At 38.9% G+C, this 108,725-nt stretch overlaps 2 protein-coding genes across 3 annotated transcripts; both read right to left on the minus strand.

Moving 5' to 3' along the window:
* Positions 1 to 540: 540 nt before the first annotated feature.
* Positions 541 to 83,477, minus strand: ITSN2 (intersectin 2). Of its 2 annotated transcripts, XM_081313186.1 has the most exons (40): positions 83,411 to 83,477; positions 66,747 to 66,815; positions 64,467 to 64,559; positions 63,121 to 63,184; positions 61,096 to 61,259; positions 60,351 to 60,533; positions 58,909 to 59,005; positions 58,542 to 58,684; positions 54,551 to 54,614; positions 53,080 to 53,217; positions 52,904 to 52,983; positions 52,178 to 52,440; positions 51,381 to 51,530; positions 50,013 to 50,153; positions 40,922 to 41,009; positions 40,474 to 40,613; positions 37,493 to 37,573; positions 32,042 to 32,178; positions 31,223 to 31,671; positions 30,554 to 30,675; positions 30,210 to 30,388; positions 29,531 to 29,672; positions 28,796 to 29,001; positions 28,011 to 28,069; positions 26,949 to 27,115; positions 26,754 to 26,799; positions 26,557 to 26,678; positions 25,725 to 25,821; positions 24,254 to 24,445; positions 14,240 to 14,361; positions 12,240 to 12,346; positions 11,125 to 11,308; positions 7,759 to 7,857; positions 7,443 to 7,610; positions 6,530 to 6,742; positions 5,081 to 5,202; positions 4,150 to 4,232; positions 3,627 to 3,710; positions 2,537 to 2,710; positions 541 to 2,301 (listed from the first exon to the last, which is right to left on the minus strand). In XM_081313186.1, exons 2-40 carry the CDS (start codon positions 66,787 to 66,789, stop codon positions 2,144 to 2,146), a joined length of 5,364 nt encoding a protein of 1,787 aa, XP_081169312.1. In that variant the 5' UTR covers positions 66,790 to 66,815; positions 83,411 to 83,477; the 3' UTR covers positions 541 to 2,143. The 2 variants fall into 2 exon arrangements, with proteins under 2 accessions (XP_081169312.1, XP_081169313.1); XM_081313187.1 differs by lacking the exon at positions 37,493 to 37,573 and having other exon boundaries at positions 83,411 to 83,476.
* A 2,920-nt stretch (positions 83,478 to 86,397) lies between these two features.
* MRPL19 (mitochondrial ribosomal protein L19) lies at positions 86,398 to 91,464 on the minus strand. The gene is made up of 6 exons (XM_081314766.1): positions 91,395 to 91,464; positions 90,569 to 90,686; positions 90,357 to 90,475; positions 89,000 to 89,134; positions 88,597 to 88,778; positions 86,398 to 87,629 (listed from the first exon to the last, which is right to left on the minus strand). The coding sequence occupies exons 1-6, from the start codon at positions 91,441 to 91,443 to the stop codon at positions 87,405 to 87,407; spliced, it is 828 nt and encodes a 275-aa protein (XP_081170892.1). The 5' UTR covers positions 91,444 to 91,464; the 3' UTR covers positions 86,398 to 87,404.
* Between the last annotated feature and the right edge of the window lie 17,261 nt (positions 91,465 to 108,725).

Below are 108,725 nucleotides of genomic sequence, written 5' to 3' on the forward strand. Positions count from 1 at the left end.
ATGCACCATGCACATGTGAGCAAGTAGAAAAGAACCAGAAATCCATTGATGAATAAAGGTGGTTGTGTATTGTTAGCAGGCAGATTACTTTTCCTGATATGTTCTGGGAAGGAATGGACGTTATGAACAATTGAATGAGAACTTCTGCTTGGAAGAATTTTTTTAACATTGACATTTCCTCTTTTTCTGTTGGCCTGAAGCATATCAGTTGCAAATAAAAAAGAAACAAACCAAAAATTTAAATGCTCTAAAATTGTGATAAAATTGTCTTTGTAGCACTCTTTAGAGCTATGTTTACTTTCTCTATACCCAAGAAATATACTTGTGTGTATGAATACATGAATTTCAAGATAAATTGTATATCCTCACAGTACCATCAGAATTATTTCTTTTAAAATGTTTTAACTGTTTTAAATGTAATTGTTTTCTTATGGTATAAACCTGGACTTTTCCCCCCTCTTTATTGTATTGGAGTTTTTAAACTGCAATTTGGCTTATGTAAACTTGGAATAGTGCGTGTTTCTTTTCCACATGCCCAGAAATGACTGTCATACAGAAGTTTATACAATGTGTTTAATTTCAATTAATTGAATATATACTTTGGGAACAAACGTTTTTTATTTCATATTAATAAAAATGCATTTCAGAAAACTGTTTCTCGGGTTTGCAGTTCACTTAGCTATATGGAAAGGCAGCACTTAAGGCATACATCTTCATTCATTGTTTTAAATTAAAAGTAATACATATATCTGAGATGCATATTCAAAATATACAGCTCTTACTCAACCCTTACATTCTATAAAGAGGAACGCTCCACAATAAAGAGCATGGCTCAATAGCAGCACATTTTAAAAAAAACTGCAAATAAATAAACACTAGCTAGGCTCTATTAGTAAAGCCATACCAGAGGAATTTGGATGGATACTCTTGACCTGAACATTAAATTCCATAAAATCCTATATAGCAATCCCGACAGTAAATTTAAATGGTTTTAAAGCATTGATAATTTTGCATGGTTTCATTCCTAGATTCTTTCTTACTCATTTACATTCCAGAATACAATAAAATTGGCTTAAGAAAAGCAATATGCCACGTATTAATATGTAGAGAAATGAACAGTACATTCACCAACTTATTTTATTTCTTATAAAGCCCAAGGTAACATTAACTTCCTTCTCCTTGGAATCTTTGTCTTGGACATGTTTTAGCTGCATGTTTTATTGAGATCTGCAAGAAACTCCACTTTTCAAAACATGATTAGGCCAATCATTTGGAGGCATGGTTCTCTGAAGCCATGGCTTGAGCATTAGGGTGGCTTGGCATGGCTGCTTCAAAAGCCGCTCCCTTACTGTATGGACATGCACACACTTTCCTGGGATGGCTACCGATGGGCCACCTTGAAGAGGATGTGTCTCCTGATGCCTTAAGCAGTGGCTTTAGAGAGTGCTTTGGTTGTTTGTTTCTGCAGATGAGTCACATAGCCCATGTCATGATGTCCCATATTAGACAAAATAATTTCTCTTTATTTACCACCAAAAAAACCTTGGTAAATTTGCAAAATTATTAAAAGAACTGGAGAGAGAGAGAGATTTTATTTCCTTTTTTTAAAAACAGAAGCAAGTTTTTAAAAGGCTGCACTTTTTGTCAGTATAGAATCTTGAAAGGATCCTGAAGTGCTGAAACTTCTTTCACAATTATATCCTGAGATACCTGAGATAAGGGTCAATCAGACTCCAGTTTTTGAACCTGAGGAATGATTTTAGCCCAGAACTAAAATATCCTATGGTTCATTGAAATCTAAGCGGAGCTATTTCAAACATTTTAAATTGCCAGATTCCTTGGTAATGCTTAAAAGGAATCTGAAATAAACACTGGCATTTACTTTAAAAATATTTACTTTCAATAAAGAAAGGCACTGTCTTATATTATCTCATATACAGTATATTGCATAGATTGCCACCAACACAGGAGTGCAAAGCACAGAGCTAAATAATATATACTTGGAGAAACAAAGTCCGTGTGACTAGGCAAAATGAACTTGCAGCAGTATATATTAAAATACCACTTGTAAAACATGCCAGCAAAATCAGTTCAATGATCTATGCTGGTCCTGACTGTTATAAATAAAACACATTTTCTTTCTTTAAACAAGTGTTTTCTGGTCAAATAACTGTAAATCAAAGCGTACCCGAACTTCCCCTGTTTGTACTTCATGCAATAGTAAATGTTTAGTTGTAGGTCCCTTGTTTTCTTGCTCTGTCCTGATTTTGGCTACAGGAACTTCAGTGCGACCCAAAAACTCTGCGTAACAACAACAAAATTCCTAAGTCAGATCACCAAATGTGAAACACATTCATGAATAGACAATGAAGAGAGATCTTAAAGAAATAAATAAAATTAAGCATTATCACAGCATATTCTGGACAATCAAAATCAGTAGAAGTCTGGCTACTTTTTGAGCCTATGCTTCTATTTTCTATTCACTAAAATTGGAAGGAAATTTTAAATATGGTCAAATACAGAATTGCACACATACCATCAGGTGAAAACTGATCCCTGTCAAACATGGTGATGCACAATACATCTTGATAAAGGTCTTTGATGAAGAATTGACAGTTAAAGTTCCATTTGGGGTTCAAGGTATCTGGCAGTGTTCTGGTAGTGTAGCTTTGAGATCCCATGCTAACTTCGCAATATGGATTGCTTTTTCCTTAATTCAAAACAGAAGTGCATCTATTTATTTATATATTAAATTTATATGCCACCCATCTCATCTGCAAAGCAACTCTGGTGCATTACAATTAAAATAATATAAAAATATTGAGAACCTTAAATATGGAAATAAAAACCAAAGGCAAGATTGGTACAGCATTGGCACCATACAGGTAGTCCTCGACTTATAACAGTTCATTTAATGACTGTTCAAAGTTACAAGAGCACTGAAAAAAGTGACATGACCATTTTTCATACTTATGACCCTTGTAGCATCCCCATGGTCATGTAATCAAAATTCAGACTTGGCGACTGACTCATGATGGTTGCAGTGTCCCGGGGTCATGTGATCCCCTTTTGCAACCTTCTGACAAGCAAAGTCAATGGGGAAGCCAGATTCACTTTGCAACCATGGTACTAACTTAACAACTACAGTGATTCACTTAACAATTGTGGCAAGAAAGGTCATAAAATGGGAGAAAACTTATTTAACAACTGTCTCACTTAGCAACATAAATTTTGGGCTCAATTATGGTTGTAGGTCAAGGACTACCTGTACTTATTAGTCCACTAGCCACTCCAACACAAAGCACCAAGCCAACTGGCACAGCCAGGTTTTAACACCTTCCAGAAGGTTGAAAGGGTGCATTCACAACAGCTTCTCCAAAGAATAACTTTATGGTTTTAATATCTGGTTATAAATGTCTTTGATTATTTTCAACATGTTTGTTTATAATGTCCCACCTTTTTTATTTATATATTCATACTATGCAGGGAAAAAATCTTCCCTGCAAGGCTACATATTATATTTTGGAAATACGTGCTTGGCAACCTCTACTTCTAACAGCAAATCTCCCCTCAATTAGTTTAAACTATTTGGCCAGATAGTTGACAACTCATCCCTAAATTGTTACCATTAGGTTTACAGGCTTTTAATTCAGTTGCTTCAATCACATTCACCATCAAGCGTCCTATTCCTGAGCTTTTTTGTGATCGAGCTGAAAAAAAAATAAAAATGAGATGTGAAAAAAGAATTTCAGAACATGCTATCTATTGGCAGATTTACACAAAAGTTATTTCTGTAGTTTGCAAGTTGATCAATTTGTTCTGGATCGTTTCATGAATACTAGGTACTACTCCACAGCAACCAGGTTGTCAATTGGTATTTATGCAGATCTATGAAATTTCTGGAGCTGATACACAATCAGTGTTTTTCTGTTAACACATCTACACCTAAATAAAAAGGAATCTAGCACATCTTTAGAGATGGTACTACTCAACTTATTTAAAACCCAAAGTATCTTTGATGAATACTGCTGTCTTAGAATGTTTGAAAATGTCACCTGGCTAGCAAAAGATATCACTTGACATAAATGCCAAGTCCTTCCAATCTCACAAAAACAGCTGCTACTAAAAGTTACAATCGCAGATCAGCACCTTGGTAAGCCTTTTCATGTTTCTTTTTTTCAGTTTCAATATATTGTTCTGAAGCTCCTTTAATTTTCTGGACCCAGGCAGTTCTACAAGAATGAATAATTTTGTTAAAGGACAATAATATAGACAAATTCCTTGTGAGTCTAATCACATTTGCCCAATAAAATTCTATTCTATTCTATTCTATTCTATTCTATTCTATTCTATTCTATTCTATTCTATTCTATTCTATTCTATTCTATTCTATTCTATTCTATTCTATTCTATTCTATTCTATTCTATTCTATTCTATTCTATTCTATTCAAAAACAATTTATTAAGAGATTTGGTTTTATCTGAACACAAATCTGTGAATGTCACATTCTAATGTATTGGCTCCTGAAAACATACGAAATATCCTTGATAACCAAGAAATCTTTAAATATGGGATATACAGTACATATATAGACGTACTGATCACTATGTTTGTACCCATATAATAAAACAGCAAATTTCTCTATTCTCACTACCATTTATTATAGAATGTTAAAGTTGCAAGAGACTAATTAAGGGATTTTGTATGCCAATCTCCCTTAGGACAATTAGTATTCTCTTTACTTTCATTATATCTGGTTTTTGGGTTCCTACTCCTTAGAAAGATGATGAATCCTACAATTTCTGCAGTTCGTGAAATTACCAATCTATTTTTTATGGATTAAGATACAAAGTAGAGGTATGCAGCCAAATTGTGATACACCTTTGCTTTTGAACACTTTTTTCAATGATTTTCTCCAGAAGTAGCTTTTTGGATATGAATAAAAGATTTACTACAGTCAAAGAATCCAAGAACAAACATAATAACAAAAAAGAAAACAGCATATGTTTTGACATTTCATGGGGAAAAAATTCAGAAAATGTTTTATTTCTTTTTTTACCCAAGAATTTAGAAGCTCACCTCTCATTAATATTGTCTGTTTTCAGGGTGTAGACTCGGTCAATATGGGAGATGTGGAAAATTGGTTCATCGCTAGAAGGGTCAGTTGGCAATTTCACTAGGACTTCATTAAGAAAAATAGGCTGGAAGAAACAGATTTTGATTCAATTAAGTTGAAACGTTTCAACAAAAAGTGACAGACTGATTAGCAAAGAAGGACTGAGAAATTTGCTAATCTGAAGAGGCTTGTTTTGAATAAAATTTTGCATTGAAATTAGAAATGATTTTGAAAGAAGAATCAACTATTCATGCAAGTAACATTTAATTCAGTGCATTAATCTTTAAAAAAGCAAGTTGAAGGAATTTGATAACCACTATCACTGCACCTATTAATTTTCTCTATAAATCTGGCAGACATTCTTTTTGAAAAACCTATTGTCCCCATTAATTATAAGAGCCTTGGTGGAGCAGTGGGCTAATGCCTCCTTAAGTAACACCAGCTGCCTACAATTAGTGCAGGTTCACATCCCACCAGGCTTAAGGTTGACTCAGCCTTCCATCCTTCCCAGGTAGGTAAAATGAGGACCCAGATTGTTGGGGGCAATAAGCTGACTTTGTAATAATGCCGCTTGGGGTGTGTGTGTGAAAGCCCTAACAAGCAGGCATATACATAGAATGAAGGCTACTGCTAAGCTTGTAAGCCGCCCTGAGTCTTCAGAGAAGGGCGGGATATAAATGGAATTAAAATTTAAAAAAAATTACATTTTTTTGTTAAAAAAGAAAAGTGTTAAATATATCTCTATACATCTTAAGCAAGGGTAATAAGTTTAATTTTCATATCAAAGATTCTCTTGGAACTCCTTCCCAAGATGTATATTTGTTGTTTCATATTTTGCAAGGAATGATGACTTTCTTAGATGAGCCAAAGGAATAGATAGGCTTCTCCAGAGAGCTCAACACAGTTGAATAGCCACAGTAAAGATAATCAATGTGTGCATAGCCAAGAAAAAACACGCCTCCAGAAACTCACACAAATTTGAATGCACAAAATTTAACAGCATAAAGATAAAACTCAGCATGACTTCCATAAGTAGTATGGCCATTTAGCTTATCTTAAAAAGGAAAGACAAGTGTTTATCTAACCGTATGCTACTGAAATTAGGCTAAATAATGGATCTGAATGGAGCAACCTTGTTAAAAAAAATGCCCACAATTAAGGTGCGCTGAAGCTCTAACCAATGCTTTGGCAGTTTAGAAAAATCAATCCCATTGGTACAGATAATGACTTTATCTACAATCTGAGTTTTGATCAGTAAATTCAAAATTATTATTGCTAATTAGGTGACATAATACAATTAACCCCAACTGCTGGAAGAAGAAAGTTACAGGTTAAAGAACAATGTATTTCTATTCCTAGAAATCCCATTTCCTCCCAGTTTGAAAGTATCTAAGATTCTTGAATTCACTCACCACTTTGTACATTTTAAACTGAGAATTTGATTTGGGGCTGAACAGTTTATCTGACCCTGTAGAGACGAACTGCTTCACCATGTAGGTGAGAAGCAGGAAGTCACTGAAGAGAAAACCATAGAGTTCTTTGTTGCTTTTCGTCTTATAAAGCTTGCCGCTGTGCAGAAGTTTCCGTGGTCCCAAACAGTTGGTTAGCGAGTTGAAAATCAGTTGCTAGAAGAAAAAGAAAAATGATGCAAAGCACACATATAAATTATTCCACTTAAAAGCCATGTTGCTGATAGCGTGTCTTACTATAATTAGTCCCAGCAAATGATTCAGTTTTCTCAATTTGGAATTTGACATTTTTACATATTTAGTGTCTATGAAATGCTTTTATAATAGGCTTTGAATTTTGCTTTTGTGTTCTGACTGGCTTATAAAGGTAGAGTGATAACAACATTCCTGTGAGCATTTCTGAAACTTGAATTAATTTTAGAAGATGTAAAACATCTTTTTTGTAGCCTTGTGGTTTTGTAGTAAGAGATTTCATTTCTTTTAACATCTTTCCTTTTCTTAAAAGGCATGCTTCTGATTCATCTAGAAACAAATCAATGTCTCAGAATGTATAACTATTTGCAGAAAGCATTATTATGGAGCTGGCCCCAGTATCTCTTGCCATTGTTATGCAGTTGTTCCAAGGGTTCATTAAATTAGTATCTTTTCCCTTTTTTAAAAAATTTTCTCGTACATCTGGTAAACTCTCTCTACATGCATTGCCTATATAAAGCATGTATGAATGTATCGGGTATGTAATTCAGATATTATCTAAGAATTTACGAGGTATTATCTAACATTTCTTCCTTGCCATAAGAACTGTGCAATAGCAAATTTTAGTTGCATTTTTTGACCGCTGAGCCCAAGTCCCAGTTACCTCAACAAGTCCTTCGCACTGGACGTGGGACTGTATCCATTCAAGCCTGTCTGAATTCTCCTTCTCACGCACCCCCTCATTCACCTGGGAACACAATTCTTCAGCACGCTCGAGAGCCTGCTTCAGATTATTGTGATCGGGGTGAGTTTCAAGGGTATTCTCCAGAATCTGGTTGCAGAAAAAGAAAAATTAGCTCACAGCAATATTGAGGAAAAACCCGTTCTTATATTTTCATAAATGTATTTGCAATGATGTACTCGCCCTTCCACCTGAGGCAGCTTATTCAGATTCAGAAAAAAAGAAACCGGGTACTCACACTCTTGATGAGCAGAGGGTAGCGAGTAATTCTCTGCATCGGTTTCAAGAGGAAGCTGGACAGGGGCATGCCTTTACAGCGGGAATCTGAGGCCAATTTCTACATGTTTAAACAAATTTGAAACAGAAACATACATTACAGAAATAAAGAACACCTCTAGCTTCTGAAAAGTTTATAACAGTTGATTTTCTATGTTTCATAACCAATCACTTGTGCCTCTAACTTACAGAAGAGGATATCTTAACTTCTGAAAACTACAATAAAGCTACATTTCAGGAAATCTGAGAGTTGGGCAAAATACCAGTCTTATATTTAATATTGAGATTTTTCATTTTAAATGTAACAAAGGGCACATTGGATAGGTTTTCATAATTCAGAAGCTACATGATTCCCCAGTAGACATATGCACACAAAGAGATAAATAGTAGGATAAAAGTGGGAGTCATGTCAACTGGTTACTAGATTGACAAAAGCTGCAAAAATGAGATCTGTAACCTAACTCAAGGAGTCTCAGTTAATTTAACATTTCCTTCAATGTGCTAAGTATTTTTATAAAGGAAATCTAGAAAGAAGGAAGGCAGAGAACTGTTAATTGATCTAAATCTTGGCCCCATCCCAGCACCATCCGCAGGTTATGTATATATGTCAAACCTGTTACATGGCAGATGCAGCATTGCAATCAATGCCCTGCCACTTTTGTACACGCATCAATATGTAATTACAAATTTTGTCCTTCCCCTAATCACTATTGCACTATCCTTGTTAAACTGCTAACAGTTCTACATTTTTACAGTGAAAAAGAAAAATGGCTTGATGTCCAACAGACATCATATTAATTTAAAATGTAATGCTATTGCAAGTTGTACATGCTGTTGTGACCTTCAGCAGGGGCATTTTTGCTTTTTAATTCCATTTTTTTATTTTGATTCCATTTATATCCCACCCTTCTCCGAAGACTCAGGGCGGCTTACAAGCTTAGCAGTAGCCTTCATTCTATGTATATGCCTGCTTATTAGGGCTTTCACCCCCCCCCCCAAGCGGCATTATTACAAAGTCAGCTTATTGCCCCCAACAATCTGGGTCCTCATTTTACCTACCTCGGAAGGATGGAAGGCTGAGTCAACCTTGAGCCTGGTGGGATGCAAACCTGCACTAATTGCAGGCAGCTGGTGTTACTTAAGGAGGCATTAGCCCACTGCTCCACCAAGGCTCTATATGGAGAGGGAGTCAAGGCTTCCTTCTATTCAAGACATTACTAGTAGAAAAAGTTATTGTCACACTTGCACATGCCTAGAAAAGATGCCTAGAGAGCTGTTGGAGGTCCAGCGGATCCGAATCTGATCGAACACAGCTAAGAACTTATCTCAAGTCTTACCTAGTGGCGATGGAAGCGGCAAATCATGTCTACTTTTCCGCTCTCATTGCGTCCGCAGATAACTGCCCTGCCGCCCTGTTTAGAGTGACCAGCTCACTGTTTAACCAGGGACCGAGGGATGACCCCTTGCAGGGTAGGGCTGAGGAATTTGTACAGTATCTGCAGGACAAAATCGCTCAGATCCGGACTGGCTTGGACTCCGACTGGGCGGAATCTGGTGGAGTGGAGAGGGCAGGTCTTGATCATACCATTTGGGGTGAGTTTGACCCTGTGACTCTGGATGATGTGGACAGGATCATACGTAAACTGAGCACTACAACTTGTTTACTGGACCCATGTTCCTCCTGGTTGGTTTTGGCCACCTGGGAGGTGACAGGGGGCTGGCTCCAGGCAGTTGTCAACGCTTCTTTCATGGAGGGTGTCTTCCCCTCCGCCTTAAAAGAGGCAGTGGTGAGGCCCTCCTGTCTCCAACCTTTGCTTTGTAGCGAAGGTTGTTGAGAGTGTGGTGGTGCGTCAACTCCCACAATTCCTGGATGAAGCGGACTATCTGGACCCGTACCAGTCCGGTTTCAGACCTGGCTACAGCACGGAAACGGCATTGGTCACACTGGTGGATGATCTCTGGCGGGCCCAAAACAGGGGTTGTTCCTCTGTCCTGGTCCTACTTGACCTCTCAGCGGCTTTTGATACCATCGACCATGGTATCCTGCTGCGACGGCTCGAGGGGTTGGGAGTGGGAGGCACTGTTTTACGGTGGTTCTCCTCCTACCTCTCGGGCCGCTTGCAGTTTGTATTTGCAGGGGGACAGAGATCTACCCTGAGGCCCCTCACGTGGGGTGCCTCAGGGGTCGGTTCTCTCCCCCCTCCTGTTTAACATCTATATGAAGCTGCTGGGTGAGATCATCCATGGCTTTGGGGTGAGGTATCACCAATATGCGGATGATACCCAGTTGTTTATCTCCACCCCGAGCCAGCCCAGTGATGCCCTTCACATGATGTCCCGGTGCCTGGAGGTGGTGCGGGTCTGGATGGGAAGGAACAGGCTCAGGCTTAACCCCTCCAAGACCGAGTGGCTATGGATACCGGCATCTCGTATTGTCCAACAAGTTCCATCTCTTTTGATGGGGGGGTATTGCCCCCCCTCAGAAAGGGCTCGCAACTTGGGTGTCCTCTTGGATTCACAGCTTAATTTGGAAGATCATCTAATGGCTGTGACCAGAGGGGCCTTTGCACAGGTTCGCCTAGTGCGCCAGTTGTGCCCCTTTTTGGAACGAGATGCCCTATGCACTCACGCTCTCGTCACTTCTCGCCTGGATTACTGCAGTGCTCTTTACATGGGGCTGCCCTTGAAGAGCACCCGGAGGCTTCAACTGGTGCAAAATGCGGCTTCGCGGGTGCTTACGGGAGTATCTCGGTACTCCCATGTTACACCACTCCTGCGTGAGCTGCATTGGCTTCCGGTTACCCTCCGAGTGTGATTCAAGGTGCTGGTAATAACTTTTAAAGCCCTACAAGGCTTGCGAGACCACCTGCTGCCATTGTCAACCTCCCATCGCCTGGTTCACTCCCACAGAGTCGGCCTCCTCAGGGTGCCGTCGGCCAGGCAATGCTGGCTGGTGACCCCCAGGGGGAGAGCCTTCTCTGTGGGCGTGCCGACCCTCTGGAATGAACTACCCCCAGAGCTGCGGATGGCCCCTGACCTTCAGTCCTTCCGCCGTGACCTGAAGACCTGGTAGTTCCAACAAGCGGGCCTGGACTGACTATGGTTTTTAATTAGGCTTTTTACTGGGTTAAATTGTCTTGTATTTGTTGCATCTATTGTTTACTTCTTTTTTAAATTTTTACTTTATGTTTTTAAATTTTTATGGTTGTGAGCTGCCCTGAGTCCTCAGGGAGAAGGGCGGCATATAAATTTAATCAAATCAAATCAAATCAAATCCAAAGTGAAAGAGGAAAGATAGTGAAGAGAGAGTTACTGAATAATAGCCTACTTTCAAATAATCTTTGAACTCTGGCTCTTCATCTGTTTTTTGCTGTAACAAGGCAGCTCCATTAAGCTGGCAGCTACAGAATCGAATATAAGCTTGCATATGAGATAACTGAGCAGCCAAGATGTCACCAATCATCTGTACTGGCATCTTTTCCCCTCCAGTCTTCTTACGCACCCGAAGGGCTCTGGAAAAAAAACACCACAAATATCCACGGGAAAACAGACTGACTCCAGAAATTCAAGAAAGATGAAGCTATAGAAGGCCTTGCAAACAAGTCTTTCTGTTTTATGGGACACTGTGGGAAATAGAAGAGCTGTCGATCTGGCAGGCACATGAAATATGTAAAATTCAGTCTCTCATTACTTGACAACTTGGAATTTGAAAACTTTGCAAACTGGCTGTCTTGGTGGGCTTGACAGTACACAAAGTTTTCACTTAGAACACTGACAAGGTTGCTTTCCAGCACCTCCTAAAGCCTTCTAGGCCTAGGGCATTACTAATCAATGAATCAATTCCATCACTCACTCAATCTTATTTACAACCAAAAGGCCCAAAAGTAAGTTACAAATATAATCTAAACTTAGCATTAGATGTCAATTATCTCAGCTTATCTCAATGTCCAAACAAAACACTGGATTACCATTTTTATATTGTAATAATGCTTCTGGAATCTTTGAGCCCCAGAAAAATTCTGAGAAACTTATGCTTAAGGCTCACACTGCTTCAGTATTTATTTAATTCAAAAAAATCTAAGATAAAATCAGGGAATGAAGCCTGAAATGTGCCAAAGGAGGTATCTATGAGCACCCTGGAATTCCCAGTGCCTCAACTAGGTACACAGGCTGTAGCTTACCCTACATATGATAAGCATCTCTTCCTAGTTTAGGACCTCTCAAATAATGGAAAGGAGTGAAGGAGGCAATCAAAAGGAGGGTCCAATAAGTGGAGCCCTGGAACTGCAATCAAATGAGACTGTTAATACTAGCCATCTTCTCTCTTCAAACTCATGTCAAATCAGGCAATAGATGGCAGACAAAACAACGAAATAACCTTAAGAAAGAAAGCAAGGAGGCATTTAACAGCACTAAAATTAACAAAACAGTAACAGCACTTACTTCAATAACTTTGTATTACACAATATGAGCTCTTTCCAGTTGACAAAGATTAATCCCATTTCAGCTTCTGAGAGACAGCCTGCTTCAGTCATTTGTTTCTGGAAAACCTACAGGAAGCAGGAAGAACAATATTAGTGACAGTCGTGACTTAAATCACAATTGACTCAATAAGTAATAATTTATGAAATATTTTATTCTTTCTATTGCACATAAAGCTGTTTGATGATGAATTTTCCCCCCCAAAATATTGTTGAATTACAGTGTAAAGAGGACTATCGTCTTGCTCTTCAGTTTATCAATTTTGAGAAAGAACACAACTACAGAGTCTTTCTCTGCAACACTGTGGTAGTAGATACTAAACTCCTTTCTGGAAATTCTGAACTCCGTTTTCTATTTCACCTGATGAAAAAAATGGGTTCTTTCAAATTTGTCTATTTTTTCTGTGGGAGATGAACTGATTTTAGCCATTCTTCCACCAAGGGGATCTAACATTCTTCCTTGATCTGACTGAATCATATTTCCAACAAAATTCAGAAAATGAACTATATATTTTAGCAAATGTATATGCCAGCAAATAAAAAACATTAATTTTCTCCAAGTATGATATGTAAATTTGATCCTCCTTCCATTAAAATTCCCATTCTTGCATATTTATCATTATATCTAATTTTGCGTTCATATACAGTCTTTTAACTTGTCATATTTCTGAGTCATATTTCAGCAACCATAGATAAAACCCAGCATTGCTCCCAATTTAATACTGTAAGGCCTTCAAATTCAGTCAAATCTCTAAGTATTTCTTTTGTTTCTGCAGTTCTTTTAATACAATACTATGATTTGCAATATTAAAACCAATGTGGCAGATGAGGCTATTACAAGAGTAAAAGTCTTAAGAGATTGTCCTATCAATAATATCTTTAGTTATATAAATAATTTCTCTCCTCTGTGCTTTCTGCTTTCCTTTTCATAAAAATAAACATTTAAGACAAAGCAAGAGATAACAAATCTGGACCAAGTCTTTTAGTATTTATCCAAAAACTCAGTATGTTGCTCTTTATTACTTCTTGTAAGCTGCTTGCTTCTATTTCAATCAATTCAGAGATATTTATGCATACCATCTAGAAGTGCAGCTTCCTCCATAGAGGTCCAGTCCATAACAAAGTACAATTCAGTCTGTAATCTTCCTTAGAAAACTACCTTGATAATAAAATTAAAGTTTGGAGTTGCCAGTTGTCCTTTCATTTCCTATATAATCTTGAATTTAATCCTTGGCTTGTTTTTAAAACCCATATATCATTTGACAGTTGTTTATACCAGTCATTGGATGTCTTGTTTTCAATAGTTATTTAAATATTGATTTAAATAATGATTTTAAGGGATCATAACTAAGATAATCACATTTTGAACTAGAGATAATTCTCTCTGGAGTCCTTGGTGCTCTCTGACTTGATATTTGCTTGCAGATGTTTCATTACCAAACTAAGTAACATCATCAAGGCTATTTATTGAGTGTGGGTTTGTTCTCTGTTTATATATAGTAGTTTGTCCTGCCAGTGATAGTGGGGATATGGCTTTCTTCTTGGTAGTTCCTTGTTTAGACTATTTTTTTCTGCTAGATTGTTTATCTGGTATTAATCCCTGATTATCAGGGTGTTGCCTTGATGGAAGGATGCATTTTTGGTCTTTTTTTCCTTTTTTATTATATTTTTTTGAATGGTGTATAAATGTGGTTTGTATTTATGTATTTATTGATGGTGATTTGTCTGAATGCCAAACAAAGGGTTACATTGCATATGCAAAAGATTAATGTGTGTTTTTTACTGTATAAAGTATGGAAATCCTCATAGCTGATGATCCTTACAATACTGTACTAAATGATGAGGTATGCATGCTATTTTATTTATACTATGTGGTCAGTTTTCACCAGACTTTCCAATTTAATTAAAAGCAATGAAAACATTTTTATACAGTAACAACTTTTCTTTCCAAACAGATCTTACCTCTAAGACAAGTTGAAGGTCATCCATGTATTTTTCTTCTGTCTGGATCAACTCATGTATATAACCCTGCTTCTTCCTTTCCATGGGTTGCATTGTGTCAAGGCTCTGAAGATCAGCACACCCTGTAAAATTAAGCGGTCTTAATCATTTTGAGCTTATTTGTTCAATACCAAATAGGCAATGAAAATTCTCACAATGACTTTTTAAGGAATAAAAAAACCAAAACTGACTCTGAAATAGGTGTATAGAACACACACACACACACACACACACACACACACACACACACACACACACACAGAGAGAGAGAGAGAGAGAGAGAGAGAGAGAGAGAGAGAGAGAGAGAGATCACAAAAATTACAATTACAAATTCTTAGAAGTGATAAATGGCAGTTTTATGCCAATATGGAGGGTTATCAAAAACAAAAATATATCAGAAAAATAAGTCAGAAAAAACAATGATGGTCTGTACTGGATAAAGGATATATATCTATATATATAGCTATATAAAGGATATCCCTCCCTCTCTTTCTCCCTCCCTCCCCCTCTCTTTTTATATATATAAAATCATTGATGAAAAACACCAGCTTACATGGTTCTCCCCCACTTTTATATTCACAACAAAGCTATGAGAAATTTCGGTGAGTTAGAGTCACAATGAGCTTCACTGTAAAGCGTAAATTCAAATCCAACCTACCCATTCTAAATCCAGGACAAAATGTAATGCTAATTTCTCTGAGCAATATAAGGCTGAGATGATTTCCTAAGCATAAGGACCTTTAAAATTGACATCTCTTTAACCACGGAATTCCACAACATTCAGCTTTATTGGCCACATTAGACTCTGATTGAGAATTATGGAATATCACCATCAATCCAAGTGACTAAAGAAATCTCTTTGTGAATTAGCAAATGGACAAAAGGATGTAGGCAGGTCCATTCAACCTATGCTACTGGCCTCCCTAATAACATGATTAGTTGAGAAAGTAGCCCTTAGAAGTGAGAAATGGAACAATTTAAGAAGGAAACTGGGAATCTATAAGCACCAGCTAAGAAAGCAAAAATCAGCAATGCATACCATGTTAAAAGACTTGGCTTTGCAGAGATATATGTTTATATTATAAATTTAAAACCAGCCTTGATCTTGTTTAGAGTTCAACTTTTACAAGTTTGATCCCAGTTTAATAGTAATAACTTCGTTCTTACATTCTGGGGGTTCCCTTTTGATGAAGAATTTGAAACGTGCTGAATGAACAGGTTTAACCTGATGTTAGAAATAACAATTTCTCCTCTGTCACATACCAACAATTGATTAAAATATACTCTACCTATGTGATCATTTTCCAGAAGATTTTAGTGATTGGTTGGTTACATAATGAAGGAACAAAATAAATGAATAACGTATGAAAACCTGAGAATGGTTAACTGTGCTAAAAAAAATCACACACCAATAAGTATGTTCTCTGTGTGTCTCTTTAATAAAATATTTTGCATAGTTATTTCCAGTGTTCAAAAAACAATGCTCATGCACAGCATAGGCTGTGTTTGTATAGCAAAACACTGATCATTATTCCATTGCTTTAATACTAGAAAGCCTCAAAATACAAATTTCAAAACAGCACACAGCATAGTGATATTTAAGAAATAAACATAATTAATGACAAGAAAGCAGCATTTTGCGGTAGCAGCCCAAAACACCACTACAGCTAGAAGTCTGTCAGCACTGATTGACTTTAATAGAAAAATAATACAAGTCATAGGACATATTTTAGCAAATACTGGTTTGTGCGTTTCTGGCAAATCACACTGGGTAGTACAATTCATTTGTAAAAATAAAAATCAAGAAATCCAGAACTTTTACATTCTTTTTGCAAACAAAAAAAAATAGTATTGTCACAGCTATTTTATACCCCATTCAAAATGTCAAGAAATCACAAGCTTTTCTCTAAAACTTTTAAGAAAGCTGAATATTAATTTCTAAGTCAGGAAATCCCTCATTCCTATTTGGAGAACTGCCTATTTCCATTTCTGGAATGGGGACAAATAACATGTTGAAGCAAGTTGCTTCATATACTATAATACTGTTATCTATTTTTGATCATATTAAAAAACCTTAGCCGTCCAAATGAAAAAAAAAATAAAGCTATTCAACTGTAAAGCTAAAGAACATAACTTATACAGCCATCTCTGAATGCTTAAAAACTTGTACTCAACTATCATAAGAGTCTCCTTTTTATTTTGAAAATCCATGTGATAAAACTTTTGCAGCTTTTGTAAATTGGGACGTTGAAATTAGGAGAAGAAAATTGTCCCTATTTTATGTGAATTTTGTTTTGATTAAGTTTCTCAGAATCCTAATTTGGAACCCTACTCAATTTGTTGCATAATACATTTTTTAAATTACTCCTTTCTGAAACTCACTATAATGATGCACACATTTTATATATGTTTCTGAATTATTGTTTAGTTATGCTATGATCTGCTTGGGCCTAGCTTTCTTAACCTATTAATATACTAGAAATAAATTTATAAAAAAATGAATTATCAGCAAAACAGAATACTAATAATAAATAATAGCAAAATATTTAGTAACAAAATCCTAAACATATCATTCTTATTAATGCCAATTAATAGTTTGTACCTCTTTTGACCTATATTGTACCACTTACATTAAAATATGTTTTATCTCTGAAAATTCTTAATTACAGACTGTCATAAACATATTTTTTTACTCACCCTACTGGTACAGTAAACATTTGTAACAGTTGTGCTAAATTAAGTCCAACAAACAAAAGCCAGCACTCTTTACTCTTTTACTAGGAAATCAATCAGACATTATTTGAACTCTCAAATATGGTCAAATTCATTTCTGCAACCAATAAGCAGGGATGAACAACCTGCAGTCCCCAGTACCCTGAGATTATAGGTAGTCCTCAACTTACAACAGTTCATTTAATGACCATTTGAAGTTACAACAGCAGTGAAAAAGTGAGTTATGAGCATTTTCACACTTATGACCTTTGCAGCATCTCCATGGTCCTGTGATCAGAATTCAGCCGTTTGGCAACTGACTCATATTTATCTTGGTTACAGTGATCTGAGGTCATTTGATCCCCTTTTGTGACTTTCTGACAAGCCAAGTCAATGGGGAAGACAGATTCACTTAACCACCATGTTATTAACTTAACTGCAGTTATTCACTTAACAACTGTGGCAAAAAAGGTTGTAAAATGGGGCAAAATTCACTCAGCAACAGTCTCACTTAGGAACAGAAATTTTGGGCTCAATTGTGGTCGTAAGTTGAGGACTACCTGTATCCAACTGAAATTTAATGGCAAAATAGTTGAGGTTCAGCAGCACAATTTCTACTCCCACTCCCATTAGCACAGAAAGCACATTTTTTCCATTTCTGCCATTAAAACTCCTCAGGCCTCAGAAACGGCCTGAAATTGTACCAAGTTTAGCTTTAGGTTGAAGACTTTTTAAAACGAGCAATAAGCCTCTCAAAGGCTTTCTGCTCACATTCTCATCTTTAAAAAGCCACATAACCAACCACCAAAACTACAAAAATTCTCAGTTCCTGTATTTATTAGCACAGAGGTCCTGCCCAGAAGCAAGGATAAATTTTCTGACAGTGAGAACAATAAACAATGGAATAACTTGGCTTTTGGGGCTGTGGATCATTGGAGGTTTTCAAAAATAGACTGGACAGCAATTTGATCAGGATGGTATAATCATTTGAGCAGGGAATTGGATGGGAAGACCCCTGAGGTCTCTTCCAGGCATATGATTCCATATTCTACAATCTTGGGAGTTCTTACATGGCATAAACCTGATATTTACCAGGAGAATGTTATACTTCTTTTTGTTGCTGTTTTGGTAAACCCAAAGAGGTGGATAAGCAATCATCTTGCCACGATAAATGGTTGGTGAACTATAACTTTGGCAAGAATTAATTGACAGAATCTAATATTTGGTTTTAATTTGGGATTGAATCGCTACATCTCCTGTATGAGATCTTCTAGTTGGCAGCTGTTAAACCACAACTGTGCTTTGCAAGAAAGGACCATCATGTACCATGATTACCATATTAAATCATACGATAAATATTAGAAAAAGAGAATCATCAACTTAATATTGAGCTATTTGCAGATCTGCTATTGGTAATAATAATATAGAGCTAAGAGAAATATTTATTTATGACTTGATGTAAGTACCCAACTGTTTTATTTGGCATGAAAGACCCTACTACAATCCACTACTTTGTATTAGTAATAAAGGCATCAGTGATTTGATAAGCCTGTTATATTCATTTAAATAGCAATTTTCAACACATTTATCTGAGAGTAAGCACCATTGAAGACAATAGCTTATTTCATACCAAATAGGCATAGACTATACTGTGAGGCAATGATGCTAAAGATACTTTGTAGAAAATAAATCACACTGAATGGGATTTAATTAAAGGATTTTAGATTACAACCTTAGAATATTGAAAATAAATGGATATGCACTCCAAATTAAATATCTAATCTTGTACAGAAGAAATGGGGAATTTCTTTCAGTCTAAGGATTGAACTAATTTTCATACTGGGGTCTGTAAACCAACAGGGTGAGGTTTGGGTCGCTCCACACAGGCAAAAATCCCACCTAACATATGCTCACATGGAAATACACTTCCTGAAAACAAGGCAACTAACTCTCACTGCAACACAGCACAACTATCCAAGATGTCTAGAACAATTTAGCAGGCAGAATGAGACTACATTTACAAATAGATATGGACTACATCTGGGTCCCCAATCCCCGGTCCCTGGACTAGCACCGGGCCGTGGCATGCCAGCAGTCAGGCCACACAAGCAAGCAAAGCCCATCCACGGGATGCAGGGCAGTTGCTGAAACCACGCCCCCTCAGGTCTGTGGGAAAACCTCTCTCCACAGAACCAGTCCCTGTTGCCCAAAGGTTGGGGGCCACTGGACTACATGGGGGGGGAGGAGGAAAGCTTGATTGTGTGGCCAAAAAGGCACCATGAAGTGAGGTGATAATGGTGAACGTTAGCAAATGTTAAATTGCTACAGAATGAGAAAAAAAATTAACCAAAAGATTTGGTTAAATGTAAAAAATGGTTTGTTAACTAAGAAATTCCCAGAAAGCCATGCAGCAGTAAAAAACATTTAATAAAGTTGTTGGGAATTAAAAAAATGCTTTATTTTTTTTTAAAATGTGTCTGTAAAAATGGGGCAGGGGAGGGGAACTGTAGAGTCTATTTAGCTTCTTGGTTTCCTCAATATCATGTTGGTAGCAAATATCTAATTTTCAATGGTGTGTTTTCTTATTTTTTCTTGAAAACAAACCTAAAATATTATCTAATATATCCAAATAATAAGGGGAGAAAGCCAAAAATGTCAGCCTTGCCCACTACATTATGACCGGTATCCAGGGCTTTTTTCCTCATAGAACGCTCAAGAACGGAGTTCCGGCACCTTTTTTGGATGGAACCTTGTAGGATAGGCAAGGTGGTTTGTATGACATGTGTGAGTTCCGGCACCTTTTTCTTTTACAAAAAAAAAGCACTGCCGGTATCATCCTGTCATAATATAGTGTTTGTTTGAAGATTTTTTTAAAGTTCAGCCCTAGGCACAAACCACTCGAAACGTATCTGGCCTCCAAAAGGTTTGTTTTAATTTTGAAAGACCCACAATACCATGTCCTGCTCCTCTCTTGCAACCAGCTCCTTTCCCTCACAATCAGGATCTGAAATGCTCTGGGAAGGTGATAATGCCAGGAGCACTGAGATACTTCCCTTAAGTCTCCCAGAGTTAAAAAGGCTCTCTTTGATGCTCCACCAATCCCACAACAACCTGAAGTATCAGAACCAATGGGAGGGAAGGGACGGGCGGGCGGAAGAGAGAAGCACGTCAAGATTGTTACAGTATTGGGAATTCAAGAAACAGGCTTCTCAGACTTTCAGCAAGGCTCCAAAAGAAGTTTCTCTCAAAAACCAACTTTGTCCAGCTTTCTCAAAAATTGTTACTCTTTCCTTTAACATATTAAGAAGTGTGTATTATTTAGGGCAGAATCTTTCCAATTTCTGTAGCAAAAGCCACCTTATACACTTTTGTTTTAGGTGAAACTAAAGAGCTCTAGTATATAACATATATAGACACAGCAGTGGTATAAAGTACCTTTAAAAACAACACAACAGATTTCATTCTATCTCTGCTCTGTTTTCCCACAATAGCATTGCCACTATTTACAGGATCATACATGAAGTGCATAGTGAGAGATCAACATAGGAAATATATGATGCTAATCATGAGAACACCATTTCCCACGTGACAGTATAAATAGTAGGTCTTTGTGTGCCTAAAGTTGCATTGTGCCAAGAGATATAGCTTGGACTAGCAATCTAATAATTCATTATTGTTCCTAAATAAAGAGAGTAGAGAAAACCAGATTGGAGAGTGCAGAAAGCCACACAAAGACCCACTAATCAGTTTGCATAAATGATTTGTAATTGTACAGCATAGAACAAAACGTGAAGTCTTGGATTTAATACTGAAGCGAAGCAAAGAAATCGTTTCAGAGATCTGAGCAGGCTGTCCACCCTGCCGCCATGCTATAGTCAAACTTGTATAGTGGGTCTCTGAGGTGCTTTCATACTGGAAGACAACAGTAGGTCCTTGAAAAAGAAAAGAAAACAAAATTAGGGATAAATGACTATAGTAGAACTTAGTGAAATGTATAAGAAGCAGTACTGGCTTAATAACCAATATTCTAAAGACAGAATTAATATGTTTTAAAACATTTCTGATAATTTAAAACTACTTGGAAACAGGATACTCTGTATTTAAAACGGTCAGATCGTTTTAAAAATTAAATTAACATAAGGGAAAATAAAATCAAAAAGCAAAGTAATTTCTTAGAATATTCACTGAACTTGTGATAGGTAAATTTTAAAGTTTCAATATTTACACCTGATCTTAAATCAAAAAGTTCAGAAGCAATGCTTATTTGTCAATCCTTCTTTCCCACCAGGATTGACGTATCTTCCCAACTGCCTGATTTTGTGCCTCTATCTGTTTTATTCGTCCTATTAGTGTTAATTTTGATTATCCTCATTATTACCTGCATTATATTAATATTATTGTCATGTTATCATTGTATTTTATGCTTTTTACTGATACGTTCAATTTTAGATTATGTGTTTCTATGTAGCGATTTCTGGCCTAAAGGCATAATAAAAGATTTGTTTTTGTGGATTTAAATGCTATTTAAATTCAATATCTGGGTTATATATGTTCAGATTACATAGTACCACTTATGAAGAGTATGAAACCAAATTAAACAATTATCAACAGACATTGCCATATTGATCTACTTCTGTGGGCCAATGAGTTCAACACTTATTTCAAGAGATAAAAAGGACATCAAAATGGCTTAATGAACATTGGTAAAGGTAACATGGAGTTTAACCCTTCATGACTACATGTCCATGTAATTTCCAGAGTTAACAGAATGAAAGTGGTGGGCCATACTGCCATTTCTTTAAGAATGTTTCTTCAGTTTCTCCATCAGCTTGCAAGTACTAATCATGTCTGATTAGATGGTACCATTTGTTATTGAGAAACACATAATTAAGGTATATGCTAATATCATATTAGGACATCCATCAAATTTGGAAGAAAAGCCAGATTCCAGGAAGCTATCTTGGCACCTCATTTTGAATTATGGCTTTTTTACTAACATAACCTTTTATAAGTAGAATGAGCAGACCTAAAAATAGTAGCATATTGTTTCCATATGGTGCTATGTTCAGATTTTATTTAATGAGCTATAGTAGATAAAATGAGTTGTAATACTCATATTACCATACAGGATGGAAGAAAAACTACACTTACTAAACATGCATATGCATACGTATATTTATGCGTATGTGTGTGTGTTTATAGGCATCCAATTCATGTCAGCACTCAGGCCTTTGCTGCATTAAATATGCTACCATCTCTTTCCATGTTCATATCAGAATATGTAGAAAGAGGAAAAATACAAGCAGTCTAAAGAACTGCAGTGTATCTGGAGTGTATGTGTGTGGGGGAGGTACTGAAATCTTTACTAGAGTAATTACATATATCTAAGAAACAGGTTTTCATTTTGAAGTAACTGTGATACCAACACTGAAGTTCATACAAGCCAACTCTTATTAGGTTAGAATATAAGTAATTATTAACTTTGCATAATATATACAAACCAGAGGCATTTTGTTTACAGCAGCTTCTTTCTTGGTATATGCATAAAAACAAACCAAAAACCCAATATTATGATATGGGGATGACTTTTCTTATCAAAAAACTGTCCCTATGTAGACAAATGACATGTTTGCAATTGCTCTAAAGGATAACAATCTGGTCCACCCACAAATATGAGATTGGTCTTCTAGAGTAAGATAAAAATGCCAGAAAATTCTATCTTGTTAATATCCCAACGTACAAACATTGGCTTATTCAATTACTATGGTGCAGCCCAATTTGTTACATATGTTAAATCTAAAAGTATGAACTACATTGTTAACTGTGTAAAAGCCAGAAAAATCATTCTAATTATATAGGAAATAATTCAAATTTCATAAATAGTTCAATTAGGCCAAATCACAATCACAAAAGAGAAAATGAGCATTCATGTTTTATTGATCAAATGGTAAACAAAGCAAAAGTTAGAGGAAACATACAAAACAGTGAATGCTGAAGCCAACACTATTCCAGTTATTCACAAACTGAGACATAAGACTATATGTATAAAAATTAGATTCTACCAGGCACTTTAATTATATTAGGCTACATATGGAATTATACCTTATTCTTGCTCTCCCTTTTTTTAAAAAAATAAAAATAAAATTCTGCTTCAAAACTATCTCCATCCTTTGACAAAACACAGATTTCTTAACAATTGGAAACCAGAGTAGTGAAAAGTTGGTAATCTCTGTAGTAATAAGAATGATGTCAAGAAATATTATGTAATTGAAGGAGCTGTACACTCTGAAAAATGTCAGAGCTTTAGCTTCAGTACAGAGATAACTCAAAATAACCTCACTTTGATTCTGTTTGGTACTAGGTGGGCAGAGAGAAACTTTGACAAGTTTTCAGGATTGTAATTTTGTTGTTCAGTCTGGTATAGTGGTTAAGGCACCAGGCTAGAAACCTGGAGACTGGATTTTATTTCTATCTTAGGCATGACGTCAGTCAGGTGACCTTAGGCCAGACAAACTCTCTTAGTCCTAGGAAGTAGGTAAGTGCAAACATTGCCAAAAACATTGTTCAAGAAAACTAACTTGATGGCACAAAAGATCAACCCTACAACAATAAGGTAGCATGCTTGTAATCCTTGTAGGGTCTGTTTCCTGACTTGGTCTACCTCAAAGATCTGACGGATCAGATTTGTGAGGTTGGAAGCCTATGTTATAAAACTTCTTTGATGCTTTCTTTTTAAAAAATGAAAGAAGGCAATAATCCATATTTAACTCTATTGAGGAAAGTTGGACTATTATTTTATATGTGCAATTTGCCTGTTTTATTATGCTACTTACGTTGTTGTTTTGATTTTATTATATTATTTGTATATTGTTTCTCAATGGTATGAACCACTGAGAATCTTTTTGACTGCACCAGACATAAATTAAATCAGCCTATCACTCTCTTACTCAAATAGCTCACTACCCATAGGAAGAGTTCAGCATAACATAATTTGATGGATACTTAATTGAGCTTTCAAAACAATTTCCTTAAAAACTACTGCCATGTTCAAAATGCACGTCCACAGCAATCTATCTGCGTGACTAAATTATTTTAGTCATTATTTTTAGCCCTACAGTTTTAAATAACTCAGCATTTTTCTGTTGCAGAGATGGATGTGACCATACAAATGCACACCTATATTGAATGAAGTATTTGAATTTATTCCATATCAAAGCATGAATACAGAGAAATTCAATCATTACTTAAGCATGTTTTACTTACACTGTTGACTTGGATCAGAGTCTACAGTCATCTTCACATAGTTTGAAGGAAAGAGGCCATAAATGCCATTGATTTCTCCTTGCCACCAATCCATATCATCTTTGTTCAGTACATTTATAAGCTGCCCCTTAGAAAAATTGAGCTCATCTTCATTGTTTGCTGAGTAGTCATACATTGCTATCACTTGACACACTAATAGAAACAAAAAATATGACAAAGGACATGTTCTTCAGGAGCACCAACAATAACTATTTCACTACTTGTAAAAATCCCCATCCTTGCCTAGAAATTTACAAAACTAATTATTTCAGTTTGTGCATGTTACATATTTACATTTAACATCATAGGTAGTTCTAATTCAGAAATAGCAACCATAGTCTCAATGGCCCAGTTCTGCTTCTGAGTTGAAAAGTTTTGACTTCTGGATTGATTATCTCAGCAAATGTGGATCTGACCATTCTGCACTCAATTCTTAAAAGAAGCTATCATAAAAGTATAGGGCTGCAAAAAACTGAACTGCAATAAGGTAAGGGTGTCTTTTTTAAAAAAGTAGAGTGTTGGCAAAAAACATTTACTAATATACTTTCAATCTTTAAACATTTGTGAAGGTAAGCTTTGTCAATTATAAATTGTTAAAATTTATATACATAGTTGTCTCTTGCCCACTTATTTATTACTATTAATAAATAGTACAAATTCTTTAGGACATTTAATGGGGAAAAATAATGCCCGATTTTTCCCCCGTTAATAAATTCTTTTAGTTAAATGAAATTTGATTAAATTCAGAAACTTAATTTATTTTCCTAAATTTACTTATAGACTGTCTCTCCCAAAGATTCTATTATATTATTTATAATAAATTCAATAAATATATGCCCCCCATTCTGATGCAACTAAATTCAAACATGTATAAATAGAACACACATTTTGCTTTACTTTCTCTTGTGCTAATTTTCTACACTGCCTCTCAGAATAAAGACTTGTTTTTTTTCTTCTTCATAAAGTACAAAGCCCCAAACTTTATAAAATTCAAATAGTTTGGCTATAATTCATAATAAAGTATTTTATATGATTTTATCAGAACTCTAGATATCAATGATTTTATACAAAATCTGAAGAAAAGCCAGAATATATATATTCAATATATTTACATATTGAGAAGTCAAAGAAATCAAAGAAAAGAAATTAAAGAAATTAACACAATAAATAACTACATTGAAATGATTATCAAGAACAAGCTATAACTACAAACAAAAGAATAAAACCAAAAATAAAACACAAGTTATATGACTTGCACCTAAAACAAGGAGGATCTGTTTTTTGTTAATATATCACAATTCCCATGTGAATCTAAGTCATAAACCATAGGTTACAAATTATAATGGATGAAATCACACAGTATGCTAAGCTCTAAAAGTAACCCTTTGCTATGAACTCAGGCACCAATCAGAAACAAGCTTTAATTGCTCACCTGGATGAACAGTTGGCATAGCCTTTTCATGGCTGGGACCTAACAGTTTCACATGAGTAGCAGGAAACCATCCTTTTTGTCTTTTTTTCCCTCTCGCCTGAAAAACACAATTGGTGATCCAAAATCTAATATCTGTTTACACCTGCACTTTTACCTCTGCTCAGATTGGCAGTGAGAGCCTCTTATCTTGTGCTTTCTTGCCCTGTCCTATGAACAAACCATGGTCTCAGAATTAATGCCTTTATTACATTTTGGGACAGCTGGATTAAAAAAAATGTGTTCTTTCCTACTATTGGATTCATATGTGCCAATAAGGAGGAAGAGTGCTAAATTCCTCTCAAGAGCAGATGATGCAAGAGGGATACCAGATCTAGTTTTTGGTAGATAAGTGTTTGATATGTCTATCTGCTTATTCCTTCCTGTTTTAATTTATATTTAACTTCTGAATATTGCTTTTGATTTCAATTGATCAATCAATCAACCAACGGGATCTCCTTTTTTAATAATTTTTTTCTTCTTGAAAAAATGCATTTTTAGCAGCAAGTATTTCTACAAACATAATTTGCTCATCTAGATAAGAAACCTGATACCCAGTCAGAAAAACCTCTTGAATGCTCCAACACTGGAGGTTTTTAAGAAGAGACTGGACAGCCATTTGCCTGAAATGGTATAAGGTTTCCTGCCTGAGCAGGGGATTGGACTAGATGACCTCCAAGGTCCCTTCCAACTATTATTATTATTATTATTATTATTATTATTATTATTATTATTATTATTATTATTATTATTATTATTATTATTATTATTAATATTATTATTATTATCTATTTACCTGTAGTTCTCCCTGCCACCATCCACTAGAATTTTTCTTCAAAATTACAATCAGCTGTCCAGGAGCAAGACTCAGCTGTTCCGTTCCTGATGCAGTGTAGGATGTTGTAACTTGAGCAATTTCTAATGAGAAATATGTATCAGTGTAAAATGAATGGTTATAATATATAAGAACACGAAAAAACCAGTAATACTTACCAGGTTTTTTATTTAATGTTCCTGTTTTGCTAGCTGGAGGAGAAGTCTACGAGAAAGAAGAAACAATTGGGAGCCCAAGTTTAATTTTAGTTCTCCCCCTTTTTTTATTGCAAGCACCCATTTTTGAAGTATAGCACAACCTTAGAAAATCTTAAAGCAGAACACTTGGGAAGCAGAACACCTGGGAAGTCTTACCTCATGATCCTTTGGTTTGACATAGTTTGAAGGAAAGATTCCACTTCTATCACCAATTCTTCCAGTCCACCATTCCCCATCTTTCTGACTCACTACTATTTCTTCACCTTCAGTGAAAGTTAAATCACCAGGCTCAGAACTTGAATAAGAATATAGTGCTATATATTCTGAAAAGGCAGAGAAAAATTCAGTCATGTAATAAAGCTGTATATGACTAAAGATTGTAAAACACTGGTTCATGTAATCCCTTCTACTTCAAAATCTTTCACTAATGCTCATGTAACATCAGGCAACAAAGGGAATTATAGATAACCTTTTTTTAATGACAGAAAAATTCAAAGTCAAAATGTAATACTTCAATAGCTTAATCACACATGAACATGTTCCTCTCACATTTAGAACATCTTACACCATTCTTTAGCTATGTGTAGTGTCCCTTCATCTATCTGGGTCTAGCATGGCAGACACTTAAGAGGATATTTTCATATGATTTAAAATATGAAAGAGTAGATTCAACCCACATTTTATATATGAGAAACAATAACTTAGATATTAGAAATATGATACTATATACTGTGATTTGTAAGTGTAGCTTACTAACGGAGGGAAAGACATACCCTCATCACACATATACATTTTGGTATTTGCAAGGATGGCAAATTTATTCTTCACTTAAGTTAATGCTGGTTAACAGATGAGAGTTTGAATGCTTTGCTTAGGCTCATTTCTCCGAATCCAGCATGCTGATTTCTTATCATGTGTCATAATTTAACCTGCATTTAACTTTCATTTTTAATTAAATTATTTTATTAACGTATTCAGAGGAAAAGTACATGCCTCAGGTAAAATATATGGAGACCAGAATAAAAGGCTTTTCTATCTTTCTTATTCCAATATTTATCTCAGAACATTTATAGTATTGGACAGATAAACAATGTTAGTGTTCTAGCATGGATGTCTGAGACACTGTGCAGTGCTATGCATGTTCTTTATTCCTTCAGACAAATACACTCATTCAAAGACTTAAGAATCAGAGTGCTTAAATGCAGTTCTTACTCTCACCTGAAACACAAGTTGATGTGGAAAGATTCTTATTTATAACTGCATAAACAGCTTCTGGTCTGAAAAAGAAATAATTAAGGTAAAGTTATTTTTCCACACTCAATGAGTCAAACTTAGAGATGCTTGGAAATAAGGGAAAGTATCGATTCATCAAGTCATGCTAAATATGATGAGATGCTGCCTCATCTCTTTCTCTTCTCATATATCCCTCCCCATCCTACCCTTGGGTTGGATTCAAAATGAAGCTTCTGTTTCACAGTAGCTGTACTTCAGTATGCTATGGTTAATATTAATTCTGCTAAAATAAGCCATCCTTGGAATCCATGGTTTAAAGTTGGGTGATTTCCTACAAACCTATCAGCAGAAGGCACTAATAAGAACACAAATGTAAGAAAGGAAGGGAGATGAGAATTCTACGTTCTGTGTGAATCTTGTGTTTATTAAGATAAAACCGCTACATCTGGTAAAAGGTTTCTTCCAAATATATTTCTCAATTTCAAACTTCATTTTAAAAATTCTGAGTTTATCCAAAAATTTGGGAATATAACGTATGAACAGTTAAAAAGAGAATAAAAATTATCTGTGCAACTGTTCTTAATTCTAAAATAAATATTCAAAGCCAGCAAAGTTTAAAGACAGACGTGCTAAAAAATCATCTCTGTGGAAACAGAGATGTCCACATGAATCCTTCCAAATCTCCAACAAAGTCTTCTATTCATCTTCTACACAAATCACATGTATTTTGCCAATAGTTTCAGTTCAAATATTCTGACAGCCCTACTTACTCCTCTCTTTGGCATTCATTTCCAGGCAAAATCTTCACATAGGATTTGGGAAACCATCCTCTTCTTCTACCAGCTTCTCCATACCACCAATTTTCTTGCTGCTCCAGCACAGTAATTATGTCATTTTTTGAAAAGTTTAAGTGATTATCTTTTTTTGCAGTCCAAGAGCAAAGTGCTTGTGCTTTTATGTTTTCTACAGCTTGTCCCTGTCAAAGGTAGTATATTAATGCCAGCCATGCAAGTTTTAAAGACACAAAATATAAACTAAAAATATTTTTACTCCAAAAACATACAATATATATATATATATATATATATATATTGTCTTGCCTACAAATTCCAACTGAATTATGGAAAAGTTTCCATAAAATAGAATCAAAGCAGGACAAAATCTGGTAAACTACCTTGAAAATTTGTGTGGTAGACAGGGTAACCTTTCATAAACAAATAATTAGCCATTTATGCAGATTACCACTATGTATTTCTCATATATACTGTAATATTGTATTATATGAAGCAGAATACAGAGTACTTTCCATTTGTAGATAGTTCATTCCCAAAGACTCTGGCATTATAAAATGAGCTCCCCAAAGAAAAGCCAACCCCAAATATACATTTAATAATAACATAAAAATGTAAAATACCAAAAGTACAAAACTTATGTGCTTTGGTGTCCTTGGCATATTAATGCTCCCAACCCTGTCCCAATACTTCTATTCTGAACCATGAACATACCTGTCCATGGATGGGAGAAACAGATCCTGGGGAAACAGTGCGAGTAAAGGCAGACTTTTTCTGCCATGAGCTAGGATTTAAATTTGCAAAAGATACATTTTGGTACTCTGCTTCGTCTGCTGGTTTACTGGGTGAATGTACTCTGCAAAATCAAAACATTTACATAACGGGATTACTTTCAATAAAACCCAACATCCTAGCAAAGTAGTCAAAAAACTTTCATGGTCTCCCAGAAAGGACATCTTAGGGATTCTTTATAATTCACAGCTTCTGCAGCTGCTAAGGAATCCTTACTCTGCAGAAAGAGAGAAATTCTTGAAAGCAACTTGGGAACCTTTTGCATGCAGATGGATCCTCCAGTTACAGCTGTTATTTTTAATACACGAAGCACACAATAGCAAAACACAGCACAAATACTTTTACATTTTTAAACTGGAAACAGACATCAACTTGTCGCACATTATGTCAAATTAAAAAATTGTGATGTTGGTGCATTCACTGTGAATTAGTTTTATTGAAATATTTGTATTGTATTAATGGCTATTCTTTAACCTCAGCTGCTGATTGCCTATTTATTTGTGTGTGTGTGTGTGTGTGTTGTTTTTGTTGTTGTTGGTGGTGGTGGGCTATTATTTTTAGCCAGCCAGTCACTAAATTGAATACATAAAATTATATTTACTCTAGAGGAACTGAAGTAGCTGGTACAGAGACTGTCGGAGGAAGTAAGGCTTTCTTGGGAAGTGAAACGGCTTTCTCGTTTTCAGGTATTTTCTCTACATAATTGCATGGAAACCAGCCAAAATGTCCTTGAAAACTTCCATATAACCAGCCAGGTTCTCCTTCAGTTTTCTCAGCAACCTGGAAAGGAAAAGAGAAAATAATCAAATATAATGGTTTTTTTTACTTGTTTACAAATATGTTTTAATTCTACTACGTGTTAGCTGGTGCATTTTTTAAAGAAAACACACCACAAAATTATTTGGGATTAAGTAAACTATTTAGTATTCAGAAATGATAACTTACCTCAATAATATCTCCGGAATGGAAGCTTATCTCATCTTGATTCCTGGCTTCAAATGGGTATAAAGCTCTATAATTCACAAAGCCTACTGATGTCTTTGAATCAGCAGCACTAACTGCATGGCCTGAAGAGTCAAGGAGAAACTAATTATTGATTGATAGTTCCTGAGAAATGCTTTCTCAAAAGTCTATTTCTAGGAAGGTCAGGATTTCTGCAAGCACACCACCTTATTCTCTTGTTTAAGTCTTGGGAAGAAGAGCCAAACACACAGGAATCATTGCTACTGAAAATTTGCCATCCCTTTAAGCTCCTATTTCCTCACCAATCAGGAACAGCAAAAGACAATGTAGACAGCTACCAGAGGTCATGGTAGATCCTATTGAAATGTCCTGTGCATAACAAATGCCTTTTCATTAATGCACAGGAACCTTCTTCTGTGGCTACTACTACTGTTCCATAAAAGTCCCCTGTCCTCAGTAGAAGGTTTCCAAAGCAAAGCAAAGAGAAGGGGAAACCAGCAAAAACCAGCATCTGCTTTCCGAGTGGAGCATTTATGAGAGGGACTCTTCTGTCCACTCTCAAGAGTGGAAGCCACCTCAGGTTCCTAAGTGTTCTTTCAAACTACAGAATAATCCAAACCAAACCACTCAAATCTTAAAAGGAATAGTTACCTTCATTTTTCATGACAGACTTAAGATTTCCCTTTGTTTGTTTAAGAACATTTACGTTTTTCTCATTTAAATGGGAAACAAATTTCTCAGAATCTTGCGAATTAAAAATATCTTTTCTTTTCTTCCCTTCTTCAAATCGTTTAAGCTTTTCCTCAGCTTCTCTTGCAATCTTCTCCTGTCTTTTTTTTTCTTCTGCTTTTTGTTTCTGCCTTTGCTGTTCAGTCTCTCTTAGAATTCCTGTTTGTTCATTTTGTCTTTCCTTTTCAAATTTCTGCTCTGTCACTTTTTGTTTCTGGATCTCCCTCTCTCGTGCAATGGCCTCCTCAGCTCTTTGTTTTTCCTCATGGATCTTTTCCTGCATTCGATCTTCTTTCAGACGCTTTTTTCTTTCTTCTTCTTCCTTCCTGATGGTTTCTTGCCACAAGTTCTCCTTTTCCTGTTTTGCTTTTCTTTTGAAAGACAGAAAAAACATAATTATTCTGTTATTAGTACTGAAAAGCAAGACTGAGTAGCAAACACTTGACATGAACCTTATACCAGCTTCCTATTGATTCCCTTCTGAAGGATTTAGGTTCACCTGTATGATGCAAAGTCTTGGTTATAGCAATATTAATGTTTACTATTTGCTGAAATGCAGAATGTTAGGAATGAATTTAAGCCTGATTTTAATTTTGTCACAGCAATGTAATCAGTAAAGAGTGGTGAATACTAGCATTCATAAGGACTCTCAAAATGCAGTTTCTGTATTTATTGCTGCCTATTAATAGGAAACAGAGAATAAGATGAAGAGGCTAGAGGAAAAAATGAGGAACACATTACCGTGTAGCCTCATCTTCTACACTCTTTTTCAAAGCAAGGTCAGTTCTTTTTCTTTCCAGTTCTTGAATTTTTTCATGTTTGATTTTGTGGAGCTGTTCAAGCGCTTTCTGCTGTGTGCAGTAAGTTTCTCTTAGTTCCTATTAAGAAAGCACAAAATTAAGTGAGCAAAACAGCAAGCAGATTTTAGAGAAGTGATTCCATTTAATATTCTGAATCCAAATGTTCCTGCATGTTTCCCAACAATCATATAGAGTAAGACAAAATTATTTGTATGTTTATTTTTGCTTCTGCGGCAAAAAATGCCATTAAATACCATACCATTTAAACTGCCCTTTAAAAAAACATTTAAAAGTCATTCTTTATGGTTTTGCAAATATGTAGAAAAACTTCTGCAATGAACACTGTTTTCTAATCACTTATTATGTCCATAACTTACTTTACAAGTCAGAAATAATTTTCTGTAATGACGATGGCACAAAGTTACATTTCTTCACCACTGCTTCAGCCTTCTAGTGATGTCTACAGCAGGGCAAGAGAACTTCTTAGTCTACTTGATATGATGCCACAGATACCTGCCAACACTTTGAAGAGTGTACGATTCTATTCTAACCGCTAAACTGTGAGATTATTTTCAATTGCTGAGGCATGATTTTTTTTGTTATTCCTCTACTAAATTACTTCAGAACTTTGTTTGAAAACGATCACAAAAAATTATTCCAAAATGTTAAAATATCAAACAGCAATATGAAGAGGAGAAAAACAATATAATTCAAGGTGTTGTTTATGATCTATACTGATCTTCATGGCACGGGGCCAGGCTACCTACAGAACCAGCTCCATCCATTACATCAGCCCACCCGATCAGGCAGGGAAAGTATGTTGTAGCCTCCTTCAGGGTCCAGGAATAGAGCCTGCTCTGACTTTGCCCCCACCTATGGAATATTCATTCCCCAGAGGTGAGGCAGGCCTCCACTCTCTGGCCTTCTGAAAAGGAGTTAAAACATGGCTCTGCAGGCTTGTGTAGGGAGCCCAGAGGAGCAGGCAGTCATGGGGTTTGTTAGTGCCCTCTCTTTGCCTTCGTCAACCAATTTTAATTATTCTTGCTTCCTTAAAAATTTGTATAATTTTTAATGTTTTTTAACGTAATGTTTTATTTGTAACATTTTAATTTTTTAATATAGTTATGTTTTATTGTACACTTCCAGAGTCCCTCTTTGAGAGAGATGTAAACAGAAATGTTTACATATAAATAAATAATCTAAAATCTACTACGAACACCACCTCACCCTTCCAACTAAGATGAACATTGCCTTGTATGAGCTTCAAGACCACATAAGGATCTACTTAATTTGGGCAGAAATGGTAATCGGGATATATGTAAATTGATGCACATTTATTTTATCATTTTACTACATACTTATTGGTACAGGAATTGGAGAATTATTATTTTTATTCAGTCATGTTCTGCAAAGACTAATCCATTGACTATAGTTATCATAAGTCAACATGCACATCTTGTAGATAACACACAGATCATTGTGATTAATCAACTGAGGGTGCTTAGCACCACCTTTACAGTTTCTACCCTGCAGCATACATGTAATTCATGTCATTTACACATGTAAGCTCTCTAAAGATTGCACCCATTGCCAAAGCCTCAAGGCGTTAATTCAATTAATCGTTCTTGTGTGTCCAAAAGGCCTTTCCTATATTTTTGAGAACATTTAATTGTATCAGTAGACATAGAATTAATGTTTTATTTCCAATCTCATACAATGAAGTGGCTAAGGATGAATGTGTGAGTTATTGATATTCTGAGTTTTTTATCATTCCCAATACCACAAACATAACACACGAAGTCTCTGCAGAAATCAGTAGCTGTTCATATCTATTTCCCGCTAGATTTTTCTGATCTGTCATCACATTCTTCAATGAACTCCTCAAATGTTTTTTTCAGTCCCTCACTTTCCTCTAGTAATAACGAACGTTTGTATACTTGAGTTACATGCTTTGCTGAAATTAGGCTTGCTTTAGTTATATAATATGCTTCACACTCAACCCCATTAGGTAGGCCGGACCAAGAAATCACCCCTAGTTGTCTGCTTGTGGATCTTGTATATCTTGGTCCAGGCCATTTACTTTACTTGCTACATTCATTAACAATATGCATTTTGTTGGCTGTATTTCTCATCCCATTTTTTTTCTGATTCAATCACAGCACTATTAATTCTATTTATATTTAAGTAGTTTCCTATATAGTGATGGGAAATTTTCCGAACAACAGAGTGAAAAAAAATGTTAATAAACACTGTATCTGCATATTCTTCATAATTGCCATAAATTGTAAACTGTAGGACTGTATGTAGTTGGAGATGGAATTACTGGAAGGAATCATAAAAACTCTGATGTGAAATACCAATGTGTAGAAGGCCCCTCAAAGATTCAAAAGACTTTTTAGTATCTTACATTTTGTCTGAATAACGAGAGACTCTTTGCATGCCAATCACTTGAGTTGGGTGGAATGTTCCTGCCAGTTCTGGCTAAGTCACTTTCCTGCAATCACGCTTTACACTGACATAACAATGCCATTGTTTAAATTGAGTACAGAACATTAGATTGTTCTAGTACACCATCAGTTGTGTGATTATGAAGTCACTGTATTATACTATTAGACATTGTCAGTCAATGTCAAACCAACTGTTAAATGATCAAGATGAATTACAGAATCTGAGTTACTCCAGTATAATGACTAAGATGCTGGACTAAGACACTGGGAGCTCCAGTCCTTCCTTAAGCACAGAAACTGGCTGAATGATTTTGAGCCAGTATCTGTCTCTCAGCCCAATCCACCTGAATGGGTTGTTGTGGGGAAAAAGGAATCAGACACATTATGAATGTCACTTTGAATTGTACAAAATAAAAACAATCTTCTATTTATCCCTTACTCTTACGTTGATTTAATTGCTTAATACTTTCAAATGGGAGGCTTTAGGTCCAAATCAAATGCCAGGTTAAGTCTTCAAAAATTGTGCTTGCACATATACATACTAATATTCCCTGCATATCCAGCATACACCTACCTGCTTTTATCCATTATACACGTAGGAGAAGATAGATTGCTTCCCACCTTCCAAAAGTCCTTTGCTGCAGAAACAGCGGAACCTGTAAGATTCCCCTTTTTTCAAAAAGTCTCCTTTTATATTACCAATGGCCCAAGGAAAAAGGACCTGGGTGGCTTAATATAGCCTGGCAAAATGTCCATCCCATTCTAAATAAGTGCACCTCAGGCAGGACACCCTTTCCATAATGCTATAGGCCAGCACAATCTTATTCTTGTTATATGGAGTTATCACCCTGTCTTCTGGATGTGCTTCCATACTAAACAGGCAGATAGAATGTTCTTACACACACCCAAAGACAGGTGATGCTTCTTAATGATCTTGCACCCAGACGGGGTAACATCATCAATGTCAGCGAAGCGTTGAAGCACTAGCACTGATGATGTTACCCAAAAAGAACACCAAAAACCTGCACTTTTTGAAAGCAGCCACAAAACTTTAGAACAAACTGGAATTAAAATGACAGGAAACAAATCCTGTGACGAATGCAAATGCCAGCTCTGTTCATACATTACATTGACAATATGAGGAATTCATATCATTGTTCATCTTCTTATATAATTTATCTATCAGAAATACTACTCTACATTCAAAAAAACAATAAGTTGATCAGTTACTCTGTGAATAGATATAAAGTATGAATATTGGTACTTCTCCGGATACTCTGTGACTTTTTTCAAAGTGATCATTTGTGAACAAAAAGATTACACAAGGACCAGTTTCATAATGAAAATGTAAGCCAGAATTCACAAGGATGTTCAACTGTGTAATATATGATTTTAAGCAGATACCAAAGTTTTTTTTTAATAAAAATCATTTATATACACGGAAAAGTCGCATAGCTAATGACAATTATCAACCTCACTGTCCGAATGTCCTTCATTTCAATTCTCCTCGACTTCTCTGTTTTATAATTCCCTTTGGTCTTTTTCAGAATGATAGTCAGTGCACGTGTCGAAACAATGATTTATAAAATCTCATACCACACTATTGTTTTGCTACAAAAGGCCAATATTGTTATATTTCCGTATCAACAGCTCTGGAAATGCTTTCCTCTCTTTGATCTAAGGGGGAAACTGGAAAAAGGCAACATGGCAGCCTGTATGCAAATCAGAGCAATTGTCACATTGTGATAGTGGAAAAGCCAAACAAAGATGATCTTATATATAGCATGTTCAGCAGCAGTTTTTGTGGTGGGGTAGAATTTGGATCCAAAGAGGTAATCAACTGGGTTTCTGAAAATAGTCTAACTATGTAATCCATAAGGGAATAAAGATCTTAATATTTTTATTGTGCAAAATATAAAGTTTTATAAAAACCTGCTAAAGAATATATGCTGTTTTGAAGGGGATAAGGGCACAATTGAAATATATTGTACAGTATATAGTTAGTTGTTATATGAGAAGAAATATAGGTAATAAAAATGGTCTCCAGGGGTGTGGGTGCACTGTAGTATTTGTACTTTTTTATATTGTTTTTATTTAGGTTTATATGTGTTATGTTTGTATTATTTGTATTTGAATAAAATAATTTTTTTAAAAAAAATAACAAAGTATAAAGTTTGCCCTAGTGATAGTCTACTTGGCAGTTGGTTTGTTATGAAAAGCCAAGTACATGGGAGAACAAGTCAACATGTAATGAGCTTTGTAATTTCACATGATTTTTCTCCAAGGAACATATATTCGTGAGATTTTATGATCTGAATCCAACTTCCTCTGATTTTATAACTATCTAAAAGAAAGTAGCAGGCCACTTTCTTCAAGTGTAACTCAGAAATCTAGCTAGTTTATTATTCTTTTCTGCCAATGTTCTTTAGGCAAAATCAAGCATATATGTAAATTTATCAGTGGATTTTTTTCTTGGTCTGGGGAGAAGCAGAAATTGTTTTTCACAAAATGGTATTTTTTTACTTATTCTGGGAAATCTGGCCTGGACTTTTCCTTTGTTATGCATGTTATAGAAAACTATTTTCTATGGTCAAAACAGATAAAATAATAACACTCTTGATTACAGATAGGACTTTGTTTCAGATAAACTGGTAATGAGTAGTAATCCATCCACCACACACTACGTGAGTTTTAAGGATTTCGCTTAAAAGCAGTGACATGAGGATTATTCCTACCTTTTCCCATAATCGAAAGTATTTGGTTAGTGGACAGAGTTTAAAAGCAAGCAAAAGGCAAATAAAATCTCTTCCTGCAGTAGAGCACCAAATTATTGCATAGGAAAATGCAATTTTTTTTGTCACACACACACACACACACACACGCACACCAATACAAAAAACATGGAAATTATTAGAAGCAAAAAAGGCCAAAGATTAGAAAATAACCTTAAGTAAGAGGAAGAGGTTGTTGAGACAGCTTAGCAGATACAAAAGGCACTGAAGAATAGAAGCATCCATAGTCTCACACTGTAAGATAAGGCAGATAAAAAGCGGTTAAACTTTTCTCTGGGATTGTTGTGAAGGTGGAGAACTTAAGGAATCGGAATAATTAATCTAGCAATCAAAGTTCTGATTCATCTCTCATCATATTTACCTGTATATTATGTGAGTATGGGTGTGAATGAGGGAGATAGACAGAGTCTTCTATAGCCAAAATTAGTAATATTAATGGTTCACAAATAGGATCAGCAATAAAATCTTGTCCTTTGCAATGTTCCTATTCAGCCATCGTTTCTTCTGCTCTATATGCCACTCTATTTCTGTTCTCATTTCCCACAGTAGAATGCATGCCATAGAATGCATAAACATGACTGGGCTAAGTTTGGGGAATGGGCAGTCCTTCAACTGTTGATCCCTTTAAGCCTACTGATGCCTCCTGCTTGAGATGAAGTGGTGGTCTTTTGTAACGTAAGGATCGGTACTTGGGTAGGTATCCTTCTACAGCAGGGGTCTTCAAATCTGGCCCTTTTATGACTTGTGGACTTCAACTCTCAGACTTCCTCAGCCAGGCATGCTAGCTGAGGAATTCTGGGAGTTGAAGTCCAGAAGTCATAAAAGGGTCAAGTTTGAAGACCCCTGTTCTACAGTATCTGCACATAAGCTCTACAGTGAAAACAGGCACTGCAATGGATTTGGTCTCATGGGAGCAGTCTATCAAAAAAAAAAAGCAGGATAGTCTTTTATATTTGTTGCTCTGCCTCTTGACATAGACAGGACAGACAGGTCAGGAACTATGGTCCAATTCTCTTGACTACAATATTTCAGGAAAGAGATCAAACAGCTGCTCCTTTACAATCTCCTTTCACTTGCCCAGCTCTACAGCATATGTGACTGACAGGTAGACCTTCCTTGAGGACTGCCATGTGTAGTAATCATTCAAAGTTACAATGGTGCTGACTAAGTAGTTTTGCAATCAATCTTTCCACCATTGTAGCATTCCTACAGTTATGTGATCGCCATTTCGGCACTTTCACTCCAGACAAGTGTTTACAACTACTGCAGCATCCCAAAGTTATGGGATCACAATTCCAAAAAGCAGTCAGTGGAAAGCAGTAAAATTGCAAGTCGCAGTCATGCGATGTCTCATTTAACAACTGTGGCAGGAGTGAGGTTGTTAGTCTGTTGCAGTCACATGATTATTTGTTTAATGATCGGGTTGCTTAGTGATAGCACTGTGGGTCCTAACTGTAGTCATTAAGCAAGGACTACTTGTAGTTGGCTAGGCTAACCCTCCAACTTTAATCAGTCACAAGTAAGTTCAGTTATGTAACTGAGAAGAGGAAGCTGCTTCTTCCATATCACCTCCCTATGCTGTTTACTTAAAGAAAGGAAGAAAATAAGGAAGGAAAGAATGGAAAGGGATGGCAGCACTGACTTTTCCCTTTGTTATATTTACAGACATACTATCTATCCATTATGTGGAAAGGTTTCAGACACACATTGTTAAGTAGGAAATTCATAATCACCACACTCCCAAGATTAATTATCTTAAACACAAAAATCATAGCTTTGCCAGCCCTCCATATTCCAATTAATATGCATGTATATGTATCTAAAATATGTTTTATAATTTAAGCACAAATACGCTGTAATGTAGCAGGGAAGACTGTCACTAAATGACTTATACATCTCTTTTGCTGTCCAGGAGTTGACAGTTGAAGGACAATTTCAAGTCCTCCATTCATAATCTTTGGCTCTGAAAGAGATTTGAATCATAAAAGCCCTTCAGATAAGATGCTCTCTGTCATGGTGCAATCATGCAATTTTGGGAGGAGATGACAGAAAACAGGAAGGAAAAGAACACATTACTACTAAGTAAGCCAGGTAAGGAAGATTTCAGGGGTAGCTTAAGTCCTTGCTTGTCCATTTTGAAAACACACTTCAGGAAAGAATTTGAGTGGAGAACCTAACTGCCAATACAATGAACATGTAATAGATTATTTGTTTAGAAGTAAGCTTAATAACTGCAGTTTGTTCACATTTTTGGTTTTCTCACCCTTTTCAAGCATTTTGTTTTCTCCATATTTTCCCCTTATCTGCATATTCCCTATGAGCCTTGGTGGAGCAGTGGGCTAATGCCTCCTTAAGTAACACCAGCTGCCTGCAATTAGTGCAGGTTCGCATCCCACCAGGCTCAAGGTTGACTCAGCCTTCCATCCTTCCGAGGTAGGTAAAATGAGGACCCAGATTGTTGGGGGCAATAAGCTGACTTTGTAATAATGCCGCTTGGGGGGGGGCGAAAGCCCTAATAAGCAGGCATATACATAGAATGAAGGCTATTGCTAAGCTTGTAAGCCGCCCTGAGTCTTCGGAGAAGGGCGGGATATAAATGGAATTAAAATAAAATAAAATAAAATAAATATTCTCACTGTTGTGACCTACATTCTGTAGATGAATGGAAGGAGAATAGATGATGTAATATGAACTTCACTTGCACCAAGAAACTGCTTTGGTGTGTCTTAAATAATGAACATGCTGAGTGAAATAGTTGGCTTTCCTTTTATTACATTATATTTTTTATTAAGGAAAATAGTATTGTCATCCATTTCCCCATGCCAAGGTTCACTTTCAATATTTTAGTTGAAGTTACTTCAAATATTACTAATTTACCTTACAATATGCAAAATAATACCCATGTAAATCTTGGCGTAGATGGGCCAAACTGCAAAATGCTGGTACTAATTCTTTTTAAAATCAAATTGGAGATTAATGGGGCAGCATTTGAGTATCATCAACAAAATGGTATGCATTTTTATGAGATCTCATAAACAGAAAATAACACACAAGGCTTGATTAGTTGAAGAAAGAAAGTTTCACTAAATGAACAATCTTAGATGCTTAAATAAAAGGCGACAACAAAATTGTACCTTGAGCTGCTTATTAAAAATATCAATTTCTGACAGCTTGGAAGTGGTTTCTTTTTCTAGTGTATCTAGTTGTTCCTGAAGTTTTTGGCATAATTCTTCTTTTTCTGATGATTTCTTCTGCAGTGAATTTCGATGTGTATCTGCAAATGAAAGACCAACTATTTAATATTTACTTACAAATTTTCAACGTTTTGTCACATATCTACACACCATATTTACTTACATTTAGTCTTTGACAAACTATAGGGGAGAGCTGCCTTAAACAGTCAGAGTGCTATGCAGAGTGGGTGATGTCATTCAAGCACAAAAAGGAATGGGAAGATTTTCTATCTGTCTGAAAAGGGGACCTCAGAACTGCTTTTCAGACATGGCTCATTTGAGGGAGCAAAAATACTCCTGAATGAATGTATACTTATAAATATGTAGACATAAGACTGATGATACTTACCAAAAGAGTTGCTCATCTTGTTGTGATTTATTTTCTCACTCAGCTGTTGTTTCTCAGGAACAAGAGCAATCAGCTTATTCTGATATTCCTGTAGAGTTGAGGACAGTATATTTTAGAAAAGTAGTACCAGAATATGTGTTTGGCATAATCTGATAATACAAATGAAAGCACAGACTTAAGAAACAACACTCCTGCACCAATTTAGTGGCTTCCAAAGTACCCTCCAAGTGACTATGACCCAAATTTTCAACGTTTCTTGAGAAATTAATAGGGTAAAATGGATTCTTTAAGTATGAGAGACTCAGATATCAATGTCAGAATCCATTTATATCACATTTCATAATTGTATAGGTAGAACAACGTGCTATTTCTGGGGATTCTGCCATCTCTCCGAGGGGGGGGGAGAGGATGGTTACTAAAGCGATTTTCAAACAACAGGGGATGTTTTACTGGGGAAGGGAGGGGGGACAGACAGGTCTGGATTGTATCTTCATTTACAACTGAAAAGGAAAGCAATAACCATAAAACCAAGGAGAGTTCCCTTTCCCATGGAAGGACCTGACACCTAGCAACTGACGACAGCCTGACCAAATGGATGAGGGGAGGGGCTGGAATGGGAATGGTTTATATAGGATTGAAATGTAACTTTTCTCAGATTCCGTCTTGTATTCCCACAATCGATTCCATCCTAGTAAACATTTTCCTTTTGGACTAAACTTGCATCCAAGAGTTCTTATTTCCTAAGATGTGGATTGAGGTGGGTCCTGACAGTAGACGGAATCTGCTTTAAGAGTCAACCTGGAAGGGAAAACCTTACCGGGGGATTTTGCAACAAATAAAATGTCTGGCGACGAAGCAAAAGAGGAGGGAAGCCCCATGGAGGGGGAGTCTTCCCCCCAATGGAATCCCAGAGACAATGGGAAGCTGAAGCAGCATATTCCCCCGGGGAAGAAGCGGTGGAGCAGTACGACCGAAAACCCCGGTGGTCGATGGGCGTTGGAAGGAAAAGTGAGTGGGAAAAGGCTTCGGGAGAAACGACCCTGAGGCGTAGTAACCACCAACCGGAATGGAGGCAAGAGATGGAGAGTTCCCTGCACGCCAGCGAGGAGGAGCGGATCCTGGAAAAGGCCATTGATCTGATGAAAGCAACCCTGAGTTCACTGAGGGAGGAGAGAGCTGAAAATCGCAACCGAGGCAGCGCCTGGGGACGCAACTGGAAAGGTAACGGGGGGGATCCAACACCTGAAACCCCGGGGCCATCCAATGGAACAGGAATTGCTGCCTCAGCAGTACCCCCCCCCCCAGAACCACAGATGGGGACCAGGATGAGGAGCGATACCGGCCACGGCGCAGACAATGCTCCAGCCAAAGACTCCCGCCCCTGGAAGTCAAATTCAAGGGGGAGCCATCACGACTGGGATTTTTCCTAACCCAAGTCCTCAGCTACATGGAAGAGTACGGACGGGACATCCCCAGTGACAAAACACGCATCCGAATTGTGCAATCTGCCCTGGACGGGACGGCTGCAGACTGGGTGGTGAACTTGCATGACTCCAACGCCCCAGAACTCAATGGCTTCAACCGATTCATGTCATCTTTGAGGCGACGGTTCGAGGATCCTTTGGCTGACCGTAAGGCCCGGGAGAGAATCAAAACAGTGAGGCAGGGCAGGCGAGCAGTGGCTGATTATACCCAAGAATTCCGAGCCATTGCCAGCAAGCTGAACTGGCCAGAAGACATCCTCCTTAGCCACTTCAAAGACGGTCTGAACTACGACCTGTATGATGCTTGCCTGCCTCGAGGAGACCCACCCCACCTCGACGACTGGTACATCCTGGCGGAGGAAGTGGAAATAGACCTACTGAAGAGACACCGCAGAGGAAAACCATGGGGCCGCCTGCCACCCGAGCAAACACGCGAGGGGGAAAAACCACCAGCCACAGCCAAAAAATCAACAAGTTGCTTCAACTGCGGGAGAGAGGGCCACCGTGCTGCAGAATGTCGTTCAAAAGCCCCCCCACGAAAACCAGAGGCATCATCCTCCAAGAAGCCGGGGAAGCCCCAAGGCAACACAAAAGAATCTTCCATGAAGGGGACAGAGGCTGTAGATTCCACAATTCCTGCCAGGAACTGGGACTGGACTCCGGCCTGCACCGCAGGGACGGTGGACAACTCGGAAGACAGCTCAGAGGGAGAACCATTGGTAAGTGGACCCCTTCCACCCATACTTAAGACAGTGACTATATTAGCTTCCCCTATGCCTGAAGCAGCCAAAATAAAAGCTCTGATAGACTCTGGGTGCATCCGCTGCCTTATCAGCCCAACGCTGGTGGAGAGATTGAGCATCCCAGTGAGGAGGCTAAAACAACCAATCTCTTTTAGTCAATTAGATGGGACAATAGCAGGGGGAGGACCAGCCACCCTAGCCACTTTACCAATCCACCTATCACTGGGGCCCCATGAGGAGGACATAACGTTTATAGTGGCCCCAGGCATGGAATGCCCAATGATCCTAGGACTGGAATGGCTGAAGAAATGGAACCCCAGGATAAACTGGAGGACAGCAGAACTCAATTTCCCAAAGGGGGGGCAGAAGAACTTAGACTCCAAAAGCACCCCCCCAACCCAGAAGGAGGAGACAGCAGCAGTGGGGAAAGAGAAGGGATTACCAGAGATACCGGAGGAATACAGGGACCTGACTGAGGTTTTCAGTGAGGAAAGAGCAGATGAGCTTCCCCCCCACCGCCCCACAGACTGCACCATAGAATTCAAACCTGGGGCAAAACTCCCAAAACCCAGGATGTATGCCATGAGCCCAAGGGAAATGGCAGAAATGGAGAGATTCATAAAGAAAAACTTAGAAAGAGGATTTATTGAGCCTGCCAAACCCAAAGTGGCCGCCCCGGTTCTGTTCAGGGAGAAGAAGGAAGGGTCCTTTCGTTTGGTTGTGGACTATAGAAATTTGAACACAATTAGTGAATGTAATCTGTACCCCCTTCCCCTAATGAAGGATATGTTATCCCACCTATCGAAAGGAAAGATTTTTACCAAACTAGACCTGAGGGAAGCATACTACCGTATTAGGATTAAGGAAGGAGACGAATGGAAGACTGCATTCAACTGCCCAATGGGGTGCTATCAATTCAAAGTATTGCCATTCGGACTGCAAGGGGCCCCCGCAGTCTTTATGCAATTAATTAATGACGTGCTGAGAGAGCACCTATATAAGGGGGTCCTGGTTTACCTCGATGACATCCTTATCTTCACAGAAACCAAAGAGGAACATATCAAACTAGTCAGAGCAGTCCTGAAGAAGTTGCGAGCTGCCCACTTATATGCTAAATTATCGAAGTGTGAATTCCATCAGGAAAAAATCGACTACCTGGGATATCGCATATCTCCAGAGGGCATCGAAATGGACCCTGAGAAGGTCAGGGCAGTACTAGAGTGGGCACCCCCCCGCACACGGAAGCAATTGCAAAGTTTCCTGGGGTTTGCAAACTTCTACCGCCAATTCATCCCCGCATTTGGCCAAATAGCCATGCCCCTCACAAATTTGTTGAAAACGAAGGGGGGGTCACCCGTGAAACCCAGCCAGCCTCTGAAATGGTCAATGGAATGTCAAGCAGCATTTGAGAGGCTAAAGAGACTTTTTTCTGCTGAACCTGTCCTAAAACACCCAGATCCCGACAAACCTTTTGTAATACAGGCAGATGCGAGTGATGTAGCGGTAGGAGCCGTACTATTACAAGAAAATGATGGGGGGACATTGCAACCATGCGCATACACATCCAGAAAACTCACAGAAACAGAACAACGCTGGCCAATATGGGAAAAAGAGGCATTCTCGTTGAGGTGGGCATTACTAACATGGCGCCAATTTTTAGAAGGAAATAAAATACCTTTCCAGGTCTGGACAGACCACAAAAATTTGGAAGCACTAAAAACGCCCAGGAAGCTCACTCCTAAGCAAGCCCGCTGGTCCCAACATTTTCACCGATTCAATTTCACTCTCAAACACTTACCGGGGGGAAAGAACTTCCTGGCAGATGCATTATCCCGCATGCCCCAATATAACAGCACAAGAGTTACTGACTTTAAACCACTTGTACCGGAACAACAACTGGCAGCACCAGTCACCACCAGGGCACAAGAAAAAATGAAGCCGAAGGTAGATAGCCAAACTGGAATAGAATTCAGGAAATCTTTGGAAAGTGATGAATGAATGGTTCCAGAAAAATAAACATGTGTGCACAATTAAAGATGGACTGCCGTGGGTGGGGAAGAAGCTATATATACCTGCCACACAGAGAATCAATTTCATGCAACTGTGCCATGATACAAAATCAGCAGGACACTTTGGCTTTGTAAAAACCTTACACTTAACTAAAAGGCAATTTTGGTGGCCATCTATGAAAAAGGACATAGAAAGCTATGTGGGTAGCTGTCAAATTTGCGCGATGGCCAAAAGACTGCAAGGGAAACCGCCAGGTCTGTTACAACCGGTGGCAAACCCCTCAGCCCCATGGAAAGAAATAGCCATGGATTTTATCGTAGAACTGCCAGAAAGTAATGGAAACACCGTAGTCTGGACTGTCACAGATCTGTTCTCTAAGCAAGTACATTTCATACCTTGCCAAAAAATCCCGACTGCAAAAGCATTAGCAAAACTTTTTGTACAGCATATTTACAGATTGCACGGGGTACCACAACGCATCATATCTGACAGAGGGGTGCAATTTACGTCGGCATTTTGGAAAGAATTTTTATCCCTCTTAGGAACCACCCAAGGACTGTCATCTAGTCACCATCCTCAGACAGACGGAGCTTCTGAAAGACTTAATAATATACTTGAACAATATCTGAGATGCTATATTAATTTTCAGCAGTCCGACTGGACGGACCTACTGCCTTTTGCAGAAGTAGCATATAATAATGCAGTCCACTCAAGAACAGGTTACACTCCTTTTCAAGTAGCTACAGGCCAGAGTTTCAACCCAATACCAGAACTTACCCCAAAAGAACCGGTTATCCCTGATCTGAAGGAATGGATTGCTCAATTACAAATACATGGCCAATCGTTAGGAAAGCGTTGGAAGATGCCAGAAAAGCATACAAGACACAGGCAGACAAAAAAAGAACCGATCCCACACCATTTAGGGTAGGAGAGATGGTATATTTATCCACAAAATACCTGAAATCACTCCAACCCTGTAAAAAACTAGGACCAAAATATATTGGACCTTTTCCAATTAAAAGAATCATAAACCCAGTAACAGTCAATTAGAACTACCCAAAAATCTTAGACGAATACACCCAACCTTCCACTGCAGTCTATTAAAGAGAGAACAACAATCACCACTACGAGAAAAAATCCCACCACCACCACCCCCCATCATGGTGGAAGGAGAACAACATTTTGAAGTGAAAGAAATCTTAGATTCCAGAAAACACCATGGAACGATACAATATTTAGTGGCATGGAAACACCTCCCCTCCTCAGAAAATGAGTGGGTTAACAAACTCCATGTTAAAGCACCTAAGCTGCTTAAGAGATTTCATACAGAATATCCAAACAAACCAGGCTAACATTTATATGTTTTCTTTCCCCACAGATGGACTCATCTTTTTTCTGAAAGGAGAGCTGAATGTCAGAATCCATTTATGTCACATTTCATAATTGTATAGGTAGAACAACGTGCTATTTCTGGGGATTCTGCCATCTCTCCGAGGGGGGGGGAGAGGATGGTTACTAAAGCGATTTTCAAACAACAGGGGATGTTTTACTGGGGAAGGGAGGGGGGACAGACAGGTCTGGATTGTATCTTCATTTACAACTGAAAAGGAAAGCAATAACCATAAAACCAAGAAGAGTTCCCTTTCCCATGGAAGGACCTGACACCTAGCAACTGACGACAGCCTGACCAAATGGATGAGGGGAGGGGCTGGAATGGGAATGGTTTATATAGGATTGAAATGTAACTTTTCTCAGATTCCGTCTTGTATTCCCACAATCGATTCCATCCTAGTAAACATTTTCCTTTTGGACTAAACTTGCATCCAAGAGTTCTTATTTCCTAAGATGTGGATTGAGGTGGGTCCTGACAGTCAGTTCCTAAATGTAAATTCTTAAAGCCCTCCTATATCTGCTATGATAGTATCATTTTAGTCATGCCATGACCTGAAGCCAAAACATTTCCAAAAAATACATGTCCTTTGGATGAAACCAAACCAAACCTATGTAGGCTGATATATTCCGGTATGGAGAATATATCTCCAGTAATAAAAAAAGTGGGAAAAGAATAATAATGCAGCTCAAAGGTCAAGTGGGTATGTATTATTTATAAATTTTTGCATCATGAATAGATAAATGAAATTACTATCATTTCATGATGCCCTATCAAACAATGTCTCTGCTTTGTAATGTTGGTCAAATAAAGGACATTATGTCTTCCACTACCCCACTTACAATGAAATCAGGACCAAATTATTGATGGTAAGTGAACTCAAGGGCTCAGATCTTGAAAACTCTTCTTGCAGATTGATTCTCAACTATTAAAAACCAAGTTGCTACTTTTGTTCTGCTGTCATTTAAACTTAGAAATACTTAATTTCTTAGTTATAGCTCTGGCTTTATCTTGCTGTAACTTTTTACATCTAATACTCTTTATTTTTTTATTTTACAATCTTATATTCTACAGCACTGCTGTTTTATTTTTTTTTACGGCATGCTACATGTACCAATCTATAGTTACAGGAATAAATTTACTTACTAACTTTTCATGAGTTAAGCATGTATAAACAGAGAAATTTTGTAAGATTGGGGTATTTATCAATTTTTCAACCATTTAATTTTTTTAACATTTTCTTTCAATGCTGCAGAAGACCAAACAAAGCAAAAAATCCTGTTTTAGAAAACTATATGCCAAAACAAGCACCAATGCCCTGCCACATGCCAATACAAATGTACATACACAAATAATGAGCTTTAGGGCATATATTCCATAATTTAAACTAATTCTGACATCTTTTAAAATGTCCTCTTCAGTGTCAAGCCCCATTCATCTGGGCAAGATCAAGGAAGCAGGAACTACATAAATTTCAGTAAGTTATCTTTAACGTTAGTCAGAGTAAATAATGAATCTTTCCAAACCTCAATTACAGTGAGTTCATTAAAGGAAAGTTTCTTTGAATAATTTGAAAACCTTCTCTCCAGGTCTCTTGCCTCTAGGATTGAGTTCCAGTTTGTGAAAAAAACCCTCCAAATAGCCTGCCTTCTGCTCTTGATTGTTTATATCTACCCTTGCTCCAATTTCTTTCCCAGTTTCATCACAATAGCTCACATTTGTTAACAAAATAAAATGTTCACTTAGTTGTAATTAGGAATAAAGACACAAGGAATAAGAAGGAATGCTTCATGTGTGTTGATTGGGTTCATGTATTATGGATACTATTGTATGAAGATAATGTCATGTTGCCGTCTGAGAATCTCAATGATTCTTAACAAATATGACATAGATTACATGACACAATAATTCTCAAGACTAGGGGGTTATATTTGATAAGAGAAATCACATGAACACAAGTTGTACACGAATGGTGACAATTTAGATCAAAAGAATGAACTTGTGTGTCTTGGTAGAATGTTAATTAAAAATGGGGAAATGGATGAAGAAAATGATTTCTTCTTTTATCCAACCTCCTGCTTTAATTTCATTTGAGTACCATTTCTTACTCTTTTTGCAGTTTGCTTAATATTCCTTACCTCAAGAGTGTGGCGGCTCACAAGGTTAGAATACTGGCCTGACAATTGGCAGCCTCCTGTTCAAGACCCACTGCTGTTGAGGGGCAGGGTGAGCTCCCATCACACACTCCAGCTCCTGACAACTCAGCAGTTCGAAAGCAGGCAATTGAAAGTAGATAAATGGGTACCATTTCAGTGGGCAACTCATGGGAACATGAAAGGAGCCCCCAACTGAGAATCCCACAGGCTACGGTGATGTCACTGGCAAATTGTTTCACCATGGAAGCACTTCAGTGCTTCTGACACGGAAGTGTTAACATTACCCCAAAAGAGAGCAGTGTTTTAGATAAGTGTGGGTACACTCACACACTTGTTTGTGCATACCTCGTTTGCTACAACAGCTCCCCACCCTTCACCATAGGAATTATACATTTTATCTCTCTCTCCCTCTCTCCAGTCCCAACTAAAATCACTTTTCTTTGTGCTTTCTGTTAACTGCCTGCACTAGTCCCCGCAGTTTTCTTCATGTGGTTTTACAGAATGGTTTGCCATTGCCTCCTTCCTACGGTTGAAAGAAAGTGACTGGCCCAAGATCACCACTGGTTTTGTACCTAAGGCTGGACTAAAACTGTTTCCTAGTGAATGCCTGGTGCTATATTACATCAAAATGGCTCTCAAAACCTTATAGAATATTTTTTTTTAAAAAAATGTAATGGTTGTGCTACTTTCCTTATTTGCTTTGTATAATTTATGCAGTTATGTTCTGCAACTGACAAGAAAGGACAAGGAATAAATCTCTTGAAAATCTTAAAATTGTCATAAATTCTGCTTCTTTGTTTAGAAACCTGGATAAACACTCCTGCTTGGGGAGGATCTTCAGGCGCCTCCGGTACCTTCTGGACTCAGGGCTGATTAGCAGTGATTCATATTGTTCCTGCTCCATAGAACGCCTGTCTGTGTGTGCTTAAAGTAGCAGTCAGAGATCAGGAATCAAGAAGAACCTGAATTGTCAGGCTTCTTGAACATTTTGTATTAGTACTGAGAGCAGGAATGGGGAACCTGCTGCCCAGAACCTAATTTCAAAGAAGGTACAAGGTCTCCATTCTGATATTGGACTACAGTAATCTGTTCCTTCCAGAGAAACAAACTGTGCGTATGAAAATGAAAAACCAGAGAGAATGAATGGCAGATAATAGGCAATCTTCTCAAGAAAAACAACAAGAAAGAATCTTGGCACACTCAAGAGGACTGCAGCCTTAATAGACAACTGGTTTCAATGTTTTTTCCCCTCTGCATTGACCGTCATTTTGTGGGAATGAATTTCAGACTTAACAGAACATCACATACTTGAAGCTGTTGTTCCAATTGCTTGATTTCAATAATTCCCATATCACATTTGCTTTCTAGATTGGCAAACTCGTTTTTATGTTTTTGTTTTCTGTTACGAACATCTTCTAGTCTTCCAGAGATCTGCTTGTATTTGTCATTCTGTATTAACAAACATTTTAAACATTACATCAATAACATACACAGATTTATTGACATACAATTATTCATTATTTCTTTAGGATTTAATCCAAACTCTGGCATGTATGACTGAGACCTGGCTAAGTAAAAGTTAAGGAGAGTTATTCTCTTAGAGCTCTGCCTACCAGGTTCCTCCACTGAGTAGCAGGTAAAGACTAGATGCTGGGCAGGCAGAATGATGGATATGCTATACACAAATGCAACAACCAGATGCTCCATTTACCAATCCATTAATTCTTAATATAAGTTAGCTATTTACTGGGACAAATGCAGCAATTCTGTTGGTATACTATCCACTCTTTTGTAACAATATTATTCTTTCTAGCAGGGTAATCTCAGGGACAATTTGGACTATTTTTACTAAGTAATTTCAAGGTCCACATAGAGGATGGCTCATTATTTTATATCACCAATGCAAACACACAATTATCCCAATTAGTATTTGGAGTGCAGGGGACTGGATAATCTATTAAGATGATCTATTCTAAGCACCTAACAGATCACTATTTAGTGAATGACTTTAAAGAGATTTTTCTACCACTTCTTGTAGGCAAAACTTTAAAACTCTGACCAATCTATGAAAGACAAAAAGAATGTAGGTGATTTGCTTCTGGGCTAATCCCATGCTATAAATTATATTTCTTTTGGCAATCCTCTAAGACTTCTCTCTCCACTTCAGCCATGGTTTTTAAGGTAAACTGATAATTTCAGGTGTTTTTAAGTGGATTTTAAAAAACTGTTTTATATTTTGTATGCGTTTTCTTATCTATTATAACCCCTTTAGTGCTCTAGAGATAAAAAGGGGAGGATGTAAATTGAAGTAATACAAGAAATAACATCACCATACTTCAAAGATAAATGCTATTGAAATGAATAAATAAAACATAGTTGAAGAAGGGGGAGATACAGTACCAACCACGGTTTTTCCCTCCTATGCAGCTACTATATAGTTCTATACTGTACATCTGAAAGCTTCTTCAAATCTTCTGATGCTGTCCTTTAGTTGTTTTGTCTCTATAAATGACTATTCTTAATTTCAATATGAGAAGTGAGGAAATGACAACATAGAAACAAAAAAATCTGCAATTTATTTACAATTAAAGTAATTAGACAAAAGATTTGCAGAAGCCATGGGAAAACAACTGAGTTTAGTTGTAATGCTATACTTTTGTGCAGTGTGTGACTCACCAGTGCACCTAGTTCAAGATTAAGGCTCTTTTTTTTAGAAGATAACTTCACAATTTCCTCCTGTTCTCTATTACGTTGATTAAGAAGGTCTTGACGACGAATCCTCTCCCATTCAAGCCGTCTTTGACGCTCAAGTTCTTGTTTAGCTGCCTGAAAATAAAATACCTAAACTATCAGCTTCAATGCTTATGCGATAATAGAATGATTATAAATGTTTTGTATTTATTCCAATCGATGCTTAGGTTCACAAAGTGTACCCCAAGAAATTTAGACTATCATTTGTTTTAATGACCACTTATTTGAATCCAGATGAAACTATCTGCTTAAATTAAAGTTCAGAATAAAAGGTAAACTACAAAATAATCCGTTTCTTAGCTGTCAATAAGCGAAATATTTTCTAAAGAAGTGCACTTTATTTTTTATTTTTTTTATTTTAATTCCATTTATATCCCGCCCTTCTCCGAAGACTCAGGGCGGCTTACAAGCTTAGCAGTAGCCTTCATTCTATGTATATGCCTGCTTGTTAGGGCTTTCACACACACCCCCAAGCGGCATTTTTACAAAGTCAGCTTATTGCCCCCAACAATCTGGGTCCTCATTTTACCTACCTCAGAAGGATGGAAGGCTGAGTCAACCTTGAGCCTGGTGGGACTCGAACCTGCACTAATTGCAGGCAGCTGGTGTTACTTAAGATGTTACTTAAAGGTCCACAGACTCTCACGGGAATGGGTTTACTTAACGGAGAAGCTGAAACAAATTTTCCAAAGATTAAATCCCAAAACAATTAGAAAGACAACCTCACGTCTTTCAATCTCTTTTTTCCGCTCTTCCTCCCTTTGTTTCTCCATCTCTTGTTGTTTTTCCAAGCGCCTTTCCAGCTCGAGCTGTTTCTTCCGCTCCAGTTCCTTCCTCTCCCTTTCTCTTCGCTCCTTTTCTTCTCTTTCCTTCTGGGCTTTACGTTCCATCTCTCTCTGCTGCTGCTCAAGGAGCAGCTGGCGCCGTTTCTCCAGCTCCAGGTTGCCTCTTTCGTAGTTTGCCTTCCTCTTGTCCTCAAAGGTAACTAGATTAAAGAACAGCGAATGGTGCTGAGCTATGAACACTGATCAGGTCGTGTTCTTCTCAATTACTTGTAAGAGATGGATTAGGGTAGAGCCATTCAATACCCAAAGGGAGACAGATGGAGATGCATCTAATTTTATTCAGGCGGCTTTCCAAATCTCAAGATCTGTATGTATCCCACTGCTGCTGCATGTGTTCGGTCTAGGTGCATCTGCCTTTATTGCTATTTCGTCTTTTTTTATTGTTGGACATGTATGGCTCGAATGAGAATGCACCTGGCCCGCACAATGCAGTAATGAAATGTCTAGGGTTGTAATTCAGAAAGCAGCTTCCTAATATAAAGCTAAAGTAATGTCAACCAGATACATCTCAAATAGGAGATATAACTAACATAATTAAACTAATTTTCCCCCCAAAAAAATATCACCCCCTATTTTAATGCAGAAACAGAGGATCCCAGTTACCTGGAAGTTTCTGGGGAGGTTCTTCTTCTGGTTGATATGTTGGCAGAGCACAGTTAGTATTTTCCAAAGGCTTTCCACTTCTAGGAGAAAAAGAGAACACAGTCGTTTTTTAAAAAAAATTCAGTTCATCAGCTTTTACCTATAATTTTAATTACATGTCACCTTGTGTTAAGCACCTCAAAGAAGGGGGCACAAACTCAGGAGGCAGAGTTAGAGGGAGTGGGTGCCCAGCTTTGGCCATATCAGTTAAATGCATAGCTAAGATGAACTCCTCTGCTTTCAGCTGTCCATCACCGTCAGTGTCAGACAGAGACCTAGGAAAGACAGATCTGTGTTAAAAGAACCGAGGGAACTGGGGAGAGCTACTTTGATCTTTGCATACAACATCTCCAGGGATATCCATGATGAAGCAGGGACCAGCTTTGAAAAATCAGATACAGAAACATTACTTAAAAGTACTGTTGGGCAGGAAGAGATAGGAAATCTGCAACTATAACGTGTAAGCTGGCCAGAATCGCCTTGTGCGGGAGATGGGCGGAATAGAAATTTAATAAATAAATAAAATAGCAACATGTTGCTGAAATCCAGACAGGCTGGCACTGCTGTAAGTTGACGTTCATTATCATCCCCAAGGCAACAGGCTCCCTATTCTCTATAATTCATGTATCGGCATATACCAATTTGGAGGACTGCAGATATAGTGCAGCTAGGTTACTGTATGTTGCTGTATGCTATTGATTTTTCAACCGCAAAAACTCAACATTTGCTCAAATTCTCTTATTGGTATTATAATAACCATCGTCTTCAACCTGCTTTGAGATGTCTATCTATAAAGCCCTACAAGCCTGAGTTCCAAGCAGCAGCTGCTCTAGTGAGACCTAGCTTCATCCCAACACAGGTGAAAAGAGTGGAAGTCTGGACATCCCTCTGAGGGTCAATTTGTATTCTCTGTGGCATGATTTGGTAAAGCTGCTAAAGTGTAATGCTTTTGTCATGATTGTATACTGTGGTTTTGTAATTATAATTGCGAATATTGTATTTTATGGCTTATTTCCACTATCGTGCAACGTGAACTGTTTTAGATTAGGCAGCATGCAAGCTAAATGAATAAATGAATGATCCAGGAAAAAAAATCAATACTCTCCTTTTCCAATCTAGGAACAATAGTACAATATTAAATAGATAACGACCTAGTCTGCGCATAATGCTGAATACAAGCTACTACACGTATCATGTAAAGAAATAAAAAAGTAAACAAATAGAAACCACATCCATAATCAAGCATCAGTCTATAAAAGGCCATTTCCATAATAAACACAAAAGCAAAGAACACAGAATATAATGTTGTACACATACAAAACAATTCCATTCTTCATTGCTACAAGTTAATTGAGACACCACCAGTTACTACTAAGAAATATAGGGCAAAGATATCAGGAGTTGGTCAAGCAATCCTTGAATGTTCTATCTGGGAAACTAAATCCGAGCTATTCAATAAACTTTAGTTAAAACAATGCTTGATTTAGCATTATTTGTGGTGGTTGTGAAAGTAGGTAGTTAACAGCCATCGTTACTTTTCAAGAATTTGAAATAAGTATCACAATCTATTAAAAAAAATTGCAAACATGCATTTGTGAACAAACTTACCAGATAGTAGCTAACTGTGTCTGAGATAAGTTTGACTGTAGAAGAGCATTTCTTGCCTGAAATCCTTAATAAATCAAATGTAACAATTTACTACACACATTAACATGTAAAACCAGTTAGAACTATGAACTAATGATCTGTATTTTAAAAAGGTATCCAACTAATTTCATTTTAAATTTCATCCCAAAAGGCACTTACAAAAAATTCCAAACATAATCAGCACAGGGAGCCCACAACTTACAACCAAAATTTCTGTGGTAAGTTCTTGCAGTCGTAAGTTGAGTTGGACCATGTTTTCATGATAATTTTTATGGCAGTCAAGTGAATCATGCAATTGTTAAGCTAATTGTCGGAACCTGTTCCTTTGCTGGGGGGGGAGGATTACCTCTATTCTTTTCCTTTCTGCGGGTTCTGTCATACTCCTGGGGGGAGGGGGAGGAGGAAAGCTTTGGGGATTTGACATGTTAATTCTTCCTTTCACTTAACCGGTACAAGGTATCCTCTCCGCTTCCTCTATCTGCTTGCTCTTTGAACTGTTTCCCCTTGATACCAGCTTAGGGTGAGAAAGGAATTTGCCTCTGGCCATCTGGCTTATCTCTCGCTATGGAAGAAGAGGTGCGAAGACCTAACAACGTTTTCACAGCCTTGGGAACGGAGTCTTATCAGCCCTGTTCCCACAGTTTGAACTGACCGGATGAACTATTGGAGTGAGGTTTGCTTTTTGCTCTTTTAACCTATTGATTTGAGTGGGAAACCATCAGATCCTGCCTTCTATGCCTGCTGTCAACTTCTCCTAATAAAAGTTCCTTTTGGGATGACTCCGTTCCAAGAGTTCTGCTTTCTTGGGAAGAGGTTTTGAAGCAGGTCTTTACACTAATCTAGCTTTTCAAATGGGTATTTTTTGCTAGAAATCAGCAAAAAAGGTCTGAAATCATGATCACAGGACCACAGGATGCTGCAAACCAATCATAAATGTGAGCTGACTGCCAAGAGCCCTAACTGAAATGACATAACTACACTACTTAAGAACCCAGGAGAACCTGTGGCCCTCAGGCCTCCGGAGATACAGTACATTCACTTTTGTCAATTTTGTTATGCTGAAGCTGATTCTACAGTTGTTAAAATTCATTTTTTTCTCATCAATCTATACTCAGTATCCCATAAGGACAAAGTGAAAACAGAATTTTAGAAATGTCTGTAAATTTATTAAAATGAAAAAAACTGAAATATCACATTGGCATAACTATTCAGACCCTTTGCAACAACACTTGAAATTTAGCTCAGGTGCCTCCCATTTTTCTTGATCATTGCTGACATGTTTCTACACCTTGATTGGAGTCAACCTGTGGTAAATTAAATTAATTGGACATGTTTTGAAAAAGAACACACCTCTCTATAGAAGGCCTCACAGGTGACAACACATACTGTAGCAGAGCAAAAACCATGATGTTAAAGGAACTGCCTGCAGAGCTCAGAGACTATTGTAGAGATTACTGCAAGGCACAGATCTGGGGAAGGCTACAATAAAAATTTCTGCTGCACTGAAGATTCCTAACAGCACAGTGGCCTCCATAATTCTCAAATGGGAGAAGTTGGCACAACCAGGATTCTTCCAAGACCTTGTCATCCAGTCAAATTGGGGGAGAAGCCCCTTAGTAAGAGAGGTGGCCCGATGGTCACTCTGAGCTCCAGAGATCCTATGTGAAGATGAGACAGAGTTCCAGAAGGACAACCAGCCCTCCATCAATCTGGGCTTCATGGCAGAGTGGCTAGACAGAAGCCTCTCCACAGTGCAAACATATGAAAGTCTGCTTGGAGTTTGCAAAAAAGCACCTGAAGGATTCTCAGACTGTGAGGAACAACATTCTCTGGTCTGATGAAACCAAAATTGAATTGTTTGGCCACAATTCTAAACGTTATCTCTGGGGGAAATCAGGCACCGTTCATCACCTACCCAATATCATCCTAACAGTGAAATATGGTGGTGGCAGCATCATGCTGTGGGAAGGTTTTTCAGCAGCAGTGACTGGGAGACTGGTAAGGGTTGAGGGAAAGCCGAATGGGCAAAGTCAGGGATATCCTCAATGAAAACCTGTTCCACAGCATTCAGGACCTCAGACTGGGCCAAAGGTTCACTTTCCAACATTACAATAATCTTAAGCACACAGCCAAGACAACAGGAGTGACTTAGGGACAACTCTGTGAATGTCCTAGAATGGCCCAGCCAGAGCCCTGACTATTGAACATTTCTGGAGGGACCTGAAAATGGCTGTCCACTGACAGTCGCTATCTAACCTGACTGAGCTTGAGAGGATTTGCAAGGAAGAATGGCAGAAAATCCCCTAATCCAGGTGTGCAAAGTTTGTTGCATCATACCAAAAAGACTTGAGGCTGTAACTGCTGCCAAAGGTGCTTCAACAAAGGATTGAGCGAAGGTTCTGAATGCCAATGTGATATTTCAATATTTTCTTTTGAATAAATTTACAGACATTTCTAAAATTCTGTTTTACTTTGTCCTTATGGGGTTCTGAGTATAGATTAATGAGAAAAAATGAATTTCAACAACTGTAGAATCAGGCTGTAGCATAACAAAATTGACAAAAGTGAAAGGGGGTCTGAATACTTTCTGAATGTACTATAGATGCACTGTCTTTCCTAACTGTAAACTTTAATGTGTATTAGGCAAAAACTAATAAATACCACTGGTATTTTCATAATAATTTGTCAAAATTAAATTAAATTTAGTTTTTGCCCCAACACAACTCTCAGGCGACAGTGTCTGGAAACCATTAAAAAGTCATGTATGGTAAATGGCCTGAAAAATATTGTAATTTATCAACAGCAATAGTACTTAGACTTATATATGCCCCATAATGCATCATAACACTCTCTGAATGGTTTACAGATGGGGTGTCAAACTGCCAGCCTGTGGGCTGGACGCATCACGAGGAAACTGCGCCCACTCCATTGCTGGCAATGGGGAAAAAGCTCCGATACATCGCGAATTTGACAGAGTCAGCACATTGGCCCCAACAATCTGGCTCCTCATTTTACCGACCTCAGAAGGATGAAAGGCTGAGTCAACCTTGAATCAGTGAGAATCAAACTGCTGGCTTTCAGCAGAATTAGCCTGCAATATTGTATTCTAACCATTGTGCCACTACGGCTCCTCATTTCTAATGTATGCACTCATGAAAAACCACAATATGTTTGCATGTACTTGATAATCGAGTATCACCCCAGCTAGATCTGAGAACTAAGATTCCATTTGTGTATAGCTCCTTAGTCCATAGTCCAGGGCTGAGCAGGATGGGATCAGATTAATATTGGGAAACTCAGGAAATCCAGGGTTGTAGCCTTGGTTGGGAATCGAAAAAATATTCCTGAAAGCATTTCAAACTATATCCATTCTATAACTAACTATAGAGATACATCCATGAAGACCCCAAATTTTGCCTTTGACTTGAAGGAGATTCTACCTTATTTCACAATAAATAAAAAAGTTTTTCCAAAGTAATTCCCTTTGAAATGCTTTTTAAGTTAAAATTTAATTTAAAATACATTTTAATATGTATTGCAAACATGCAGAAAAAAACATTTTGTTAATTAAAACTAGGACAATATGACATGATGTGTAGATTCTTTCAAAACCCGAAAAATGATTACTGAAAAAAGAGTATTAATTTTAAAAGAAATCTTGTGTATTTTTATTTTTGAGAGCCAGTCTGGTCTAATCGTTAAGGCACCAGGCTAGAAACTGGGCCACTGTGAGTTCTAGTCCCGCCTTAGCCATGAAAGCCAGCTGGGTAACCTTGGGCCTCTCACTCTCTTTCAGACCAGTCCACTTCACAGGGTTGTTGTTGTGGGGAAAACAGGAGAAGGAAGATGTATCGGATATGTTTGTTCCCTTGAGTTATTTGTAAAAAATAAAGAGAAGGGATGTAAACACATATAAACAAACAAACAAACCCATCTTAAATCCGGCACTAACCTGAAAGGTATCCAGTCATCCCTTTATCAAGGCTATTAAATTTTTGCCTGTATTTTAATCTTGAAGCCTGAGGAACTGCCCAATCTAAAGATCCTGTCTTTGGTGAATTGCCAGTTAATGAGGTAGTAGAAGAAGAATTTGAACTGTAATATAAACCAGAGTCGATTAAAAAAACAACCCATGATATTCAAAATTAACATTCTTCTTCTATTTTTCTGCAGATTACTAATTTTTCCCAACCAATCTTCCCAAATACTGAGATCACACTTCAGGTGCAAAGATAATCAAAAGAAATGGTCTTGTTGGGAAAAAAAAGAAATTAAGTCTATTGATTGAGACTTAATATTTCAAGTCGGAAGATCCATACCTACTAGATCCTAAATCTATCAAGGACTGAGTTTTCTGGATGTTGGAACCACCAAATCCTCCTATCATGGGAGTATATGAACTAGAATGAGGCAAAGCTGAAACAAGAGAAATGTTGAAATGGGTTAATAATTAGTCCAGTCCTGGAAAGAAACATCATCATCTCTACCGGAAAAAAGACTTATCAATGTTGCTGAACCCTGACTGCCAGTATTGAGAAAATCAAAGGAGGTGTCCAACCTTGGCAACTTTAAGACATGCCTGGCTGGAGAATTGTGGGAGTTGAAGTCAAGTTTTAAAGTTGCCAGGCCCCCCCGTATATAAAAACATTTGAATGTATGCTTAACTGCATTTCTTTTAGGACTTTTATACTAGCTTTGAGAAAGTCTCTGATTCCAATGCCTATTAACCAAAACCTGAAGGAAGAACCTGATTTGGGGGGGGGGGTTTCCTAAGCAAAGTGATCAGTCTTTTGAGGGGACAGGAGTTAGACGGGGAAATAAAATACCATAAGTAATTTAAGCATCTGCAGGCAATCAAGCTGCCTCCTGGGTCAAAGCAGATTAAAAGTGTTAGTTTCACCATCTCTACTGATCCTCAGCTGGTACTCTCCGATTTTCTATTGCTTCTCTGAAGCTCAGACGTTCTAACAAACAGCATTCCCCCTCCTCTCTTAATGCACTCCACATCCAACTCCTCTTTCCAATTTATATTTTATTTTCTGTTTCCTCTACTATTCCCATCTTCACCATACTTCCTCCTCCATTTTATTCCCTTTTTAAAATTAGGTGTAAAGACATTGTTCTGGAAAAGCTAAGCTATACAGTTTTATTTATGAAAATTTATTTTGCTGTAAAGATCAGCTTTAACCCCATTCTGAATGACTGCAAAGTGCATGGAATATTGCTGCATTGTTTTTATGGGTTCTGTAGCTGGCCAGAAAAGCCGCTGTCCAGAACCCAGCCACAAATTGAGGACTTTATACCACTGACATAGCTAAAAGAAGTGACAAAGGACAGGGAAAAAGAAATCCCACTTGCAGAGTGGAAAAAATGGAGCCTATGTCTCCCTCCACATTGACAGGTGGGGAAAGCAGTTTGCATAAATAATAGTAAATTATTTTTTAAGTAGGGGAAGGGAGATAGTGCACCTCCTTCACCCCTCTGCTTGTTCTCCATTACAAAACAAAATATTGGGGAGGGATTTCTGGGGAAACAGAGGAGAATGGAACAAATAGGATACATGTGGGAGGGGAAAAAAAAACCTTGCTGGGAATGGAGACTAGATTGGCTTTTCAGTCTTGACTGTTTTTATGCAAAAACGCCCAAGTCAGGCTATCAACATTCAGAAACTAAACATCTGGAAACTAAACAACATGCTCGGAGAACAAACCACCACATTAGGCTGTCAAAACTGGAAATTTTCTGGCATTAGGGTACTCACTGGAAGAGTAGGACATAACTAATGGCTGAAGAAGGCTGGAGGTTCCATTTGGCAATGATGGAGGGCTGGCAGAAGGCAACAGTGGGGTTGAAATCACCATGGGAGAAATGGAAGGTACAGCTGACAGATTGGACATGGGGGCCAAAGGTGCCACCGTAGACAGATTTGGCATACTGCCCATACCTGGAGAAATTCAGGAGTCAATATAAATACACCAGTCCAAGGCTATGGAATCTACCCCTCTCCCTGAAATAGATGGCTGGCTCCATTTGCATATGCTTCTCTTTTTAAAAAATGATTTTTCTGAAACTGGTTGTTGACAAAGAATTCAAAGGGCTAGCTAGACTAAACATTTTGTTTTTAATAAATTACTATCCTTTAATACATTTGTATTCCACTAATGTGGACATCTGTATCTAACACCAGGACAGATATTGTAAAAACTGGCTTTAGTTAGGCAGCTTATACTTGCACAAAGCATTATTTCATTTGTTCCACCAAATGACCACAGTTGCCACTTCTGGCTGGGAAAATTAGCGTAAGTCCAAACACTGGAAAGCAGTAGAATGAAAATATAATTAAGTGCTTGTTTTTACTGTACTCAAGGGCTATCAAAATAATCTTTAGCCATATTTTCTTCACACAGTTTTATTAAACATAATGCTTATACAAATCTGCAGAGAATCCTCCATCATTATCACTCGTAACAGAGAAGGGGTCAATCTCTAGATATTTGTATGATTACCAAAACGAGCAGAAATCAAGGGAGAAAATGCTGGAGACTGTTTCATGATTGGAGGAAGCACCATAGGCAAGGACTGGCCTTGCAGTTTCAGTTTGATGAGTTTCATAGCTATGGAGAACTCCAGCTGATCCATTTTCCCATCTTTATTGAGGTCACTAAGAGCCCTTTAAAACAAACAAAATGCATACAAACTGAGTGTATGTACATATGTTCAATTGTTAATGACTGTGGTTATTACTTTGTTAATTACTCACACCTAACACAGCATGAAGCTTTCTCCACTATTTCTAGCAATAACTGTTGCTGATCCCTTATCTCCAAACAAGTCTCACAAGCACGTTCTTTAGTAATCCTGGCATGTAAAGCAGCCAATGGGCAAGGGTGAGAATTCAGCACACTGAAAACCATGAATCCAAGGGCTATATTTGGCTGTAGGTCACCAAGTGCTATTTATAACTATTACGAAAAGGGTATAAAATTACATCCACATTCATAACATCTAAACTCTTCCTTTACAAAGTATGCTTGGAAGAAAACTTATCAAGCTGATAAAATACCAACCAATCTCCATGAGCACCCAATTCAAATGTGCTCTTTTGTTACTAAACTTTTTAAAAGAAAATCCTTTTTAAAGGATGGATTCTCTAATCAGATTCTCAAATTATTTTCAGAAATGGTACCAATAAAGATCCCTTTTAAGAGTTCTGCCTTTTAATAGGACTGTTTTACATTAGAAAATTAGATTTAGATGTAAATGTGCCATTTTTAAGATAATGCCAGTCCATTGAGGATCTGTATATTGCATGGGGCAGAAGGAAAGCTGAGAAAATATCTACAGATCCCTCACATCCTGGACATAAACTGTTTCAATTCCTCCCCTTGTGACACTGCCACAGGGCATTGCATGCCAAAACAACCAGACACAGAGATAGTTTTTCCCCTCGTGTATCATTCTGCTGAACACCTAATTCCCACAGTACTGTCTTAGGATATTTACCCTTGTAATATGGCTTTAGTATTATTATTATTATTATTATTATTATCCTTCTCATCTTTTCTACTACCTTGTCTTATGGTATCACTGTTATGATTATTACTTTGTTGTTTTGCATGTACACTGAGAGTTTATGCACTGGAGATAAATTTCCTGTGTGTCTAATCACACTTGGTCAAATAAATTATTCTCTTCATTTCAAGGTGGTCCTTGAGTTATGACTATTCGTTCTGTGACCCTGCAAAGTTACAGTGGTGCTGAACAAATGATACTAACGTGGTCATGTGATCAAAATTCAGGTGGTTGGCAGTTTGTTCAAACTTATAACCTCAGGAGCATTTGAACTTCCCTCACCTGCCTATTTTCACTCCCACCTTTGTCCTTTTGGCCACCCTGCAGAGCAGCATTCCTTGGCAGTGGCACTGCAGGCTTTTGGCAAATGCCATGATTTTGGTTTCTGATAGTTAAGCCCTAGCTGGTCTTCTTTTCGATACTGTGCTAGTGCTCTTAGTTTCTTTTAAAACTAGTAGATGTTCTTGAGTATTGCTGCAGTGTCTGCACAGAATAAAACAGATGTGTCTTCCATCGTGTATAGAAAGTTCAAGTTTGTGTTGAGGAAATGACCCACCATGGAATTGCTATAAAAGTTGAGTAGGAATGGGGCCAATATGCATCTTTTCAGTTAACAATGGCAACAAGGAGTGCCAGGATTGCCATTGCTAAACAATGCAGTCATGTGATGTTGTGATTTACAACTGCATCGCTCAGCAATTTAGTAAAGCAAGAGGCTGTATAGTTTTTAATGAGGAAAGGGAGTCAGTTTTGGAGAGAGCATCAATAGTTTTGAAATAGAAATTCCCATATACAGAAACAATAGGGATCTATAAAAAAATTCATACAACTGCAAGCTCTTGGTCATAACATTATTCAACAAGTAAGGAGGCTCATCTCATGACATCATTGTTACAGCATGTTTCTATAGTAACCTTGGAATCTCTTAATATAATTAATTCACATAGTGAGATGCTCACCATATTTCAGCCAAAACCAGACTTGACAAACCTGACTGTAAAAAAAACATTCGTGCTTGATCACCTGTATGAAGAAAAGACAGGGGACAGAAAAGGACATAATAATGCCTTTCCACACTCTCAACTGGCAATTTTGTTCTAAAAGACACACATTTTTAAAATAATTCTGTTAAGATTCTAATGCATTTAGTTACGGGATAGGATATAAAATCTGCCTGGACTGAACAATTACAATGTTATTACTGAAAAGCCAATTCATAACCTTAATTTTCTCCTCATCAGACTGTGTGTGTGTGTGTGTGTGTGTGTGTGTGTGTGTGAGTGAGACAGAGAGAGAGAGAGAGAGAGAGAGAGAGAGAGAGGGAGGGAGGGAAGGAAACATAAAAGGCAAAAAGGCTAAAATGGGAAGTATACTGGACTGGGTAGGAGCTCCAAAGCCTTTGAACAAAAATAAACCTGAGCCTTTTAGAAAAGATGTCAGATTAGTTTGAAGAATCATACCCAACCAGAGGGAGACCATGGATAAAAGGGATCATGACTGCTATTCAATGGCATTTCTCTTCAGCATTTATAGATGTCTGTTCCCTTATCCAGAGACAGAATCTGTATTAATTAGAAGGGTCATATACACTTCCTCCCATTCCAGGAGAGTGTGTGGTTGCTCTGATACTTGACTCCACTTTCTAACTTTATTCTGGAATGGAAGAACTGAACTAACAGCAAAAAATGAAAATCGGAAACACCAAATCCATTTGAGGCAAACCTCCCATAAACCAGAAGCAACTCAAGTTAAAGGCTTCCTTGAGCCAGGTTTGACTATTGGTGTCATCACAGATGTCCATGAGGTTTTCTTTGAAACACTATGGCAGTGGTTTTCCACTGATTCCTTCTCAGAGGCCCCTCCCTCTAATTTTCTAGTCCATCTACAGCCCTGGGATTTCCTGGTGGCTTCCTATCCAAATAATAATCAAATCCATCTTCAGTTTTTCTGAAATCAAGCAAAATTGGTGTGGTGGAGCTACCTGCTGCGATGCCTCCTGGAAGCAGATCTATGATCTTGTATATTAGGACAGCTAACAGTACCCCATAATTCAAAAAATATTATGTCACATATTGTTGTCTAATAAACTGTGATAAAATCATTAGATAAACACAAACACGTGTTCATTACTTCCAAAAAGTTAAGTCAACTAGAATTTTATATGTGGCTTATAGCATTATCAATTTTTGTGATATTGACAGTTACAATAATTTTTCAAGTAATATTTTAACCAGATCATAATTCAATGAACTAAATCTTCAAATCATATAACATAAAACCACCCACTGCAGAAGATCACACTAACCTGTAATATAACCCCCAACTGGCTTAAGGCTGTTAAACTGCTTATCATATTTCTTTCTTTCTTCAGAAGTGATGGCCCACATATTTGGGCCTCCTGAAAAATACAAAGTAACACTTTTTAAAGATTATGTTCAATTGGGGAAACTAACTTTTGTTGCCTAAGTAATAATAGTAAACCTAAAACTTTTATGACCCATCTTGCTTTACCAATTTGACAGGAATGACATTCTTTCTTGGGAATCATCCATTCTTCCTTCACATTTTTCATTTTATTATGTTGTTATTATTTTTAGTATTTCAGACTGCTTTTTCACACATTTTTACAAACTCCCCCTTAGGAAATCTGTCCAAATTCCAGATTTTTAGAAAGCAGAGATGTTTATTTCTCCCATGCCCTTCATTCCTTACACTCAGCCAATTACCACTGCTATTCTGCTAAATGGCAGTCTAATTTGCATAGAATCCAATTATAATGCAATATTAAAACACCAATTTCTTTATTAAATTCAGATTCAGAAATATATGACTATTATAGATTTTGGAAATGGAAGGACAGGAGAAATGGGGTAAAACCAATGTTTCTCTAGACATCCACATTTTTCTGAAAAATTTAGAACATTTAGGATGGAACATACAATTTCCTAAAACATTATTTGAAATATTTTAATTCACTGTCATAAAATATAACCCCATTTTACAAATTGCAAGAATGCAACCTTATATTATTAACGTTTTTAACATTAAAGGAGGCTGTATCTAAAGCTGGCTGACATGGGTTTCCTGATTGAAGCAGAAAAAAAACGGAGTTACAGCAAAAATCGCCAGAAAAGAAGGTGAGGCCTTCTCTGGACCTTTGTTCCTCTATTCCCTGGATTGCAACCTGCTTAGCATCGATATGGAGAACTCACTGTTTGCCAGCTTAAAACCAATCAAAAGTTCTTCCTTTGTTGGGTCTCTCTTTTGAGGGCACGGAGTGTATTTAATGCACACTGGCCCCTGGGGAAGCCATGGGGATGAAAGGAGGACTACACCCACAACTGGTGAATGTCTGTCAGTGTATGGGTAATATCTGAGACTATTCCTCAGTGCAGTCAGGAACAGCTAGGACAGGGGTCAGCAACCTGAAACAGTGAAAGAGCCACTCAGAACCGGTTCCCTCACAAAAGGAAAAACTGGGAGCCGCAAAAAATGTGTGCACATGCGTGTACATGCGCACATGCGCAGAACAGGGTTTGACTGAAGAGTGGAGCCAAGGCGAGATATGCACTTACCCTGCATATTTGAATTGATTGGTTGAACTTTTTTAGTCCCACTTTTTTTTTTGGACTGCACATGGCAGAGGACTGGGAGCCGCAGGAGACGGCTGAAAGAGCCGCATGCGGCTCCGGAGCCGTAGGTTGCAGACCTGTGAGCTAGGAAAGAAGGTTAAGTCACACTTGGCTTCCTGCAGAGGGAACTGATACCTGAAGTGAGAGCTTGGCTGCCCCTTCAGAGGATGTTCCCAGTCTGCCTGGTGGGAGGGAAGGTTCCTGACTTCCGGAGTTTTTACTGTTTTGATGGTGTGCTGAGAGGTTTGTATGCATATACGAATACATTAATCTCTTAATGTATTGTTTACTATTTACAGTTTTTTCTTTTCTCTTATTTAAATTGTGTGACCAAATATTTTTACATTTCAATAGAGACCTTTTTTCTTGACCAGAAATTGTATATGAAATATCTAACAGTTATTAACATTAGAATATGTTAGCCACATGATATCTTCAATCTGCTAGTTAACTTCAATTGATTGGCAATCCACTTGTATTCTATTGCTTATACTGTCTATTTACTTATACTGTCTATTTATAAATATACTTATACAGTATATTTACTGCATTCCTGTAAATGTATATTTGTATCATTTATTTTTTTTCTTGAAATAATATTAAACAAATAAACATATGTATTTTGCAATGCCTGTATGTTTTTCATGAGCATATCTGCATATTTGATCTTTCATACTTACTGGATTATCAGCATAGATATAGATATATAGATATGTATGCACACAATGGTACTATTATGAATGATTAATTTTTAAATATAAAAACCAAGAGCAAAGTGGTACATGCTGATGTGTAAATAACAAAATGACCAAAAGAACAATGATTTTAAATGAAAAGCCCAATACTGACCAGTCAATTTATCAGTACATAAGATTCTTAAAAAGTATTACATAGCAGAATGGAAGAGCCTTATTCAGTATTGGAAAAATAAATACTTTAAAGAAACTATTTACCATTTATGGTTGTAGGAAGCTGAGCCAACATAGTCTTGAACATACCGTATCTTGTTAGTTCTTAGCCATCTGCAAAAAAATATCATTGAATAAAATATTATTAATAACCCAGAAGTATCAAATGGGCAAGGAAAACCCATCTCTGCATTAGAATTTCTTGTCTATAACGAGAGTAGCCAAAAAAGGATTGGCAGAAAGCTTACAAAGTATAACATGCAGCTGGAAACAATACTTTTTAAATTAAAAGTGATACTAATTGTTGAGCAAGTTCAAATTAACTAATAAAGATGAACAGAACAATCCAGATTAAGATAGATTCTCAAACTGACTTGGTATATGTCTATGCTGCTTTCTTGATGATGGTACTGAAGGATAGGATAGGATAGGATAGGATAGGATAGGATAGGATAGGATAGGATAGGATAGGATAGGATAGGATAGGATAGGATAGGATAGGATAGGATTGGAGAATCTGGAAGGGATCTTAGAGGTCTTCTAGTCCAGCCCCCTGCTCAAGGAGGAGACCTTATACCATTTCAGACAAGTGGCTGTCCTTTCTCTACTTGAAAACCTCTAGTGATGGAGCACCCACAACTTCTGAAAGCAAACTGTTCCACTGGTTAATTGTTCCCACTGTTAGGAAATGTTGCCTTATTTCTAGGTTACTTCTCTCCTTGATTAGTTTCCATCCATTGTTTCTTGTCTGGCCCTCTGCTGCTTTGGAAAATAAGTTGACTCCCTCTTCTTTGTGGCAGCCCCTCAAATACTGGAATACTGCTACCATGTCACCCTTCATCATTCTTTTCTCTAGTCTAGCCAAATCGTTCTTCATGTTTTAATATTCAGGCCTTTAATCATCTTAGTTGCTCTTCTCCGTACTTTTTCCAAAATATCAACATCTTTTTGTGTGTGTGTGTTTTGACCAAAACTGGATGCAGTATTCCAGGCATGGTCTTACTGAGGTTTTATAAAGTGATATTAATACTTCATGTGATTTTGATTTGATGTCTCTGTTTATACAACCAAGGATTGTATTAACGTTTTTGGCTGCTGCTGCACACTGATGCCTCACATTTAAGTGATCGTCAACTAGGACTCCAAGGTCTCTTTCACAGTGACTGTTTTTGAGCCAGGTTTCACCTAATCTGTATTTATATATTTGTCTTTTCTTGCCTAAATGTAAAACTTTGCTTTTCTCCACATTAAAATTTATTTTATCGGACAGGGCCCATTGTTCAAGTCTGTCAAAATCCCTTTGGATCCTGAGCTTGTCTTCTGTGTTGTTGGCTACTCCTGCCAGCTTAGTGTCATCTGCAAATTTGATGAGTTCCCCTTCTATTCCCTCATCTAAGTAATTTATGAAGATATTGAAGAGTACCGGGTCTAAGGCAGAAACTTGTGGTACCCCAATGCTTCCTTCCTTCCATGTAGATGTAGATACTCATTGAGTATGGTGTGTCAGCCAGTTACAAATTCTTCTGGTGATGTTGTCTATCCCACTTTTTTTCCAACTTACCAAGAAGTAGGTCATGGTGTACTTTGTCAAATCTCTTACTGAAGTCTAAGTATACTATGCCAACAGCATTTTGCTGGTCTATTAATTTAGTCACTTTGTCAAAGAATGAAATAAGATTGGTTTGGCATGATCTGTGCTGGCTTCTAATTATAACTTTGTATCTAGCTGTTCGCAGATCTGTTTTTTTATTATCTTTTCCAGTATCTTCCCACAACTGATGTTAGGTTAATTGGTCATTATTATTATTGTTATTTGTCACTTGCCATTGCTTTTTCCAGCACCTTTTAAAATTTCTAACATTCATAGATCTGGCACTATCTGTTGGTTTCTCATCCAAATATTATCTTTGCTTAATGTTTTTGCCACTTGCTGTGGCTTGGGCTAAGAAAAGGATACTCTTAGATGAGAATCAATACATCTCCATACCAAAAACTGTAACATCTCAATTAAAGGTTCTCAAAGGAATGAAAAGGATACGGAAAAAAGAAATTAAATACAGTAAAGTAAAAGAAAGAATACAAGTAAACCTCAATTTATTATTGTAACTGAGCCCTACAGTCATAAGTTGTTGTGGTCATTATATGAGTCACCATGAGACCAGACCCAATTTTACAAGATGTTTTGGGTGCTCATTAAGCAATTGCAGCAGTCTTTAAGAAACAATGTGGTTGTTGAGCAAATCCATTTTACTTAATGAGTGCTTTTTATCAAAAACTGGAAATAAACATATTGACAAAAATAACAAAATGACAAAAATCATGGTGATGTGACCGTGGGATGTGGTAAACAGCCATTAAGGTGAGCCAATTGTGAGGGCCCAAAATGTGATCATGTAACTGTGTGAGGATGGTGCAGCCACTGAAATTTTGAAATTCCATTTTAAGCAGCTTTTCGATGTCCATTGTAATTTTGAACTGTTGCTAAGTAACTGTTTGTAAATTGAAGGCTACCTGCAGAGATCAAATAACTTTAGTTTACTAAGTTAAATAACTTTAGTTAATTACTTGGATTGTAATTCCCAGAAAGATTTTACACCAGATTCAGGAAATGCGTACAGTTGCTATGTGGCTAGAAGAGGCCAAAAATTGTAGTAGTAATCAATAAAAACTGTGTTTTCCCCTTGTTATTATTATAGCCTGTGCAACGGTTGTAATGCTAAATCAGCCTTCCCAGGAGACAGTTCCATCAGCAAAGTTAAAGAGTTTGGCAGCATAAATATGAAGCTATTGGCATATCTCAAAATGGTGAGGGTACCTCCCCCCCTTTCCCCCCAAAAAATCTGTATATGTGTAAAATAGTGGAGTTAAGTGTAAAGCTTCAAGTTAAATGTAAGGGGTTTTTTTACATTCTGGATGTAAAAGTGACAGACATACTTTATTTAATGCATCCTTCACAATCCTAAACAAATTAAAATATCCATATGCTAGAAGAAAGAACAAAACTATTTAATCTGCCTATGTTGCTGATATCCAGGTGTGATAAACATGCTTGTGAGGAGATATATAGTAGATCAGGCATGTGCTAATTTGGTCAAAAGCTGATTTCTCAGAAAATAAGTCAATCAAGCTGTGGTCACTTAGGTTCTGAATAATTATTCTTCTTTTTCTATTTTCCACCCACTGACATCATTGGGCTGAGATAATCAAAACAAGAGGCACCCTGGAACAATTTCTAAAGACCAACAATTTATCAGTGATCAACTTTTTCTGGGCAAGCTTCTTAACCAAATAAAAATTATTATCCCATGGTGTAAGAGCTCTCTGTCCACCCCTCAATATTGCCAGAAAATCTTGGAGAAAAAAAATAAGCCTAGAGAAGTGAGAATTGTTTGCAGAAGCTTTGGTGGTTTCAGCAAGCCAAAATTTCCATAAAGAGAAATGTTCCTGCTTTTTCCAGATAGTGGTTTTATCCTCTAGTGTCTGAATGGTGTCATGAACTTCCTTGTAATAGTTTTTGTTTATGCCATGTCTTCATGGTGTTGCCTTTGTGTCATCATCATCAGCACTTAGCTATTAAATTGATCCAATTTTAAAGTTCTATTTTAAACTACTTTTTCCAAACACAAGCTTTGCCCAGCCCATGCTTTTGCAGTAGACAGCGTCCAGGCTAGTCAGATGTGTGTTTGTCCAATTAAGCAGAGAAGAAAGCCTGGAGCATGATCTGGGAGGGTTCTGGCTCCACATGGATGGCCAAAGTTGGCTCACTGTCAGAGCTCACTTCTGCTCTGCGTGGATAAACCAACAAAGTTAGCATTTTCTACAATGGCTGCTGTAAAGAACAAATAATATCCTAAAATACATATGGAACAGAAAAAAATGAGAGCATCAGAGTCAAAAATAAAACCCAGACTGCAAAAATTATGCAAAACTAAGTAAGTTTACCTTTTTCATTAAAAAAAGAAAAGAAAATTTATTTTTGATTGTGAAAAGTTTTTATTGCATAAAGTTGTAAGGTGTTTTTTTTATTTCTTGTTCAATCTTAGCCCTAATGAAGTAATGAAAAAAATTACTTCAGACTGAGATGCACGAGAAAAAATGCAATAAGAATGAATGGTAGGAGAAAAAATAAAGAATTGATACAAATAGAAAGGAAAAATATGGGCCCGGATTATTTATTTATTTTATTACATTTATATACCGCCCTTTCCCTGAGGACTCAGGGCGGTTTACATGGAATTAAAAACCAAAAATACAAAAGTTAAAACCAATTTAAAAAAGATTAAAATTAACCCTGTGCAACTAAAACCCCAATTAAAATAAATTAATCCTCAGCCTGGGCCAGAGAGCTCGAAGAGCCAGGTCTTCAGGCCCCGGCGGAATGATCGGAGGTCGGGGGCAGTCCTCAGCTCCACTGGCAGCTGGTTCCAGAGGGCAGGCGCCCCCACTGAGAAGGCCCTATCCCTGGGCGTTACCCGCCGGCAATCTCTTACCGGTGGGACCCTGAGCAGACCCTCCCTGTGGGAGCGCACTGGACGAAGGGCACTTGATGCTGGCAGCAGGTGTTCCCTCAAGTACCCCGGACCCAAGCCATGTAGGGCTTTATAGGTAATAACCAGCACCTTGAATTTCACCCGGAGGGCAACCGGAAGCCAATGCAGCTCGCGGAGTAGAGGTGTTACATGGGAGTATCGGGAGACCCCCATTACAACTCGCGCGGCCGCATTCTGCACCAGTTGAAGCCTCCGAGTGGTCCTCAAGGGCAGCCCCATGTAGAGAGCGTTGCAGTAGTCCAAACGGGAGGTCACGAGCGCATGAGTAACTGTGCGTAGGGCATCTCGGTCCAGATAGGGACGCAACTGGCGCACCAGGCGAACCTGGGCAAAAGCCCCCCTGGTCACGGCTCCTATGTGGTCTTCAAAATTGAGTCGTGAATCCAGGAGGACGCCCAAGTTGCGAGCCCTATCAACGGGGGGTAACACCTCACCCCCCATCGTTAGAGATGGAATAGTCTGGTTGACCCGAGATGCCGATATGCACAGCCACTCATCTTGGCGGGATTGAGACGAAGCCTGTTTCTCCCCATCCAGACCTGGACCGCCTCCAGGCAACGGGACATCACGGCGAGGGCATCACTGGGTTGGTTCGGGGTGGAAAGAAAAAGTTGGGTATCATCAGCGTACTGATGATACCCCACCCCGAAACCACGAATGATCTCGCCCAGCGGCTTCATATAGATGTTGAACAGGAGGGGCGAGAGAACCGACCCCTGAGGAACTCCACAAATGAGAGGCCTCGGGGCGGATCTCTGCCCTCCCGTCAACACCGACTGCGAGCGGCCCAGGAGATAGAACCACCGTAAAACGGTGCCTCCCACTCCCAACCCCCTGAGACGCCGCAGCAGGATACCATGGTCGATGGTATCGAAAGCCGCTGAGAGATCTAATAGGACCAGGACAGAGGAGCAACCCCTGTCCCTAGCCCTCCAGAGATCATTCACCAGCGCGACCAATGCCGTCTCCGTGCTGTGTCCGGGTCTGAAGCCCGATTGGTACGGGTCCAGATAATCAGTTTCCTCCAGGAACAGAGGAAGCTGATGCGCCACCACACTCTCAACAACCTTCGCCAAAAAGCGAAGGTTGGAGACTGGACGATAGTTATTTAAAACAGCCGGGTCCAAAGCAGGCTTCTTGAGGAGGGGTCTCACCACCGCCTCCTTCAAGGCGGCAGGGAAGACACCCTCCTTCAAAGAAGCAGTTATTACTGCATGGAACCAGCCTCGTGTCCCCTCCCGGGCCGCATAAGCTAGCCAGGAGGGGCACGGATCCAACAAACAGGTGGTGGTGCTCAGTCTCCCCATGATCCTGTCCACATCATCAGGGGAAACAGTGTCGAACTCAGTCCAGATAACATGCTCAAGACCGCCCGATTCCTCCACATCAGACTCTGCCCAGTCAGAGTCCAGACCGGTCCGGATCTGAGCGATTTTGTCCGCCAGATGATGACTAAACTCCTCGGCTCATCCCCGCAAGGGATCCTCCCTCACCTCCTGGTTAAGGAGGGAGCGAGTTACCCTAAACAGGGCGGCCGGGCAATTATCTGCGGACGCGATAAGGGCAGCAAAGTAGTTAGACTTCGCCGTCCTTATCGCCGCAAGATAAGACCTTATAAAGGTTCTTAACTGCAATCGGTCAGATTCGGATCGGCTGGACCTCCAACCGCTCTCTAAACCTCGTCTCCGACGCTTCATCTCCCGGAGCTCCACAGAGAACCATGGGGCCCAACGGGATCTGCGCCGGGTCAGAGGTCGCAAGGGTACAACGCAGTCAAGTGCCCCGGCGGCCGCCGTTTCCCAGGCATCCACCAGAGCATCGAGTGGGCTGTGGGTAAGGGTGATGGGTATAGGCCCAAGCGCCCTCTGGAACCGTTCCGGGTCCATTAGGTGCCTGGGGCGGAACCACCTGGTCGGTTCCGCCGCCCAGTGGCGGGGGGTGGCATAACGGAAAACCAGCCGCAGGAGGTAATGATCTGACCATGACGGGGGTGATAGTTGGTGAACCCCCTCCAAGATCATCCAACCACTGTCCAGATAGGAACACCAGGTCGAGAGTATGATCCCCCACATGAGTCGGGCCCTCAATAACTTGGGCCAGGCCCATGGCCGTCATGGAGGCCATGAACTCCCGAGCTAACTCAGACGACCCTCCCAGTGACGGCAGGTTGAAGTCACCCAGGACTATAAGCCTGGGGAACTCCACCGCCAGCCCTGAGAGAGTGTCGAGCAGCTCGGGCAGGGCTGTTGCCACACAGCCGGGCGCCAGGTATGTGAGCAACAAGCCCAACTGAGCCCGAGGACCACATCTCAAGAGGAGGGATTCACTCCCGGCCATCTGGACAATGGTGGCCTCCCGCGGACACAGAGTCTCCCGAATAACCACTGCCACCCCACCACCCCTGCCCTGAGCCCGTGGCTGGTGTAGCACCCGGAAACCTGGAGGGCATAACTCGGTCAGAGGCACCCCTCCCTCCGAACCCAACCAAGTTTCCATAATGCACACTAGATCTGCACATTCCTCCTCGATCAGATCATGAATGAGGGGAGCTTTGTTAACGACGGATCTAGCGTTAAAATAAACCAGCTTGAGCTCAGGGACCTGATCACCCTCATCCCCGGGTAAGAGGGTGCTAACCGGAGGGTCGGAGTGCGCCACCGCTCGGAGATAGCGGGGGCGCGATCCCGGGTGTTGATATGGCCCTCCGTGCAAGCACCTGCTGCCATTCCCTATCGTCGTGGGGATTTGAAGTCCCACCCCCACATTCCCAGAACCAGCAGCCACCTCCCCAGACCCCGTCCCGTCAGGACCCCTAACAGGCCCAGACTGAGTGCCGGTTAAAGATTCCCTCCCCACCCTTCTACCCCTCCCCCTCCCTAACCTTTTAAAATAACCGGCTAAAAATTTTATCAGGGGCCTCTTAGCACGTCTCAACTCGAGGCCCCTATCTAAGCCCTATCTAAGCCTATCTAAGCCCCTATCTTAGGGAGCACCTGCTGCCAGCATCAACTTCCCATCGTCCTGTGCGCTCCCATAGGGAGGGCCTCCTTAGGGTGCCGGCGGTCAGGGAGTGCCGGTGGGTGATCCCCAGAGGGAGGGCGTTCTCTGTGGGCGCGCCTGCCCTATGGAATGACTTACCTGTGGAACTCCGGACCGCCCCCGACCTTCGTTCGTTTCGTCGGGACCTGAAAACTTGGCTCTTTGATCTATCTGGCCTGGACTGAGGGGTTTTAAGTTTTAAACTTTGTTTTAATTTGTTGGGCTAGTAATTAATTTAATTTATTTTAATTCTATTTCTATTTTAACTTTTATATTGTTTTTAAACTTTGCCCTGTAAACTGCCCTGAGTCCTTTGGGAATAGGGCGGTATATAAAACTAATTAAATAAAATAAATAAATAAAAATAAAACATAACTGAAAGTAATCCACATGATCAGGATTTAATTCCTACTGAAAAAAAAGGATTGGAAGATTCCACTGAAGCAAAATATTTAAAGTTCCAGTGCAGTGAGTTTTTTCCCCACAAGTAGTGGAAAACGGGTAGTTTAAACCGTTTGACTTTGTATTAACTATATATTTGAATATATTATTTACTGAGCCCCCTTAACTTTCTTGTGCCCTTATTATTTTGATTTGTACTGGCACTGTTTTGCTATAGTTTTCCTACTTTCTCCACATTGGGAGGGAGAATTTGAGCCTTAGGACTTTGCAATGTGAGGTCCTGCAGGGCTTGGGTCTCTCTCTTCTCTTTAACATTTACATAAAACAGTTGGGTGAGGTGATTTGACAGTATGGGGTGTGGTATCATCAGTACATTGATGATACCAATTATACATCCCCACCCCTGGTAGGGCAGATGAGGCTATTAGGAGGCTGTGAAGGTCCAGATCATGAGAAACTGACTTTGACTCAACCCTGGCAAGACAGAATGGCTTTGGGGCCTCCAGGCTCTGGTGATTTGCCATGTCTGAGTCTGGATGGGGTGGCACTCCCTCAGATAGAGTTGGCGCACAAGTTTGGAGTCTACCTAGATTTACATTTATTCCTCTATGTCTATGAAGATGGGATAGCCATGGCGGGGGGGGGGGCTTTGCACTGATTCATCTTGTGAACTAATTGTGTCCTTTCCTGGACTGGAAGACCTTGCTCACAGTCACTCATGCATGGGTTATTTCCCATTTGGGATACTGCAATGCATTTTACAGCAAGCTATTCTTGAAGACCACCTGGAAATTATAATTGGTCCAGTATGGATTGGTGCTTGCAGCATTAGGCATCCCTAGTTGGCCTACATTATATTCCTGTTGTGCAAGCTGCACTGGCTCCTATTTTCTCTCAGGTACAATTCAAGATGCTAATTATCACTTTTAAAGCCCTACATAGACGGGACCAGGTGACTTGGGAGGACTGCCTCTCCCTATAATGGGCTGTGGGAAACATGAGGAAGAGTTGCAACCAAGCCAACTATCAGGCTTACAAGACTGATGTCAGCCCTTCAAATAAACCAGACTTGGAAACCAAAGTCATGAATACTAAAACTGCTTTTATTACAAGGTTACATTAACAGAATCTTGCAAGTATGAAAGTGCCTCCCACCTCCCTGCCTTTATTTACAACAAAACTAGGAAGGGTTAAGTCCGAGATATTTTCTCAAATTAAATTAGTGCTTTGGACTCGGATTCCTCTTATTTGACTGTTGTCTTGGTTGCAGCTCTTTTTCCAATTCCTCAAGTTATTCTCACAGCCCATTACACCCCAGGAGGTATCTGTCCACCCCACTAGAGGGATAAGAAATCTTTTTTCCCCCAGCACATTTAATGCAAAACCAGCATTTCCTGAATCAAATTCTTCCTGAAAATAGTGTCCACTATTAGATTGAAAAGACCTGTCTCTGTCAGCAAGAGGACTAGTCTCTCAAATGTTCACCACTTACCCTGTTAGAGTCATTCAAAACTTTCTAGATTTAAACATACCGGTAAATTAGTTCACTTACTGAGAAGTTCAAATGGTGCTTCATTTAAATAATGTTTCTTTAAACAAAGAAGGAAGATGCTTGAACAATGTCGATTTACTCATTGGATGACAATCTCAACTGGGTGGAGTCAGAAGTTTCCTGCTCTACTTGCTTTTGTGAGACAATACACTTCATGTCTGGTTTCCTGTGACCAGCCCAGTCTTTCCTCCCTACTATATCTAGAACTTACAGTGGATATAGAAAGCCTACATATCTCTGTTAAAATGCCAGGTTTTTGAGATGTAAAAATAATCAGACCAAGATAAATCATTTCAGAATTTTTCCCACCTTATTATGGTTTGCCGCATAGTCAGCTAGTTGTTCAGACTGGATTTGGCATTTTTATCCACCTATTGAGTCCTTCCCAAAGACCTGGGATAGGCAGATATGGATGTTTGATGGTGTTACAGGTGTCGCAGAATATAACCTATTCCAAGGAAAGGTACCTTTTGCAATTGACTGATGGTGAACTTGTCAATGCCAATGGTATTCAAGTGGTGCTCCAGTTGTTTGGGATTCCACCGAAGGCACCTAATTGTTAGTACTACCTTTGCTTTCTTTTCCCACAGTCGTGCTATTTCTTTTTGCAGGTCTTTGTATTTTGTTTTCCTCTCCAATTCCTTCTCTTCTATTCTTCTGTTTCCAGATACTGCCATGTTCACTATCCAGGCTTTTTTTTCATAGGCAATTGTTAACTCTGGCGTGTTAAGCAGCAGATGTCTGTTTGAATTCTATACTCCCAAAGCACTTTAGTGTCTTATTATTATTGCAGTCCCTTGGATCAAACTGGTCAGTCCTAGAGGAGATCAACCCTGACTGCTCTTTAGAAGGCCAGATCCTGAAGTTGAAACTCAAATACTTTGGCCACCTAATGAGAAGGAAGGACTCACTGGAGAAGAGCCTAATGCTGGGAAAGGTTGAGGGCAAGAGAAGAAGGGGATGACAGAGAATGAGGTGGCTGGATGGAGTCACTGAAGCAGTAGGCGTGAGCCTAAATGGACTCCAGGAGATGGTAGAGGACAGGAAGGCCTGGAGGAACGTTGTCCATGGGGTCGTGATGGGTCGGACACGACTTCGCAACTAACAACAACAACATTATTATTGAAGTCAGCCAAATATTCAGACTGGATTTGGAAATTTTGTCCAACTAGGTAGGTTGGGATGAGAGAGAGTGACAGGCCCAAAGCCACCCAGCTGGCTTTCATGGCTAAGATGGGGACTTGAACTTATGATCTCCTGGTTTCTAGCCTTGTGCCTTAACCACTGGACCAAACTGGTTTAGTATAGCATATATAATAAGTGTTTAGTATTTAATGTAACATAAGCTGCTCAATACAATTGGGGGGAAAAACTGAAACTGAAAAACAACTGAAATCTTTAGAGGGGAAAATAATAAAAAGTACAATATTGAAAGGTGAAATTGTGAAAGCTGAAATTCCTCTTCATCTTTAGCATTTTAGCACAGGCCTGAAGGATTTGTGTCAAAATTGACTGATGTTTGGAACTGTTCATATTTCCCTCCTTCCCCCCTTGACTAAACCCCTAGTTCCAGCTGAAACAAATAGGCAGGGTCTAGGAAGAGTGCCTTTTCTGTTGCTGTTTCTGCATTGTGAAATATCTTGCCCCTGCCTGTATTAATAACGGCTAACTTCATCATCTTGGAATTCTCCAACTTTTGAAATTTTACAATGTTGTTTTATGTATATATTTTTAAATTTTCCTCTTAAATTATTGTTTTTAATGCTTAACTTTATTGATTAAATTATACATTGCCCAGAGCCTCTCTCTCTGAGAGAGATGGGAGATTAAGAAGTGTGAAAAACAAGCAGACAAATAAAGCTGCCACCATCATCCTCACTTTGGTGATGCACAGTGTTGTTTTTGAACCAAATATACCTTTTGGAATTATAGTTAAAAATTCAGTCTTGGTTTCATCAGACCATAACACATTTCCCACATACTTTGTCAGACCTGAAGTAGGTTTTTGCAAGAGACCACCTGCTGCCATTGTCAACCTCCCATCGCCCGGTTCGCTCCCACAGAGTCGGCCTTCTCAGGGTGCCGTCGGCCAGGCAATGCCGGCTGGCGACCCCCAGGGGGAGAGCCTTCTTTGTGGGCGCACCGACCCTCTGGAATGAACTGCCCTCGGAGCTGCAGACGGCCCCTGACCTTCGGTCCTTCCGCCGTGACCTGAAGACCTGGTTGTTCCAACAAGCGGGCCTGGACTGACTACGTTTTTTAATTAGGCTTTTTACTGGGTTAAATTGTCTCGTAATTTTGCATTTATTGTTTAATTCTTTTTTAAATTTTTTACTCTATGTTTTTAAATTTTTATTGTTGTGAGCCGCCCTGAGTCCTCAGGGAGAAGGGTGGCATATAAATTTAATCAAATCAAACCAAATCAAATCAAAATGTAGCTGGGCTTAGATGTTTTTCTTTGTACAAAAATGTTTCCATCTTGCCACCCTACCACATAGCCCAGACATATGAAGAATATGGAAGATTGTTGACACATGTAGTACACATCCAGTACTTGCCAGAAATTCCTGCAGCTCCTTTAATATTGCTGTGGGCCTGTTGGACTTCTTCTAGTTCTTTCATCAATTTTGAAGTGACTTCCACTACTTGGTAATGTCACTGGTGTGCCGTATTTCCTCTACTTGTTGATGACTGTCTTCACTATGTTCCATAGTATATCTAATGCCTTGGAAATTTTTTGTACCCTTCTCCAGACTGATAATTTTCAACAATGAGATACCTTTGATGCTTTGTAAGCTCTTTGCAGACCCTGGCTTTTGCTGTAAAAGGCAACTGAATAAATTGCAGAAAAATCCAGCTATGATAGCTGAACCGATGGCAACTGTGAAATGACTGTTTAATATCAGTTTGAATGTGATTGGTTAATTTTGAATACAGTCACATCCCTACTTATTACTGTTATTCCTCCTCCCTCCAAATTTCAGTTAGTTTTTTAATTGAATTGTACCGTTTATATGTTATATTACAGATGGGAAAAATCTGAAGTGATTTATCTTGGTATATATTTTTTTACATCTGAAAAACCTGGCATTTTAATAGGTACCAACAAAGGAGAATAGAGTATTTGTAGCTCAGGGTTGAAATGAGGAGTCCTTAGTGCTCTCTGAGCTTGGTTATTTTCTTGCAGATATTTCATTACCCCAATTAGATAACATCATCAGCACTGAATGATGTTAACCACCGATAGTAATGAATGTAATGAAACATTTGCAACAGCTCAGAAAGCATCAAGGACCCCTTCATTTTAATAGGGTGTGTAGACTTTTTATATCCACTGTATGTCCAAATCCTACATATATACAAGGGAATCTCCTCCCTACAATTCAACTTTGTTATTAAGAAGGAATTCACTCCCTGCTTAATAACAAACATTTAGACTGTACAACCAGTACCAGATACCTAAGCGATTCATAAGTTTCTGGTACTGGTTGTTCAGTCTAAACTACCTTCTATGGAAGTTACCCGATTCCCATAAAAATATTTTTTGTTGAAATCATTCTTTGTCACTGAGAGGTCAGCAATGGATTAAGACTTTGCCATGCTGAGTTGATTTGGAAAAACATTCTTAAGAATTAAGGTTATTGAAAAAGCATATAGAGTTCTAGTTTATTTTAAAAGTTACTGACCACTTCTGAGCTTTTCTCTTAATATGGCTTTGTCAACTGAAGTTACCCGACTCCCATAAAAATATTTTATGATATGCGAGTGATGCTTGCATCCTAGACGTTCATATTTATCTAAAGTTTAAAATGATTATCATGACAAACAAGCTGGGTTGCAAAAAGAGCCAATTATTCTCCATACAGATAATCTATAAGCTTTGAATTCCTGTATATCCAGGAAAGAAATCTTCCCAGACCCATGGGTAGCTCTGAAAGATACAATAAATGCACAGCAACTAGTTCAACCTGTTCTAACAGGCAAGGTTGACAGTCCAGACGCCCAATGTCACCTTTCCTGCTTGATCTGCTCTCTAAATCTTTCAGTATATTTTCAACACATCTATCTTCAAAGGCAAAAAAAAATCACCTCTGCATCTTTTAAACATCTGGCCAGAAGTGCAATAGAGCAGATATTTACAGTACTCTTGCCAATCCTCAAATCAGAAAACTGCATCGCATGAACTTGGTTATCTTCACTGTTAATCTCTATCCTGCAACTATATCCTTAGTCATTGCAAGTCACCTGACTTCACTCCAACATAATAGGTGACAAAGCCTTAATAGATTTTACACATTTTGAGGCTGTCCTTAGTATAAAAGGAAAATGCTACCTTTCATCAGATATCTATAGGTAGAGGAAAGAGTTTTTTTTAAAGATGGCATTCAAATTATATAGACCAGTGTTTCTCAACCTTGGCAGCTTTGAGATATGTGGACTTCAACTTCCAGAGTTCCTCACAACTCAAAGCTGTCAAGGGTGAGAAACACTGGTATATATAAAGAATACACTCACATCAATAATATCTGATTATATTAAAATGAATTAAGGACCTATCTCACAATAAATTTGGGTCGCTTAAAACCATCCACTTACATTTCTAAAAATATCTGCTCTATAAGCAATAAAATTATGTTTAGTCTGACACTTCATTTAAGCAATGAAGGCACTTTTCTTATATTGCATGCCTGATATGGGATAAGTTAAAAGTAATTTGGGGTAAATAATATACAAATGCATAATGAAGCTTGATTGAGCTCCATTTCATTTTTTGCACAAATAAAATATTTGGAACAAGTGACAAACTTCAACATCCTATGTATGTCATAATTCTGATTGCACCATAGCATATGAAATGAGAAGAATCTATTCTAGTTTCTATTTGGTTGCCTCATTGCATAATTTGTGTAGAACGTTTTCATACATATAGAGATGGGCTCATTTGCTATTCTTCACCCTTAGTGTGCTTGAATATCTTGGCAATAACGCAGGTATTTTTTTTTTACTATAGTTCTACTCAGGGCTTTTTTTCTCATTGAACACCCAGAACGGAGTTCCGGCACCTTTTTTGAATGGAACCTTGTAGGGTAGGCAAGGTGGGTTGTATGACGTGTGTGAGTTCCGGCACTTTTTTTTTAACAAAAAAAGCACTGGTTCTACTTTATAATGTATCTGTAATAATGAGTAGCTTGGCAGTGATAGAATGTGAACTCACAGATGAATCTCCCCCTCCTTCTTAGGGCACTCTAGATGATTACTTTTTGGAAAATCCTACTATTCTAGAGATTAGAATACTAATCTCAGGAAGTTAATTTTAGTGTCAAAAATTAATAACTAAAACATTATATAGTTTTTCAGAAAATTCTCATGCAAAAGTATTTTATATAAAGAACATAATTTTATTTTTATACAAAAATTCACAAACAGCACATAATGAGGTTCACAATATTCCTAGTAATTAAAAAAGGGGTTAAGCCTTAACAAGTAAGCCTCTCAGAACACAGCAGAACTGGTTCCTGAGCAAACATTCACATGATTAGTATGTACTCTAAATAGCTTCTTTCAATGTCATGTATGTTTCCTAAGACGCCCTTTAACTAATTTTACTTTTCAAAAACATGTTTAATCCAACTGCACTTCTTAGAATACAAGAAGATATTGAAAAAATATGACAATGTTAAAATAAAAATGACTGCAATATTTTCATTTCACCTCAATATGTTCAAAAAGTTTGTTTCAAATCATCCTCATTATTTTTAAGTATGCTTTCATTCTGAATATTTGCTAGGATATGGGAAAAGTGTGTGCTCTGTATTGATTACTTTAATCAAGAGAGAGAAAATGGATTTCACTCATCTTAATCTTTTTCACCACACCCTCAATTTTTGCCAAAGAATAGTCATGATTAATGTTAGTTACTTCAAAGGAGAATCTTTATTTTTAATAACAAAATATAGGCCAAACTGACAATAGTACAAATACTATTGCTAATCTTGAATACAAAACAACTTCTTTGCTCCATTATATCCTAGTAATTAAGAGTTAAAAATCTTGCTGTCTATAGTACACACATATTTATACACTGGCATATTAACTCTTATTCCTCAGTTATCCATATGAATATACACAGTGTTCTTTGGTTAGCCATACAAATGCATTCACCTATTTAATATCATTACCCATTATAATACTACTGTGAAAAGCGTGGTTCCTATAGAAACATAGATAAGTATTTAAAGTGCACGCATTTGTGCATGGATATAATTTATACATGGGTAATTTCATAAAGAAATCATTTTTACAGATTTTAAGAATAAAAGCAATACATGCAAGTTACAAGAATACTGCAAAAACACATTAAGGAAAGTGATAAGATATCCAGAAACTTCAAAACGTGCAAACAGAAGAAAACCCTTGCTATTTAACAATGAATTGTTAAAAATAAGCTCGAGTTCTAGCTTTATTTTTTTTTAATTTTAAAGTCCCGGCCACTTTAACTATTTGTATCCCCAAGTCATTTTGATTGGCAAGGCCACACACGTAGCTTGTGCTGTATTTATTTTGCCTTTCACCTTCTGCAAAGCTACCCAACTAGAGAACTAACCCCAAACGAAGTCATTAGCAAAACAGTGCGCACGTGCAAGCCGAAGCCCTTTGGACCCAAAAGCAGCCGGAGGCCCCGAAGACTAAAGGCAGGAGCACCGGGATGGCTTTGGCTCCTAGCTTGACAGATGCAGCGGAAGGGGCCGACTGGTTGCGCTTAATGGCGACTCCCGATGGCCTGGCGCTCTCGCACTCCCGAGTCCCGGCCACAAGTCCCGCCCCAGACTCTTTACGGTGGGCTCGCAAAGCACCGCCGCAGACCGCAAGGCTCCCTGCCCTTGCCCAGGGCTCCGAACGCTTCCCCCAATCCTCTCTCAAGCAGCCTGCCCGCCGCAGCGCTCCAGAGCCCAATCCGCCTTCTCCCCGAGGTTCCCACCGCACTTCCCACAAACGCAACCAGCAAAGCGGCCGCCTACCTCCTCCTCCTCCTCCTCCCCGTCCCCCCTCCCCTGCAAAGGGATTCAAGACGGCATTCCCCGGTAACTCCCGACTGCGGGTCGCCCTGGCGCAGCCATCCGGCAGCTTTGGGCGACAGGCCTGGAGCAAAAAGCACCTGCGCCTACCTGTTGCCCCGCTTGTCAGCACCTTCCTCTTCCGAGAGAGCTGGTGGACTGCCTCCTTCCTCTGGCTTGCGTTTGCACTTCCTCCTCCTCCTCCTGGGGCCGTGCTGCTGCGGCTGTTACCACCGTTGCGTCAAAACCGGAACATGGCGTCAGGGCCGGCTGCTATATACATAAGCGGGAACAAGCGGGAGTAGGACTTCCCTGCGCGCCTGGGCTCGGCCCCCGCGCGGAGGTTTCGGGGAGCCAGCAGATCACCAATGGAATGCCTCTTGCCGAATTTTCTTGAATCGATTGCCGAAGGGATAATATAATATGCCTTGCAACGCAGTCAGCTGTTTTTGGGGTTGTTGTTTTTTTGGTTACCGGTTTAGTTTGCCGTAAGTGGGCAAAAATGGCCGAAAGCGCACGTTCTCTGGGTGCGCCAAAACAGCGTGTGAGATACCACTCTTCTCCTTTCTGTGGGTGGCAAACGGAGGTTTAGCCCCTCTTCTGGCCGATCACGATTATGTAGCGAAACTCTCCTGTCGTTCCGCTCAGCTGGAAGCCCAGTAGAGACTGACCCTTTTAATCATTTAATCTTTCGAGCACCGAGTGCTTTTTTGTTCGCTGCTATTACTTTCCCAACACTGAGTTGTTGGTGCCCGTGGATTTTGCCTCGCAGCCTCGCGTTGCCAAGGAAGAACCGAAGAAAAATTATCCCTCTGCACTATAGTCTCCGTGCCTATCATTGCCAACATGACATTTAAACTTAGTGGGGAAAATGTTTCAAATAAAGCTTTTCTTTTCCTTGGGACCCAGATTGTTGGGGGCAATTAAGCTGACTTTGTAATAATGCCGCTTGGGTGTGTGTGTGAAAGCCCTAATAAGCAGGCGTATACATAGAATGAAGGCTACTGCTAAGCTTGTAAGCCGCCCTGAGTCTTCGGAGAAGGGCGGGATATAAATGGAATAAAAATAAAAATAAAAAATTAATTGCTTTTGGATTTCCAAGATTAAATTTCAGAAATTTGGAGGAGATAAAAATATGTTTAGCTCTCTAGAGCAGACATGTCAAACACAAGGCCCGGGGACCAGATCCAGCCCGCGAAGCCATCCTGGAAACAGTGAGGGAACGGCCCCCACTGCCTTGGCCCTGGCCCAGAGACCCTCCTCCTGCCAGAGACCCTCAGATCTGTCCCACTCCTGCCCAGGCCCCCATAGGCACCCTTGATGCCAACGATGTAGAGCTGGCCACGCCCACCCAGCAGGCCATACGCACTCTAGCCACGCCCACCCAGTAGGCCACGCCCACCCTAGCCATGCCCACCAGGCCCCCTGAGGGCAACCGCAATGCTGATGCGGCCCTCAATGAAATTGAGTTTGACACCCCTGCTCTAGAGTGTAAAAAGCAGTAAGTTTAAAAAGTAGAATTGCTGCAATGATGAAAACATTGTTAAGGGGAAAGCTGTGTTAATCTACAATTTATCTTATGCCATTTAATAGTTGTTAGAAAAGATGCTAGAGATTCCCTTTTTCCCCCAATGGTCCAAATGTCAGAAGGGCGGGCAAGTTCATAGGCTGTTTGATCAATTAAGTGCCACAGCACAGCCATTTGTCAACAAGCCCCTCCCTCGTACAAGTGTGAAATAGCAACAAAATAGTCAAAAAACAAAGCCAAAATGAAGAGCAATAATCTCATAATCACTTTTCAGAACACTGGAATGCCTCTATTTGACAAGGCTCCTAGACCTAATGACTGCACCTGCCTTAAGCTATTAGCTATTAGCTAAGCAAAACCTGAGCAAGAATGCAGTACTGTCACTGCATCTGATACAGTGAATTGAAATTCAACAGATTCTGCATTACAATCTAAAGAATGTTTAAGAGGAAACTGAAGGAAGGGCTGCAAAGTTGCCAAGTCTGATAAGATTATCATACAACATACAAGTTATTTGCAGAACTCACTAGTTAACCCAGGGGTCAGCAACCTGAAACAGTGAAAGAGCCACTCGGAACCGGTTCCCTCACAAAAGGAAAAACTGGGAGCCACAAAAAATATGTGCGCATGCATGTACATGTGCGCATGCGCAGAACAGGGTTTGACTGAAGAGTGGAGCCAAGGCGAGATATGCACCTACCCTGCATATTTGAATTGATTGGTTGAACTTTTTTAGTCCCACTTTTTTTGGGGGGGGACTGCATATGGCAGAGGACTGGGAGCCGCAGGAGACAGCTGAAAGAGCCACATGCGGCTCCGGAGCCGCGGGTTGCAGACCTGTGAGTTAACCCATCTTAGCCTACTGCTGCAATAGGCTACATTGTAAGGATGCAGTTTATAGTTAATATTCCAAATTCTTCAAATGCAGAAAACTGATTAGCTGAATATCCTTAACATGTCATGTGAATACAAGCATTCACTATTTAGCGATTGAGCTATACTCACATAAGGTAAGGTTGTCTCTGAGTCAACCTCAACTCTTGATGATTTCAAAGCCTTATTCAAGGTAAATGGAACAACTACTGCTTCTGGATTTTTATTTTTTTACTTCTCAATGTAGTCAATAGCCCTGAATTCTGTTTCCCATCCCAAGAGTACCATACTGCTTTCAAAACATTTTACTGAAAACAGCTGAAATCAAAAGCCAATTTCACAAGTCAATTAATATTTTCTGAAATTAACATAGCAGCATTACTTTATTTGATACCATGCTTCAAATTAGCAGCATGTTATTTATCATGTAAATAATGCTTAATTTTATTTCTGAATTGAAGTTTTATAGTGCATAGTGCAAGGCGATCAAACCGGTCAGTCCTAGAGGAGATCAACCCTGACTGCTCTTTAGAAGGCCAGATGCTGAAGCTAAAACTCAAATACTTTGGCCACCTAATGAGGAGGAAGGACTCACTGGAGAAGAGCCTAATGCTGGGAAAGATTGAGGGCAATAGAAGAAGGGGACGACAGAGAATGAGGTGGCTGGATGGAGTTACTGAAGCAGTAGGCGTGAGCTTAAATGGACTCCAGAAGATGGCAGAGGACAGGAAAGCCTGGAGGAACATTGTCCATAGGGTCACGATGGGTCGGACACGACTTCGCAACTAACAAGTGCATATTACAATCTTGGTCAGTAAGATTTTTTTTATCCAATTAAGTATCATTACAATTCTCTTTATATAATACATAAACATGAATAAAATTGGATTTCTCAGTGTGGTTCCTGACTATACTACAGTTGAAGGTTTATTATAATGGATGTTTTACATCCTAAAAGTATATGACATTGTTGTGTACCATAAGTTGGAAGATATGACAGCATTTTTGTTTCAAATAGCTAAATACTAGTATTGAGTTCCAGTTACTACAATAGTTAACTATTCTTCTTGGGATCATTATCTTTCTTTACCAATGGATACGGGCAATACATGCAAAATTATCAGTTTATTTTTACTGCTGTTAAACCAACATTGCCAGTATAAGGTATTAAACACAGGTACAGTAAAAAATGAAGTGGATAATAATACAATCAATGCTTTTATTGAAGATATGTTATACTACTTTGATTTCATGTTACTCAGCATGCTACAAGTCCCCACTCAATCTTATTTATCTTTTTATTTGCCTTATCAAATACAAAGAGAACTTCTGGAATGGACAGGAGCAACCCTTGGCCACTACCTTTAATTCTGTAGCCCTTTGGCAACAAAGTAAGGGATTATTTTTGAAATGTGCTGGTTTATACATGAAAAAACTCTTTAGCTGCCTCCTATTGCAAAAAAAGTTAAAACTTTGTGGACCAATCCCTTTTAAAGATGTCACCAAAGTGTTTCTTGTGGCCTTCATATTTTCCCCAATTATCAAAAGGTTAGCTGCTCGTTTAGAATGTTTTATGTATGTAGAAATTGCTGAACACAAAAAAAATAAGTATGAATACCTTTCATCTACATGCTTTTTCAAGAGTCACTGTTAAAGATAAAACCTAAAATTCTGCGAACAATGGTCTTTCTAGGTAATAGCCACCTAGCTTTTATTCAGCTCTTCATTCACTTCTTTCTGAATTTCTTTTTCAATTTTTGATGTATCATACTCTATCATCATATCAAATTGTCTCCAAGGCATTTCCCATTTTTTAATTCTTTCTTTGTCTTTTTCGGTAAGATATTCGTCAAAGTTGATGCCCTGGATATTGTATTTTGGATGTTCCCAGCGTTTTGACCACGGTTTAGGCTTCATTTTGACCTTCATCTAATATAATTCAAAGTAAAATGTGTTAGTTTGTGAATACCGTATTTCAGCAAAATACTTCCAAAATTTGTATTTTGTACTCATAGACATCCCTCATTCATGCATAGTGATTTTTTAGCGATGCTGAGAAATCACGTGTGTCCCATATGATTCTTAGAATGGGTGAACTTGTGCCAATCACTATCTGTTGATTGAAACTTTCAGATTATTATACTTCTTAGATGAAATAACAACAGGTGGGCTATAGTTCATACAGGAACCTTATTGGTCAAATACAATGCTGTGCTGGAACCTAAAATCATTTGGAAACCTTTAGAACTTGGCAGTTTGTAGAAAGCTCTTCATGCTCATAATAAGTAATTGTTTTCCTTTGTTAACTCAAAAGCAATTATTTATATAGGGGAGAATGCTGACAATAATAAAAACAGGGTAGTTACCCTACATAATAGTACTTGACTTAACATTGGTTGCTTAGCAACTGTTCAGAGTTATGATGGATCTCTCTGGGGATACTTACAAGCAGTTCCTAAGTTCTGACGGCTAGACACGTGTCTGCATGTTAGGTGCTTGGCAACTGGCCCGCATTTATGGTCGTTTGCAGCATCCCACAGTCTTATGACCTCACTTTATAACAGTTTTGCCAAAAATTAGCATTTACTTCTGGTTCTCAGCAAAACTGGCCCATAGGGAACCATTGGTTCGCTTATCAAGTGCAGCTTTGCTGGAAGATCTTCACAAAAAAAAGTCATAAAAAAACCACAGGTGACCTGATTTATGACCATCATGACTGTGAGGGGCAGGTTCCATTACAGTCATAAATCAAGGACTACCTGTAACCTGACACGAAACCTCTACTGGAGAACATTTTCCAAGCAAGCAGAATTCTGTGCAACAGCTTTACAATGCAAAATTATTTTCAAGCACAACGAATTGTTAGCTGCATGCACCAGTTACCCATTTATATTACCTTATTGACAGGAACATCATCATAAAGTATGTAAGACACTGGCTTCATGTTTACATCAACAGTGCTGAACTCTGGCAGAGCATCTCGTAAATACATCAAGTTATCATCTGGCCTCTTTTCCAACTTCAAAACCTTGATCTCATGGATTAGGGGATTATATAATTCATAGCAGATTTCAACACCTTAAAATGAACATTATTTCTTTAGTTGATAAAGCAAACGCTTACCACACTTAGCAAACAAATAATGATCCAGGTTTTAAAACTATGAAAGCTGAGTTTTCCTTGTGTGATACGGTCAATTCTTTGTAATTTTTAACCTTGCTGTTTGAAGCTGATACTGTTCCCTTTTCTGAATGTCCTGACTACATCCTTAAAAGGCATAACAAACTCTGTATACTTACCTTGTCCATTTATTACATTTCGAAGTATGAATGTTGCACCAAGTCCCTTTCCTGATCGCTGAATACAAATTCCTACAAAAGTGTTGCATTTTCCATTGGAATAGGGATCCATTGCAGAAACAGCAAGTATACTTCCTGGCAGAAAAAAAAAATTCAACATTCAAAGAAACTATGTCAGACCTATGGATTAATTAGAGTAAATATAACACCTGAAAATAAAAGTAAACAATTTTCTGACATAATTTTGTTGCATGTTGGAACAAAACATTTTGGGAATCACATGGACAGCATGGGCAAATACTGCATATGTGACCAGGGTTTTTGCACATGAACTAATGAGAAACTTTGATACTTTCAGAATTAAATGAGAACCCAGGCTCGCCAGTCAAGCAGTTGATCAAATTTATACGTATTTGGACAAATCCCATGCCCACTCTAAAGTGCTCAAGATGTCTCAGATCTAGAAGGGCCCGAGTCACATCTAACGTTTGGGATTTGCCACTGTGGTCATAAGAAATATACACCATAACTAAGCCTTCATGTATAAATATTTCTCCTTACCTAAAATATTTATATCCTACAATATAAGTTCGTTAGGTTAGCTATTTCTGTTAGTATACTATTTATAAATAACAATTCAAAAAATAACAGCTTTTTAATATGTCAAGTTCAAATTATATTTTTCATAGTAAAAAATTAACCCACCTTCTAATGATTTTTTTCAATTTATATGGCTCCAATTCACCAAGTACATATGTGTCTCTTATGCGTTCATTTATGAAAATTTTTTAAAACTATTTTAAAATTTAGTCACATATTTTGTTAACTTCCCTTAAAATATTAAAGTATTTAACCCTTAACTTTTAGAATGGAACTTCTGTCTAAACTGACTACTGTATTTGGTCATTTACTTAAGTATGGACAACACTTACATTAATTTGTAGGCAAAATGGAACATTATTCTGTTTATACTGAATAAATATCCTTATAAAGGAATTATTTGGGAACAGATACTTTGGACCTCACAAACATCTGTTATTCAATAATAAAACTCAACTTTTTTCAAGCTTCCAAATAGTCTTGGGGAAAAAATGTCACAGCTCTAAGGTACATACTCATTAAAGTTAATCCAAACCTTATGCAGAATTCTCAAAGTCAGACAACTTGAATAAATAGTAGAATTCACTATGTTCACATGATGATCATATCACTTCAGTTCTGGATCAATTCAACATACAGAGTCCTACTAAATTAAACATTATATATAAAAACATGTTTTCTTTTACACTACAGTGCAATTATTTATGATGTAAGTAATGCCACATTATGAAGCTAACATTCCTAATATAGTACTGACCGACATAAAATTCTGGAATATTGATTACTTTTCTTCTTTTTGTCATATATTGTCTTTCAAGGAAGAATTTTAAAGGATTTGTTCTCTGCCGTGGAGGGATGAATTCAGGACTCAAGAACCTATTAGACATATAAATAACTTCAAAATAAAAGAAAATCTGACTTGTTATTTAACATTTAAAGATCAAATATAACTAGATAGGTGTTATTTACCGTGTTTTTGTTGCTTGTTGTTTTAATTCATCAATAATGATTGGCTTGGAAGGTGGTTTAAATTGTTCTGATTCTCCATCTTTACTGTTGAATCGTCCAGCTGATAAAGCAAGGCACCCTTTGGAAGAATAATATTTACATTAACTGCTATGTTTTAACAATATCTACATATCTTTATAGGCTTGTGTACTATACAACCAAACATCCTTGTACTGCTACTCTGTATAAAAAATTGCAAAGACACTCAAGAAATGTATCAGATACATATTGGCTTCTAATTGTGATCCACCTTAGATATGAATACATGTAAAGGGTACAGCTGGATTGTTGAAAATGCAAGTCATGCAATAGAAAAACAGTCTTCTGATATTAAGTTTATCATAGCATAAATTTTTGCGGACTAGGATTCATTCCATTAAACTCTTAAAAGTGCTAACCGCAGTTGACAAATGCAACATTTTTAAAAAAAAAACCAAACTGAAGATAGGCTTGATTCACACACAAGGTGCAAAAAAGTATAAAATACAAATATTCCATACCGAAAAAACCGTAAGATCAGAGTTCTAAGAAAAAAGCTGGGGGGAGCCTGAGATTCTCGCAATCGTCCGCTACGGAGTAATTTACACTTCGGGACATACAAAAACAGAACCAACAGAAATGGAAATCCCACTATTTCCATAGCCTATCATGCGGAGAACAACAACAACAAAATGCACAAGAAGAACAGGCAACAGTTTCACACTCTGCAAGGGACTTTCTTTTTAGGAATATGTCTCCTCAGAAGGTAAAACACATTCAGAACGAAAACGCTCTGCCGAGCACTTACTGCAGCGAGCAACAAGCGGCGACCAAAGCTTCCTTGTAAGAGCCGCCATGACCGTTTAGGACGATTCCGTACAAAGAGAAAAGAGCGCATGCTCCTGAGACGCAATTAACGCTACGGCAGCCTCAGACAGACAAAATTAGTTCTCGCAGTGAAAAAGATAGGGAAAAAGTTCCCTGTTATCGGGGGAATGCGTCCTTTGGATTTCTGGTTTCAGTTGAACTTTTGCACCGGCTGAAAGAGAATTGTCGAAATTCCCCATACATTGCTGTTAAAGATAAGATTTTTAAATTCTCATCCAGTTTTCCTGGTGATGTGAAGCTTTGTTTTCATTTATATTAAATACACACAACAATCACTAGTAAGGAAAAATCTTGTTTCAACTCTGGGCAAATCTGAGCCTTATTGTCAAATTCCGTCTTCCTTTTATCCTATTTGCCCAGGGTTTACAGCTACAGACCAAGAAATGTATATGATATATATGCCTGGTATACCAAATTAATTTAATATATATTAAGAAGCATTAAGTTTGTACTCAGTTTCTTAAATGACGTCGGGCAATTATAGTGCACAAATGTAACTTGTCTCTGCAATTCTTTAAAGCAATATTGTTGCAGAATCAAGAGATTCAGACTCCGGAATCAAAAGAAGTTTGTTTTATTTTGTGCAAAAGGTTCAGAGCAAAAAGCAATATCAATGTCTGAACACGTTTTCAGGAAAAAGCAAGTACATATATAGTCTTCAAAAGTAGCAAAACACGGAAATATTACTTATGAGCATTGATTGGTTACTTGAATTACAGCCCCCAACTCCCCCTTGTTGCTATGCTGATATTTAGCTAAATATCTTGCAACCTTTTCTGATAGAGGTCACAAGTTCCTTGTAGAAGCGCTTAAGTTTCCGGCACCATATTTGTGGTTAGCTACAAACAAGACACACGTGGTTAGATCAGGGGTAGGCAACCTCGGCTCTTTTATGACTCATGGACTTCAACTCCCAGAATTCCTGAGTTAGCTGACTCAGGAATTCTGGGAGTTGAAGTCCATGAGTCATAAGAGGTTCCCTACCCCTGGGTTAGATGTATCACAGCTCTATGCTTGACTAAATAGGTGTGTGAGAGAGATGAACTTGTGGTTTGGCATTTTCCATTTCCTTGTTCTTTTCTAACTAATACACACGTTTTCTTTAAGCCTGACTTTTATGTCCTGCCTTCACTTTATGTCCTGTCTCACTTTATGTTGTGCCTCAATATAGTCTTTGCAGTGGCGTAGCGTGGGGGGTGCAGGGGGGGCTGGCCGCACCGGGCGCAACATCTGGGGGGGGCGCTCGCACTCGCAGCTCTCTGCCCCTGCCTGGCTCACTCACTCTCTCTTACTGCAGTGCTGGCTGTGCGAATCCGAGCCGAGCCGCCGGGTCGCCGCCCACTGTGGAGGGGGGGGTGCCAGGCGTGCGGTGCGGTGCGGAGAGAGAGCGAGGGACTATCTGGGGGAGGGACAGTGCAGTGGCCGCCCATCGGGTTAGGGGGCGCAAATTACTTGCCTTGCCCCGGGTGCTGACAACCCACGCTACGCCACTGAGTCTTTGCCTGGAATAACAGGGCAAGCAGTTGTATGATCTTTGGAAAAGTTGCAGCTGTTTCAAAAATTACTAATTGGGGCTATTTTCGTGTTTCTAAATATCCTGAAACACCTTTTTTCATAATGCTTTTCCAAAATGCTGTACAATGGAACTGAAAATATGACTTACCCTTGAAAAACGTCTGCAAGATTTAGTTGGTGCAAAAAGTAGCATCTAACCTGATTGGATTCTGCCTATTCTGAAATTTCTATATCAGGTGACAATTCTTCACATTTTAGAACATTTCATATTTAGCATTTGTAATTGTGTAATGATATGCTATTACAATATTACTATATGTTTATGATTTTATCTTGTTTCTATTGTTAATGGTGCTTTTAATTAATTTAGTCTGTTTACTTTTTTATCGGTAGACTGGCAAAGCTATCAGATCTGGGTTGTAAAAAGAGGAACAACCACTAGATGGCAGCAAAGAAATATTAATACTTCAAATCTTGGTGGCAACCTGTCAGCATCTGGATTTTAGTTCAGTTGGAAAGGTAGCATACACACTTATTAAAAATTAGGTTAATCTGAGGCAGAACGAATGACAAATAGTTCCTGTATGAATTTACTGGGGATCATTTATTAATCAAATAATATGCAAACTTATAAACAACAAGTAACTGTGGCATATAGGGATTATTAGTATTGCATATATTTCAGATTTCTGAGCATCTTTATTGTTAGCTAAATATGGACGAACATTTAAGCAAAATCCAATATTGCTATAATATTTGGTTGTGGCTGCTATAAGTAATTGCAGAATAATATAAATGGTAAAACTATTCATTTCACTGATAACCTATTGTTTCTCCAAGTTTGTGTTATTCCATAATCACCTCAACACTGAGAGAAAAGAAGTTTCTAGAGTCAACACTGAAAGGATTAAACCATCCTAATTTCCAAAGACCCCTAGAATTATTGTTTTGCAATACATTCAATTCTCAGTTACAAATCTTAATTATCCTTTATAATACAGGCCATTTAACACTTTAAAAGCAGACTAAACAGGTTCAAAGAACACATTATCAACTCTTTTCCAAAATGGAGAGATGCACTGTATCTACATATAAATTAAAATATCTAAATTCTATGCTGAATTGAGGTATTAATTGCTCTCTTTTTTGGTGATGCTATTTTGTATATAAATTGATTTTTCCTATTACTGCATTTTTATAGAGAATTTTAATTTGCAATCTAGCAGTGTTTAGCATACATTACATTGCAGTGCTAAGCTAAACTAAGCTGTTTTTTAAAATGAGAATTTTTTAAAAAAATATGTATATATAAAATTGGCTGTCCATTAGTTATTTGTTGCTATTTACTTTCAAATGAATACTGATGCCCAGATAAAGCTATGATAACATTGGGATTTTTCCTTTACTGGAAATTTCCACTTGGATCCAGGTAATGTTTAAAAAATAGTTTTCTTGTGAACTTGGCATAACAGCATTGAGATTGCCTTCAGACTGTTGGCTCCTTATGCTGCCAATCATTCCTCTTCTGCTACGAACTGAAAGTAGAAATACCAGTGTCTGGCCACCACCTATATTTATAAAATGGTGCAAAAAACTATACAAAATTATATACAAAAGGTGGCATAATGGTAGTTATTGTCCATACAAACACACACACACACACAGTGCTTTTTTGTAAAAAAAAAAAAGTGCCAGAACTCACATACGTCATACAACCCGCCTTGCCTACCTACAAGGTTTACCTTTGTAGTTGGAAAAAAAACCCTTCAGTTGTTAGTGTATCTAAAAGACTAGGATTTTGTTCAAGGTAAGTTAATACTATTAATGTTACTATTTTGGCTTCCGGTTCCAGATCATGGCACTCCCAGATGTGTGAGGCGACTGCTCTTCACGTCGTCTGGCTTTCTTTCTCCGGGGGCCCCCTGTAAAGGGGTTGAAAGTCACCCTGGAGGGGTGATGAGTGGGGGAGACGACCCTCCGATTGATGGTGGCAGCCCTCCCGTCGATCTGGAGCAGCTCTTCGGACTGACGAAGAAAGGATCGGCCACTCCCATGGCCCATTGCTTCTGCTGTTTCTTGCCGAGGCCAAACTTACAATCAAGCACTTGAAAGCACAGTGGAGAAACTGGGTGAGACCTGCCTTCTCTTTATTCCAAATTTTTACTTTTTCCTGTCAAAAGCCTCTTGAATCTGCTTCCCCTTGCAAGGAGAAAGAGAAAGAGCGGCCTTTGTTTACACCGGGGGAAAAAATTGAAAAAATATAACTATCTAATTGGACCTACATCCCTTTTATATTTGGTGACCCAAAAACTACTATTTTCACGGGAACTGACTACCCCATCTACTTGATAAAAAAGGGAAAAAAGACGTAGAAGGATTTGAATTCAATAAAATTTACTCTGAAAAGGATTTTAAATACTCTGAGGAAATCTTGTGGCTAAGCCTGGTACAGCAAGTGAATATTACTGGCAAATAATTCTGTTTCTAATTTGGACTCGTCCTTGGCATTAGCTAAAGATAAAAACCTGAAACAGCTGGGGGGTGAATTTAGCTCTCAAGATCTGTGGAGGCAAACATTTACTGACTCTTGTTTAAAAATTAGCCTCCACTAAATGACTATCTATATTCCAGAAATGGAGGAAGACCAGCCACAAACTTCAATTGATTACAAACTTATACTTGAAAAAATTCTCGAAGCCACTGAGATAATTAACTCTAGACTGAAAGATAAAGGTGTTAGCTCCAATCCACAAACTGAAACCCAGACTCCAACTAAAGAACTTACAATCCAGAAAACAACAAAATTGGAACAAACTACTATTAAGACAGAGGAATATAAGGAACAACAACAAGATATTGAAAAATCTAATATCCAAATCCTGACTCCATCCCAAGAATCTACAATTTTAAAAGTACAAGGAACTATCACTAAGACAGAGAATTTTAAGGAACAACAACAAAGTATGGAAATACTCAAATCTTGACCTCATCTAAAGAGCCTACAACTCTAGAAGTATATCAAGTATATCAATACAATATAGGTTGTTCTGTTGGTAACGTGTGAAGTATCAGGATGAGAAATAGAAAATGTTTATTAGGTAGAGTTGAGTTGTTTGACTACTGTGTGTATGTTAGATGTTACAATTTTTGGTGTAGTGAAATAAGGGAAATTTGGGTTATGAATATTATTCTGGATGTTAAAGGCTAAACTTGAATACTATAACCAAAATCAAAAATTAGGTAAAACTTAAAAACAGGACATGGATATGTTTAACTAAAATTGGACTGACAAATTTTTTAACTGACCACGTTATTCTTAGAAATTTATTAGTTTAAGCATGTTTAAATGCTAAGGGAAATAGAGAAGGATGTTTTGATAATGCAACCTGAATTATGTACTAAAAACTGTTACTGAATTTTTGATTACCCAGTCACCATGATGCTTTCTAAATATATAGATGTTAAAATGGAAAACTAATAAAACTTGTTTTTAAAAAATAAAAGACTAGGATTTTGTTCAAGGTAAGTTAATACTATTAATGTTACCATGCACTGTGTGCCTTTAAATTACAAGAAGGCACTTTATTAATCTTTTGGGACATTTACCACTGGCATACCCATTTAGTTTAATTAGTGGAAATGTCAGCTTTCTATGTGGAATGAAATTGGCCCAATAAAACAAAATTTGGTTGCTTGTAATAGATTGAATTATTTTTAAGAAGTTGTCAAACAAGGTGGAAAAAATTACATTCGGAGTTTAATATGGATATTGACTTGAAACAAATTAAAGTTGAAACTTTGTCAGTGAACACATTACTTTTAAATTACCTTTAAGTTAAACCCAATTTAATAAATAGATCTGATTAAACCTCATACTGTAGGTCTACCTGTACATCTGACCAATATATAATTAGTATATATTATTAATAATACCTCCAAATCACAAGACATTGGCTTTATTCTTATTCTTCCCCTCTGCAGTTTGAATATAAAGTATTAAAGACTAAAAAGAGATTTTCGTAGACATCCCAGCCTTTGAACTACCCAAGGAACTGAAACAGCAAAGTTTTGCTATTGGGCAAGCTTCCACGCCAGCCGCCTTTCTTTCCTCTCGCTTCGCCTCTTTTTAACCTCACACTTCTATAAGGGAAGGCAAAAGGCTCACTCACCCTCTCGTGAAAGATGGCCTCCATGTTTATGTGTCTCCCACTGCCACCATCGGCTTCCACACTACATAGTCCGATCCAGCCAATCAAGCCACACTCTGGTTTGATAACTCAGGACAGCTAACATACCTAATATTCCCTCCTCCTATTTTCTCCACAACAACAACTCTATGAGGTGAGTTGGGCAGAGAGAGAATGATTGGCCCAAAGTCACCTAGTTGGTTTTCATGTGGGACTAGAATTCACAGTCTCTTGCTTTCTAGGCTAGTTGCCCTCACCATTACACCAAACTACCTCTTCAGACCTAGCTAGGGTTTATTGGTGCCTAGTTAGGCTCATTTGTTATTACAGTTGCCTTTTATTTATTTTTTATTTATTCTGTTGTTTTTATTTTAAGTTGTTGTGACTTGCCCAGAGACTTTTGAGTTGGGTTGGTTATAAAAACTGTAAAATAAATAAAAGCATGGGCATGAGGCAGCCAAGGAAGCAATATTTTTTCCTTTTCCTTCTTTCAACCCCTTGTCACCATGTGTCTTCACCCAATATTTTGAAAGTTTCTTAGAGCTCTTTTAGTGCCCTGTGTTGTCTGTATGTGTGCTTAGTGTTTGTTTGTTTTTTACTAGTTCTTGCAGCACAGGAATTGCAGCATTGTTTCGGGTTTTATAATGTGATTTTAAATGCTGGTGTTCTGAATTTTAGAAAACTTGTCTGCCTGCTTTTCCTAATACAGTTTAATTTTCTGCTGTTTTATAAATAGGCTGGAAAAGAGCAGAATTATTTCTATCCCCTGCCTTTCTCTATGTCCTGCAGGGGGAGCTCAAAAGATTCCTCAGAGGTAGCACTGATATTACCTATTTTGGATAAGGAAACATTTGCAAGAAAACAACCAAGCTCATAGAACAAGGGTCTTCAAACTTGGCCCTTTTATGATTTGTGGATTTCAACTCCCAGAATTCCTCAGCCAGTGTGCCTGGCTGAGGAATTCTGGGAGTTGAAATCCACAAGTCATAAAAGGGCCAAGTTTGAAGACCCCTGTCGTAGAACATCAAGGACTCTTCAGATTCCTTACAACTTGCATTTTTTTCTCCAGCTCTCTTGGGAGAAGGAGGGAATTCCTGCTTTAGAAAGTGCAGTATTTATGTGGGCACACAATCAAAAAGTAACCTTTTAAAGAAACTTGGGCTATTCCATTGAATTTTTATTTTTAAAATGTCATTGACATTTTAAAGTTCTCCTTACCTGGCACTATTTAGTGCTGCTGGCTGGGAGAATTCTGGGAATTAAAGTCCACACAGCTTAAGGTTGCAGAAGTTCAGAAACACTGATGTAATGGTTGAGTAATTGCCCTCAAACCAACATTCTTCAAGGCTTTAAGAGGAGGCATCCAGTATTCTGTATGTCACATTGATTGGCATATTGTAGCTTTTCCACATGTATTTTTTAACATGCTGAACATTCCACATGTTCTGTTGACAAAAGCACAGCATAGGTGTCAGGTTCACAAATAAGAATTACTCTCTTTTAAACATCAATTTTTGTCTCTCCAAAAATATTGAGAAGTCATGCTGAGGCTCACAAGATTCTCTTCCTCCTCTTTCTTGCTTTTTGAAAAGAAGCAATGTATTTAGATCATGTTATTCTAAAGATTTATTGGTTGAGGCTGCTAAAAGATTTCTTCATTATAAATATGTATAATGAAAACATTTGAAAATTTTCCTTCTCTCTCTCTTCCCTGTCAGAATCTTCTTTCCTAAGATGTGGATTGAAGTGGGTTGCGACACCCCACTATGAAGGGTGACTGAGAAGAAGTGGGAGGTGAGAAAGTCGGATGGAACAGATTAAGATTGAATATCATTTCTTTTGGCAAAGTGGGAGAGAGAGAGAGAGAGCTAGGTGGGTGAGAACCTTTTAGGGGGGGCTTACTGTCTTTCCCCTCTGTTGGGCTACCCGCTTCTCCTTGAACAGGCAAAGAGTTCAAGCAATTCCAGCATAGAATTTGCTGCTCCCATTGTAAATTCCTGTATTCCATCCAGTGCTTTGGTTTTGCCTTGCCCCAGGATAACGGAGTTTTGGTTTTGCATGTGGGAGTATGTTGAGGAAAGAGATTAAATTAGGCAAATATAACCTTTGGGTTTGGGTGTCTTCCCACTTTGTGAACAACACTAACCAGTGGAAAACCATGTGCCAGTCAGGAATCGATGCATGGGTGAGTCTTTGGAAACAGTGAGACTTGAGAGGTGGCTAAGAGCACCTCTTCTCCTTCACCACAGCTACTGAAGTTGGAGTTGTCAAAACATAAGTGCTGCATGATAAAGTGGGAAAGCCAGTTTTCTCAAAACCTGTATCCTGCTAAAGAGCTCCTGCACCCTGAGAAAGCTGGTTCTCCCACTTTGCCCTGCAGCTCACAGCTCACCAATCAGCTACTCAGTAGGCTTGTTCTGAGTCAGATTTATTGTCTTTGTACAAGTCCAGTGAACAAATATTTTGTGAGCTAGGTAAGTTGCAAAGTAAGAACTTTGTAGGAAGGTTTACTATTTTCACCCCTGAGCTAGCCGCTTCTCCTTGAATTGGCAGAAAGAGGGAGGAGAAGAAATAACATGGCAATTACTCCTTCCTTCCTTCCTTCCTTCCTTCCTTCCTTCCTTCCTTCCTTCCTTCCTTCCTTCCTTCCTTCCTTCCTTCCTTCCTTCCTTCCTTCCTGTTCCATTCCATTTTTTATTTTCTATATTCCTTTTTCCCTTAATCTTTTAATTTTGTATACTTTTATTGTATTGAAAAATTGTAATAATGGAAAAAAACCCTCCATGGAGGATGGCAAGGGGAGAGAGAGGGAGTGCTATATAGTGAAGTGGCAGAAATTAGGAACCTGCCAGATTTACCGCTTTAAAGTGCAGCTCCCTAGCCTGCCTTACTGCTGCATACAGAGATGTAGAGCGGATACACCCAGCTCTTTCCATGTAAAAGATAAAATAGGTTGGCAGCACAGAAAAGTGCCCAGGATCCAAGAGCGATGGTGTGCCTGCCCCAGTTGGAAGAGGCCAACACTGTAGGCTACTAATATGGTCCCATGCCGTATAGGTTATCTGACCACCTGGCTGAGAGAACGGTTAGTGAAGCACAACAAATTTTAAAGGTCTCAAAGCTGTTACAATGGCTGTTTACTTTGATGGGAAAACACAATTTAAACCAGAACAGCCAAAGATGACTTAAGCCCATTCAATGATGCAGACATAGTAGTAGAACAAACAGTACTTCATGCCAGGATCTGTTTGATTTACGGATAGATGTCATCAGAGAAAGGCATTTAGTTCTAGCTAGAAAGATAGTTCATGTTGGTAGTGAATGTTAAAATAGGAGCTAAAAGAGCAGAGGCATTTAAAAGAAACAATTATCTAAAATTTATTACATATCACTAGCCAAAGACTGGAAGTAGAATTTAGGTTACAGTGAGTGACAAATCAGAACTCCAGGAGAAAGTGAAGTGGTTAAGCCTTGGATCAATCATGTGGAGCTCTGGGTGAGAGCGGAAGGAGGGAGGCTGACTCAAAATTCAGAATGAGAACTTAGAAAAGAATGAATGACAAGATGAAACACTTCTGATATCTTCAGCTTCGAATCTCTGCCTAGGCTCAGCAATATTTTTTCCTAAATAAATCTTTTTTTGCTAGCATACTTCAGGTTGGAAGACTTCTTTTACAGAATAAATGAAATGACCACCAATATGAGCAACATCTGTTCACTCATTTATATGGTCTTTTATATATAGGTGGGATCCCCATGAAGCTCTAATGACAAAAGGATGCAAAAATTCAGAAAATCCAAAAGGGGTTGAATTATTTTTCAGGGACTTACATAAGGGGATACATAAAACTTGCCAAGAATGATTGTAGAAAAATAAAGCCATTTTTCCAGATGCTAACTTATCATTGCAGAAAGGAGAGTTGCATGCTTTCTTGGCTACTTTACTGAAAACTAATGAGGCAGTTATATTATCAGAGACCTTATTCTAGACCGGTGTAAAAGTTTAAAAGGACTAGTATCCAGAACAAAAGTTTCTGATTGAAATATTGTGACTTTTGGTTCAAATATTGCTTTACCTTGCTGCTTGACTGATCAAAGGAACCAGACATTTCTGAAATATGTTTGCACTAAATCCAAGTAAAAGTTTTGTAATTTGCAGACACGATCACTTTATAGATGCTTTTAAAAATTAACTCTTAATTGGTAGGTGGTAGTTTATTAAAATCTATTTATTTTTATTACCTTTCTCTGTTGATTCACATATTTTCTTGCTCATATTCAAGACTGTGAAACATGTGGTAGATTAAAACATCTCTTCAAACATTCCTTCAGATGTTTAAAAAGTACTGCTACTTTAATAATTCCTCAAACCTGGGAGGTCTGTGACATGTTACAATCAATGAAAAGGCAATCTGTTTTTCACTGTCAGCTGACTTTAAAAAGTTCCCAAAGATATTTACTGGTTGAAGAATTGTAACACATTTCTGGAATCTCATAGAACTATATCTGATGCCTTCATTTATCGCTTCCTCGGACATTAATCAAATTTTGATGAAACTATTTTAAAAGCAGAATTTTAAAAATATATTCAATACAATAAAGGTAATGTGATTTGTCCCTCACTTCCACTTATTTTTATTGCTTTCATATTTGTTAATCAGTGATTTTTCTTTAATAAAAATATTGAAGAACTGAAAGAACAATAGAGTGAGTTTTGGGGGCATGTAGATATAATTGATCTTTAATTCCAGTAAGGCATAAATGGAGGAACAACAAGAATTCAGCAACATCCAATTTTTTCTGCATGGTATATTTATTCAAGGAAGTACGCTATTTCTGAAAAATAATTGCAAATGGAATTTAAAGTTGTGTAGAAATTGCATTCCTTTGCCTGCAGATGCAGCTTCCTGCTCAGACTTCTCCACTTCCACTAACTCAGAGGCAGCAGGCAAATCAGCCTCAGAGCTGCTTTGTCTACCTTGTTGCTCCTTTGTGCGTGAACTGAAGACACCAAAGAAGCTCCTGGGAAGACAAAGGCTGCCTTCTCTTTTCTTCCTACAGGTTTCCCTTGCTTTTTGGGGTGGAGAAAGCCTTCTTCTTGGTACTCAGACAAGCCATGCATCCAGGTTGCAGCCGAGGCAGAAAGAAGGGTGAAACCTCTCCTCTTGTGATGATCAGTCATTCCTCCACCCCTATAGCTAATCAGAGTGTTGTGACATCCCAGTAGTTTAGTAGAACTTCATGCAGTTCCAGGAAAGACTAAGGGGAAAAACATGTTTGGTTAGATACAACCAGTTTTGTGTTAATAGAGCCTGGTCTCCCCCACCATGGTTTGTTTGTTTTTTTAATTAGCAGATTCTGAAAGAAAACTCCTGGTCTAGTGCACGCAGCAGCAGCAGCAATGGCAGATCAGTTTCCAGTGCATGTTTGCTTTCCTCTAGATAAGTGGGATGCCTCATCCTAGGGGCCTGTGAAGCTTCTCAGTGCATGAACTCCATTCGGTCTTCCCTGCCTCAGGGGTTTTGCCTCTGTCACCACTCTCCAAATCCTTCCTATAATATCACTGCAAGTCCAATAAGCCAATGATGGCTGTCAGTGCCCCAATTTCCTATACTTCTAGTAGATGTGTTGGAGAGACAGCGAGCAGCAAAGGAATTCCCTCAGCCAAAAACTTTTCTTGGACACATGCCTTGGAAGCCCTAAGACATGTCTTGTTTAATCTGAACACGCAAACCAGAATCAGAAGAGTCCTAGTCTGGGAGAGTCTTGAAGGCTTTCATACAGGAGGCTCCAGGTTCAATTTCTAGGCCATGCTGAGTTGTAGAGTAGCCACCCATTCTCAAGGAGGTAGAATATAAGGATCTGTGAAACTCATTGATTTAAGATGGAGTGCTCTGGAAATCTCCAGAATATTCTGCTCCCTCTGCAGACCATGCTACTCTAGTCAGAGTTTGGCAGTTTCTGGGTTTGCCCCCTTTCAGCATGTCACCCACCAGTCAGTAGGAAAGTCAGGATGCTGCAGGACTCACTGAGCTTCTCTAATCTGGTTTGTTTGTGCCTCTTCCAACACCCCACAGGCCTCGCCTAAATTAAATAAACTGGAATAAAGAAACATTTGAGAAGCTATCAGGCCAGAAATGGGCCCAGAGAGTAGAGAGGCAGACTTTACCATGATTATTGAATAAGTGAACTAAAGTGGCTGCTAGGCAATCATATTTCTTATTTTAAGAAGAAGAGGGAGGGAAGTGATGGAAACTGATAAGTACAGAACAACTGATAAATAAGCAACAAAAGTCCAGCAATACTTGGAGGTTATGGATGGAGTCAATGTAAACAAGAAAACACTGAGGCTGCCGATAGCACTTCTGTTGTGAAGGCACAAAGGACATTTGAGAGGACAGAAAGGCAAATGGAGCAGCTGGGTGGTTTCCATACCACCGTGCATGTATTTGCATTTTTCTTTAATGGTTTTAGCATAATACAATAATGCAAATGATAAAGGAGTAAAATTCACTTGGCCATCTTTTTGCTTTTATTTCATTTCTCATTTCAAAAGTGTTGGAATCTTATCACAGCATATGCTGCAGCCAATTTAGTGATAAAACGACTCTTTTAACAGAAGACACCCAGCATTGCTTTGCTGCACATTTCCCACTTTGCAAATGTCTGCTGAACTGGAAGTGATGCCGTCTCTTTCCGTGTGACTGCAGGTGACCCTGAGAGAGTCACATGGGCTCCTCATGAAGTATGAACGGCCAGGAGACCTCTTAAGATATTTTCTCTTGCTCAGCGTGACAAAAGGGCAGTGGCCTGGATTTAACTTATTGTGTGCATGAAGAAGTCCTGGGAAATAAAAAATGCCCAACGTTTCCTTCACCCTTATTGTCCTTGTTCCCCTTTTAGCGAAAAAGGCAAGGTAGTGTATTCCTTTTAGTTCCAGCCAGTAGATTTTTTTCTCCTTTTAACCTACTTAATGAGAGAGGAGAAAACAAGCTATTTTCCATGATAATAATAAATAATATATATTGTACACTACCGTGTATTTATCTAAATATTTATTTATATCTCATATATTTAATTATACATATTTATTTAGGAATAAAGTACAGACTAAAACTGAAGTAGCCGATGGACCACTCGGGACGACAGGTTACTGAACTAAGACTTTATTTAGAACAAGGCAAAAACAGAATAACTTGTCCGGCTTTTATAGCCGGCAGCTGTCAGTGAGATCCAATCAGGATCGTTTCTTTTGGCGCCGCGTCTAGCCGAGCCAATCACCGCCGTCTTCTCTTGACAGTTCTTCTTCCCGCATGGTGAGCCGGCTTGGTGTTTTGACAGCCGCGAGCTGTCAGTGGCTGCGCCTGCGCCCTGGCGGGGAACTTTGACAGCTGTCAAAGTTCCCGCGTGTTCTCCTGTCAGTTTTGTTTACCTCACGGAATAAATGGAATAAACGGTTTTAACTTACTGCTAACGTTTTGTATACATATATATTACACCCCTTACCCCTCCCCTGGAGTGTTTCCTCCCCCTTGTTGGTCGTTGGAGCCGGCCCATTGGTAGTCTTTCAAATATGTTGGGGCTCTTCTGTTCCTGTTTGAATGCCTTGGGGGTGGTACGATGTCTGGCTCTGGTAGTGGCAAGTTCTCTTGATCCTCCTCCCCTTGATTTGGTATCGGCAAAGTGTCTCCGGGGGGTGGGTTTTGGTGGTCCTGTGGGTGAGGGTCTGGGCGGTGTTGTGGTTGTCTTGGCCTGAGCTGATCAATGTGCCGTCGTAGATTGCCTTCAGTAGGCGTGTGTATTAGGTAGGAAATGGGTCCTGTTTGTTGTAACACCGTCCCTTGGACCCATTTATTTTTTGCTGTGTATGATCGTGCCCAGATCATTTGCCCAGGTTTAAATGTACGAGGTGGGGGGGTGATCTGGCTCCGCGGTGTAAGTGTCAGGATGTAGTCTGTCGAGCCGCGTTATCAGTCTCCTCCCCCATCTTAGCTCTGCTGGTGTCTTGCCGGTTGTTGTGCAGGGAGTTGTATGTTGTGACATTAGGAACTGGCTGAGTCGACGCTGCCAGTTCCCCTTTACGAACTTTTTTAAGGCTTCTTTAGTCGAGCGCACCATAATTTCAGCCATCCCATTCGTCGATGGGTGGAACGGTGCAGACGTGACCAGTCTAATACAGTTCTTCATAGCGAACATCTGAAATTCACGAGAGGTGAATTGAGGTCCGTTGTCTGAGACCATGGTGTCTGGGAGGCCGTGGGTGGTGAATATTTTCCTAAGGGCTTGTATGGTGGCCCCTGAAGTGGTTTTTCTAAGGGGAATTACTTCTAACCATTTTGAATAGCTGTCAACTATTATTAGGAAACTCTGCCCTTGGATTGGTCCTGCAAAATCTAGATGTATGCGTGACCATGGGTTTTTTGTAGTTTCCCATTTATGAATTGGGGCTTGGGGTGGCTCGCTTCGTGTTGACTGACAGGCGTAGCACCCTCCCACATATTTTTCTATCTCTCTATCTATGCCAGGCCACCAGACATAACTTCTGGCCAGAGCCTTCATTTTAACTATGCCTGGATGCCCTTCGTGTAAGGTGTCTAATGTTTGTGCTATGTTTTTGTCAGGTATTACTACCCTGTTTCCCCACAAAAGGCATCCCAGGTGTGAAGACATTTCGTTTTTCCTGTTATAGTATGGCTGGAATTGAGGGTGTGGATTTTTTGCTGGCCATCCTGTGGTTGTCCACCTGAGGATTCTGCTGAGTATTTTGTCCTTAGCTGAATTTTTAGCTATAATTTTAGCAAAGAGGGGGCAGTCAGGAAGTTGGGATATTGCCAGAATCAGCCCTGCCGGGGCTGGGTCAGGGTCCTTGCCTTGAATTGGTAGCCTGCTGAGGCAGTCTGCGTGTCCTAATTCCTTCCCTGGTTTATGTATTAATTTGTATGAATATGCTGATAAGAAGGTGGACCAACGCAGTATTCTTGGTGATAGAATCTGCGGGGTTGTTTTATCCCAAGTGAATATTCCTAGTAGGGGTTTGTGATCCGTGAATATGGTAAAGGGTCTCCCATAGGGATAGTCATGGAACTTTTTTACCCCTGCGACTATTGCTAGTGCTTCTCTATCGATTTGCGCGTAGTTTCTTTCAGCTTTTGACAGGGTGCGTGAATAAAAAGCTATGGGTCTTTGGGTGCCATCCTTGTATAGATGACTTAATACTGCCCCAATTCCATAGGGAGATGCATCGCAAGCGATGCATACCGGTGTGTCTTCTCTAAAGAGGGTGACTGTTGAACTGTTACAGATGATATTTTTTAATGACTGGAAGCTATTTTCATGTGTTTTGGTCCAGGACCAGGCAGTTCCCTTGTCTAGGAGCCTATGGAGAGGCTCTGCTATAGTGGCTTTGTGGGGAAGGAAAGCATGGTAGAAGTTTAATAACCCCAAAAAGGCTTGGAGCTCTTGTTTATTCTTTGGACTGGGAGCTGTCTGAATAGCCTTTAGTTTTTCTGTGGTGGGGTGGATGCCTTGGGCGTCTATTTTGTACCCTAGGAATTCTGTGGAAGTGACTCCGATGGAGCACTTTTCCCGTTTTAGTTTGAGACCCGCTTCTCTGAGCCGGCTCAGCACAGCTGACAGTCTGTCAGCTAAGTTTGCTTCGTTTTCCCCGGCGATGAGAACATCGTCGAAATAGGGGCAGACCCCGGGTATCCCTTTTAAGGTTTTCTCCATGATACCTTGGAAGATACCCGGGACTGCCGATATGCCAAATTGGAGTCTTTTCACTTTAAAGGCACCGCGGTGGGTGACAATTGTTTGAGCTTCCGCGGTGTCATTTGTGACAGGCAGTTGCAAGTACGCCTGCGTCAGATCAAGTTTTGCGAAAATGGCGCCGGAGCGGATGGAAGCGAGGACGTCCCTCACTGCTGGCACCGGGTAAGCATGGGGGCTGAGGGCTAGGTTAAGGGTCGCTTTATAGTCTGCACATAATCTAATTTCCCCGTTAGGTTTAACTGGGGTGACTATTGGGGTCTCCCAGCTTCCCCCTTCAGTTGGTTCCAGCACCCCTAGTCCTACGAGGCGTTCTAGCTCGTTCTCTATTTTTTCTTTGAGGGCAAATGGAACCCTCCTAGCTCTTATCTTTATGGGCTGGATGGTTGGATTTAATTTTAAGGAGATGGGAGGGCCAGTGTATTTTCCTAGTGTGCCATCAAAGACGTCTGCATACTTGTTGCAGACGGCTTCGAGGCTAGAGGCTTGTACTGTATTTACCCCAGTAATGGCGATGCCCAGAGGGCTGAACCAGTTCAGCCCAATTAGGTTGGTGCAGTTCCCTGGAGTCACTAAGACCTCCAGGGGTCCCTTGAATTTTTTGTATTCTACAGCGACCTTAGCCTTCCCTTCTAGAGGAATGGGGTTTTTTTGGAAATCTGCTAGATGGACCTGGGTTTTTTTAAGGGGAATTTCCCTATTGCTTCGCTGGCAGATCTCCTGATATGTTTTGAACGATATTAAGGAGACTGCTGACCCGGAGTCCACCTCCATGAGGCAGGTGACTCCCTGAATTTTTACCCTGATCCTTACTTTTGGACTTAGGCTATGCACCTTATCTATTGTTTCCACTAAGATCCCTGGCGCTCCTCCCTTGTTGGCCTGGGCGGTTGGCCTACCTGGGGGGTTGGCCTCCAGATCATGCACGTTGTCGCGGGGCCGGCTTCGGCACACTGGTTTGATGTGGCCGGTTTTTCCGCAATTGTGGCATTTTGCGTTCCGGAACCGGCAGCTTCCCCGGGCATGGTTGCCCCCGCAGCTGGCACAGGTGGCCCGTTGCTCCTGTCGTGGTGGCGGGGGGTTTCTGGCTCTTTGGCGATCTGACATGTCGCTTCTCCGCTGTTGTCGACGCTCTATCCTGCGCTGAAGGGCCTCACCGTCTGTGAAGTCCACGGACTCGTCGCTGTCACTGAGGGTTGCGTTCTCGTGGTATACGGTTGCTGGACTTTCTGGTGTTGCGGTGGTTGGTTTTTTCTTGTGGTTATATTCATAGGCCATTATCTCTCGGGTCAGTTCGGCTAGGCTCATGTCTGGTTTTGACGTCAGTTTTTTCTGGAGACGCTCGTCCCTCAAGCCTATCACCACTTGGTCCCTGATGCGGTCTTCCAAGTCGGGGAAGCAGCAGTTACGAGCGGCATGCCTGACCCCGGCGATGAAGTCGTTTGCGGGCTCGTCCGGTCGCTGCTTCTTCTGGGCGAACTGTACTCGCCAATACAGCTCCGAGCGGGCTGGCATATAATGTTTGTTGAGCTGATCGACCAGGTCCGCGTAGGAGACTTCTGTGATGGGTACCGGGCTGAACAGCCCAACGGCAGCGTCGTATACTGGGGGCCCGCTGATGTACAGGCGGGCGGCGGCCTTTGCTCTGTCGTCAGTGATTTTGCTGACGAGGAGGAACCCCTCGACTTGCACCAGGTGTGACTGCCATCTCTCCGGATGGCGGGTATCAAATTCTCTCACACGCCCGAAGTTGGCCATGTCGTCCGGTCCTGGTCTCGCTC

This window comes from Vipera berus, assembly GCF_964194415.1.
Source record: "Vipera berus genome assembly, chromosome: 1".
Classification (NCBI taxonomy): Eukaryota; Metazoa; Chordata; class Lepidosauria; order Squamata; family Viperidae; genus Vipera; species Vipera berus.

Excerpts from the sequence above, each read along its gene's own strand:
- ITSN2 (XM_081313186.1), bottom strand. The coding sequence starts at position 66,789 with ATGTTCAAGACTATGTTGGCTCAGCTTCCTACAACCATAAATG. Across the intron at positions 31,672-32,041 it reads GTAGAAGATGAGGCTACACG|AAAAGCAAAACAGGAAAAGG; the intron begins GTAATGTGTTCC and ends GTCTTTCAAAAG. Across the intron at positions 27,116-28,010 it reads CACATCAACTTGTGTTTCAG|AATATATAGCACTATATTCT; the intron begins GTGAGAGTAAGA and ends CTGCCTTTTCAG.
- MRPL19 (XM_081314766.1), bottom strand. The coding sequence starts at position 91,443 with ATGGCGGCTCTTACAAGGAAGCTTTGGTCGCCGCTTGTTGCTCGCTGC. Across the intron at positions 89,135-90,356 it reads TATTCCAGAATTTTATGTCG|GAAGTATACTTGCTGTTTCT; the intron begins GTCAGTACTATA and ends TTTTTCTGCCAG. Across the intron at positions 88,779-88,999 it reads AAATGTAATAAATGGACAAG|GTGTTGAAATCTGCTATGAA; the intron begins GTAAGTATACAG and ends GTTCATTTTAAG.